The following is a 128,378-nucleotide window of genomic DNA, read 5'->3' as shown; positions in this document are numbered from 1 at the left end:
CTCTAAAGATTGAAGTGATGATCAAATCCGCCCCGATGCGAAACACGAAATATGACGCAATCGACAAAGTGCGGTATATGTGAGCAGATCTTATCTGGATATTAGGGTTTGAAACGCCTGGTAAACATCTCGTACTCAGGCTTGAGTCAATTTCCGAACTGGGATTAAATTTAGGATGAGAAAATCTCGTCATCTCAAATAAATTTGTTATGTTCTAATAATGTTTGTTGGTTTTTTCTTGCTCCGTTTTCCAGAAACTACAAGTCCATTCCACATCAAGAGTTGCATTGCATTCAAGTTAAAGGCAGACCACTGTAAAAACACAGTTGAACTGCAGCATTTTCGAATTGCTGCAATGGATTTGGTGAAGTTTTGTTCCTATACGAATGAAAAATGACATTCAGGAAATTGCAGATAGAAGGGTCAGGACTAAGAGCCTCTGCATTTCATTTTTGCGCATTCGATGGTTCAGAAATCAAGCTGGTGTGGACATACAGTCGACTTTCCGAACAAGGTGGATCTTTTCTTTGGAAAGCCGAATCACGCCAAACTCAAGTTGAGGAGAATCCTTCTACCAAAAGAATAAGTTTAAAAGAATCCAAATGCCAATCACGTTTGCGATCATAATACGGAACTCCAGCAATATCTTTTTACTTTAGTTCCACTACGAGCAAACCATTGAGCAACAAAATTTTCAGGTTCTCATTGATGCAATCACAGAAGCAATCGAAAACAAAGAAAGAGGGCTACTCGTGTATATATATATATATATATATATATATATATATATACAGACGGTGGTTCCAAGATCGGTCGATAGGATGTGATGGCGCTCTTCTCTTCTGAATCTCATCGCTATAAGCTAGTACAAACTAATCTGTGCCCTCAACTCCATGTTCGTCGCGCACAAGCTTACTTATGAGACTTTCTTCTTGCTGAAAAACCAAAATCACATCAATCAACACAACCAAATCCTCCATCTCATCTCACCCTTGAGAAAGTAAAACACTCGTGGCAAGGCTGATCTGTCCTTGTCGGGTTTCCCATCACACTCGTGCTGCCAAATGGCGGGTAAAATGAGCAGCCATCCTAGGATCGCACCAAGATCATGATGGACTGCCTTCTTAATTAAACCTTGTCAGGATAGGAATCTAGGGAGGGTGTTCAGCAAGTTGATTCTTCCTTCCCTTAATTATCTTAATATGCCTCCTCTTCAACGGTACCCAAGAAATTCGAAGAAGGCAGGAGAAGTCAGCAGCCTGACCCCACAATGGATGAACGGTCATCAGTGTTGCCTGCAGTGTCTGAATCCAGTTTGCTCGTTTTAACTTCATTTGCTGGGAATTTAATCTTGGGAGACAACTTCTTCACTTCCTCAGTCGTGTAAATGTAAATCTTCCTCACAATGCTGCAGAATTCACTGCAATGAACAGAGAACTCGAAAAGTCACTACTGGTAGCCTTCTATACCTAGACATTAACCCCCTTGAGCTTGTTCACCGAAATACTCCATAAGAAGCCTTTCCAACATAAATGGTTAACAATTATCCAAAATCTTTAGTTGATATATAACTCTACTTTCTTTCCTTTTGTATATCCACGATCAGAGAAAATTTCATTATCATACAGGTGACTAAAATACTATAGTTTGCTAGAAGGAAATACTTGATCAATAACAAATTTAACCCGCTACTAATATAAGGGGGGAGAGAGAGAGAGAGAACTTACTGCCATGGATCGTCTCCAACCATCATCACGTCATCTTCGTCATCAGTGTAGACGACTTGCCATTTCCTCTCGGATCCGCAGAGCTCACCTTCAATGTCAAACATCCCTTCCAGTTTTACGAGAAGGTCCTCATATCGATGGAATCGCGTCAAATCAACAGCCCTCCCAACAGCAATCCCTTGCATGTGAACCTGAAAAAATAAAAAAAAAAACAGTGAATAAGATAAATCTCACTTTGCCAAACATTTTTTACGTACTGTCCTGCAGAATTTACTCAAGTTATTAAGCTGTCTCGAATGTGGTTAAGATGTCCATGTAAATATTTTGAATGTGCTGTACTAGTGTCTATGCAGAAGCACTAATACATATGCATGATGAGAAACAGTGTGGAGTTTTCAAGACTATCATCTATTGATTACTATCTATTCAATCAGGGTATTTTCACATTCATTTCTCCCTCCAATAATTGATAATCCAAAACGAATAAATTGGAATCAGTAATTACCTTGGTGCAGCTACGGATCGTCCTGCTATGCGACTCCTGAGAAGATTTCAGGCAGGATTTATCGGGATCACAACTCATAGAGGGGATATTAGATCGATTAAGATTTGATGGTTCTGAATATTGGTCAGAATCGGCGTCTCCAGGTGGAATGGGCCTATCATCTCCAGCTGTTCCATGAGTAACGACTGCAGGCGAATTCTCCTCTAAATTGGTGGCATCACGCAACTGAATTCCAAACAGCCTGCAGCCACTCCCAGTGCTCTGTCTTTTTTCACCAGATTCTCTATTACTGTTGAGCGGTGTAAAAGACTCGCTAATTGTCTCAGCATGTTTGGGCCAGTAAATGGAGCCACTAGCAACAGTGGTTAGTGAACCATTACCAGCACAACCAAGAGAGCTGCCCTGTGTAGTGGAAGAAAACTTGGGTGAAGGATAAAGGTCCCTCCCGAGCGGGGAATCAATGGGAGACTTCCATGAACCTAATGCATAGATATCACAAGACAAAGGGAGAGAAAATACAGTTAGCAAGAGTGGCACTTGACAGCTTTACAATGGTATGCCATAAAGAAGCTGCTCTACCTAGAACAGAGAGATCTGGTGCTGAAGGGAGAACAGGTGGGCGTGCTCGCTTGTTCCTTTGAGTGGGTTGGGAGTTTGAAGGAGCAGTAGCCACAAGGGGCTCCAATTCCCACGGTGAAACTCTGTCTGGACGCGGGATCGATGAAGGCTCATCCCATTGAACCTAATACAAAAGGGAAACTTTTCAGTATAACTTAACAAGTGAAGAGAGGCAAGCGCTGGATCAAGACACAGCGATGTGGCAAAGGTCAAAGGCACTTTAACAAATGACCAACTAATTCCGAAAAGGACACTCAACCCCAGCACCCCAAGGCTTAGGAATTCCTTTTTCCGAAATATATTACGAAGCATGAGAAGTTCGGCTTCTCTTATACATCTAGATCTAATGAGACAGCCATTGGAAAGACGTCCTGATGCCCGCATCTGGATGCAAATCTACAAAAGAAGTTCCAAGCAAAATCCAATCTTAAAGAGTACTGAGGACACCAACATACAAAAACCAAAAATAACATCTTAGGTAGCAATAGGAACAGCAAGTCCTATAAAGGTATCACTAGTTATCCGATAAGAAAGCAGAACAAATAAATGAAAGACGGAGTACACCCCATCAAAAATGATCCTCTGCAGGACATGCATTAAGACAACCCGATCAATTTTGTAACCATATGGGACTACCCCACTCATATGTAGTAGTTTCATGATTCAAAACTAAAATAAAAGGTGATTGGAGCCAGTATAAGACCTTTAGGGACCTCCACTCAGAGTCTGTCCAGCCAGATGACTTATCATTTCCAACTCCGACAATAGTTCCACTGAACCTGAAGTTTGACAAATTATTTCTAGTTAATATATATAATCAAGATCCTAACACAATGACAATGGGTTAGGTCATTTACCTTCTTTCTGGAACTTCCTCTCCCTCGAACCTCATTCTGAACCTCATCCCAACAGATAACTTGTGGCTACGAGCTTCAAGATACTTGTTTACACTGACTATGAACTCCGACCTACTTGTTCTGACATCAACGAAAAGTTGACTCAGTAAATAGTAAAATACAGCCACATTTGTTTTTTTCAAGAATGGAACAAAGAAAAATATATGTAAGGATTTCGACACAAATAGCAGAAACAATCTCAGTTTTGAAAATTCTAAGGATATATATACATAAATATATATATATATATATATTTATGTATATGATCCTCAGTTGGTACACTTAAACAAAATATGCGGGGGTTAATTAAATAAGCTCCAAATATAAAAAGATTGCTCCTTCAGCGAGATGAGAAAGACCTGGGCTTATAGAAGACTGAAAAGAGCGTTCCAGTTGATATGGCATGGGATGCAGTGGCAAGAACCCCAAGATGCATACTGTGACTAGATATAACAGAGGATGGCATGTTGCTCTGTTGTCTCATGAGCCTCCTCACACCTACCCGCAATTCTCCACTTTCACCCCTGAAATACAAATCCAGATAATTTAATATGGAATTATTCAAAGAATGAACGGTAAAAGGAGGTGTCTGTTAGAAAGTACGACATACCTCAAGAATATAAAAGCATCACCAGCTACTAATTTTTTGGAACTCACAAAGACACTCCAGCCAGTAGTGAGCAAATGGCGCCTAGGCTGCCCTGTAATTAAGATGGTGAGAATTAGCATCTTAGCTATCTTATTTATCAACTTCCACAGCATGAATAAATCCACACCAAATTCTTAGAATAAATAGAATTCTTCTTCAGGGAAGAAACTAAGATTATCAGTATAACAAGATATCCAAGAAGACATCAAACAAGAAATCACAATTAAAGCAAACCTCGAAAAATGTGCCGAAAATGCCATTCGTTGCCATGCAGATCTGTTGCAACCAATTCTTGCCATGGAGGCTGCTGAGACATATCCTGTGAGGAAAAGAAAACAGAATTATATAGAGCATTGCAAATAAGAATCATGTACAGCTCCAGGGAAATCTTCCATCAAGGTGCGAGAAAGGCAGTCTTATATTACCAGTGGAGGAAGACAATCATCTGCATGTCTCCGAAGAACAGAGAATCCACCATGGGTGCTGGTATCAGAAGCAGTAAGTGTTTTGCAGAAGGAATGCACGGTGCACCTGGGAGGCTCTGGAACTGGTGGGTCGGAGGAGGTAACTTCAGCTTGCTGAAGAAAGAGAATTGCGAAAAGTTCAGTCCCAATCAACAAGGAGTGCTATCCCATATTTGCCTCTTAGTGACAAGAGACGAGAAGATATTACTCACATCAGTTTGAGGAAGTAGAGTTATCTGTGCATAAACTTCATCTGTATCTGGTTCAGCCTATAGTCCAAAGCAAAAGGTCAGAAAATGTCATGGCGAAAGTGACGCAGTGGCTTCATAAGAAACAAGAGAGACAAAAGTCAAAATATGATGTAAAACACATTCAGTACAAGGGACTCACCCGAAGATGAACATTGACTACTTTACAGAGAATTTTAGAAGGCAGATTGAATGAAGGCATTTGCTGCTCTGAGCCTTGGTGCATTGATGCTTCGAGCTATCAGGAAAATAAGAGAAACAATGATAATCACTACAGGTTTCTTGAGAAAAAATATATGAACAAGACAAAAGGCTGCTTAGCAAGTTGTCTTTGTTCCTAAACAGTGACAATATCAATTTTGGAATGGAAAATTAAGAGATATTGCTACATGACTACACCACAAGTGCATATATTTGTCGGGGAAACTAAGAAAGGAGAATAAAAATGAATTTCACATCTCTTCCAATTCACAACTGTGTGCAGAAGCAACCTGCTCCATATGTCCTTGTGGAAAGTAATAAACGCGCTCTCCTTCTAGAGGAAGATTGACAAGGGGGCCAGCACAGGCATGCCATAGCTCCCGATACAAAGCGTCACTTGAGTTTCCTAGAGTTGAAGGCGGAGTCAGATGTGAAATGTGAAGGCAGAATTTAGACCGCATAGAGATCCAGTATGATATCAATTCAAAAGGCATTTTTGACAGGAGCATTCCAAAAAGGTAACAGTGATTAAAAAGCAGAATATTAATGCAAAAGACAGCCGGCATTGGCTTAATAAAGCCAGAACCTGTTCAACAGCATCGCATGTCAACTGAAAGCTATAGCAGAAAAAGAGCAGCACCGGTAAGCTTCCTTATACTCACATATACATGCCAAAACATACAAAAACTACTCGTTTTATTTTTTCGTAGACTATGTATAGAAATGAGAGAAGTGCGAACCTATCAAAAGGTGTCCTAAATAAAAATCTTATGATGAAGGACATTACCTGAATTGGGTCCTGATGAAGAGTGACTAGAAGCTGGATACGCCATTGAAAGACCAGGAGCAGATCTAGGGAGATATTCAACCTGTAACAATCCTGTATATGGCAAAGATTGTTGCTTCAGAAATAAAATAAGGGGGTGCTCAGTAACAGATTAATTAACCTTACCACTGGACATCAATAAACACACAGATGCAATTAGTAGCTTTCCAACTAATACTAGCCTATGAATTGAATGCACTTGGGAGGACTTAGCTATTAATGCTGATAGATTCAGAGTCGGCCAATAAAAGCTCTGTGCCTTAAATGAAGAGGAAAAAAGTTGCTCGCGTCCTTTAACGCCAAATTCAGGAGAGAAAGACGAACAGGTTAAAAGCGTGAAGACCGCTTCACGAGGAAGATCAAAGCTGCCCCAACTTTAAGCATGAAATGGGCATATTTACAGGCCAAAAGGGTACAATCAGGAGGACTGTACTGTGAGAGAGATGGGCATCTTTTGAATCACGGAACGGGAAAAAAGTAAAAGACGTTGCATAAAGCCCTCTGCAACATCTGCCCCTCTATATTGAATGAATGACTCGACTCAAGAGATGAATCGACACCTGTAAAGACATTGCTCTTCCGTCTCTATCTTCGACATGATTACGCCCGATTCCAGGACCGCGCAGGCGAGATAGATCGAAGGGGCGGTGAAATTATTACACAATCATCCAAAAAAATAATGCCGAGTGTCGGTTTTAAAGTTTTTCATTTCCGGGTCGTTGCGGTTGCATCGAATGTTTCATGGTTTTTCACGAATAAATGAAGCCAAACTGGGAAACAGACACAGAGGACTGATGATTTTCCGGCATAACGGATCTGGAAGAACAACGACTGACGAAGCTGAAGTGAGCTCAGCTGATCTAAACAGCTGACCAGATAGTAAACTAGAGCTCACAGTTCATTCATTCATTAAACCTCGTCCTTTCCCAAACAAGCAACCAAAGCAAAGCTGATGTTGATAAATCACGCACGAGAATCCAACCAAAGAGCTGAAACCACACCACGCAACCCCCACGAGGGAAAAAACTGACATTTAATCGAGAGATTACCCGAAGAAGAGGTGAGGAAGGCAGGCGAGATTCTGGGGCGGCCGGGGGTACTGTGGGCGAGTCCTGCTGCTGAGCTATGATCAGAGATTACAGCGGCCGAGGATTCCAACCAGCTTGAAACCGTGTAAGCAGCCGATTGGGGGGGGGGGGGGAAGGGAACAAAAGATGAAACGATCGATTGGATCAATGGCGAAGAGAGAGAAGAAGAGAGAGAGGTGTGTGCTTGGTGGTGTTTGTTTGGTTGAAGCCGACACGACCCAATGCTTGCCCCTCTTTCCCTTCTTTTCTTTACACGCACTCCCTCTCGTCTTGTTTCCTCCCCCCCTCCCCCCATTTTCTTCTTCACTTTTCCTTTTTCCCTGATTTTACTGTATTTTTTACCGAGTTTAATAATATATTGCTTCCTACGATGATACCACGAGGTGTAATTCAATCCACGACTCTCATTTTGGTTCGACCAAGATCACAAAAGACACTTCGGAAGGGTTCAGTTTGGTGCCTCAATATCGTAGCAACACCTGCCTAAATGAAACGCAATTTATCACTGCATCACATGCTGTGGTTTGATGACAACGCCATTTGCAACGAAGACTCTATGCTTAGGAACGCACATACGCAATTCAAGAGGACTGGGATACGTGATTTTGTGCCACTCTCTCGTGCAAGCGACCCCCGAAAATTGAAATCGACGCAGCCATGTGAATTATGTAAATACTATTCGGTGGCGTCATAACAGAATGTGTAGTTAAATTTCTTTTGATACAATAAATATACCGTGGTATCTAATGTGAGCATGGAAATTTTCACGGTATTATATACGTGTCCATGGATATATAACATATATAAAGAAAGATTTCAGAATTATATATATATATATATACACTATAGTTAAAAAAATTGATTACCTTGTCTCGCCAAATAATTAAAAAAAAAAAAGATGATTTTTTGTAAAATAATAATAATAACTGACATTATTATTATAATATTGGGAGAGTGCGTCAAAAGAGGATAGACTTGACTCTTGGGGACCAGGAAAAGGTCGTGTAGCTGTGACGACGCGCACTGTCCTGTCCTGTGCTGTCGCAGCACTGCGAAAGAAATACGTATAAAAATACGTATAAACAGACGCGGTCACATGTGAGAGAGAGAAGAGAGAGAGAGAGGGGTTGTGGGGGGGGAGACATGAAACAGGCGCCCTCTGACCCCAGCAGGTTGCCAATGCTGCCTGCCTGCCTGCCTCAATGTCTTCTTCACACACAAGGCACGGGGAAGGAATATTTCGCCGATTAATTAATCTTAATTCATTAATTCCTTTTCCTTTTCCTTTTTCTTTCCCCCTTTGGCCAATTCATTTAATTAATTAGTTGTAATTTGCCCTCCCTAGGGTTTGTTTTATACTTAAAATATCGAGGGGCAATCTTACTTTACAGCAGCCGCCTTGTCATCCCGGTTTTGCCCCTCGACTTTTGCTTCATTCACAATTTCGTCCCGAGGAAAAGTGGTCCTCGCGTATTGGAGGTATCAGGTTGTCCGGTTAGGAAATGGAATATTTAAAAACGATATTATATCGATGGACAGAAAGTAAGATTGTTTCAGTCAATTAGGTTAGTTGGTATTTTCAGTTTTCTTTTCAATATCTCATTTGAATTTTAAGATGGTATTTTGCAATTACTCGTTTCCGAGTTTAGTTGCTTCATATGGCTGTAAATAGACTAGTCACGATGAGTCAATCAGAATAACAAATCCCGCCGTTTAGGTCTATCGCCGCCACATTTCAATATCTCCACCCTCTTTCTCATCTTATATTTAAATTCGACCTCATCCCCTCCTCCCTCTAGGGATTAGAAGGGGTCGGGGTCTGCGAGATCAAAAGTTGTGGTGCGCAATATAGCAAGCTCGAGTTTGGATGCGAGCGCTACTTGTGGTGGTTTCGATATGCTAAAATAGGAAAGATATAGAGTATATTATAGTGAGATATCACACGTCATCCCATACTTGTTTTATGGTAACTTGATACGAGCAGCATCCATATCCGATGTTCTCGGTTATTAATTAACAAGGGTGCATGCAGACACAAGAAGAAGCATGCAAACAAAAGCCATAAGCAGCCATGAAGGGAGCGAACATCTTAATGCACGCATCGTCACAGTCCTTTTGGTTGTGGCAGCCACTCTTCCATAGCACCGTCGTGCAATCCGCCAAGGCTTCCACTCCCCCTCTCTTCATCACCATATCATTCCCTGCAATCTCACATTTGAAAATCTTATAACTCACTATGAAAATAAATTTTGGAAAAATAAGAACATGACGTTCGCAAAATCTATGCAAAATTTGATGAACCGGTGGCCTAAAATACGATTAGATCATGGATACTGACATATTGACTGGCTCCAAAACAATCTATCCGGCAATATAAGTCTATTCTAAGCATCCATAATATTTAACCGAGAGGGAATTTCTAGCGTGACTTTGTGTTATGTTAACTCTCTGTGTGAGAGCCGTAAGATGAGATAGTGGACGTGGAGCCCACGCGGATCCTACAATCTATGCGCAGAGTTATCATAACACAAAGTCATGATAGAAGTACTCTTAATTGAGAATATTCTACAACTACAGCGTGGTGTTCTAATGATGCACTTTTTAACCGATGCCAAAAGCAAGAAGGTGTTTCTTTATATTGTGTTTTATTTCACTATAATGAAATTAGTCATGAAATCAATAATAAATAGATAATATGAATTAGTATGTAATATAATTATGATTACATATAATCTTATTTGTTTGGTTAGATGTAATAATGAATATAGGAAATGCAATTCTAAAATTTGATTTGAGGGAATGGATAGAAATGATTGAGATAAAAGTATGAAATTACCCCTCCTATCTAAAGAACAAAATGCCCCATCCTACAAATATAAGATACACGTTTTAATAAATATAATAAATTATTACAATATTAAAATTTTGGCAAAAACTAAATATTTAATCATATTTATTAAAAAATATAAAACTTAAAATTTAAATTAGAAAAAGAGGAAGAAGATAGATTGCACGATTTGTCTTCCTCCTTGCCTCGTCGAAGCTCATAGCTCCAGTCGACCAGTGGCCATCCTGAGCCACCTGGGGCTTGTGGACCCTAGGGTAAGGTTCGTCTCAGGCTCACGAACCTAAAAATGGGGTCCACGAGCCCCGACCCAGCGAATCCAAAGCTTAGGGTTTCTTTCTTTGATAACTCGGGAGTTTAGGGCTCGGCGCATGGCTTGACCCAAAGATCTTGCCCATGTCAGATCTGTGCCGATGTGGCCATATCAAGCTTCACCGGCTAAGAGGTAGGTTGGCTCGCCAGAAAAGGATGCTCGGCAACGACGGTGGGGTGGTTGTGGAGGGATCACAGAGGAGGTGGTCGCTAAGGGGTTGATTTTCTAAAAATATGATGAATATGTGAGCGTATATTGGTAATTTTGGTTCTATTACATATGTTTAATTGCAATTACATAGGGAAGAGGGGAGCATGACATTCCCATATCTATTACTGATATGATTATCTATCCGCAGTCCAAATTTCAATTACGAACACAAACAAACAAAGTAATCGTATAACATATTTAATAAATACGTAATGTAATTCCCATTACATTGAATCAAACACACCCTTAGCACGGGCAAACGTCAAGAAAATAAACGAAAAGGTTGAAATGAACATGCAGGTCGAACCTAGTACATAGAATTTCAAGTCAAGAGAACACATTACCAAGAGTAACTAGAAGAATAAAGAGAATCGCGACGGAGCAGCTTGAGTTTGGCCTCATGGTAACTGGATTAAACTCGACCTTGCTCAAGAACTTTTGTGAAAATTGATAATGCCCGATGCAAATATGCCAGCTCTCACTGCCCATTTCCAATTTCCATGGTTTTATTTATTCTTGTAGGACTATATTATTATGCCATATTAATTGTGTTGTCATATTTTCAAACCCATAAAAGGAAAGCGAGTAAAATTAATGACAATTACAACTAGCATATAAAGGTAAAATTAATATAGTATAAACAGATAATGGGTATATATTATGGTATGAACCTTTGTACCTAGAAGCTCAATTGGGTCCTGATTAATCCAGACGAATCGGATCGACCTACTAAGAGATAAAGTTCTCACAGTATGAATTTTTTACATTTACGATAACTCTAACTTGAGACCTTACTCAAATGAAATAAGCGTTCAACCGTTTGAATCAACCAATGTTGGTAATAATGGGTTTATAATACTGTCATTAGCTAAACAGTGATCAATTTTTAACTGTCATTGCCCAAACAAAATCTTACTCTCTAAACTATCAAAAGTGAAAATATCACTCACTAATCTTAGTGGAATTCCGAAACTACCCATGAGAATATATAAGTGCCTGGGTCATATATATACGTGTGTGTACGCGCAAAAACACAGTGGACCAGACAAATTGCCTCATAATGCAATATTTTTGTAATTTTTGGATGAAATAGTCTTAGTTATATAATAAATCCAATTTTTTGATTTTTTAAAATTTAAAAATAATTTTGATTTTTTTTATGTTAATATTGAACATCGAAAATTAGCACACTTTTATTTTATTCTTTTTTTATAATATTGATCAATGGATGAAATTTTGTCATTTTTATTTTTATAATAAACTATTTTATAATTTTCAAAAAATATTTTATGATAAGATCCAAATTCTTCTACTTCAACATTAGTAATATATATCTAATATAATAATTTTTTTATTGATTGTAAAATACGATTTACAACAATTCAACATATGCATATGATATATAATAAAATTGATAAAAAAAAGGAAAAATGAATCACATTTGATCCAGTTCAATGCACTGACTTCATAATCACTATTTAACAAAGCTGAGAGACAGAGAGAGAATATACAGAAGAGAGGCTTCAAGGATGAAATCTACGCACATCCAATAAATCAATTCCCAACTTTTTATTTGAGAAAATCAAACTTACAACTATTTATTTGAGAATGACAGCGTGCACTATTCCACTACAACCTTCTGTCTCAGAAATTAATCCTTATTAATTCTCCAATTAATCAGGGGTCATTAGTCGCTTCACAGTGGCTAGGAGCAATATTTTTAATTTAAATAGTTGAGGGAGTGGGGATTTTTTGGGGAATGAAAAGAAATACCCACAGAAAATCTAACAAAAAAAACGAGATTTTGCCATTTTATCAAAAGATTAAGTTAATCATATCATTCTGCATAATTGAAATATGAGATAGAAAGAGGAAGAATGGGTTGGCGGCTCACCCATCGGTAACCATCGCCTGGGGGAGCTCACTGTGGCTCCAGATGCGTCGGCGACCTCTTCCATGACTGCGGTGGCAGGCGGCAAGCCGTCACCGCCCGTCATTTTCCCATCTCATTTGTATGTGTATTTTTGTGTGTGTGCGTATTTTTTAATTTATATTTTTAATAAATTCTGGTACCTTTCACGCGTGGAATACCTTGCCATGCCGGAAGCACCACCCAAGAATTTAATAGATGAAAAATTAAGTAGCGGATAGATTTAACCAAAAAAAATTGTATTAAATTTTAAGTTAAAGAAAAAAAAGTGGATAGACATCTTTTTATTTTTTCGTGGTTAATTGCCCATGGAAGCATAGCTAAAATAAATTCGCGAATTGATTCCTAGATTCGCATGGGGGTGGAATCGAATAGATTTGGAGTAAATTCGAGGTTTGAGGTAAATTCAGTAGATTCGGGAGTTAGGCAAAATCCATATTAAATACTCGCTAAAAACCAACATAAATTGATTCATGCAATTCGACATTTATTATCCTTAAGCAATATCTCGAGTTCAAATCCTTTGAATGAAGAAAATTTATGTTGGGAAAATTTTACCTTAAAAACATCAGAAAAATTCTCTAATTAAAAACATCAGAAAGATTTTCCCCGTTAGTCAAAATCAAAAGCAAAATTTATAAATTGTTATTCTTGCTCAGTGGTTACGAAAGACGTTCCTATTGCATTTCATAATTCGTAAAATTTCCATTTCAAGTTCAATGCAAGCATGTACTAACCCAATTTCTGAATGCTACACAGGAAAAGAAACGGAGCAATTCCATTCCTCCCAAAAGAATGATATTCCTTCAATAACATATTTGCAGATTTCGAATATTGCCTCACGATACTATGGTCTCGAACTTAGCCCGGGCTCGGGGACGTAAATTACGATGCAAAAGTACAAAACCGTATGTGACAACTCAATCATTGCATAAGGAAATTGAATATTTTTCACTACAAGATGGTGTACAAAAATTATGCCTGTCGCAATCCGTCTATTTTCTGGGAAAATATTGAGTCCAAAACCAAAACCCGACCCCTCCCGACCAATAAACTGCAGAAAAGAAACCAAGACCGGAAAATGGAAAACAATACATCGGAGAAAATCTCAGAGAATGGGTAACTGACATACACGGTACCCCCTCGAGTCAATACCTGCTGACCGACGAGTAAGAAATGAAATATCGAATGCAATAATATATAGTACCCATCCACCGCTTCTACAAATCATATGCAACAATATCGGATAGGCGGGCATCTCTATCAAAGTGCTCCATTGATTCAGACTGATAGGACCAAACGCCCAAGCCAAGCCACCACCATGTAATACGTATAACCAATACCATTTGTATCTGCTCGGGGTGTTTTTCACTTAATATCTGTAAGCTGAACCAGAGGACTGCGGAGGGGCTGGCGGGAGCCTATTAGGAGTTCTTCGGCCCCCATGGTTTGAGCCAGAGCTCGCATCTCCATTCTGAGCAGGATCGCTGTAACGTCGGCTATGGCTTGCTCCGGACCTCCCTGATTCCACAGACCCATTGGCGGCTGCATCAAATGCTGATCTCCAGTCATCCCCAGACGAAGACCCACGTGTTCTCGGACTGCTCTCTGTGGGATATATGTGCCCATGTTTGCAGTTATAATTATTCTACTAGTATATAAGAGCATCAAAACTGGTAAATACAAAGTAGGATTCGAAGAAGATAGAAAGAGAACTGCAGAGAAAACATTACCTGCACTAGGGCCATCATTGCTCCAGCTGGAGGCCGCGGATGCTCGATTGTCGTGAATGCTGAGTAGTCTCGTCAGTTTTGAGAGAACAGATGACTGTTTCTGAATACGTTCTCGTTTGCGCTTCACGTTCTGGTCTTCTTGAAGGAGTTCTTCAATCTTAGCAGAGCTTTGGGCGCTATTAAACCATTCGATGACGAAAGTGGTGAATCACTGGAAGCACATCTCATTAATAATGACAAGGATAAATGCAATAAGATGATTGTGCCAACCTGACTGAACTGTATAACTGGTTAAGCATATCTTCCTTGGCTTTCTCAACTTGACAAAGAACTACTGCCTGTACCAGCATGAACATGGGCGGAGAATAGTAGAAGATTCAGTCGCCAGGGGAAATTGATTGTGCAATTTAGCAAAAGGTGATGAAGACAGAAAATGACCTTTGGAACGTTGGCAGCAAGACTGTTGAGTACAGCCTCCACATAACCACGTACTTCCTGTGACATCCACCGCAGTTCCTCTTCGGGGTCCGCAGGTCTTCTAGCCATTGTATCCTATAGAGTTAGCACATCCCAGAAAAAATGTTTGAGGTAATACACTTCCACGAACTCTTCCAGCCAAAGAAACGAAAAAAGTAACTTGACGCAGTCAAGATACAGCGGAAATCCTCTCCAAATTTGAATAATAACTAACACTTCGAAATGATATGCCAATATCAAGAAGGAAAACCCAGCAATGTCTCAGACTAACCAGTGAACCGTCAGATAGACTCTGCCGCATAGGAAGACCAGATTCTCCCTTAATCTGACCTCCTCCAGGCTGTGCGACATTTCTCAACTTATTTAACCACTCAATCTTATCTGCTGCGTTCTCAGCCTTCAAGAGCACTGCACTGTGAGCTGCCATTAAATTAGAAACCAAATTAGTAACCCTGAAGGGGAAAGGGAATGAAAGACCCCAGCTAGAAGTTGTACTCCAGAAAGGAAATACCTTTTAAAACAGTCTTATACTGAACCTTGCTGGTTATCTTGAAAACAAGGCTTGGCCCTTTTTCAGGGCCATTTGATTTCTTATCCTTGGAACTCTTTGATGGGGGTTCTTCATCTTCAGAAACTTCTTCAATGTTGCATTCCTGAGAAGTTCACCAGCAGTCTTGGCTTAAAGCATGAAAGCAGTCATATACAACATCTTTGTCTGTATTAAAGTGTGGAGAGTCATGCATCTAACTGTTGCAAGCTCATCAATTAGATGTTACTTTACTTCCTTCAGAAGATGCAACAATTTCAAGTCATATTCAACTTCGCTGTCATCCTTACTGGAAATCTTCAATTTTATTATCAATTACGCATCCAAAATTTTTTTATCATAAAAAAGTTCTTTGTATAAGCATTTGCAGATGGAACTCAAATTCATCACAACATATCAAACTGTCAAAACCTCATTTACCTCTAAGGTGATTACACCTCTGAAATGTCTTTCTTCTTGCTTTTTCGTGTATCCCAGCTGCATGACAGAACAAATGAAAATGCCATGGTTCAAAATAATTCACAAAAAACATAACAGGTAGGAATTTGTACTCAACAAAACAAAGATTTACATTGACATGTGCTGGCATGTTCACATTCTCTGTGATTTAACATGGGAATTAAGTAATGAAGGAGAGTCAAAATATAGCCTTTTGTTCTCAATTTTCATGCCAAAGAAGGTGCTTGTAGAGGTATACAATATACTCTACCATACTAACCTTGCCAGTTTTTTCATTTAGGACAAACCATCTCCTACTCCATCCATTTGTTTTTGCACTTTTTTTCAACAAAAATCCTGCAGATGTATGAAGAACCACTGTTACTAGATTGTTCGAATTCCGAACAACTTCCCAGTTAAACTTTTCAATAACATAAGATAAGCAACCACATTGATAAAAGTATCAGAAAAATAAAACTGAGATTGTCAAGAGATGATGAAAATAAACAGCTATGCAGCCGACCAATAATAAATATGAGATGATTGACTGGTTTCACATATGCCAAGGCGACATAGCACAATTATTTTCATCAGCTGGAAAGCAAAATAATGTTTGTATAGCAAAAAATCAAATAACCAGAAAAAATTATTTCTCTCGAACAGTTACTCAGGCTCGTGGCAAGATACCCATTCTTCCGCATTGACAGGTTAAAGAATGTTTAGAAAATGAAAAAAATAGAGAACAGCAAAATGTCCCAGCATAAAAGGCTATATTTGTAAGTGTGTATCGCAGAATTTAAATAGTCTAGCAAGTCGCAGACTCGCAGGTAATAATTTGCTATCTTTTCTTTCCAAACCAATGGGTGTAATTCGACCTGCAGTTATTTCTCCACCAGGCCCAGCAGTCTTCAGTGTTGATTCCTCTTGTGCATCTTTATCTTGCTGTGAGGATTTATCTTTCATAGATTTTAAGCTACCGCCACTTTTTTGATCCCCTGTTAGAGGGCTTGTAGCCTGGAAAAAGGACATAACTGAAGTTAGAGAAGCCATTCTCCATGAACAGAAAGTACTTATTAACATAACATAAACTGAAGCACCACATCCTCTTCAGACGGAAATTCATACCCTGTTTAACAAAGATTGATCAGCTTCTGCTGCTTTCTTGGAGGATCTGTTCTTCAATTCTTCCTCCCGACGCTGCCTCTCCATGCTGTTAAAACCAAGAATGGAAGTAGAAATAACACAGAATGTTCAGATTCATTGACAATTAAGTGGGGAAAATCATGATTGATCTAAAATATCCACTTGACGATAAGCACATGATAAAACATGGAGATAAATTATGAAAGACGCCTCACTACATGCATAAATATCCTTCAGCATCTAGCATTTTTAGTTCATCAGCATCATGCAAATTCACTTTTTATTTACATCCTGTCTAGCAAAGCAAAACTTGTAAAATGAACACCTTTAGGTGCAGCAAATACTCATCTAGTGGAGTCCACAACCAATCCTGGCCCACAAATCATTTTGTTGTAGTCATCCCCAACTATTTCATGAGATGATTGATTTACAATTTGAGTCATAAGGATAATAGATGGGTTGCCAAACTAAATACACCATATACTTCACAAAATTTAACATATTGATTGATAAACATTTCTCATACAGTGCATATACCATTTTTTCATCCTTAAAGAAAAAGTTGTTTAGGATTCTTCAAAAGTATGAGTTGGTCTGTGAATATTCACTATGTCTGGACAATCACTAACAAAACCTCCCATGCTAAAGTCTATTTGTGTAGTGCATATAAAAAAAAAACCAACACTCTGAAAATATCAATAGCGATCATCGCTGCATGTAAAGCCTACTATAACTAGCAAGAAACGATAAGAAAAATCCACTTTTACAGATATCAAAACTGCCATGCCTGCATCTCAGGAATATGCTTATCCCACTCCATGTTTAGAAACATTTGTGTTATTCAAAATTCATCAAAATGCTTCACAGGTAAATGTACTTACCGTCTTTGAACCAATCGGATGAAGTGCTGAGGAGGAACAAAAGCACGCTCCATATCTACGAGAGCAATAACCATTTTCTTGGCTTCACTCTTAAAATTATCCAGAGCAGCAGAGGCTAATGCCACAATCTGGTCAAAAATAATGACAATATGAATATTTCTAGAGAGTGGTATTGTTATCACATGCTTGTATAGAGTACAGAAATGGATCAAGAAAAACCATGCCTCTCTCTTGAAAGGAGGGTATCTGCCAAGGCCAGGAGTAGCACTTGCAGCAGCAGAAACAATGTCCACCAGTACATGATGCACCTATGTCAAACAAAAGTTGGACCTTGATGAAGGATCATAAATGGCAATAGTTGGTACGTTAAATTGCATGAGAAATTGTCGTGCTAGATTTTTAGGTCCCTTTTCTCTCATGAGTAAGATAAAAATATCTATTACAACCACAGTTACAACAAGAATGCAGAAAAGCTCTATCTGCTGGGAAAAAGAGTTTGCACCAAAGCATGATCAGGGAGGTAGTATTAAAAGGAAAATGCAAGAAAGATGAATATGTTGTGACAAATTACACAAGATAGCTGGATCAATGAGTCTAGAGCAAAACGAATGCTAGTCATAGATCACGTGCTTCTATGGCAATATAGATTAGTCAACACCATGAGATCAAGCAAGGTGACCCCATAAATATCACCCAAAAGAGGGGGAGGGAAAAAATACCTCGTCAACACAGAGTCGTGCTGGTTCTTTAGCCATCTCTAATACAATTTTAATTAAGGATCTCAGACCTTTCTCAGGAGATATAAGATAAGGTTGATATCCATCTGCTTCCAGCACAATCTGTTTCAAGGAAAAATTAAAGGAAAATCAAAAGACTGACCACTCCATGCACAAGTTCAGGAAATAACAGAAACCTTTATGAAGGAGAAAAGAAAGAGGAGACATACTCTTTTCACATTATTAATGTCAAAGTGTCTGTCCAATGGAAGCTGCTTGATCCGGTTAGGGAAATTGCCCTCAAAACTTGCTACAACTTTCCAGCCACTACCCTAAAAAATGAAATTGTACAATGCAGCCAGAACTGTATATCAGGAGAAAAAGTCTAAAAATCAAATTTAGAGGACATCGGAGTACTCAAGTACCCATCTCCGACAGAGATAAATTGGTCTCTTTCCATTTTAATTCTTATCTTATCTCAATAGGTGTATCTGCACACGTTGGGTGTAATTACCAAGTAAAACTTATGATGTCAAGGACAAATCAGAATTTGAGGATCTAGGAAAAGAGCACAAGTGCATGGTCACTCACCTCCCCGCTCGTGATGTGCTGGAGAAACCTGTCTTCAAATTCACGGCAAAGCTGCAAAGCAAGAGCCCTTGTACCTTCAGCACTATCAACCATTTGACTCCCAAGCCTTGACAATTCATCCTGTACAATTTGAGACTTTCCTTGAAGCCTGCGCCCAAGTGCAAGAAAATTTTAGGCAGAGAAATAATGTAGATAAAGTGACAAAGTAAATGAGTATGCAAGCCAATCCTTAGTAACTAAAATAAGAACACAACTATTGAACAGCCAGGAGCCTTTTTTTCTTATATGACCAGTGAGTAGGCAAAACTTAGTTTTCAACAGATCTATCTGAAAGATTAAAAAAAACATGCATCAAAACAATCTCTTGGAGACAAATTAGTTGATATATGTGTCAACAACAAATACTAGTGTGAAAGATGGCAAAATCCTATAACTACATATAATGAAGCTGGCAGATACTACTTGAAAGCAACGGTGAAGAAGTTCGCATAGGCATTTATATACACTGGTGAAGCACTTCAACAGTTTAAAGGAAAATGTTAGAAAAAAAGGCGAGCAGTCTCGCAACTGGGGAGTCTTTAAAGAAAATATCCAGCAGTTCAGAAGTGAAAAACAACAGAACAGAGAGTCCTTAGATAAGGAAAAATGAATGGTAAATATACCCTGAAAGGAGATTTGGCAGCCTGAGTTTCATACGGTTACGGATCTGGCCTGCTAGCGCATCAACCAGAGCTACCCTACCAAGCTTGCTTTGAGGGGTGCCACTTAATATGGATTTCAGACTTTCACTCTCAGCTCTCCAGGCAGTTTCCAAAGAGCTCTCAGCATTTCCGGACTGTGCAGAAGCAATAGAGACAGACTGACCAATTAATGCAATCCATGGAATATCAGCTGTCTTTGGTGGTCCCTGATTCGACAAGAGAGCTTGAACAGCTGCCAATGCTTTTGAATCTGAAGCTGCTTGATCAATTTTACTTATAACACCAACAGTTCTGGTACCTGAATAGTGGGGAAACCAAGAGTAGCAGTATAGTCAGGATAGTGGACAAGGAGATAACCTTCAACCCAAATACCAGATCACGTTTTGCTATGCAATAAAAAGATGATAACAAAGCTGAAAGGGCATCTCACTTTCTGCATCATATTCCTTAGCAATTTTAAGGGCGCGAGATGATGAAACTTCCGGCACCTGACTAGCGGGTATTACAACAACCAGAATGGCATCATTGCGTTCAACATACTCACTGATCTGGAAAAAGAAAAAGGAAAATGAGGATAATAAGATGGCAAAGAAAACTTGCTGCAATTTAACCTTTTTTTTCCCCCTTCTAGAGAAGTGCCATAATTTAACTTTAACCCCCAAAAAATGTATGCTTGTAAGAATTAACATGCATGTAATCTAAATCATCCTAATAATCATATGCCTATCAGTTGAACTTATAATCAAGGTCAGAAAGCAATCAACTACTAACCAGCGAGTCATCCACAAATCTTTGATCAAGTCCCGGTAAATCAATCAACTTTAAAGGTGGAGCTGCATAAATTTGAACAAGAGGTTAGAGATAATATCAAATAAGAGCCGTTCTTCTCATCTTATATATATATATACTCTGCACATCATAAAGATGCATCTTATTGTGTATGCCATCTAGCTCAAGAAGGAAAGCACTTCTCGTCATATCATCAGAAAAATCAAACTAAACTGGGACAACTACGAGCATTGCAAAGTTGATTCATTCCCACTTAATTTTTCACTAATGAGCACAATGGTTAAATAAGTGCTTGTATCAGGAACCACGGATCGTATATATCTGAAGCTCAAGATACACAACCAAAAAGCCTCGGAGTGAAAAAAAAATAAAAAATAAGTAAAATGAAGCAAGATAAGAATTACACGCATAGAATGTAAACTCTGTCCCATCAAAAGTAGAAGTTTAAAACCAGGCAGGTCTATCTAACCTGTTTTTTTAATTAAGTAACGTCTTTCCAAAGATTTCATTCCCTATACCATAAACATTAAGGCCACATCTAACCTGTACTAGTACGAAGTTTCAAATATATTTCATCACGACTTCTTCCAGATGAACCCTTGCTTAGCCTATCTTGGAGAGAATGTCGAAGAGCACCTGCAACGTCCCAGTTTGAACAGGCACAACCAAGGTATGATACGAACAAGTAAGGCTCACATTCTGCAGAGATCAAATAGTGGATCCACCAGACAGATCCAAAAAGAAGCAGCTCAGCGAAAGGCTTACTTGCGGAAACCTGTTGAGATTTGTTGTCAATTTGTAAAACGATTGATTTGCTGCTTAAATTACTATCCCTTGATAGGTCAACCGTTATGGGAGCCCGGGTAGCACCATTCTCACCAGTAGGCTAAAAGAACATAAGATCGCAAGGTAGCTGTTAACATCAGCAAGCAAGAAAAACAGTAAGAATGTAGAAGCAACAGGCCAGACTTTAGCCTACTTACAAGAATTGGATGGCCGATGAGACTATTTAAGACAGCAGACTTTCCAGCACCCTGCTCATTTGATCCATAGTTACGAAGATGTCAAACTTGCAATAACCATGATAACATTACAAAGAGCATAAAGGAAAGACAGATGTAACTGCGGCAACAGAATAGCGACTCTAAGAAAACAGGACATCAATATTCAACTAGTTAATGCTCGTAGCGCTTTAAGACACCATCCATCTTCTGTGCTAGATGGAGGACCAACACACCGTCTAGGAACACACGAGTAGAGGAGTAGATCGTGAAAGCAAGTATATCTAATTTAGAACATTCAGCCACTGGCAAGTTCTCCGACTGTTGGAAAACAAGTGGAGGTGAATGATCAAACTCAAAGTGGATGCTAACACAAAGGATCAAATGGGCCTCTCCTGCTTTCCGCGGAGATTCTAATGATTCTACTACAAGAAGTTCAGTCCAGAGCCTGATGTGCTCAGACGTCAGGTTGCAGATGTTCCAATCATCTTCTCTTATCGCTAATCCCATATCTCGGGAGCTCAAAGAATCATTTCCTACTTATCAGAATCCGTGATGTTGCAAGCACAATTCAGCCACTTCTCAGCTGGGAATGCCATCGCAAAACCACAGATCCAAAGATCCGACACTACACCAACACCAATAAAGCAGATATAGGTGCCCAGAGCAGGGGAAATGTACTCACGACATTGCCAAGGGCGACGGCATTGAGGAAGGTGGAAGTGCGCCTGCTGGATGACGACGAGCTCTCGTCAATGTCTTCGTCCGCGAGGACGGCAGATGCCTGCCGCATCGCATCCGAGAGCTGAATCAGTTCCTCGATCGCCTCCATGCTCCAAAACCTGATTCGCTCGCCCGCTCAAAATGGAGGTCCGGCCACGAGGGAGATCGATGCTCGCACTGGCAGATTCGACAGAGAGAGAAGACGCGAGCAGTCCAGCAAGATGAGAGGAGAGGAGGAGGCGATCGATCGGAGAGGAGTGGAGTGGAGATCTGGAAGGAGGGGATTAGGGCTCCGGCGAGGGGCCGGTGGAATTTCAAAAGCGCGTGGGGGGCGTCACGGCGGCGGTTTGAAATGGGACGGAGGTTGAGGAGGGGAGGAGGAAGACGGAGGAGGAGGCTGACACGAGTAATGGACGAATTATGCTTCCTCAACACAAATGAAGGACTCTTTCAAAACTGAACCGAAAGGCAATTTCTCTGTCTCCTCCTCTCTCTCTCTCCGTAATAATAACAAAACCGTGCTTTTGCAATTTCGTCCCCTCACTTTACATTATTCAAACAATCATATCGTTCCACTTTTGTTTCCTTAAATGAAATTTCGAATTCAAATTTTGTGAATAAAAAAAAATTATTTTGAGAGAGTTTTATCATCTTAGAAGGTGGACTCGACTCAAGTCGGATTAATAGGGACTCATTAAAATTTCGAATACTGGGATTCAACTTGTTTGGTTTTACAATATGATTTTAACTATACTTTACTTTAACTCCACTTATCTTCAATTTAACAATACAATTATTACTCTTTTTTTTCTTCAATTTTTTTAACGATTCAATTCAATTTTTAATACTAAATTCTCTCAACTATTCATTATTTTTTTCATAATTTAACAACACAATCATTACTTTCTTTCAACTATTCATTATTTTTCCACACTTTTCCCATAATTCAACAAAACAATCATTACAAATTAATTAAAGTCAAAATTCAACTCTAAAACAAAACACAACATTACATTATTCAAATTCTTGCAACTCTTTATGATTTCTCTTTTTCTCTTTTATTCATATGGTTTCTTTTCGATTAAAATGGATATCCTTAAGTATTGTTATATAAAATAGTACAATAAAGGAAAAGGACAATCGATAGTCTCGATTATAAACTCAAACCTAAAGTTTCTTGATTTCATATGATAACACGTATCATCATAGAAAATCCTTTTTCTTATTATACATGTTCGATTTTGAGCTTCAAATTTTTAATGGAAAAAACAATATCATCCGCTTAAGTATAGCTCGCACCGAGATTTGTATAAACATAAAAAAATAAGCGATTATTGAGTAATCCTACCTCACCTCGTATTGTGAGAAATCGCCGATACCATGGCATCAGATGGGGACGAGGAGTTAAAGAGTGATAATAATAGGTTGCTGCGTTACTTAAGTTAACTACAAGGATCTTATAGATTATTCACCGTTAAAGAAGGATATTTCGAGGTTTTTCACGCTTGATCGAGTTTTCCAATTTTTTGAATTGCCATATCTCTTAACGGTGATCGCACTGCATGACTTTTGAATCCAACTAAATGGGCCTTGTTCCTCCTTGGCTTTAGTGCAATTTGAATATTTTTACCGTGGAAGTGTTGTTCCTACAAACATTCATGCAAGCTTTTGTCTTAACATGAAAGGAAGTGACAAGAGGACTATCAACACGAGGGAGTTTGTCAATTGACTAACTAGGAGGTGGGAAATGCTGCAATAATTTATTCAACAATTAATTTATTAATTAAATGTAAAATGAGAAACTCCCTCCTCTCCCTCTCTCTTTATTTTTCTTAATGATGTTGATTTTGCAATAAGGATTTGTAGTTGGTTTAGTCTATTTGCCATGATAATTGACGTTTGACCAAAGAGGGAGCCGTCCATTGATGACCGTCATTCCCCCTCACCTCCTCCGCTTTTACACCCCAAAAAGCCAAGAGTGTGAAGTGATTTCTTGTCAACGCTAACGCGAATTGGAGGTTTCTTCTCATTTCAAATAATCAAATAATAATACCAACATTATTAGTTCAAATAGTCTGATATTGGTTATTTTTAGTAAAATATTAAGTTCGAGTCTTATAAATATAAAAAAAATTATATTGAGATAGCTTTATCATTTAGTGGGCCGACCCAATCCGAACTAAATTAGTATGACTTATTGGGCTCCCGAATATCAATATATAAACCGAAAAAATCAAATAATAATAATCTATTCTTATTTCTATAATTTAACAGGTGATGTATATGCACTTTGTCAATAAATGAAAGATAATCGTAATGGGTTGGGTTGAGGCCTCGCCAAGAGTAGGGAACAAGCCTGTTACATAGAAGACTTACGTTGTAGATCTTCTAAATCCTGACTACGTGCCCGGTTACGAGTATTGATATCTTCCAAGTAGTGCTAAAATGCGATCCTGGTGGTGAATATAACCAAAACTTATGGCTCATGATGGTCGTCTATTCCATCTCGATAGGTGCTCGCGTATTCCATAACGCTTACATAGGTCAACTCCCTTTTCCTGTATATGGCAACACAAAATTTCGCGTATCAACAAAATTATGTTTTCCCTTTTTGGTATTAGGACTCCTCGCCGAGCTATCAAGGCATATGAATGCCGCACTAGTTAGGTTTGATTTTTTTTTTATTAAAAAATATTTTGTCCCGACCTTAGGGTGATTAACCTTTGCCCCGCATTAAAAAAGTTGCACTTTAACTCCCAACCTCCATAAAAAAAGGCACTTTTATCATTCCGATCAAACTAAATAATAATAATAATAATAAAGAAAAACCATTAAATTTCCTATCGAGGGCAAGGGAGCCATGGCCGGCCACCCCACCCCCCAATCGATGTCTTCGGCGAGCTCAGAACTCGACGGTGACGTTGATCGGGGAATGGGGGGGCCACCGGGGGCTCCCCTACCCCCAATTTCGGGGATGGATCGAGATCTCCGAAAACCCATTGGGATTCCCAAAATTTGGGGGTGGGGAGCCCCCGCCGACCACCCCACCCCTCCAGTCAATGTTGTCGGTGGGTTCTGAGCCTTCTAGTGATATCAATCGGGGGTTGGGTGGCTGGCCGAAGCTCCCCCATCCCCAATTGGAAGCTTGTTTCTTTTTTTTTTCCCTTTTTAAAAAAATTAATTTCATATTATTATTATATTTTTTATTATCATAAATAATTTTGGCCGGAACTTGACCGAAGGGGGTAAAGTGCCTATTTTCTTTAGAAGTCAAAGGGTAAAGTGCAACTTTTTAGAGGTCGGGGTAAAGCTCACCTAGTCTTAAAGGTCGGGGGACAATCTGCCTTTTTCCTCTATTGTCTACCCCGATTAAAAATAGAGAATCGAACTAGAATGCCATACGCTTACCCATTGTCTAAGTGTACGAGAAGTCCTAAAATTCAGCATCGGTGACAATCTAGTTTCGCCACGACCTCGGTAAATAGACAATCAGTTTCGGGACATGTCGTTGCACTTCGGCCTTTTCGATTAATCACCCAATCAACTTAGGAAATCCCAAAACTATATTAATAGCACTATGGTAGGGTAGGGATAATAATAAGTTTTTAAAAAGGTCGAGAGAAATTCTCGCGCGAAGAGAGTCGGAAGAGACCATTTCTCATATAAGCAATGCATTCCCTCCGATTCAGATGCAGAGACAAAATCCTCTTCCATTTGGGAGATCTCAACTACTTCCCCCCACTCACTCACTCATTCCCCTCTCCCTCCCTCACTCACGTCTCCACCTCCTCTCCTCTCATGTCATCGCAGCTGTCACAGTCCTTTTGATTCAATGAATCCATGATCGTCTCCTCGGCAGAATTCAATATATTCCAAGTCCCCTGTAACGCGCCAGCGCTTCCCCTTTCCATGTTCGCAACTGTATTTCACGGGGCATGAGGAATCCGGAGTGAAGGGTCGAGATCGAAACCTCGTCTTTCGGGCAATTCCGGGAGACGGGTTCGATTCGTTCTCCGGCTTTCTCTTCTCTCGTGCCCGGAAAACAGAATCTTGTGCAGATACTCTGTCCCTGGAATTGTTCTTGATATGGTCATTCTAATATTTCAAGATTTCGAAAGTTATATCATTTCCTTTTTAGGACTCGGTTACCTCTTATCCCATTTAGGAGCCACTGTCAGTGTTTGATGCCCGTTAGTTTACATTTATGCCGATAGCTGCGAGGAACTCGAGCCAGTTTTTCCTTTCGATGATTCCTTCCCTCCTCTGTGATCATCTTGCCTAGATCTTTTCTGTTTATACCAAACACCGTAATCCGTTGATTGAATAACCCGGATAGAACTTGTCGCGGAGAGTGATCCGGGTGAAGCGTAGGCCTTTCCAATGGCGGAGAAGCACTCGCGGCTCGTTACTTTGCTGCAGATTCTTTCCATCCTGGTGGTGTTTGTTGCAGGAGTCGTGATCGGCTTAGCAGCCACTTCACACATCAACCAGTACTTCGGGTCAAAACCGGAGCTGATTTTCTTCATGAATCGAGGCTCGGTTTCTCCGGCTTCCCCCATCCACGAGGAGAACTGCACCGTCCCCATCTGCCCCGTCTTTGTTCCGAGAGCCTGTGACTGCCCGGATTGCTCTAGCATGGACACGTACCTGCACCCGAGAAACCTCACCCACGGCATGTCCGACACCGAGCTGTTCTGGAGGGCTGCGATGGTTTCCCGGCAAGGAAAATACCCTTTCGCCCGTGTCCCGAGAGTGGCCTTCATGTTCCTGACTAGAGGGCCGCTGCCGATGCTGCCCCTGTGGGAGAAGTTCTTCGAGGGACAGAAGAGGGACTTGTATTCAATTTACGTCCATGCACTCCCAGGATATGAGCTGAACGTTTCCAGGGACTCTCCTTTTCATGGAAGACAGATCCCCAGTCAGGTAATCACAAATTCCGGTAATACGTAAGCCGGAAATCAATTTTCGGTTGATCGTGAAATCCATATTATAAAACAACACCGTTTAGGAAAAACACTTTTCCTGGTATAACATTATTCCGCGAAAACCGACTACATGAAACGAAAAGAGGCTAAGTCGTTATCTTCACTTTCGTGCATTTCAGAATGTCCAATGGGGAACGGTGGAGCTGTTCGATGCGGAGAAGCGGCTCCTAGGGAACGCGCTGCTCGACTTCTCCAATGAGCGGTTCGTCCTCCTCTCAGAAAGCTGCATTCCTATCTACAACTTCTCGACCATCTACAATTACCTCACAGGTTCAAAGCATAGCTTTGTGGACTCGTACGATGAGCCAACTCGGTATGGGCGAGGGCGATACAGCCGGAACATGCTTCCACATATCCACCTCCGCCATTGGCGGAAGGGGTCCCAGTGGTTCGAGCTAAACCGGGACTTGGCAACTTACATAGTATCAGACACCAAGTTCTACTCCCTCTTCAGGCGGTTCTGCAAGCCCGCCTGTTACCCCGACGAGCATTACATCCCGACTTACCTCAACATGTTCCATGGATTGAAAAACTCTAACCGGAGCGTGACTTGGGTGGATTGGTCCTTCAGGGCCCCTCACCCTGCGACTTTTGAGAAAGCTAACATAACGGCGGATTTCATAAGGTCTATCAGGAGTAGCGGCAGCCACTGTCTGTATAATTCCAGGACGACGCACATTTGTTATCTCTTTGCCCGGAAATTTGCTCCAAGCACTTTGGGGCCATTGCTCGAGCTATCATCGGCGTTCATGGAGTTTTGATTGGTGGATTGAAGGTTCACTGACACGGGATGACCTCAGGATGATCAAGTTTTTGGAGATTTCTTCAGATTGAAGACGTGCGATCAATCCACTGACTATCGTTAGTTTTAGCGATTAGCGAAGGACTATTGCTCCCTGTTTTTCTCCGATCATCAACTAGGTACGGTTCAAGCATTTCCAGAATTGAGGAAAGGATTATTGATCGCGCAATTCTCCTGAATCTGTATAGAAATTGTATTCAGTCGGTTAATTGAATAATGAACTCTTCTAGGGACAAAGAAGATTTCCAATTGCAAATATTCTGATTTCTTCTATTAAGGAAGATGTTCTCATCAGAATAGGAGTGAGAGATGCATTAACTAGGAATTTCCGTTCCAAATTAGTCATCTCCCATCCCATTTACTCCTCGATGCGAAATCTCATTTAACGATTCACCGAAGCATCCCAACGTGCAAAATTGACCCGGTGAAGGTTAAGCGGTGATCGCTGGTCCCATAAATGACATGAAATGCTAACATCAGCCAACAATGACATGAAATGCTAGCATCAGCCAACAACGTCACGATATAATTCCAAGCAAACAAACAGAAAGGCATCAGATATCTTCCTGTAAGTTTAAACAACATGCTGATTTTCATCCATCCCAGCCCTGGAGACCGAACATCAACTTGTGTTGAATGCAAGTGAATAGACGAACAAGTGAACCGAATTGCAACATCCAACAGTTGGCATTAGATGTTACAACCCCATCTCATTGCAGTCCCAATTTCATAAACACCAAGCATGGCAAATCTGAAAAGAAGCCAACCTCATCTCTACATAAGTGCCGTATCATCAGAAAGACCAAACTCGTCTTCGAAAATCTCTGAACCTTTATTCAATTCTGGCTCCAACTACAGAGGGCTGTATACTGTCCCACTACAAAATTACCAGTAAATATTCGATATAAAATGCAAGATCGATAAGGAACGCAGAGAGATGTAAAATGTGAAAAATAAGATTAACATACCTACTCCAGGAACAACCTCTAAAAAGACCATTATATGTTGTACTAAGTCTAAGAGACCTTATTCATGCACCATTGGGAGCATTATCGAGTAAGACAAGAGCTTAATGTAAAAGCACATATAAGGAATAATATTATCATTAGATATATAAAAGAAAGGTTCAAATTTGTGAACTGATCAAATACAATCACCTAAGATCGCAATTGCAACAAATTACGCCCGCAAGAAACATAGCTCATGAGTAAGCTTGCACATCTAGCCACATTCTGTTTAGAGAAGCGATGCAGTATGAATATCCGCCCCACCTATAATAACCTATGAAAAATAATGGACATCATCCATACTCTGACCAGCTTCGAGATCAAAATGCTGCTTGTCTCTGAGTCAGTGGAACTTCAGAATGTCCATCTGCATGTTCGGAACCCTGTGTTCCTTCAACAGATGGTACTCCCTGTATCCCAGTTGTCTGAGGAGGCCCTGATGGCGATCCACTGATTTGGGGGGCTCTTTCTTCAAAATTTTGTGGCGTTCCTTGTGATCCACCTACATGTGAAGGTCCCATATATCCATTCATCTGCGACTGCGAGTATGTGGATGACCTGAAAGCTTGTGGAGCCCCTGAGGACATTCCTTGTGGTCCACCCACGTGTGAAGGTCCTGAATACCCAGTCATAGGAGACTGGGGGTATCCAGATGACCCGAAAGCTTGCGGGGCATCCGATGGCATTCCTTGTGGTTCACCCAGCTGGGAAGGTCCTGAATACCCGTTCATTGGAGACTGCGGGTATTCCAATGACCCGAAAGCCTGTGGGGCTCCCGATGACATTCCTTGTGGTCCGCCCAACTGCGAAGGTCCTGCATATTTATTCATAGGATGCTGCGAGTATCCTGATGACCCGAAAGCTTGTGCGGGCCCCGATGGCGTTCCCATTGGAGGAGTTCTTACAGATCCATTAAACTGAGCTGGTCCGGGCGTCCCCGTCATTTGGGGATTGCTTGGTGGTCGGGGCAATGGGTTAGGCCCCCGCGGTGGGACCCGTGGAGCAGACCCCCATCTGTTCGTACTCAGCAGCCTCTCAATCTCTTCTCCACGCCCTGCGTTGCCAAAGGCGGCAGATACAAATTCCCGCAAAGACGGGGTCAAACCAACTCCATACCTTATCATCTGCCCTATCAGGTCTTGGGCCACATCTAATGCACCTTGGTTGCACAGGCCCCTAATCACAACCTCGTAGCATGTGGGGTCAGGTTTAGGGTCTTTCTCCCCCATTTTTGTCAAGACCTGCCCGCAATCCACAGCCTTGCCGTTCTTGATCAATTCCTCAAAAACCCTGTTCCCGAAACTCGCCACGACCCTCAATCCAGCATCCACTATTCTGTGTAACATACTCAGAGCATCATCAATCCTCTCTGCTTTTAGGTATGCCTCAATCAAAATTCGGTGGGTGGAGACATCCGGGGCCAAAGACTTGGATGACAATTCTTTGAACATACTAGCTGCCTCTTCAAGCATCCCGTGCTCACAGTATCTGGTTATGATGTTATTATAGCCCAGCGGGTCCATTTGGAATGGTTTTGATCCCGCCTTAGTTCCAACCTTCCTAAAGGTAGCAATAGCCTCCTCAAACTGTCCATTCTTGAAACATTCGTTGACCATCAGGTTAAAAGTGTCTGAATTCACGGCATGGAAGTTCGGCGGGGTATGATTATCAAGCATCTGATCGAACAGTGCCCAAGCCTCAGTCTTCTTCCCGTACCTCAGCAGAACCTCGATGAGGACATTGCAAGTTGCAGGAACCATCCTAAACTGCCTATCGAGCAAAGATTTGTACGACTCCATTGCTTCCTTCTCCCTCTCCTGCTTGAAAAACCAATCCATAAATGTAGCATTCACAACCCCATCATAGACAAGACACCTCTCCTTAAGCTCATCAAACAGCTCATTGGCCTTCTCCAAGTTGCCTAAATTCAAGAACCCAGCTATTAAATTGTTATAAACCAACGAATCTGCCCCGTGCCCCTTATTCAGCATCTCACGCAGAAGGTCCACCGCATCCTGTATCCTCCCCGCATCGATCAACCCTTTTGTCAAATGCCTATATGTGACCGAGGACGGACTAAAAGGTGCATTGGCAATAATATGCCGGTAGAACTCGAGGCCGGTATCGACATTTCCCATGTCGCAGTGGGTGTTGATCAAATTATTGTAGGAAACGACATTGGGGACAATGTTGGACTGGTTAAAGAAGAAGTGGAACAGGGCAATAGCATCATTGTACCTCTTGGCACGATACATGGAGGCGATGATGGCGTTGCAAGTAAAGACCGTGGGGCGGGTATTGGAGAAGACCGAATGGCGTGCCACTGCAGACGCAGCATCGAGGTCCCCAGCTCGGATCAGGGACTGGACGCGGTTGTGAAGGTTGAGGCGGGGGCCGACCAGGGCCGACGTGGAGTCGGGCAGGCGGGGAGCGTTGGGGTCGCGGGGCGGAGGGGGATAGCTGTCGCGTCGGAGGGCGTGGAGGGGCGGCTCGATTCGGAGACGGCGCTTCCGGCGGCGGCGTTCAGCCGCGGCCTCCTCGGCGGAGCTGAAGGCGAACGTGCGGTGCTGGAAATGGGAGGCGGGTGCAGGGATCGGACGATCGTCGTGGTGAAGGAGGTGGGTGAGAGGGAGGGTCCTGGCGGGGGAGGCGGTGGCGGCGGGGGTGGAGCGGTGGCGGAGGGAGCGGAGGAGGAAGCGGTAGAGCGACATGGTGGCGTTTCACTCCGTCTCTTCGCCGAGAGAGATCAGGGAAACGGAGGAGCTGAGGCTTAAACCCTAGAGAGTGGGGGCAAAGCAGAGCAGGAATAGAGAAGGCCTCGTGTGCGACTTTACTTTCTAACAAGAGGGTTTATGCATTTCTGTAGGGTAAGGTTAGCCTCTGCTATGTTCTTTGTCGGGGGAAGGGAATTACAAAAATGGTCCCATTAGTAGTTTTTTGACACCGAATCTTAAGTTTCATTTTGATTTTTGCATTCTTAACGGTTACTCCATTAGATACTTATGCTTCGATTGGTTTCGCAATTAAAATCACAAAAATTTTAATTTTAACTTTAACTCAACACACTACACAATAAAAGTACACATTTCTCAATTCAAAATTTTTACTTTAACTTTAACTCAACACACTACACAATCATTTGTCCTTTTTTCACAATCAAAATCAAAGTTACTTTAACTTTGAAACCAAACGCATCATTATAGTCTAAATCATAATTGATCGTTAACTAATACTAGTGTGGACATAAATAACGTCAAATCTTTTCCACATGTATTATAATACGTACGTGAAAATTAAAAGAATAATAATGATGTCTTTAAAAGTTATTCACTTTTTGAATTTGAGTCTTATACAGTCGATTTTTTTTTAAAAAGTCATAAATCGTTTCAAAATGTGACAATTTTGTTCTACTCCGTATCGACTATTAACGGACGATGATGTGAACTTAACACCGTAAAAAAATTTTAAAAATTATTTTTTGATTTAAATATTTTTTAAAAAATATTAAAAATAAAAATATTTTTTAAAAATTAATAAAATAGAAGAAAAACTACAATAAATTAAAAGTGAATTAAATTAATAAAATTTACAAAAAATCTATTAAAAAAAAACACTGGGGACGAATCAGAAATGGGGGCCCTTTCGACCAGAGCCTCCCACGACCTCGCCCTATACAATATCATGGTAATTACCCAATCCCTTCTCATTCTTCCATGAGTTTGAAAATTATCTTCAACTTTTTAAAATTTTATATAACTATTTTTGAATATTAATTTTATCATTTATTATTTTCCTAACTTTTTATTTTTTATTTAATTTTTTTGAATCTTTTAAAGTTTTAACTTTTAAACTTTCTCTTTTTTTTCTTATTTTTTCTATATTGTTCTGAATTTTTCTTCTATTTTCTAAAACTTGTAGGTTTTCTTTTTATATTCTTTTCAATTTTTTTAAAATTTTAAAAAATTGAATTTTTATATTTCATCTGAATTTTTCTACTATTTAATTTTGGTTAATCTTATTCAATTTTCAAAATTTTCATTTCTAATTTTATGTTTTTAAAATGTTTGAAAATTTTCTAAAGTGGCGAGAGGTGGTTGGTTCACGTGTACCATATTAAGTCCACATCATTGTCCGTTAATGGCAAATTAGGGAATTGACCAAGATTGTCACTTTTTGAAATGATTTGTGACTATTTTTTCCAAAATTAAACTTATAGGATTCAAGTTCAAAAAATGAAAAACTTTTAGGACCATCGCTATAATTTTTAAAATTTCCACATAGGCGTTTTCAATATAGGTGGAAAAAATTCAATGCATTACATACACATCAGCACTAGTTAACTAGTCAATGGTTAATCACGATTTGGATCATAAGTGTCTAACGGAGCAAACGTTTAGGACTGGAAAAGCCAAAATGAAACTTATAGGACTCCATGTCAAAAGGGGCAAACTTATAGGACCATTTTTTATAATTATCCCATTCTTTTTCTGTTTTTATTTTATTATGGATAAATCTCGAAAGTCCAATACGTCTTTCTAATCGGGTCAGGTCATTAAGAAATAAAAGTCCCTTAGCATGAATTTTCTCAATCCACAAGACTCGAACATGAAATAATACTGCGTCAAACATTTGAATCAATCAATGTTGATTTTTCTTTTGAAATTTATTTATTTATAAAATCATTCAATTTTCTTGTTAATACAACAAGCTAAATCTCATATCTATCCCTGACAAGATTTTGATGTTTGATTTCAATTTTAACTTTTATCTAGTTTCAATATATATATATATATATATATATATTTCAATGTGAACCATAATATTCAGAAGTTCAATTGAGTCTCGACTAATCCAGTTAAGCCGAATCTGCCCATTAATGAATAAACTCTCTCGGCTTGGAGCCCAACTAATCAAGTCGAGCCGGTTAGCCTACTGAGAAGTAAAACTCTCAAGATGTAAATTTTCTACATTCACAAGAACTCGAACTCAAGAACTTGCTTTAGAGAAACAAGTGCTAAACCGCTTAAACTAATTCACGTTAATTATATATATATATTAATTTAATTTAATTTACTCTCACGAAAAATTTTCCATTCATGCAACGAAAACTTTCCACATAAGCTTATTGCACTCATAAAATTCTTCCATGCACATACCTCAACTACTCATGAAATCTTCTATTCATACACCTCAGCTCGTAATGAGCCATCTTTTCGAGTCTTCTCATTCAATTTTAACTTTTATCTAGTTTCATATATATATATATATATATATATATATATATTTCAATGTGAACCATAATATTCAAAAGTTCAATTGAGTCTCGACTAATTAAATTAAGCCGAATCTGCCCATTAATGAGTAAACTCTCCCGGCTTGGACCCCAACTAATCAAGTCGAGCCGGTTAGCCTACTGAGAAGTAAAACTCTCAAAATGTAAATTTTCTGCATTTATAACAACTCGAACTCAAGAACTTGCTTTAGAGAAATAAGTGCTAAATCGCTTAAACTAATTCACATTAATTATATATATATATATTAATTTAATTTAATTTACTCTCACGAAAAATTTTCCATTCATGCAACGAAAACTTTCCACATAAGCTTATTGCACTCACAAAATTCTTCCATGCACATACCTCAACTGTTCATGAAATCTTCTATTCATACACCTCAGCTCGTAATGAGCCATCTCTTCGAGTCTTCTCATTAATATAAACTTAAGCTTTTTCAATTTTTTTCCAAATTATCATAATATATTTACAATTTTATTATATATTCCCAATAAAACTTTTACAAATTATTTAAAGATACAAATTAACATTTCTACTCTCGATTTAGCAAAAAAAACTCTCGATTTTTTTTATCTATTTAAAATATTTTAGATTATAAGATTAATAATATCAACAACATATTTTATCTATTTATAATATTTTAGATTAAAAAATTAACAATATCAACAACATAGACAATCGTCCGCTATTTATTTCTAATATTTTATATTATAAATTTTGTAATATCAACACCACAATCACACGTCCGCACAAAGCGCGGATTATGTGACTAATTTTCTTCTAGTTTATCGTCAACAGAAGGAAACATTGGATGGACCGAATTCCCAACTGAGTAATAAACATTTATTCCCAAAAAATACCAAAAACAAAAAAACTATTTTGTATACAAACCTTTTCAAGTAATGCTATATAACAAAAGAGCAGCTTATAATCACCCAAGCCAAAACTCAAATAATGAGGCGTTTGATTTCAGAGTTAAAGTAACTTTGATTTTGATTGTGGAAAAGGATAAATATTGTATAGTGTGTTGAGTTAAAGTTAAAGTTGACTTGGAAAATGTGTACCCAGAGATTGTACCCAAGTCAACAATCCCGGACCCCACGGATGGTTCAGCCCCATGATTGTGAGATTTTCCCCCCAACAATAGACAATTTACATTTGAACGTTTATCATATCACTATGTAACAAGATGTTTAATTACAGAGCTGTCCTGAGAATATGCCATCGACCTTATGTATAAACACCCACGCTTTGTGTAATTCTGTTATGTGTAGTTCTGTCACGTGTCATTGTATGACTTCAATTGAAGAATGTGCAGCTTCGAAGGGATCAATGAGGGGTTCTATTTGCTGGCGTTCGATGAGGATCAACCCAGCATTGATCCTCTTCAACGGCATCTTTCCATCTTTTCCTGAATATCTGCATTTCAATGAAGGAGCGTTGCCTCACCTGCGAAAAAACACCGGGATCAACTCAATGAGTATCAGTGCGGAGAGATTCAGAAGATACTTTCATAAACCTATGCAATATATGGGGAACCGGGGCTTACTTCCATTCTGTTGTCAACCACCTTGGAACCCGCCGATGCCTGCATTTTACACAAGAATGAATACAGCCGTCTTCTTTGTGTGTTCTCGGACACCGGGTACCACAAAGATATTTTCAGAAATAAACTGCCCATGCTATGGGCACATGAGTGCAATCAAGTGTTCAATTCAATGGGTCCAGCTGGATATGTGAAAATATATATAATCATTTGAAAACAATAGTTTTGATAGATTTAAACTACACGCAAAAAGTAATTTAACGAAATGAGTTCTACAATTCCAAAAGGAACGGACTTTGGATGGTTCGATGAGGTTTGCTCATTTATCTGGGGTTTCCGAAAATTGGACATTGAGGGTTCTCGTCCAGTTTCTGAAATTACACAATTGAGCTTAGTTTAAAGGAGAAAAAGGAAAAAGAATACCTTAGTGTCCGACTTTGAGGCGGTTTTTCCTTCCGAAGCAACATTGGTAGCATTCTGCAAAGCAAGCGTCACAGACAGAAGAAGCTGAGACCTGATTTGATCATCTATATATGTAGAAGAGTAAGGAAACGGAACCAGACAATGGAACTTGCCTGATTATGGTCCATGACCCCAAGTGTGGGGAGACCGAGATGCACTATGTACTCAGAATCAACTACCCCAACTTTCCTGGTGCGATCACCCTTTTTTTTGTCCAGAAAAAAAAAATTATCACCAAAATGCCCACAAAATATTGAGAACAAAGAGGGGAGAGAAATGGTTCTTGTTCATCGCCTACATACTTGGGCACAGTATCCGAGGAGCTGGTCCAGGCCCCATGCATGGATCAAGTCGTTCTGTGAGTCCATGAGTCATGACAGACACACAATCAGCATTGGAATCTTTTTTTAACAGTCTCAGGTCGTTGAATTTTTCGAGTTAAACATATGATTTTTGGGTTCAATCATTTCTCATCTCTCCAACCAAAAAAATAAGGATTGGAGTAAAACCTGGACCATGTGCCACGCACACCGCCAAGCAGCCTTCGAGAAGACTGGTGCCATCATTTCCACCCACCTGCATCAAAGATTCCATCATTTCATGAGGATCTTCAATTGGTCCTCAAGACCACCATGACATGAAACGAGCATAATGAAATTGCGATGAAGAAATCGAGAGTTGCTTTACCCAACACAAGGGGGAGCAGTACTTTGACTATCACACCTTCCACTGCCTTTGAACTTATACATTCTCCTGTCAAAATCATATTATCGACAAACGACTGTTCATCCAATGCAAGCCACAAAATTTTTATTTCACTTCCAAACAACACTTTCACTCTCTTGTACTTTGAGTAATTGCTAAAGGTAATGATCAAAACTAACATTTCGCCTAAACATTCGAGAACCTCAAGAAAGCCAACAATTGCGACAGGAAACATTTTCCATGTGGAGATCATATTGTCAAGTATACCAGACCTTGGGAACAATGGAAATGATTATAGAGAGCTCAGTGATCACAAAGGGGATTTTAAGCATACCGGTGAACTCTGGATCGACTTTGGCGAGAAGTAATGGGATGATGAACATCGGACTTGACAGGATCAAGTGCTGGCTGTGAGATCTCAAGGCCCTCATCTTTCACAATCGACAGATATCTACAGAGTGATTTGACAAGGTTTTCAGTGAAATCATTGGAATGTATTGATGTTCTATAAAAATCAATTGTCCAAATGAACGGCACCACACTTACCCAACAGGATCAAAGTTTTCGACGCCAAGGTCCTCATCCCAGAGGAATATATACTCGTACTCAAACACTATGTCAGGATGCAAAAATCGCTTGGCAAACCACCTAATTGCAATCATATGCATATATTGTATAATTAGTTAATTGCAACGAGTAGCATAGAATTCAGAATTAATTTGAGATTCATAAGCACTATTACGTGCTACCATTTTGTCTGATTCACTGCTGAAACATGTACTGCATGTTTGCTCCATTCTAAATTCTTCCAGTCATCCACAACACCATCATAGTGAAACAGCATCACCACGAAAATACTCTGCGGAAACTGAAACATGACGAAAGAAACATGAGGATAAACCACGTATTGAAATTGCCACCTCGAAGCATGGAAGCAGGTGAGTGAAAGATGATGATTTTGATCACCTTTTTGACGATTTTGTCCACTATTTCTTTTTGTTTGATTCCAACTGCCAGCACTAATAAACTCTTCTCAGCTCTCGAGTTTTTCTGAGATTTATCAAAAGAATATATAAGCATATAAAGGACATGACATAAATAGGGAAAATTTCAGAAATTGATAAACTAAAAAATTGAATGCATTTAATATTTGTGAAGCAATTTCATGTACATTATGTTTGATGGAGCCCCACAGAGGCTGCAGTTCCAAGTTCGATGCTTTGACCACAATTCCCTTTGGCAAAGGCTCGCTTCCAGAGGGTCTGCAGCGGTCCTAAGAAGGGAAGGACACGATGCAGATGATGAAGCTATAGATTATCAAACGTGAACTAGTAAATCCCAAAAAGTACGATCAAATTCCAAGTGCTGAAAGGAACAAACCTTGCATGCAGAAATATCCCTTTTCTGCATGTCACTGAGCACTTCCCATCTCATGAACCTCTGCATTTGAAAAATGTAACAATTCCTTGCATACTTTAAATCATATCATCAGATATATTATGATTTGACAACTTCTAGCAGCTCTAGTTCGCAGTCGACCTTGAAATGCTGAGAAAGATACTCCATTTCCCCGGAATTGGAGATAGAGAAAGGAATTTTTCAATTAGGAGGTTACCAAGGAAGAAGTACCCACATCTTTGTATTCCTTTGCGATGAATGTGCTGCCAAAGAAGTAAGCACCCCATATCAAGGAAGCTACAATAAGGAGACTGCAAAGCCATGATCTATTCTTCGGGTCTGATAGCATAGGAACCTGAAAAAGTACACAAGACACACGAGCCGCTCAGACTCTCATCAGAACTGCATGATCATCTACAATCAGCTGAACAAATAACCGAGTCAAGAGACAATAAACATGCAATCCTCAACAAATGCGTGAAAATCCCTGCATATATTCAATCTTTAATTCCATGAACCACACCATGCTGCAGATATAGCCCATCTGCTTCTTGACACCTTGCTCTCATAGAAGAAGCACAAGGGTCAACCCAGCAGCTAATGAACTATAAAATTCAATTCATTGAGAACTTTCCCAATAAGTTGGGTCAGCTACATGAAATCCTCTGCGCCAAACATCCCTTTGGGACCTTAACCATGTAGGTAAATATTACTTGAGCAGTGCAGTAAGGAGAACTTCGGAAACAGAGAGATAACAGCAACTAAGAACCTAGGATTTCGGTCTCGTTTTCAAAGTAGTGAATGAAGAGAGCTATATATAGCTCTAAGGGTCAGACTCTTTACATGCTCAGCTAACATAACAGAGCTCAATGAAAAGAAATTGCTTCCTTTACTGCAACTTCGAACCAAGTCATTATCTATGAAAGGACTCGAGACGATGAAAGAAACGGCAGCACGACAAAGATAAACACAGCAGAATCAAACAAAAATTGGCGGAGCAATTTGAAAGGTGGTAAAAAAAATAATTAGCAACACCTTTCCTCCTCCTACAAATCAGGCGAAGACAAACCAAGAGGATAAACACAAAATCAGTATTCGCAATCAAAAACTCGTCGACAACTAAACTCGGACGGGGGACATGAATCCTAACCGCAGCCAATAAAATCTTCCGGAGTCGTCCTGATAATCATGCAGAGCAACCTCGGACACCCAGAATGTTCTTCTTTCGCTCGGGAAAAATTCACCAAAAAAATCAGCAGAGAGAGATAGAGAGGGTGAGAGGAGATGGAGAAGGACTTACGAAGTTGGGTGTCTTCATAGAAGTCTAAAGAATCAAACATGCAGATGCCTGCTTATCTGTGAGGGAAACCCAACCCAGAAAGGAACAATAAGCAAAAGGGAATAACAAAAGACTTTTTCTGAATAAAAATATGTAAAAGAGAGCTTTCAAGGGAAAGTCCATCTAACTGGTAAAAGGAAGGATTGGCATGGAGGGCAAGAGACAGGAATCATGAACTCCACCCACCAGAAAAGCAGACCAAGAGCTGTACAGTATCCCCCACCCCCACAGGAGACGCCTTTTCTTCTTCCAACTGCAAAAAACGACCGCGTGTTGACGAAGCAAAAACCAGCACCAGACGACAGGAGATGAAGTAGAAGAAGGGGGAACGGAGGAAGGAGGAAGCAGAAGTCAGCCAGCCAGCCGGCCGGTCGGTCTCTCTCTCTCTCTCTCTCTCTCTCTCTCTCTCAAGTCCTCCGCAAATGCCCAAAACAGAAGAGCGAGAAGAACAAGAACCTCCGAACCCGACAAATGAGAAATGGAACTTCTTCTGTTTTATGCTCTCTGGGTGTGGAATTCTAGAGTGCTGTTGAAGTGAAATGGATTGCCAGTCTTACTGCTAACACAGAGTGGGAATCCAACTGGAGAAAGGGAAATGCACCCACAGGGTGGAAGGAAGAAGACGACGGGACCGAGAGCTATGGTGCAGTTCAGTCCAGACTCTAATGATGGATCAGCGTGCTTGATTGGGTGTGTTTACATATCAGAGTGGGCCCCGCAAGGATCGAGCAATCATATTGGGCGTGGAGGGGTACAGTGGGACCGGCCACAGAGGAACAATGTTGTGCGGAGAGAGAAGGACAGAACCGAAGTTCCCGGTGGAATGGTCATGGCACCGGTCGTGGAGGGGGGGAAAGGGAGCGGAAAGTTGGGGGGTGGTGGGACCGTGGGACCCATCCCTTCCCTTTTATCTTACTCGCATCCCGCCTCCCCTTGCTCGCTCCCATTCGCCCCACGTGTACACCTGTCTCGCACGCCACCGCGCACGACCTCTTTGTCGTGCGTAGTTCAAATTCAAAGAAGATAGAATAAAATAATAATAAAACCACGTCATCCTTTACTAATAGGAGTTATTCCAACGATTCAAAACTTATTTTATTTCGAAATCATAAAGAAAGTCTATAATTTTGAAAGTTTTATTACTTATTACGTCAATTCTGTTCGAATTGAATTAATTGAGACTTATAAAATTTTCGAATACTACAATGCACAGGAAAAAAAAATCGCATCTGATTAATAACAGTTGGCCATTAAAAGTTCGAGTTGAAATTCATGAATATATTATTTGCTACTAAGCATTCGCGAAACTAGTTGATAATATGTTCGCAAATCTTTCGGTCCGTCTGGCATCCGAATAATTAAGATATTCCACGGTTATGATTTGTCGATAGGTGTTGCTGGGTGGATTGTTGGAACTAATCATATGCTCATTAAAGTTAGATTAACACAAAAGGAAGAAGAGAGTTTGAGTGGAGGGCAATTGCCATCATGATCATGGCCTAACGATCGGTTTTGATCTTCTAAAACAAGAGACACTCACCAATCCAATTCATTTTAAAAAGATATTTTCTTAAATTAATAGGAAAAAAAGAGAGGATAAGATCATGCCATTTGTTTTAATAGTTAAGATCATACCATTATGAGGTGGCATGGAATATTTAGACCGAGACTTGAGATTGTCTATCATTTATGTCGTCTTTTGGCCAAATTATTTATGTCATTATATTCATGGAATTTGTCTGCTATCAATGGGATAATCGTGCATTTAATGTGAAGATTAGACCTGAAAAAGTCAATATATACATTAACTCGATCTTTCTCTCGACAGAAAAAAGAAAAAGAGAAAAAAACACATGCAAGAAGAATTTCTTTTTAAAACTCCAACGATTTGACTAGTGATTAAGGAGGGATTTATGTATTCACCCAATTGTTTGAAATCTCTCAGAGTCACAAGAGTACTTTTATTGCGATTATCCGCTCCGCGTGCAGCAAAAAATTCACTAAGTCCCGGAGATTAGTCAGACGAGTCTGGACACCCCGGTCAGAAAAAAATAAAGATATTTTTTATCTTTTAATATAGACTAGTTGAACACTACTATCCTTGTTTCTTCCTCCAATCTCGTCTCATTTTATTTTTCAATTTTCACATTGACACCGAATTGGAAAGTTAGATTGAGTTTGTTTATCAAAAAATTTATATTGCATTTGGTAACGATGTTAAATTTGATTTAAAGAAATAAAGACAGAAGTAGTTAGGAAAAATATGTGAGATAATTTGAAAAAAATATAAAAAAGTAATTATTATATTGTTGAATTAAAAAAAAATGTTAAAATCGAGGAAAAAAAGTATTGAATAGTTAAAAGAATTTAGTGTTGAAAAATTCATTTAAATAATATATTAAAAAAGTATGAACGATAATTAAAAGGTAATGATTGTATTGTTGAATTGAGGAAAAAATAAGGTTGAATTAAATTAGATTTTGTTGCCAAAAGAAAGTATAATCTCAGAACTTCAAGTTACTGATACCCCAACAACGACATTAATGGGGAATCAATGTCTCGATGCATACTATCCTTATAAACACGCACTGAAGAAGGGATCAACCTGACTTGATTTTAGTTCAATTTTGTGCTAAAAGATCATGATCTGTATCAAATGAAATTGCTATATGGGCAAGATATATGATGTAACGACGACAATTCCTTCGATTTCATGCCGATTAGGCTTCATGGATTTATACTCCTGCCATTATTTTTAGGCTCTGCTCTTTCCTCTTATGCAAGGTCCAATACCTTCGATTTCATGCCGATTAGGCTTCATGGATTTATACTCCTGCCATTATTTTTAGGCTCTGCTCTTTCCTCTTATGCAAGGTCCAATAGCATTACCCATGCCAACAAAAAATTAGCATAAGATTAATTAATAAATTAAATATTAAATAACAATGGGTCGTTTTCCATGCGGCTGAATAAACTGGCCTATGGCAGTCGGCCCAAACAACCAAGTCCAACAGCTAGCCCAAAGAAAACTCGCAAGAGAGCAACAAATACAGATGGGCGAAGATATCGAGGCCCATTATGAACATGGGCCAATATTTTAGCCCAACGGAGCCCATCATCATTTAGATATTTTATTTATCCATTTATTTTCTTTTAGGGATCTCAATCATTGAGGGGAGAATGATTGAGGGAGTCCGTCAAAAAAAATCAAAATCAATAATTATTTTCCATGATCTTCTCTCACTATGCGATGTAAACCAATTAAACTACACTCCTAACGGCTTAGGATACTTTATGTTGGGAAACTTAGTAGGGACTACCATAACGGTGAGTAATGATTACATAAAAAAAAAACTGTAATAAATCGAAAAATTAATGATAGACACATAAATGGTGAGTGATGATTACATAATGAAAAACTCTATTAATTCTCCCATGCCAGGTCTATGATTATTTATGATTTTATACTAATTATTACTCGCACCAATCAACAAAGTCCAACTCCTTTCCGTTTCCTATTTAAATCAATGAATGAATGACCGGATGAATACACCTCGAAGCCAGTATATGTCTAAACATAAATCCTTCTCGTGAATATCATGTTCTAAGTTAAAATTGAACGATGTATAATCTTGATTTCAATCAAGTAGATCTCACCGCAAGAAGCTTGACCTAATTTGAGCTGACAATAATGACCTCAACAGGCTAAATGTCTAAGCCCAAAACTTAGCGCGGTCATTAGGGGTGTGCGAGTCCAGATACTTTTTCTTTTTTTTTAATAATCGGACCCTACCTTGTAGGGGACGGGTTCCAAGATTTTGAAATCAAACCATACCCCGTTGAAACATTGAACCATAACTTACCCGAAACCTGAATTATATTACAGATTCCGGGTACCATATTAGAACCTGTAATTTTTTTTTCTTCAAGCATAATAAATGAAATAAATAAATAAAATCGAAAATATCTCATTCACAATCACACAAAATAAATAAATGTCAACATAGATTAATCGGATTATATCCATCCACAAAACTACATAATCAACTAAATAATTATGTAGCTCTCCTTATAATTATATAATTGACAAAGCAAATATGCAAATAAAAGATTATCTAGCTATTTAGCATAAAAATCGACGATGTAGCTCTTCTTAGTAGATAAAGCAAATAAGTTATCCTTAAGATTATGTAGCTACTACAGCGCATAAAGAGAATTATGTAAATATAAAATAAATTTTTAAGAAAAATTATAGGTCCCGGGTACCATTCCATGAGTACCCTGTATGTCGAAATTGGAACAGGAACTTAATTTCGCCGGTTCCTTAAATTACTATCCGGAACCTATTATATACGGATAAGTTCTAACTGGTTCCGGATATACCCGATATCCATGCACACCCCTTGCAATTATATTAACTGAATCTCAGGCTTAAAAGTGTTTTCAAATCGTATAAATATCGAACACCAAACAGTTTATATATGATCTTACGGAAAATAAGAAAATACAACATTGTGTTTACACTCATTTTCTGCACTTCGCGATAAATATAGGCCAAGACGTGTCATAGATCAAGAGAAGCCGATGAGATCAATCCAAGCAAAGAGAATAGCCCATAATTGGATTTCGAGACATGCCTCGACCCGAATCCGCGACAATACTCCACGTGAACAGCCATAAGGAGTTCGACGGTTCAAAGAAGGAAATTTCGAGTTTGTTTCCTTGTTCGAGATATAGACAAACCTAGACGTAGCTTCATTTGGAAGACAATACTCTATGGAGCTTATATTTGGGAAGTTTACTTGCATAAAGAGCTCAAGACGATCTTGCTTGTCCTTTCCATGCAAGATAGATTTATATGTTGCTAGAGAATCCCTTATATTTGAAAGACATCCATGCATCCAAGGCGATGGACGTCCATGGAAATAAGAGAAAGTAATGGCGGCATCTTCCTTATTTGCTATGTCATACTTTTGTTAATTAATCTCTATGTTAGGTTATTAAATATCTAAATAAGTGGACATTATTTCCACACAGTCTTATATTGGCTAGTTATAGTTACTAAGTTTAGTCAGTTATTTCCTGGTTTTTGTTTTCTTGGGCGGCAGTCATGCTTAGCCTATATAAGTCGAGTTTGTTTATTGTAATACCCCATTTCAGCACATCAATCAAACACACTATCTTTTCTATCATTATTTTTATCGCATCGTACCTTCAATATCTATTTTCCCACACCTTTATATACTATGCATAAACCGCTTTCCGAACCAACCCTATCGACCTTCCAGGGTCACCCTATCGCCGATCTATTGGCTATCACAACTCATCTTGACTTTCGAGTCAAGGTATTCACCGAACTAAGGTTCCAGCCTTTAGCTCAATCATCTTGGTTATCCATAATCGAAACCCGCTAGCTCACGGGACCGTGACTCGCCAGCTACGAGGTCGGGTCCCAAGCCGTCTCTTACTAGAAGTCGAGCTACAACAATCATGAGCACGTTGGGAGAACCAAAGAGGCATTTTCCTCGTGATTGCGACATCGTCTAATATTCATTCAGCGTCACACACCTTGACCTACTCATCTCCAAGGAAATCCAGCCACCGACTAGTCCTTCGAAACTCAGGGACCGAGGCACTATGCACTAGACCGGTGAGAACGACTGGTGATTTCGCCACCTCACTATCTTAGATCTGTGTCCTGGTACGTCTGACATCCTAACCGTCATGCGCGTGTGCTAGAGAATTCCCTCAAAATATCACGAGCGGAACACCTTTCATAACGAAATGACCACATGAAATAAATTGCATTATTAATCTCTTGAAAACGACCTCATAGTGCATAAAGCTCGTCCCGTAACATGATCAGGAGGCCCACTGGCTAAAGTAAAGATATGAGAGAATCTGGTAAAGTCGATAGCAAGGTGAAGGAAAGAGGTAAAAAGAAATAAAAAACTAATATTCAATCCGTGTTAATAACCGATCAAAATGCTATTAAGTGAAAATTTATGAAATTATTACGAGTTATATTTACCACTTTCATGTATTTTTATTAAAAATTATATAATTACTTGACTGAGTAATACTCACCGAGTATTTATTGGAAAAAACATATGATGAGGCTGGGTTCCCCGGATTTCACGGCTAACAGAACAAAGAAAGCGATTAAAAAAGGCGGTTTGGTGGGAACAAACAATAATATGGGGCAAGGTGATAAAATTATCCGTACAATACGCGCATACACACATAAAATATATTATATATATATATATCTGCTCGTGACTGTCAGTCATAGATAGAGGCAGAGCATGAGCCGCCCCGACCGACACCATCCACACGGCATAATTGAATATTGGTGCCCTCACCTTGGTAGTTCACCAAATGACACAGGTCAAAAAGCTGCCCACTAAAAATAATACCATGCTCTGTTTCCGGTTGAAAAACTTGCCTTGGATCTTCACCTAACCGTTAAAGCCGGAAGGCGGCAGTTTAAACGTATCGACGTTGTTCATATCATCATATGTATCGAGAATCACATAGGTGCTCGGACATGTTAAAGAATGTTAATCAGCCAGCCGCACATCGTTAATGAAGCGTGGCGGGAGCTGCTAATTATTAAGTTGAGATGAACCCGACCCACATATGATGAGCCGTGGTTGCTTCTCTGTCTCCTGTGATAAAATACCTAACTCGTTCTCTGTGCATATATAAATCCAAGCAGCCCGTGAAAGAGAGAGAAAAAGTCAGATAGACAAATGAGAAATGACCATTTGGGTCCACCGGCTGAATCTGAATTAGTCAGTGCCAGTAGATTTTTGGATATCAAAGTGAATGTCGAGAATAACCCCTTTGGAATGCACGATCTTTCATGGTGTTGGGGAGCAGCAGAGATAAGAGTAAAGTTCTCGCCACCCTCACCTCTGCAATCCAAAAGAGACAGCCTTCTCTTTCAGCTCCATCCATAGATATCTCTTTCCTCAGTTTTGGTGGTGCCATTTGCTCTGAGTCCACTCATTTCGTCTTATTGGCCATTGATATTCAAGCCTCTCCCTTTCTTTCTCTTGCTTCTGGGATTCGGCTAATATGTGACGAGGATGTCTCTCAACATGTCCTCTGTTTCCTCGTATCTGCTCTTGCTCTGTTTCTTCCTCCCCTCGTTCTCTGCAGCCGCCCTCAACATTTCCGAGATCCTCGAGAAATACCCGGATTTCCGCTCCTTCAGCATCCATCTCAGAGAGACCGGTTTAGCAGATTCCGTCAATGGGGGGAAGAAGATCACGGTTCTTGCAGTGGACAACAGGGCCATGTCCAAGATTTCCGGGGGTCCGACGGAGGAGGTCGAGAGGCTCCTGAGGCTGCACCTGGTTCGAGGCTACTACAGAGCAAGGCACCTCCTGCAGCTGACCAACGGAACCGCCTCATTGCCCACGTTCTCCCAAGATGATCTCGTCCGCGTTAAGGCTTTGAGGGGTGGCGGGGTTGGCTTCAGTGCTGCAGGTGAAGGACCGGGGCTCGGTGCCGAGCTGTTAAAGCCCGTCTTTTCTCATCCAAAGGACCGCGTCGCGGTTCTGCACGTAAGCGATCTGATAAGGCAACAGGACAATGGTAAGTTACTGTAATTGCTGGCTCATAATTCCGGGATCCATCTCCCATTTGTCAGTTTACTTGGAGTGTTATGTTACGGAATTTACACTAATCTCAACTCTTTCGTAGCATATCATGAAGAAATTGAAAATATCATTGCTATGTAATCCATATCTTTAGGAAGGAACTAAACAAAAACTCTTTAAGTCGTATTCGGGATCGGCAGTTAAGTAATGATATAAGTAAGACTTCTTTTCTCTTAACGACAAAAGATATCACCATCCAGACCGATGGTGTAGATTTTGGTTGAAATCGAGATTTCCTTTCAGACTGGTGCAGTAGTTGGTTTCCTAGTCAAAACCACCGATGTTCAAAGGCTATAGAGAAATCAACACGAGGCAAGAAATATTTCATGCCACCAAAAGTCAAGGCATTAAGTACGTAACCTAAAGGAGGAGGAGGAGGGTACGGCTATAATGATAATTCTCGCTATATTTCCATTGATACGAGTTCATATATAACACGAGACGGAAGCCGAATTATTGGCCTTGTTTGGATTCAAGAATAAAAAATTTTAACTTTAACTTTAACTCAATACACTATACAATAAAAATACACATTTTTCAAGTAAAAAATTTTAACTTTTAACTTTAACTCAACACACTACACAACAAAAACACACGTTTTCCAAGTCAAATTTATAATCACATCTCATTTGTCATTTTCCACAATCAAAATCAAAATCAAAATCAAAATCAAAATTACTTTAACTCTGAATCTAAACGTACCCTGAGATCCCAGAATTGGTTAACTTACCGGCAATGAATAGCTCTGCAGTTATCCAGCTTGCTTATTTGTGTATATAACCAAATATGGCTGTTGATATTTTTTATCTAGTATTATTCGGAAAAGGCACAAAAAATTTACAGTAAGTTCTTTTGACTCAATAGATAGCAGGAGCACTAGTGTATGGATCAGTAGATTTTTCCAGCTTCTTCTAACAGTTCAGTCAATCAACTTAAAGAGACGAGAGATGGAGAGAAAATATTACTTCAGTGTTCGTTTTACTGTCGGTTTTCATGTCCTAAGCCCGCTATTGATGGCGATGTTTCTTTTTCAATCCTCAGCATCAGGGAATTGCCTTACCTTCTGTGCTTCTGCTAGATCAAAGAAGGTTGAGGCTTTGCCTATCAGCACTGTCTTCAAGCTCCCTGCACCATTGCCGAGCTGGCCAGCCGGTATTTCTGCATTGCTATTACCTTACAGTTCTCAGGGTCAAATTTTGATTGTTTTGATCTCCCATTAATTTTATGTCCCATTTGACTCCTTATGTTATAGGAAAAGGATTTGCAAGTGGAACGATCGATCTCGGTGGATTGCTAGTGCAACAGACAACAACTTTCACAAAAGTTTGGGCGACCCATGAAGGAGGACCTGATAACCTCGGGGCTACATTTTTCGAACCTTCTCTCTTACCAGAAGGATACTTCATGCTGGGCTCTTATGCCCAACCGAACAATAAACCTCTGTTTGGCGGAATACTCATCGGGAAAGATGGGACAAATAGCCTAACAAATGGAACTTTGAAGAAGCCGATTAATTACACACTGGTTTGGAGCAGCGAGTCCTTGAAGATAAACCAAGAGGGCAGCGGCTACATTTGGTTACCGGTTCCACCCGATGGTTATACAGCAGTAGGTCACGTGGTTACGACCTCATCGGAGAAGCCATCTACTGACAAAGTCAGATGCATCCGGTCCGACTTAACTGACCACTGTGAAACCGACACGTGGATTTGGGGAAATGGGAATGCCATCAATGTTTTCACCTCGAGGCCAAGCATAAGAGGTATTGAAGCTCGTGGGGTTGGTGTGGGAGCATTTTTTGCCCAGGCTAGTGCACCCAATTCCTCTGTTCTGGCTTGTTTGAGGAACACGAAGTTCGATTCGTCTTCTATGCCAAACCAAAACCAAATTGAAGCTCTTGTTCGAGAATACTCTCCATTGGTGTACTTTCATTCCGATGAAGCATTTCTCCCATCTTCGGTGGGCTGGTTTTTCACCAACGGCGCTTTGCTATACAAAAAGGAAGAAGAAACAAAACCAGTTCCAATTGAAATGACCGGCTCAAACCTACCCCAAGGTGGTTCAAGTGACGGCACCTACTGGTTGGACCTTCCCTTGGAAGGAGCGGCCAAAGATAGAGTTAAAAAGGGAGAACTCCAAAGCTCACAGGCATACTTGCACGTGAAACCGATGCTTGGAGCGACATTTACTGACATTGCTATGTGGATTTTCTACCCATTCAATGGACCTGCAAGAGCAAAAGTAAAGTTCTTCGATATTTCACTGGGGAGGCTAGGTGAGCATGTAGGTGACTGGGAGCATCTCACGCTGAGAATCAGCAACTTCGATGGCCGGCTATGGAGTGTATACTTGGCAGAACACAGTGCTGGCATTTGGGTCAGTGCTGCAGAGCTCGAGTATCAGAACAGCAGCACCAACAAGTTCGTGGCTTATTCTTCTCTACATGGGCATGCCCTGTATTTTAAACCAGGAATGTTTCTTCAAGGTGGTGAAGGGATTGGAGTGAGGAACGACTTTGCAAAGAGCAAGATGTTCATGGACACTGGGGCAAATTTCTCAGTGGTTAAAGCTGAGCATTTGGGGTCGGCCATTATTGAACCAGCATGGCTTAATTACTGCAGGGAATGGGGCCCTAAAGTGGACTATGACATTGCAGAGGAAATGCAGAAGGCCGTGAAAGTGTTGCCTGGGAAGCTTAAAACTGCATTTAGAAGTGTTGTTCAGAGCCTTCCAGACGAGGTACTCAAGGAAGAAGGACCTATAGGACCAAAAATGAAAGGAAGTTGGATCGGGGACGAAGTTTGAAATGTTTCTAAGCACTTTTAGAGGAAAGCATGTAACTGAAACGCAGACAAACATGGAGATGTGGAAAATTCTATATTTCCAACTTTTCATCTTTGGTAGAAACTAGTGAACGAGGAATGTGAAACCAAGTCAGTAGCAGTTCTACATAGTTATTAATAGGTTTGAAATTTATATTGTGAAAATTCAAATGTGGACAATATTGAACTTCTTATTCTGTCTTCTGACTACTATTTCCGTTGGCCAATGGCCAAAGGGAAACTGCACATAAAACCATATGAGAAAAACTGAATTTATTGGTGAAATTAACATGAGAAAGGGAAAAGTGCCAAATTAATGACAAGACGCATCCATAACCTTCTTTTTTTTTTAATTTAAAAATTAACCCATTTCTGTTTTTATATCGATGAAATCCACAATACAGGAAGCAAGTAGCAGAAAAGTATGATTATTCAGCAAAGAGTAATTTGATAACATAAAATATTGACATTTCATACATATAACAATTAAGTTCAAATCGACAACCTAATTCTCTGTTCCTCTATGCTGTAAACCGCACAATGGAAGCTCTCTCTGCCTATATGTACACCTGCATTGTAAAAACTCTGTCATATACTGCACATCTGAAGCTCTCTTGAATATATCTACACCTGAATTTGGGAAACGGTGCAATATTTACCTTTTCAGTCTCATCTAACCGTGATCCAATTCCCCGATGATCGGAACTCACTATTTTCGGGCTGATTATTCACCGTCCGTTCTTCCAAGTGGCACTTTCCATAGAATTGATTCTTTTTGAAGAGCTCATTAGCATAGCTGAATCCCACTTCATCCGAATCAGAGTTGGAGTCCTCATCATGGAAACCAAACATCAGGACACTTGCTGGTGAATCTGCAACTTCCTTCCTCATCGAGTTTAGGGAAATAAACGGATGATCAAGCAGTTCCGTAGCTGTCCACCTCCTTTTGGGGTCCCGTTGGAAGCATTTCCTTAAGAAATCGAGACCCTCTTCAGAGAATTGTTTTGGAAACTGTGGCATCTCATTGCTGTTTGCAATCTTCATCAGGGCAGCCTCTGGAGTCGAAATATCACTGGCCCATGGTGGTCTGCCAGTGGCCATCTCAATCAATGTGCATCCCAATGACCATATATCTGACTTAGCCTCCAGCCCTTCATTTCTCAATACTTCCGGAGCCATCCACAAAGGAGTCCCGCCAACGGATCTCGAAGAATGAGTCAAAACGTGGCTGATTATTGGCCCCTCCAACCTTTTCGCACATCCCAAATCACACAATTTAACATTTCCATCAGAGTCCAACAGCACATTTTTGCACTTGAGATCACAGTGCACGATCCCATTCCTGTGGAGATAATCAAGCCCATGGAGAATCTCCCTAGTGTACACCCGGACAACCTCTTCGTCCAGAGACCCCCCAAACTTCTCCACAACTTCCCAGAGGCTACCCCCAGCCACATACTCCATGAAAATCACAGTTCTCTCCTTGCTATTACTGTCCCTTACCACATCTCTCCCCAGACACCGAACAACATGTCGCGAATTCAGGCTCTCGAGAATGTCAGCCTCATTCTTCAGGGAGACAAGTGCTTCCTCGGTCTGTGCAGCTTTCACCACAAAAAGCCCCCCCGTGGCCTTGGTCATGGCCAAGTGGACAGTGCCAAAAGACCCCGACCCGATAGCCTTTCCCTTAACCCAGTCGCGGGGACGAAGAGATGACAACTGGCTGATCCGAGCCATCGCTTCTACTTGCGTTCTTCTACACCAGCAGGCCCAACAGCACGAAACGGAGAATCGGCCAAGAATTGCGCAATGCAGCCCAACTCAGCATACCAAATTTCGGATCCCCCAAAATGCATACAATGTGCGGCCAATCATAAAGACATGTGGGGGACAAGACTTCCACCTCCGAGGCTCCAACTTCAACGACAAAACGAGATCAAACCACGCCTGCCCGAAAATCAGACGGAACCGCTCAGAGCAATAATCTTTGCTTTATGAAACAACAATTTCAGGAATCAAGCATCGCAGATGCAGATGCAGAAACGAATCAATATCCATAAACGACTCAGAGACCAAACCTTATTGATTGTCGGAGTGAGGAAGAAGATGAAATGGCAGCGAACCCGAAGAGCGGTTCCCCAACGGAATCGGAAAACCGCCCTTGCGCAGAGACTTCACCAGTGATATGATCGTCGGATCTCTCTCTCTCTCTCTCTCTGTGGCGCGCGCACTTCATTCACCGGTTTTGGAAATTGGGGGGTCCGACATATTTATATGCTCAGACAGAGCGGGAATAGGGAGGGGTGTTTGGATGTAACGGTCGGCGATCCTAATATTGTGGAAACCTCTCTTATCCAGAATGAGGAAAACGGATAACGAAAATGAAAATCCCCAAAAAAAAAAAGGTGGAATTTTGGCTCTGATTAGATAATATTGGGGGGATTCCCAAATCAAAATGTGCCACATTTACCTATTTTTTCACTGAATCTTTCAGAATTTACCGAGTTTTACTTCATGATAATTCAATGACAAATCGAGAATAGCATGAATCTGATATGTCAGTTCCACGACGACATTTTAATAATGCCCTGACAAGTTCGATGCGGTTATACTTTTCGTGTACATATTTTTTAGGGTAAAAAAACAGGTAATTGGAATTTGGGAGAAACAGCATATGGTTAAAGAATATACATAGGAAGACATGACGGTAAACATGGCTACAATCTCATCTAATGTCCATCTTAAGTTCTGACATCAAGCCCGCATATTGTTCCAAATTTACACAAACACTAAACAAAATCGCGTAATAATGATAGATAATGATGATAAATACTCCCGATATCGCACAGGTGTGTTCTTCTCTGCCGTTTCACTCAGCTCCACATCCTCTTGCAAGTGTAATCAAACATGGTCTGCAGGAGGCCCTTAGCAGCTTCCTCTCTGGGCAGCTTCAGGAGGCGGGCCACTTTCGAGAACCCGGCATGGTGCCGCAGCAGGTTCTCTTCACTTACACCGGGTTCAGGCTCCTCAGGAGTTTTCGGTCTTGTCAGTGCCCACTGCATTGCCCATATCGCCAAGGGACGCATGTAGGCCAGTGACCTGTATTCGTCGTCATTGTTCCAGCCCTCCGGGGTTTGGAAAGAGTAACTGAAAAGCAATACATGAAATTGCATAAGTGAGTTGAATAAGAGGGAAATTCAGGAGAGGATGTAAATCGTGTAATCGAATACCAACGTACCCAAGTCCTCCTTCAGACCAAGCAGCTTCATGTACTCCTTTTGCGGTGTGGAAGCCCGTATCGACCATGTTTTCCTGAATCATTGATGCAGCGACTGCATATGTAACCCCAGACCAGATTTCTCTCGACTGCATCGAGGACATGTCAACTCTCCCATCGGGTAGCATTCCGTTCACAGCCCCTCTTCTTCCATCCTTCACCTTTAAGACGTTGAAGTTGTAAACTTTCTCCAGTGCACATCTTGCTTTGTCTTCATCAACAATAGTCTGAAGCCCACAGGCTCGAGCATACCTACAAATTCACACGTTTGTAATTTTTAAAGATTTGAAAGCGCTCGACTTTTAGTACTAAAGAAGACATCTTAATATATTATGGGTAAAGGGAAGTCATACCATTGACCGGCCAATTGATCAGCCTGTATGGAAGAACTTGTTTTACTGCCGCTGTTGTCATAATTGAAGTAGGAGCCGTTCCATAACTTCTCATAAACAGCTTTTGCCTTCTGAAACTTGAACCAGAAGTAATCCGCAGAGCCCTTGTCCCCAACTCTCCGTGCCAAGGCCGAGGCAGCCTGAAGGGCAGCAGTCCACAACCCACCGCTGTATGCACTCACACCAGTCACAGACCAGGTATCATATGTTTGGTCGGGAAAGCCATCATTCTCAATCATTCCATCCCCATCTCTATCAAACTGATCCATGTAAGCCATTGCAACATAAACAGAAGGCCACACAGCTTTTGCAAACTTTTCATCACCAGTGGCTACGACATCCCTGTAGACTTGGAGGACAAATTTGGGGTTCAAGTCCTTCCACCTATCTGTGTTGTACAAGTTATAGGCATTTACTTCGAACCACGGGTCTGTAATTCCAATATCATGAGGGACAGCTCCGAGAACTTTCCTCGGGACCCAAGAACCATCACTCAGGAGCTGCATCTTTGATGGATCGTGCATCATCACTGCTGCAGCGAAATCCCGCTGGATGCTGAGCTGGAGTTTCGGGAAGAGCATGACAAGGGCAAATGATGAGTAGAAATGGACATCGTAGGTGTTCCACATGTGATATTCAATTCCCTCTAGATAAAGAAATTGGCCGATGTTTTCTTCTCCTTCCTGAAGCAGATTCGTACCAAGAGCAGAATTTGAAGCATTCGGTACATGTATTTCCTCAAGAACCGAGGTCATTCTGTCAAGAATGTCAATAGCGACACTATTTTCACTAATGACATCTAAAGAGCTCGTGACTGCTGATTTCATCCTCTCAAGAGAGAACTTCCTTTCTTCAATGCTAACAAGACTACATAGAGGAGGAGACCCATCTGCAATAAAAGAATCGTGAAAGTGAAATAACATGGGGAGAAAAACGGATTTCAAGCATTTCATTCCAAGCACACCGTACTTACCGGTCCAAACTGTTCCCCCAGAATTAAGGTAATAAAGCTCATTAAATAGCGTGATGGGGTACCTGAAGAGAAAATGAAAACAGGTTAGATATGTTGAGCGGAGTGACAAGCCACTTTATCCCTAGAGATGCAAGAAACATGACAATTAATCTCACCATTCAGGAAGTCTCTTGTCTTCAAGAATAGGCCTCTGCCACGCTTCTATTTGGGATTCCCACCGTCCATGGTCTGTTTCCAAGAAAACAGACAGAAAAATTTATTTAGAATGCCGAGGGAAAGGAATAAAGATTGAGATGAACTATTTCTGAGGGGACAGAACTGATTCCTTTTCCGCTAAAAAGAACGATAACTTACCAAGAATGGCATCATGTGCAATATTTGCTGCAGCATCGCCACGAGTACCATAGAATTTAGTATACCGCCTGTCAGAGAAACCTTACTCAGCAAAAAATAAGAATTCATGAAATTTTATAACATGAGACGGCTATTTGGCTTTTCACCTGTGGTATGTCTTCCCATGCACAAAGTTCACTTCAGGGCAATCCCATGCCAAGGAAAAATTTACTGTTCGTACCGAATCTGGTGGGACATTGACAGAAGCTGCAATGGCTGCCCCAATGGATGATCCTCGTTCCGAAGGAACTGATATATTCGGAGAATTGAGATGGTCAAAGGACCCATGCTGGTAAACACAAATGAAAGATTACCTTCTATAAGTATGAAAACAGCAAACTGAGGATATGGAGATTTCATCCAAACCAAGCACTATTGTTCAAGAGGCAATTAAATATTCTCCAGCTACCTCTTTTATTTCATTCCACATATCCTTGGCTGTGATACCCTGAGAATCTCCAGTTATCACGAACCATGGACACTCTGAGACATGGACTGCATCAGTCTCCTGAGCTGCAATTGCATAAGTTACTGGCGGGTGTCCATCGGTAGTCCTGAATGGGTTATAGTTAGACAGTTAGATCGTACATAAAGTATATGTGAAAAAAAGATGACGGAACAAACAAACCAAGGAAGAGGGAAATCAAGAAGCAGAATTTACTTGTGATGCAAGAGTACAGCATGAACCCCATCATTCATCCTGACAGAGAGAGGATTTTCACAGGTTAGTTTGAAAGATGCACTTGTTCAATTCGATGACTATTGAAAAAAAAAAAACAACTCAGAAATGTATCTTTCTTACCGAATCTTAGAGTTGAAGTGGTGACCAGAAAATTCAGATGTCCCTCCAACAGAATTCTGAAATGACCCCAAAAAACAACTTTTGATGAGTTTCATTTCCTAAGACCTCTTTAAAGGCAACTTTTTGTAATGACTATACTATTTGAGTGAAATATTGACAGCAATATATGGTTAATAACTTACTGTCCATGTGAAAAGTAAGCTAACATCTGCAGCAGTCTTCCCGGAGTTATGTAGCTGAATTAAATTGCAGCAGAACAGTTAATTGAAGGGATAACTCTATCAGTTAACAGGCAGATGAAGAGCTTAAGAGAGGTAGATCCTACCGTGAAAGTAAAAACTGAGACAGGGAAACTGCTTTCCTTGTAATTATGAGGAATAAATGGGGAAATCTGACGGCAAACAATCCTGAGGGCTGGGTCTGGTTCTCCTGCATTGGAAGATAAAAGGCAACTCGCTTTTTAGCGATATGACATATTATGGGGCTCTTACAGGGTCAGAGATGGGCTATTCGAAATAAACATTACCCTCATAAACAGTCCAAGCTCTCGGATACAAAGCATGGTATGTGGAATTTTGCCCACTGAGGTTCCAGTCCCATGATCCAATCCCTGAAACTGGACTTTCTCTGTTTATGCACAGATTTTCCCCCCTTTAGTTACTGTTTTACTTTTATACATACTAGCATCTAACATAGATTTCCCCAGTTCTTCATTAACTCATAAAATATTAAGTAATTTTTTCTTGTAGAATCATGAAGAGTGTTTTCCACGACAGGTTGCTTACTTCAGTGCTTCTGGAGACCCTGGACAGAGGACAGTGGAATATTTCTCACCACTGGGGCGTGAAACAAAAACCTGCACAGATGTAGCAGCACTATGGCATCATATAAGAATATACTGTCTGCAAATTTCAACGGACAAGAAGAATATAATATTCCACAGCAGAAAGCAAATGCTAATTCCCTCGGATCAAATGAATTTCCCGAAAGTAAGTGCAGTTATTATGAGTTCAAGAACGGGCCTCATAAACTCTAGTTCTACTTATATTACTCATAAGCTACAATGTTGTGCTTGCAAAAGTGCTGAACAAATTATGGACACATATGCGTACATTGCTGCATAAATATTACAAAGCAAATTCTATAACAGAACTAGAAACAGAACTTACAGAAAATTGATTTGCTAAAACAGGTTTGTCTTCACATATCCTTGGGAATATCTGCCACCGCAGAAATTCACCACGGTAACTTCTTCCGATGCTTCCAGAACTGAAAGTTTTGAAGGCTACTAAGCATCATGAGCAACGCTCGGCTAAATGCTCATTTGAATACATGAATATGGCAGAAAATATCCAACAGGTGGAATTACTATAAGATGGAACTTATGTTCTCATTTCATCCAAAATAATTGAATTCTTAAGAATATCTTTGTACAATATGCTCCGATTGTAAAGGAGAACACATGACATGAGTTGTTTTAGCTAAAGCAACTCAATCCACGTGTCATTGATATTTGCATTTCTTTATGTCTACAGGTAGAGCCTTCTTGATTCTCCATATTATAATAGGCTCAGGATTTTCATGCTCAGTTATGTGGTTTGATCAGTTAAATTTATTCTACACAATATTCTGGTGAAAGGAGAATTAACTAACCCAATCCCACCAAGAGGAATAGCATGAGATGAAGTCACGGCACGCTTAACAAAAGGGTTGATGATAACCCCCTGCATATTGAAAATGTAAGTGCAAGAAAATGTCAAATAAAATTCTACAAACTGGGATTTTTCTCTATTTCCTATTCCTATTTCATCCTTTTCAGTATTCAACCTTTTTCCGTGATAATAGTTTAAAAGGTTGATGATATTACCTTCCCCTTGGCAGCTTCTGCTCGGACATGACGCCATAGGCGCAAACCTATCGGAGCCTACCAAAGACAAGTAATATATGCTTAACCACTATTACGGAGTAACGTAGCTTCAGAATAAAAGTTGAAAAAAATGTGAAGGCCCTGATATCGTAGCACTTTCTATTATCGATCACCGTAAGAATAGAGGGCACTCAGCATTCTAGATCATCCCTTGATAAACGGAATTATTTTAAGTACTCTTTCATGAACTCATATATCAATATGAAATACACATGCATTAAAATCTTCCCGAGGCTGTTTTTCTACTCCAAGAAATCTATCCGAGTCTCAGCACTTACCATATGCATTTTTTCTTGGAAACTCAGATTGAATACCAAGGGGGGATTGCATTCACTGTTTATCTTTCTTTGCCAGGTCAGTGCAGCTGGCTTCCCGGGGTCAACCTTAATCTAGAGATGAAAATATGAATAGTTATAAGACAGTCATTCTATAGATCATCATATACCAATATATTCAAAACGCAGAAGAGGCAATAGGTTAGCCAATATCTCAGGAAACTAAGAGATGTGCACAGTTAACAACTGATTGAGTCAAACCATACGAGGATACATAAGGAAGCTAGACGAAAAGCACATATACACGGCATAAATTACCAAAACAAACAGAACGAGGATACACATCCTCCAATCAAAGAAGAAATTGAGGTTAGCAATGCCTACCTCATCATCATGGCAATTATCACATTCTCTTTCGCCTTGGTCTGCACCATTCCCAAATATCTTCTCCTCAAACATCTCCCTGAAATAAAAGGGTGAAAGGCACATCGAGAAAATATTCACTTGAAAATTAATTTGCAGGGCAACAAACATTCAAACCAAGAAAGCGCTTTAATTTTTATTATATGTGAATCTTCACCTATTCCTCATAATGACCAGATGCTAAACTCAAACTTTAGACGACCATTTGAATCCTAAATGTGATTAAAATAACCTCGAAACTTTCTCCTCAAGATCAGAAATTAAAGGTCGTCAAACGTTGCACGGCATAATAAGTAGCAGTGTAAACAATCAGTAAATCTCGGAAAAACTACGACTTCTATGTCGCCATATGAGCTCTGTCCAAGCCAGTTGCAAGTTGCTCGACAATAATAATTATACAGTGAGTGTGGAACTCAAAATATCTCCTGCAATCAAACGGCAGCTAAGCAATTCACATGAACCCAGCAGCTGCTGCTAAAGAGAACCTTAAATCAGTTGCAAAACACAGATGAATCAAACATTAACAAAACCAAAAAACAATAAATGGATCAATTTCCAGCATGTACTGCATGGGAGAGAGATTTCCACAGTAACCGACAGTAGGAAGCATGGCGAACTTACGTAGACGTGGAACCGAAGCAGATAATCTACGATCGGACCAGCCCGAGAAGCCGGATTGAGCACAAGAAGAGAAGCAGCAAATGCGCAACTGATCAGCTGACGGAATCTCTCCCGCCGGAAGCAGCAGACACCGGAGAAATGGATTCCGCGGAGAGAGGGAGAGGGAATGGAGTCGCCGACGAGCTGAGAATTGAAAGAGAGCGATGATGTCGTCTCCTCTTCTCCGGTCGATCGACGTTTAGGTGGTTCGATTAATCAACGGGAGGGAGCTTTGACATTACATCATTGTTGACATGTCTAATGTTGCTTTCGACTGATTTTATTACTTTTATGGTCCTTGGTATATACATTCTATATTTGCGAACCAGCCCCCAGGCTACTTAGAAGATATCATGCGGGCACCATGCATCGCTATTTCGAGTGGTTAACATTCATTCCATCATAATTGTTATAACTGTTAAAATATTTCACAGTGATCTTACATATTTACACCTAGAGAGTAATTTTTTATTCGAGTGCAGTCTACAGTTTCCGAGCTATTCTAAATTTCAAACACACCATGTGGAAACGTAAATTTATGAAATTACAGTGAGATTGTGGTAAGAAAGCGAGATTGTTTTAATAAGGCTCGACATATTTTAAAGATGATGAACGCCGTCGTCGATGGCAGCTTTCGGTAAATGAATGGTTGCCTTTTCTTTTTAGTTGTTCGAAAAAAATCTAAAAAAAAAAACCCCTTATTTAACTTCCTAAAAATATGGAATGTTATTTTTTATGGGGATCACTATCCCTAAAAATATGGAATTAAAAAAGTAAATTAAATTAAGAAAAATGGGTAAAAAATATGAAAAACATGATTCTTCTAATCGCTATTTACCTCTAATCGTATAATAACTCGTTTTTATCCTTTTAGTTAGATTTGCTTAAGTGGATTACAGAATTGGCCAATGCCAATATATAAATATATGAACTTATTAATTTTTCATTAGAATTTTCTTCAATGATGCTTTTGTTTTCCTCCGAAAGAAATTTATAGCCTGTTTGGATTCCTAAACACCAAGTTTTAACTTTAACTTTAACTCAACATACTACACAACAAAAACACACATTTTTCAAGTCAAAAATTTTAATTTTAACTTTAACTCGACACACTACACAATAAAAATACATGTTTCCCAAGTCAAATTTATAATCACATCTCATTTGTCATTTTTGACAATCAAAATCAAAATCAAAATTAAAATTAAAGTTACTTTAACTCTGAATCCAAACGCACCCTTATATTCCTATGACTATTTATAGCACAAATAAGCTCTGACAAAACTTGACAATTAACTTGAGCGAATACAAAGAAACAAAATAAAAGTTAGTTTCGTTCAAAATATTTGTTTATATCAATGGTCGTTATCATTGTTGCATTCGTCAACAACTGAGACTATAAGTACGAATAGAATATGATAGTCGGCCTTGACAAGTCACTCAATCGACCAAAATCATTATTGCTCGAAGTCTTTATCAATTACTTACTGTTATCCATTTAGTTAGATTTGCTTAAGCGGATTGTAGAATTTGTTTAGGCCAATATATAAATATATAAACTCATTAGTTTTTTATCATGGTCGTCTTCAATAAAACTTTTGTTTTTTCTTCTAAAGAAATTTATATTTTCAATACTATTTTATAGCACAAATGAGCTCTAGCAGATAAGACAGTTAGCTTGAACGAATAATACAAAACAATTTTAGAAAAAAAAAATTAATTCAATTAACGAACGAAATATCTATGAAAAATATGAACTTACCGGGAACAAAATGGCAAAATATCCCTCAGTATCATAGAATAAAATAAGGAAATCATCGTTGCCAAAATGAAAAATTGATCTGAGGGCCGGGAAAAAAAAGAGAAAGATCAACATGGTCGGCCTCCAACAAACTCTCTAAGAATACTACGGGAAGCCTTGAGCCATGGTGTGGTTTGATGAAATGAAGCACAACATGTCGACAGGAATTGGTCATCGTAATCGAAACTAGTTTCTCATTGGGACGGCGGGACGTCTGGCAAAGGACTCTTTTCATAATGAAAGCATCGCGAAATTGATGAGGGAGTTGAAATTTCAATTCCGGTGAACAAAATTTTCAACTAGGTATAAAGAAATGCTAAAACCACTTGTTTGTGGAAACAATTTGATGATTGAAAAGGTCGAAACCTCCGTATCAATTGCTAAATGACGATCGAACGTGGTAATCGGAATTGAAAGCGATAGAATGAACCGATAAAAAACGAAGAAAGTGGTCAAAAATGATAGAATGAACCAATAAAAAACGAACATATCGGTTAAATAGATAGACCAAATCAGATTTGCAAAAAATCAGACCATTAGTTCGGTATTATTCTGATTAATTAGCATCAGATTTCACCCATTACCCAATTATATTTTGTCTCGCGTGTGGACACGTGTGACGGTGTGATTAGGCCATGTGTCGTATGAGTGAGGGATGAGTATAAATTGTTGTGGGTAAAAACCGATCAATGAATAGTTGAAGGATTGCAATTTAAGGGTCAAAATATATAAATTGTAATTTGCCAAGATTTCAAGTTGAAATATTTAATGAATAAAATTATTGTTCCATCATAGGACTTTATTTAGTGTCCCATGTTAGAAGCACTCATGATTTTTATAGAAAGGTTGGGAAAAGTTGCCCCGCATATAGAAATTTTTTTAAATATGGCATGCAATTCTTCCATGTCATAGTCGATTCTTTATGAAGTACAATATATTATCGTTATCAACCCCCCAAATTTGATATTTATTAATTACACCAGGGAAAAGTCTAAACTTAGAAGACAAGCCCCTTAAGCAAAGTCCTTATTCCCTTAAAAGCTACGATTTTTGAAAGAGACTTGTAGAAGTAAGGGCATGGGTGAAAAGAAAGATCAGAGCAGTCGGGACTTTGGTGAATAACTAAAAGACTAGGGGCCAAAAATGAATCAAAATATCTTTTGTTTCTACGGGAGTGGTTGGTTGGTCGTACTGTGCCGTCGACAATATACCAATCCACGTTTGACCCATCCGCATGCCGACAAATCGCATGCCTGATCCAAAAATTCCATGTAGAAATAACTACGAACAAACGACAAACCATAGCATATACCATGACGCATTCATCAAACTGATTAGGTATCTTTTTCGCAGGTATTATTATTGCCATTGCCTCGTTCCTGCGTAATTTAATGGAATTAAACCCGCCAAAAAGCATGCCCGAAATTACGAGCCTCTCACTCAGCATCACCTATTTTTATGCCATGTTATAACGGGAATATTGATCATTCATTCGTCAGACAAGCCATCGTTGCATAAGAGATTCATAAAACATAACCGAATCATGCAAGTGTCCCACTATCAAATTACCGCTACCAGAAGGCTGATATTTTAGGGGAGACCACTCCACCCAAACTTGGTTCAACTCTTCCAATCATGCACTAGTTTTATGCGCGTAATATAGCAGTTCACAAGGGTGCTCATAATAAACCGACCTTCGCAACCACCTCTCTTTATGTACATATGGTTTTAAATTGCTACTATTAGAACCGGCTTCTTTACGAAATAAATAAGTTTCCAAAAAATTCTGATGGCTGTTTTATCGATTATAAGAGACCTCATGAGAGATCGACACGAATGTAACTAATACCTTCCTTCTTTTTTTTTTTTTTTTTTTTCTCTTTTTGCGGTCCAATCAATCGAGCTAACAAAAATCGGAGGCCCAGCAGATTCGAAGTCGACTAAGCTGTAAGGGACCTCAGTGCAAAAGATTGATATAATGATTAGACAAGATCGAGACAGATTCCACAGGAGGACGAGGAGTAAGAATTAATTATCCTCGAAATTTTCCATTGGCATAGACGACCTGATCGATCATGCCTTCATTCTTCCTTCACCATTAAGCCAACTCAAGCACACACTAGACAAGTAACGGTCCGTGCTTTGCAGGAAATTCATGGAACAGGGACTAGTCAGGCTAAATCTTGACACAACTCCATAGCCAAAAAAAAAAAGAATAAAAGTGACGGCATGTCAAACCACACAAGGTTGACCTCATCAGGCGACATTGAGTCCCAATGAGTCCTTATGTGGATGGCTCTTGGATTGCTTTTCTCCAGTGCGCCACCTCACCACTGATAAAACAATAGCTTGGTGATGACTTCCATCTTTCAACACAAGTCAAAACCACAGCAGAACATCATGCCAAGTGAACATTCAGCTGATGGTGAATGAGTAACATCAGAAAGAGAAAAACACCCCCATTCAATTTCAATTCAATCCACGTGTCAAAGAAAAACAAAGATCCTAAACTATATAACAAGTAACTCCTACCCGAAAAAAAGGGAGAGAAACTTCACATGAACTGGTCGAAACATACCAAAGTTTCGGGAGCTATTATCATTTATTACTGTCAAACTCTTTACAATCAGTTCTCCCTTGCCAACAAAATTGATCCTCTCACGAGTTCCCCAGTTCCTCCAAAGCTTCCCCAGTCTATGGGTCCTACCTATGCTGGTCTCTGCATGGGCCTGCCCATGCGTGAGGTTGACGGATCTCGATCCCGAGAGAACAGACTGAGCTCAACAAATGTCCTCGTTGAAGCACTGTCTCTCTCCGAGGCTTGAAAAGATACTGATCCCTGGTTTACTGATGCATCGGAGTTTTTCCCGAAACTGATCCTGCTGCTCTCCCCGAGATTGCTTCGATTAGACAAGAGAGATGAGGTCTCATTATAATCCCCACTGGCTCTTCTTCGAGATTCCAAGTCTTGAACATTCCCCAGAGCCAAAGAATCAGCCACAGGGTAGTACACAAGCATGCATATACACATAGCCACACAACTCAGAAGAGCGAGAAAGGCCGAGAAAGCAAGAACCTCAAAAAGAACATGCTCTGGCCTAGACAGCACAGACAGACCGAGCAAGAGAACCCTTAAGGGTAGGAAACTTGAAGCTGAGAGTATCAATGTCTTTACCCTTTTCCGCAAACCCTTATTGAGAACCAATTTCAGAATTTGCCTCCCCAACCAGAACAAATAAGCAGTGAGGATGGCAGCAAAAAGACCAAGGAGGATGGTACTCATCAAAGGATAGGTGCAGAGAGCGATATGGTCAGACCTATTCATAGCACTCGTGAAGTAGTGCGGCAAGTCTTGCCCAGGACTCTTCACTTTGCTCAACTGTGGTCCAACTAGAATAATAAAGAGCTGAAGAGCAAATACTGGGAAGCAGAATAGTATTATATAACACGCTGTTCTGGCATTCCACTTTCGGCTCAAAATTCCCGAGTCCAACTCCTCCAAGGGCGCCCGAAGGAGGAAGACCAGAGTAAGGAATAAGCATGGTTCTGCAAACCCTAGATTTGAGACAATGTAGCCCTTGCAGACGGTCGCCTGCCATTTGAAATTCAGAGCATCCAACACTTTCCCCTCACGTCTCAACAAGCTTAACCTAATAATCTCACCCAAACCCCACCAGATGGCGAACAAGATAAATGTGATCCGTATGATCCAAGGACCGCTAAAATAGTTAAGCTGGAGGTACCCCCGACTATGAATACGAACACGGAAGTAAAATGAGTAAAGAATGCAAAGTAGGCCGACCAGTATCAATAGAGCAACCAGACAGATGGTGACCACTCCGAACACGTCGGTAGCAACTCTTGTCAGGGGCATCACCCGAATCACAGATTCCACGCATGCTCTCTGCCAGCATGGATACAGAAAAATCTTCAGTAGCAACTATTCTTCCTTGTCCTATGGAAGAGTACTTGAGCAATTTCCAAGGAATGCTGGATTATGCTAGAGAGGCCTAATTAATCATATCTGATGTCACAACCTCAAACTGCTTCCGACCCCACCAAAATCCAAGTCACAATCCCGCGAATTTCATCTTATAATCTATTCCAACTCTGAACCCGATGGTTGCACAACTGCAAGCAATGTTAAAAGCAGCGTCTTCTTTAGCACAAATACCAATATTTTCAGCAGAGACACCACCAAATTCACCAAGATGACCAACCGTGAACAAAAAAGAAAAAAAACAGTACACAATATATCTATAAGGTACATAAATCAGTACCATAACATGGATACCTAAGGTGCAATTATTCAAGATAGTCCCTCACCAAAAAAACATGTATAAACCTCTTAGGTCCCGTTTGGTATGCGGGAATGGAATGCTCATTTCTTCATTTCACTTCATTTTCTTATTTGCGTCTCTTATGGAAGTTGGAATGGGCATTCCCTCATTATCATCTTTTCCTTCAATTTGATGGCATGAGCATTCCATCGAAAAAGAAAGGGAATGGTCATTCCATCATTTCATGCTATATGTTGTGAACTATCATATATATTCTTTTAATTTATATATCTAAGAATGTATACAACATGATATCTTGATAATTAAGTCTAATATTATAATTATATTCCTTCATTTTGTAATAGTCATTAAAGAAAATCACATCTTTTCACTCAATACCATTGCATTTCCCTATATAGAATAAATTCCTTTCCATTCTATTCCATTCCCGCATACCAAACAGGACATTAGTGAGCAATTGCCACATTAAAGCAGAAAGACAAAATTATCCCCATAAATAAACCATTGCGAATAAATCCTACAGTCAGAAACTCAAGTATATGCATAGTAAAGCTAAAACCATGGCATTCAAGTGGTAACACACTTCCGGAGATATCCACATCTCAGTGAATATAAGAACTAAGAACCATCAACTATACACAGACTCCTCTCTTCACTAAACAAGACTATTACGGACCTCTCGACATGCAATAAGGCTATGAAAACCTTCCCGAAAGTCGAAGTCTAAAACTGTAAATCTTAGCTTCAACCTGTAATATATCACTTATCAGACACCAGCCATGCACAACGGCAACAACAAACAACTCCTACTTCCCTAGAAACTTCCAAATAATCCATTACAACGCACCAATAACTGCACAGGAGCTCAACAATGACATGCTGTGCTCAACAATGACATATATCACCAGCATTGCTTCTCCAACAGTCATATTTCGAGCCTAAAACCACGTTTCCGCCTCAAATTCCTCATCTAACTAGCTGAGCTTAATACAACAAAATCACATCTAACCGAAACAACGATCGCCATTATTCCCATTCTAATGACTTTTTTCCACTAACAGTTCTCGTTTCCTCTTACCGCTTGAAAAGAGAGAACCAGCAGTTATCAATCGCACAAAAACGAACATATCAGGAGCTCGTAAAACGGATTCGAGCCGGAGCAACAGAGAGGAAGCAGTACGCCCTAGGACGGATAGCACAACTAAGAAAGGGAAAGCAGAATCACTAACAATGCAGAGAAGCTGGAACTACCTGCATGGAGCTGGGGAATCCGCGGGAACCGGGAGCGGGAAAGGGAAACCCTAACCCCGAATGCAGACAAGAGCGCCCACAGAGAGAGAGAGGGAGAGAGATAGTGGAGGAGGAAAGAGGGGGAGAGAGAGAGAGAGAAGAGGGGGGGGAGAGAGAACAGGTGGTGAGGTTGATGAGTGGGACTTTGTTGCTGACAGGCTGTATCCAGCAATACTCATCCGAGCCTGCAGGTCCGGAGCGGGGTCTTCGCTTCGGATTCATCCCCCTTGTCTCGTGCTTACGTGGCGGTCTTGCGGCGGCGTTTCCGTTGTCAGTGCCTTTTTCGGCCCTTATTCAGGGGATTATAATTATTACTTGGGCCGCTTTGGTACAAACAATGTGGCCCACGGGCCTAATATGGCCTTGGACGATATGACAATTCGGCCCATTTTCTTTTTTCCGTTAATAGCTTCTTTTCCACTCATATACTGTTACCCTCCGATTGGATTGAGGAAAGGGAAAGGAAAAGCAGGATCGGGCAAGTTGTATGGGAGTTTTTACGCCCCGTTTGGATTCCGAGTTCAATGATTTTAATTTTAATTTTAACTTTAACTCAACACACTACACAACAAAAATACATATTTCCCAATTCAAAAATTTTAACTTTAACTTTAACTCAACACACTACACAACAAAAACACACGTTTCCCAAGTTAAATTTATAATCACATCTCATTTGTCTTTTTCCACAATAAAAATCAAAATAAAAATAAAAATAACTTTAACTCTAAATCCAAACAGCCCCTTAAATTTTATACAATTTCCCTTTCCCTTCCTTTTCCTCTATCCAAATAAGTTATTAGGTGACGTTTGGTACATCAAAATCGAAAGAAGTGGAATGGAATGAATATCTTACTATTTTCTCAATTTTGTTTTTTAGTATCTTTTTTATAAGTCGAAAAGAGTATTCTATTAAGAAGATCTTTATTCTCCAACTTCAGTGGAACAATGTTTCTTTAAAAAAATTTGAGCAATACTCATTTCATCATTTCAATTAGTTCATTTAAGTATAATATTCTTTTTTAATAACACCTAAATATATGTATAAATTAAAATTATAATAAATCAGTTCGTCATTTTTAATTATATTCATCCACTTTTTCAAGTTCAACTAGAAATTTTTTTTTCCCTTATATATATTTATATAGAAACTTGTTAACACCCTAATAAGTGGGGGTGAAATGGTAAAAACATGACTAATTCCATGTTAATATACCAAATAGAAATTAAATAATAATAATTAATATTCTAAGTAATAACAATATATATGAATATAAAGAAAATATTCAAAAAATACGAAAAAATATTTCAATCACTTATTATCATATCTTTAATAAATAAAGAAATGTTCATTATTTTAAGAAAATAAATAATCATCTATACAAATTTAAGATTAATTCGATACATTTTAATAATTATAGTTAATCTTATAAAACTTTAATTAGGTATATCTCTCGTCCACGTGATTAGGTCATTTTATCAAAGTGTTAAATTTAAAAAACTTAATATATAAAATATCAGTTATAATAAAGCACGAATAAATAATGAAATTTAAAAGTTTTGATAGGGTATAAGAGTATTGTTCTTTCATAAATTAAAACTAACGATTTTATCAATACGTATCAAATTTATAAATTAAATTGACAATTGAAATGATGTACATATTATATGAATTCCTTATTCAAAAAGTTTTGATATGTATTCGATATATATACTTCTATCACAAGCCCAAATTTACTGCATTAAAATTTATACAATCTAAAAGATAAATTTTTTACATATTTAATATAAACTAGGGAAAATAACTTCAGACACCCTACCCTTAACTTTTCACTTTTTGTCAATTCTATCCCAAAGAAAAAAAAGTTTTGCAGCACATCCTAAACTCTATTTTCCCTATCAAATCTATCACGCCGCCACCCTTCCCGTCAAATATTAACGGAGATGCTGACGTGTCTCTGCTAAGGAGTAACGACGCCAAGTCACACCATTAAAAAATGACAACACATGTTCATACGGTCCACTTGCTATTAAAAAAAAGGCCCATATTTTTGTACTTTCAAATTTGACCCCAAAACTTTATTTCTCTTTTGTTCTTCCTCCTTCATCCCCACTCTCTCTCTACCTCTGTCCAACACCCCCTCCATCTCCCTCCGCCGCGCCGCCCCCGGCGACCCTGTCCCCGGAACTCGTCATGCAATTGGAACCATCTAATGCCACGTTGACCCTCAGCAACAGCCGCAACTCGCTGCTCGCTGCCTCGGCTTTCTGCAGAAAACATGACATTGCTACCGAACTCGGGGGTGGCGACTTGACGTAGACCTCGTCCTGCCGTAAACTAGCAAAGGGTCAGAGAACCGGAGCTGATTCTGCGCGGTCACCGGATCCGGGCCCAAACGGCTCGTCGATCCTAGACCTACATCGAGGTCCCGGCTCTCCCCAAGGACTTCTAATCCTCTGTTCCAGAGGAACATCGTCAGTGGCTCGCCGCGCTTCAGAATCTTGACCTATCCCATGACGAGGTTCTCCGTCGGAACCCTAGGAGCGGTGGATCAATTGCAGCGCTGAAAGTGGCCTCGATTGGCGGGTCTCCCGTGTATCCGACGAGAGCGGCTGGGGCCACGACTTTGGAAGAAGCTGGAATTGGGGTAGCCGTGAAGGATCATCGCGGCCATTGATTTGCAAGCAGAAGCGAAAGGAAGGGAGCGGAAGGAAACGCAGAGCTGGGGAGAGAGGGAGGGTCCAGTTGGGTTTCTGATATTCTTCGATTGTTCGGGTTGGCTTCGATCGCTTGACGTGTTCGGGGGATGGGATCGCTGGAGGCGGCACGGCGGAGGGAGATGGAGTGGGAGCTGAACGGAGGTGGAGAGAGAGAGAGTATGAAAGAGGAAGACAAAGAGAGAGAGAGAGAGAGAGAGAGAGAGTTTTAGGGTCAAATTTTAAAATGTAAAAATATATTGGTCTTTCTAAATAACGAGTGCGCTCATTAAAACACGTGTCGTCATTTTATTGGTGTGATTTGACATAGTTACCCTGTAATAGAGACACGTCAGCATCTCAATTTATATTTGACGGAAAGGGTGACGACATGATAGATTTGATAGGAAAAACAGAGTTTAGGATGTGCTGCAAATTTTTTTTGTCTTTGGAATAGAATTGATAGAAAGTGAAAAGTTGAAAGTGTTTGAAATTATATATAATAGTACAAGTAAGAATTTACCCATTGGAATTTATACATTATAGAAAATAAATTCACTACATGTTAATATAAACTATAAATCCGTATGAATTGTTCTTTTCATATATAAACTTTTATAATAAAATTCGTAGGATACATAGGTCTAATGAACTAATAAATGTGATCTTAGAAAAAAAAAATTGCATTCAGAAATTTATCTGATCCTAAATGTTGAATCAATCAACCTTTTACATGTGGATCTACAGTAGGAAATTGATCTCCAACTTACTTAGAGTCGAAATAGTACCTTAAAATAACTGCCAATATCATTGACATATTGTATAATTTTCCCTCTCCTACCCCATTCTCTCTTTTCCTCTATTTTCCTACCCTATTCTCTCTTTTCCTTTATTTCCCCGACTCCCATCAAAATGAAGAGTCGTGTAGGAATGAAGAGTAGCTGGGAATGTCCTATCTTAAAACCAAAATGTTACAAATTCGATTCAGTGAAATTTTCCACAATTCTTTATCTTTTCTTCTCATCTCTTTATTAGTTTAATAAATTTCTTTTGTAATAGAAAAAAGGAGAAAAAAAAAAGAAGCCAGCTGGAAAAAGTCCCTATTTCCTATTGCCCACCAAATCAAGAAAGCAATTGATACTTGGGACTTGGTCCATTGCAGGGAAAGCAACATGAGGTTGAGCTTTTCAACTTCCATCTAAAAGTTGGCAAAAGAGATCCCATTTTGGAAGAGAAATGGCAAATAGATTTTGAATGAGTCTAGGTAGTAAATGAGCTTCCACATTGAAATTTATAGCCAAACGAAGAAAAAGGGAATGGAAAGTACAATTGATATATGTCGTGTATTAATTAAAAAAAAACTAATAAAACCCAATTTCCTAAACAAAGAAGAAAAGAAAAAATTTCAAAATGGTACAGATGACATACAAATACAATTTCCACATACAAAAACCTTCAAAATCTAATAAAAGGGAACCAACAAAATAAAGATTAGATTCATTATTACTGCCAAACTCTTTACAATCATCTCTTCTTTTTTACCCACAAAATTGATCCTCACGAGCGCTCTGGAGATCTCTCATGGTTCGTGATTCTCGGCTGCTGTGTGGAGAGGCCAGCCCAAGAGTGAAGGTGCCGAATCTCGACTAGGGGAGAAAAGACTGAGCTCCACAGAAGTCCCCATCGAAGACTCATCCTTCTCATAGGCTCGAAAAGATATTGATCCACGCTTCGTCGACGCATCAGAATTTCTACCGAGACTGACTGCGCTGCTCTCTCCATGATTGGAAATGAGGGATGAGGTTTCGTTGTAATCAGCAGTGACTCTTCTTCTGGACTCCAGGTCATGAAGATTCCCGACAGCTAAAGAATCTGCCACTGGGCAGTACACGAGCACACATATACATAGGCCAGCACAGGATAGAACAGCAAGAAAAGCCAAGAAAGCAAGAGCCTCGAAGAGAAGTTGCTCAGGCTTGGATAAAACAGAGAGCCCTAGAAAGAGAACCCTCACTGGAAGGAAACCCGAAGCCGAGAATATTAATGCTTTCACCCTCCTCTGCAGACCTTTATTGAGAACCAATCTCAGAATCTGTCTTCCCAACCAAAACAAATATGCAGTCAGGACAAGAGCAAAGAGCCCGAGCAGTATGGTGCTCAGTAAGGGGTAGGTGCAGAGAGCAGTGTCGTCCGACCTCCTCACAGCGCTTGTGAAATAATGTGGTAATTTTCCAGCACTCTTAAGTTTATCCAACCGGGGTCCAGCTAGAGCAAGTATGAGCTGAAGAATAAACACAGGGAAGCAATATAGCAAGATGTAGCCTGCCGTCTTCCCGTTCCACCTTTGGCTTAAAATTCCTGACTCCATATTCTCTAAGGGAGCCCGCAGCAAGAACACCAACGTTAGGAACAGGCAAGGTTCTGCAAACCCCAAGTTCAAGATGATGTAGCATTTGCAGATGGTTTCCTGCCATTTAAAACTAAGCGAATTGAACAACCTTCCCTCGCGCCTCAAGAAGTGTAACCTAGTAATCTCGCCAAGACCCCACCAAATGGCGAACAGAATAAATGTGATTCGGATTATCCAAGGACCATTGAAGTAGTTAAGCTGGATGAAGCCCTGACCACGAATGCGAGCCCGGAAGTAGAACAGGTAAAGGATGCAAAGCAGACCAAGAAGTATGAGGAGGGCAACTAGGCAGATGGTAACCACGCCGAACGCATCGGTTGCAAATCCCGTCAGGGGCATTACCCGAAGCACAGATTCCACACGTGCTCTCTGCCAGCATGATACAAAAAGATCTTCGGTAAGCAACTAGTTTTCCTTGTCTGCAAAGGAGAACTAAGATGCAATCCTCAAAGGAAACTGCTACACGTTCGTAAAATCATTCCAGAGTTCATCTCTCCATCAGAAATCCCTGAATATAATGCTGTAGTCTAGTATCCCGGCTCATTTCAGCGGAAGCAAACAGACAAATTTCTTGCAAACGACGCGTAAGGGTCTTCCCTTCAGCTCAAATCTTCTGATCAGCCAAGAGACCTGCATTACAGATCAGTGCCACAGTCAGTTCACAAGAGAAATAAATGTCAAGGTTTGGCCGTCGCGAATTAATTTCAACTGTAAAATGCAACAACTTCACAAGTTTATGCCAAAGAGATGCCAGATTTCAAGGATCTGTACATTTTTTTGTCTGATTGGTTATTTCAAAATATAAAATGAGAATCCTAACTCGATGGAACTTTCTTTCCAACAAAGGGATATTGTATTACTATTCCCGACTACCTAGCGATAACAAACTAATAAGTCCCCATCTCGGCCAGTTGCTTTCGTCATCATTAAGCCATTCATACCATCTATATATCCATATAGCTTTAAAAGACAGCAAGTAAACCAAGAGATTCAAGAAGTAACGGCTTTTTGATTCAAACGCAAGACAGGCTGGAATCATAGTGGGAAACTCAAAAAGCTCAAGCAATTTCTTTTTCAGAGTCCTCCTATTTCATGAATCACTATCTCAGGGACTGATATTCAGCCCATCCCACTTTAACAAGTACCACATTCATCTATAGCATCGAGAATTCTCGCCATTTTTTACCTCAACAAGCCTTTAGCAGATGAAACATAACAACCAAACATGCGATCATGCTAGACGTAAATCGAGGGACATGTCTGGTTAAAATCATCCGCTTCCTTTATCCCCTAGTCAGTTTCATAAAGCAGCATTGCCCACAGCACAGCTCAATTTATTATCCGGGGGAACACACAAGCAGCTCAATACCCAGAAACGACAAAGTAAATCCAAACTCTAATGCCTCGAAGTTCAAAACGTCGATTTCGTTCACCCCCGGTCCCCTTCTTCCTGCCCCTCCCCTCCCGGCTTAAAAGACCAGACACAACAGCTCATAAAGAGCAAAAGCTGAGCTTCAAATCTAGGGATTCGAGCCATCAGGCACAGTAGCACTTTATGCGACCACAGAAAAAGCTCGCGATCAAACAAACCTTTTCTCCGCACGAGAAAGAGATAACACACCGCAACAAGAACAACAGAAACAGCATCCTGATTCAAAGGGATTGAGAGGAGGAGCAGAGGAAATCAGAGAAGACAGAAGGCGAATCGGGAGCTCACAATGCAGAAGATTCCGATCCCGCGGGAGGCTCTGAGGAATCCGCGAGCGCCGGTGGCGGAACGGGAAACCCTAGCGGCAATGCAGACGGAGAAGACGCACAGCGACGGAGGGGGTGGGGAGAGAGAGGGGGGGGATGAAGAAGGGAAGAGGGACGAGAGAGAGAGGAGTACAGAGTTAGAGAGAGAGAGAGAGGGGAGGGGGGAGGGAGGGAACAGGTGGTGAGTGGGACTTTGTTGCTGACAGCCTGTATCCAGCTATATTGTCCGAGCCTCCTGCTTCGGGCCAAAGACCTCGCTTCGGTGTTTTCCCGCATCGCTGACGTGGCATTTCCCGGCGCCGTTTTCTTTTTTTGTTTTATTTGAAAATTTATTTTTATATTTATTTAGATAATAATAATTGAAAAAGAACAATCGTATCTATTTATGGTTCTAAATCTAATGAAGGAGTTTGTTAATTGTTATTAATTACTTGCCATTGATGATAAATTATTCGATAATCTATCTTGACGTGAAGAATAACTAATTAGAATACAACAAACTTGTAAATAATGTGTTAATCGTATGAGCAATTAACATAATTGTTACCAATTGAAAAAAATTACGTAGTTCTTCATCATTACATCATTTGAGGTAGAGTTATTTAAAAAAAAATCCGTTAGAAATATAGGAAAATTTCTACTTTTACTCCTCAAATCTTTACTTTCTTTTGTTGGTGCCAATTCTTTTCTTACTTCAATTTTGTTTTCAACGATATGCAGATTGTCCAATTTAATTCTACCCACTTCGCTTTTTTAAAAATATTGACGTGGCATTTTAAAATTTTTTTTAAGGGAAATAGGAAATGGAAGAGGGCTAGTTAGCCTTAGTGAATGAGAAATTTTTCGGCGATTTTATTTTATTATGTGTCGTAAAAAAGCGTAATCGGTTAGATTGCAATAAAAGGGTGAGTGAGTGTTAATTATGTAAGTGTGTGACATTTTTTATCGTTAATTGTAGTAATATAATTGATTTTTTTTGGACAAATATCATGAAATAAGATGATTTAATATTTTTCTCATAAAGGGTGGGTATTATTGAAGTGCCCGGATCTCAATGGGGAATTAAAAATAGTCCAAAATCGAAAAACCATAGGGGCTAAAATGAGGCTTACAAATTTCTCTAAGGACTAAACCGATACTAGATAAAAGTAAAGGGACTGGACATACATTTCCCTTTTTTGTGTCATTTCGTCGAAACAGGAAAGCCAAGCCCGTCAAAATCAATTTCAATATGGCCCGAGGCCAGGCCCGGCCCAAAAGGAAAAACCAGATCGTTTGATCATAAATTGAGCATTAGCATTGTCCAATTGCGTCGAGTCCTCTTGAATGGCCAATTGCAGTTAAATAGTTTTTCTCCCTCCTAATCCTAAGTTCCTAATGATAGTATAAAAAATTATTTTGTTTTTTTTTGTTAGGGAAAAAAAAAGAGGTTTTACTTTTTACACACACAAAATATCCAATATTTTTTCATCAAATTAATCTCCCGTAATTAAACAGCTCCGAATATTGGCATTCCCGGATTTAAAGTGACTTAAAAGAATGGATAGAATTTTTTAATCTTCCATTCAGCAGCTCTCTTGTTTATACAGTTCAAACGAGTCATACGACATAATCATCTAATTAATAATGGAGTTGATTAAGCTCCTCTCTAACTCTCTCTCTCTCTCTCTACAAAACCTAACTCTCTCTCAAACTCTATGCTTGCTGCCGCCGCCGACGTGTTCAGATACCGGCCCAACACACCATGTTTGTTCCATTTTTCTCGTGAAAGTGGATTTTTGCCATGTATTGACAAGGATGAGGATATCCCTCTTGGTGTACACCGAGGTCCATGATGAAATGCTATAGAAAGGTCGTGATTGAGATTGATGGTTTCAAGATGGGAATCTTCAATTGTATTTGTGTTTATTTTGATGTGTTTTTTACAATATCTGCCTTTTGTAGATTTCCCGACAGATAAACTGTTATATCACACTCTTGTAATATTCGGAGGGACATTTTCTCTCCTATCTGTTTTTGCAGTGAATATATGAAGTATACTCACCACGTTTCGATTAAAAAAAAAAGATAATCTAATTAATAATCAGTAAGCTCTTGTCGCCTTTTGAAGAGAATTGGTCCCAAGATGTCACCAATTCAACAACAATCCCCCCAACAACCCCAAAGATTGCTTTGTTTCAACTCCTAGGCAGCAGCTCCCCTGTCCATTTCAATCACCCAATGTTCCTTATTTCCCTTCATGTCTAAGCATTACAATCCCCCCTATTTTTTTGCCGATCGCAAACCCCAACCCCAAGCCAAAAACCTCAAAGTACTCAAACTTGTACATTAAATATCTCCCAACCCCAGTAAGCATTTCCACGCACAATTTTTCTTCCATATTGTTTGAACACATGAAGCCCAAAGGCACTAATCCCCTCAACCTCAGATTCCTATTCATAGTTGTGTTCTTGGCATTTCTTGTTCTTTTCGTGTTGAGATCAAGCTTCTCCTCATCCTCCATAGCCAATGTGCCATCCCCCAATGAACCAAGCCACAATGACCTCTTGAGATCACAGCCAAACCCCAACAACTGCTCCGAGTCCTGCGGCAAGATCCCAAGCTCGCTCGCGAAGGCGCTCATCCACTACACGACCTCGACGATCACCCCCCAGCAGACCCTGAAGGAGATCTCTGTGAGTGCCCGGGTCCTGAGGAAGAAGTCGCCATGCAACTTCCTAGTGTTCGGCCTCGGCCACGACAGCCTCATGTGGAGCTCCCTCAACTATGGGGGGCGCACCGTATTCCTGGAGGAGGACAAGGCATGGATCGAGCAGATCAGGCGCAGGTTCCCGACACTCAGGTCGTACCACGTGACTTATGACAGCAAGGTCAGCCAGGCGGACAACCTGATGGAGGTCGGGAGGGGACCTGAGTGCACTGCGGTCAGCGACCCGAAGTACTCCATGTGCCAGCTCGCCCTGAAGGGGCTCCCCGCTGAGGTGTACGAGACAGAATGGGATCTCATCATGGTTGATGCGCCGACCGGGTACTACGAGGACGCGCCGGGCCGCATGACGGCAATATACACGGCGGGGATGATGGCGAGGAACCGAAGAGCCGGGGCGGAAACTGAGGTGTTCGTGCACGACGTGAACCGGGAGGTGGAGGACAAGTTCTCCAAGGCATTCTTATGCGAAGGGTACATGAAGAAACAGGAAGGAAGACTAAGGCACTTCACCATTCCTAGTCACAGGGATGACTCTGGGAAGCCATTTTGTCCTCAGTGAAATGTTTCGACTTCTTTTACGGATTGCATTGGATACCATTTCACCTGTATACTTTCAGCTTGAGGCAAAAATTTCAAATTGCACCATTTTTTTTTTTGGAAATATAAGGATCCCCATTGTCGAACCAAATCACATATTTAACATGTCCATTTATTACTGAAAATTATTTGTTGCGAAAAATAGGAAAATATAAATAATCATGAATTTAAATTGACTATATCTATTTACTGGAATAATAATCCTCGTAAGTAAGATCATATGGCACGGCATCTTATTGTGAGTGGTCAGAATGATTTTTTATAATATCTGTAAAATATTGTACTTCTATCAATTTTAAAAGATTCTTTTTAGCAAGCATGTGCTCGCAAAGAGGTTGTAAAAGTTTTTCAGCAGAAAAAAAGTACTAGTAAAAGATAAATAAACAAGTAATTTCGTTTAAAAGATAAATAAATAAATATATAATTTTAAAACAAAAAGTACTAGTGAAAGTTTTGTAAAATTCTTTTATTGTGGATAAAAACTTACAAATGAGTAAACCTTACAAATGAGTGAAGGACAAACAAAAAATATCATGTTAATTTTGTTGAAAAAAAAAGTGACTTTTAATCCTTAACTTTACATTATATTTTCACTATTGCCCTAAATATATATATATATTTACTTTCATCCTAAACATTATACACTTTATTCTCGTTGGTCCTGTTGTTTATTTTCCATAAAAAAAAGTCACTTTTCCATCCAAAAGTATTTTTAAAAAATGGTTTCATTAATACTCAATAAAAAAAGAAAGGGAAAAATCAAAGAAGTAAAACCAGAGGGAGAAGGATGGTTGTGGCAAGACCCAATCCTCCTATATACAAGGGTCCCAACCAATATTGGGATCGAATTCGGGGGCGGGGGCCTTGCTAGCTGCCATTCCTGTCCCAGTGAAGTCGCCGATGAGCTTGGAGGTCATCAGCAATTTCAGGAAAAGGGGATCGGGCTGTCTACAAGGCTTCTCCTATTTCTTCTCCCTCTCCCATTTCTTCTTTGATTTTCTGTTTCATTTTTCTAATTTTTTAAGCTTAAATTGGACTGAAAATTTTATTTTTAACGAAAAAGCAGATGGTAGGGCTAATATGATCAAAATGCATAATAGTTTTTTTTTTCTCATGAACTTTGAGGATTCATTCATAACACGTGAAAGATTACATGACAAAAGTATAAGATGAAAATGTTTAAGAAAACGAATATTGCAATATTAGAATTAATCATATCCTCTCATACATACTACACAGAACGAATTGAATTGGAAAACAAGGGTAGCAACTATCTGAGGTTCCGATCAAAACCCTTTGACATCGTACATGGACCCTGGTAAACTAGGGAAGGGTCCTCAAGTTATATATTCATATAGAACTCGGCTATATGTTACTGAGGTTTCGAGGAGACCTTAATATCAGAGCAAAGCAGGGGGTCTTGAGCTATACTCGAGCGCCAAGAACTCTTCACAAAACAATACCGACAGGTAAAATCATAGCCAAGGCTAGGGGGGCTGTTGACCAATCCAGTAAGTCGAGGAAGACACTAGGTTGTTGACTAATTCGACGGGTCAGGGAAGGCTGTGGACCAAGCCGGCAAGGCCAAACCAAGAATCGCTGAGGAATCTCGATCGGTTCAAACCAATGACCACGTCAGGGAGCTCAAGGCCCAATCCCAAGTAGTCAAACCAAGAACGGCTTAGGCCTTGTTTAGCAAATGATAATTTTCTTAACTCTGATCCGTTTATCTTCAATTCAATAACACAATTATTACTATTTCTTTTTATTTTCAATTTTTTTATCTTATCTACCATTCAATTTAATTTTTAATACCGAATTCTCTCAACTATTCATTACCATTTCCACAATTCAACAACGCAATCATTAATTTCTCTGAATTATTCATTACATTTTTCACTTTTTTTCATATTTCAGCAGCACAATCATTACAACTCCAAATAAATATAATTATTTATAGTTGAAATGGAGTTGAGTAAGATAAAAAAATTTGAAAAAAAATAAAAAAATTATTATATTGTTGAATTGAAGATAAATGGAGTTAAAGTGGAATAAAGTTTAAAAAATTATTCATTTACCAAATAATGCCTTAGCATCTTGATCGGTTCAGACTAGTGCTCATGCCGAGGAAGACGCCGGGCTGCCAATCAAGCTAGCCTCCGCCACTCAACTCTACAACAAGACAGACAAAACAAAGAGTAGGCTCGAGGAGTTCCGAGCTAAAACATCAAAAAATAAGCAGTCCTATCACTGAAGAGGAAAAGTCTAGCAGTGGTCTGAATCTAATTGAGGGATACAATTCCTTAACGCAAAGTGGAGAAAGGTACCGGTGGTGGAGCGATAAGCCAAAGACGAAGAAACCGCCATATTTTATTGCCACACGCAGGCATGAGGTTTGGATGGAGAAGGGCCATACAATTCCTAAAGAGGCGGCGCCAATGAGAATGGGAGAGGCTGGATTAAAAGGCGCAATGGATAGTGCCTCCACTGTGCGGGCACCATAAAAAAAGACTAAATATGAGCGCCATTTGCATTGTTTGGAATCTGAGCTACTGGAGAAGGGTCGGGTGCAGCTCCGATGAAGAAGGGAGCCACCATCACATGCACCATTTGGATATCGAGAAGAGGAGTGGGGAGGGGCCTCTAGGACCGGAACATCATCAGCATGACTCCGATACAGACATACCACTGTGCGCTTTGGTGGGGTCATGGTGACCTGGGTGGACTATGTCTTATCGAGCCCTTTATCCATTCGGGCAAATGAAACATTGCATGGCGGCTGTGGAACCCATCTGATCTCCAGAGGGGGTTGCTACGCTGGCCTCCCCCTCCCGGCCTTTTTATTCAGCCAAAAAAGATTCCGTCAACACGACTTAAATATTTGAGCAAGACTTGGCCCGAATCGCTAAACCCAACCCACTTGCCTAAGAGTTAGGATAAGCAATTCAACATAAATTAATATATGTTATTGCATTCATTTTTCCATGTACCATAAGAGAAAAAATAAAAGTAAATATTGGATGAGTATTACTTATATGTAGCGCACAATAAAAATATTTAAAAGTGAAAATCTGATCCTATAATAAGTATAAACATTTTAATTGATTCTTGTTAATGGCTAATCCTTACCCAATATTTGATTTACGGATGCCCGAGCCTGACACCAAAGAACCTCTTCTCTCTCTCCCCTCCATTTTCTTGCGCGGAATTTTGGAAGGGAGAGCCCATTTTTAGTTCAGGTCCACACTCCCAGAGGCCTCTGCTCATGGTTGATTTCTTCTAGCCCCGGTATTCCTTCCTTCCTTGCTTCTTTTTTTTTTTCCCCCCTTTTCTTTTTTGACACTTTTCTTTGCATGTTTTTGGCTGACATTCCTCTTCTCACCATTTTTCCAGATACTATCTGGACCGTGGGTTTTCTTGTTTTCTCTTGAATCATGTATGTGTCCAAACTCAAAGATCATAACTTTTTTGTGTTTCCCTCTTCTCATCGTAACCTTTTGCTCATGTGCTTCATGAACATCTGTTGTTTGAGCTCGTTTTTGTTTTCTCTGATGACAATGATGTCCCGGAAGTACATATTAGATCGCGAATCATGAGGAGTAGTTTTTTGGAGAACTATGTTTGATCGGCAGTGAAATGGCTTTGGGACTTACGTTCTATCAATGTTTAATTTATTGGTCAATGTCTGGTTAGTACCTTTTTAAGATTTCTTTATTGGTGATGTGGTTTGATTAGGTACTGGTAAGTGTCATTTTGATCTCACTCCCGCTTGTTTTTCTTCGTGATCGACGAAAGTCTGAAATGCCACTGAAAATACCCATCAGTGAAATGATAATGTGAATTAAAATGAGGAATATTGGAGCACATTCCGTTCTTTACTGTCCATAAGCACGGAATGGGCTGTTTGCGGAGCTGCTTGGTTGAGAGAGATAAGCCGACAAGTATTATATTGCACAGTTGCACTATGCTAGGCGTGCTTTCTGATAAAAGAGAAGAAACTTGTCCTTTTGTTCTCTAAAAAGAAAATTGAACAGAACTGAAATATAAGCACTCATACAATAAATGGAAAATTGTATTCCTCTGCTTGGGTTTTGCCTATTACAATGTTGCCAAACTTACTGTACAATCAAGACTGTCGTGCGTGATTACATTTGTTGCAGATGAGTGTTTCAAGAATTGTTGCTGTAGTAGCACAGAGATTTTGAAGCTCTGGTACAAATTCTGGCGAACTCAATGCTGCAAAGCCACTTCTTGTTCTGGTTTACTTGTGTTTGCAGTAGTTGGTGAACGCTATGTAAGGAAAATGAAGGAAATCTGATCAGTTTTTCAATTTGTTACCTGTTGCAAACTACGGCGCAGAGAAGGATGATGAGTGAGACTCAAGGAACAAAGAGAAGAAGGCTTCGGAAATCACAGGCTGGAAGCATGGATGTTACAGCAGCAGGTAAAAAATGAAAAACTGGATTTGGATTCGCTTCTGAATTTCTTATGAATGCCAAATATGAAAATTGGAAGTAAGTACGCCATGAGCAGTCTTTATTTGCATCTCTGTAACTCTTGTTCTTTTTATTTCGTTTGTCCTTGCTAAATAATTCCAATCAGACTTGTATGTTTAAAGCTCGGCTTACATGTGAAGGGCATGTGATCATTGTATGTTGTTGGCATGCATCGATCCAAATTTTCATGCTGAGAGAGTTCCTTGCAATGGTACTAGAGAACAAAGAGAATGAAGCTTATGAACTTCTTTCTCGACATGCTAATTGTCTCATAAAACCAGAAGATATGCTGCATAATGTTTGAGCTGTCCGTGATTCAAGAGTCAGAGTTGACTGACAGATACAAGGGAGGGACGCCCCCTAAATTTCGGATTAGTATCACTACCATAGGTGCTTCTGCAACAGGTAAAGATATTTCTAAGCCGACTTATCTTCCATATGATGTGCCAAAGGAGCCCTTTAGGCATAATTTTTTCATTGCCCTGCTAAGATGTTTTCTGATAATTGGGGAAAATTGTGCCATTTGTACCCTCGAATTGGCATGAGCAACTACATGAGTAGCATTCTTTTGTTTACATTCTTAGCAAGTTTGGCTATGAAAAGTCTCTTGCAGTTTTCACAGAGCTCTTGTTGTTTCTGCTTAGTTTCTTGATCAAATTTATGACTTTTCTGCAGAAGGACACTCGTCTCTTGATGATGCTGAGCAGGCTTTAGTCAGAGAAGCAGAAACTCAAGCAGAAATGGAAACTCCTACCGCGAAGATGGGCATTGAGACTCCACTAGACGAGAGTGATTCCTCGCCTTTCATAAAGAGCTCCCCAGTTTGGAAAGCAGTTGAATCTATGCAAGTGTTTGAGAAATTCCCTCAGAATCCTCATTTCCTTCCTCTGACAGACTACAACAAGGGTTCCCGTGGAGGGTTGGCCATCGGTCATATGGTAACCTTTGCGAATGTCGTGGACAAGGCATTCAGGCTGAAGATCACCGACCCTGTACAGAGCTTTATCACATGTCTAGAAGCCCTTCAGCCCCTGGAATCTCACGGGTTTAATATCACTGCCATTGAAGTTCGTCTGATGAAGATGCTCTCAGTAATAGAGCGGCTGCAGAAGCTGGACAATGAGCAGGTAGAAGTGGAACGTCGAATCTCCGAGCTTACTTCTGAGAACATTGAAATAGCAAAAGAGATTGCGAAGCTCAACGAGAAGATGAGGAATCTGCAAGATGAACATGCCTATGCTATAGCTATGAAGAAGAATAAAGATTCAGAAATTACTGCTCTGAGAGAAAGCTTAGCTGCGATCTCAGCATCGATCCAGAGTATCCAGCTCGACCCTGAAGATGCAACTTAGGTTGTGTTTGTTTCAACTTAATAAAAAAAAAAGTACTTAAAAGTTAGTTATAATTTAGTTATAAGGGAAAATGAATAGGAGAAAGAGGGAAAGATAGGAAATGAGGTTCTAAACCAAAAACTACTTAGTAAGTAAAAATATTTGACTTAATGAAATGTTATTTTTCACAAAACATCTCATCATCCTTATCATATATCTATTCTTCCTACGTATTTTTTTCCTTAACTAATTAAGTGCTTAATTTTTAAGCATTTAATTTATCAAACGCTACTTCAATGCAGTTGATAGCATTATGCTTAAATAGTTGAATGAGCTGGTTATGAAATTTGGTGTCTTGGTCGTGCTGTCTCTTGTCAAGCTCATCGTCTAGCATTGAAGCCGGAGTTGATAGTTATATTGCCTCAAACTTGGTGAGGTAGTTCGTCGCATTCGGAGATGTAAATTGTAAATCAAGGCTGTTAAACCTGCCATTGCAGCAACACTCAATATGAAGGTAGTTTTAAGGTGCTTTCGAGGTTCGGGATTTACGCGAGCAATGAAACTTTCATCCGTCCTGCATCTCGGGCAGTAAGAGCTCGGCTCTTGGAAGTTCCTTATAGTATCCACCTCTGCTTTTACCTCTAGAAGTTATTCTACGAAGATCATCGGAAAGACAATTGTAGATTATCTCGATCACCGATGAATGCGAGGCCTTAAAGGTCCGCTATTCCTAAAAAAGTGCTATTGTGAAAAAAAAACAAAAACGTTAATTATAATTTAATTATACATTTTCAATAAAATCACGGGACATGTACTACTTATTAATTGACGTTAATTTATCCCTCGAATATCAATTTGGCTCCGGTCATGAGAAATTACCAATGTATTAATCGGAAAAATTGTCCTCATATATTATCAAAAATATTTTTATTATGAAATTAAAATATATATAGAATATTACTAGATTAATGAATAAATCGATCGAGTATAATAATTACAATAACGCTAATAAGAAAACGGAAAGAATGAACTCAAACATTCGAACCAAATATGTACCTTTCTTTTCTCAATAATCAATGAATGATCATTGATATAAAAAAGGGTACATAGTAAAATGTTGAAAAGAAAAATTATAAGGATAGAAAATATAGTAAATTCACCGAATCACTATAAAAAAAAATATAATGTGATAGAAGCACGTAAGGTAAAATCACGTACGATAGCAAAAATCCTTCTGGTGCGTTTGATTTCAGAGTTAAAGTAATTTTGATTTTGATTATGGAAAATGACAAATGTTGTGTAGTGTGTTGAGTTAAAGTTAAAAGTTAAATTTTTTGACTTGGAAAATGTGTATTTTTGTTGTGTAGTGGGTTGAGTTAAAGTTAAAGTTACAATTTTTGTGATTTTAATCCTGAAAACAAACGGACATTCAAGTTGTTGTAGATCTCGACCTGCTCTATATGGACCCTAACCAAAATCAGGAATAATTTAAAAAAGTGCTATTGTGGAAAAAACAAAAACATTAATTATAATTTAATTATACATTTTTCAGTAAAATCACGGGATATGCACTACTCATTAATTGACGTTAATTTATCCCTCGAATAACAATTTGGCTCCAGTCATGAGAAATTACCAATGTATTAATCGGAAAAATTGTCCTCATATATTATCAAAAATATTTTTATTATGAAATTAAAATATATATAGAATATTACTAGATTAAAGAATAAATCGATCGAGTATAATAATTACAATAACGCTAATAAGAAAACGAAAAGAATGAACTCAAACATTCGAACCAAATATGTATCTTGTTTTTTCTCGATAATCAATGAATGTCCATTGGTATAAAAAACGGTACATAATAAAATATTGAAAAGAAAAATTATAAGGATAGAAAATATAATAAATTCACCGGATCACTATAAAGAAAAATATAATGTGACAGAAGCACATCAAGTAAAATCAAGTACGATAGCAAAAATCGTTCAAGTTGTTGTAGATCTCGACCTACTCTATATGGACCCTAACCAAAATCAGGAATGAGAGTCAGCGCGATCCATGCCGAGCCTGGTACTAATCCGGGACCAAATTTGTTCTTCCCTATTTATTTCCAGAAAGGAAAGAATTGTTAAATACTGAACGCCGACACCCAGACGGAGAGCAGTAGAACTCCTCTCTCTCTCTCTCTCTGCCCTTTTCTCCTTCACTTCAATTGTGGAGAATGAGGGTCCATTTCCAGTTCAAAGTCCCGCACTCCGACCTGGCTCTGCTCATGTTGATGTCTTCCGGCCCTGTTAGTCCTCCTTCTTCCTCTTCTGTTTTTTTTTGGGTATGTTGTTGCCTGATATTCCTCTTCTTTTTCTTTTTCCTGATATTTTTTGGAGCATGGGTTTTTTTTTTCCTGGAACAATAATGTGCCAAGACTCGAAGATCAAAGCTTTTTCTTACCTTTTGTCTGCGTTTTTCCCTTTTATATGTTGTTTTAAGCTTTTCTTCCCTCCCGGACATTATTCTTGATGTAGCATGAAGGGGAAGATGATCTCAGTCTGGTGAAAATGTTGTCCCAACATGACAAAAGATGAAAATTTTCTGATATTTTACAGTAAAAGTAAATAGAAGTTTTTGCAGGAAATGTGTCGAGAATCATGGAGATTTCTGGATGATCGACATAGATTTATTTACCCAGAATGGTGTAAATGGGTTTGGAATTTATGTTCAGTTAATGTTCTTTGGTGCATGTCTTCTTTAGTATTCTTAGGATTTCCTTATTGGTTAGTTTGGTCTCAGTCTGCTTGTTTCTCTTCGCAATCATGATGATTGCTGAAAGTGTAAAATGGCAACAAGAATTGCACATCAGTGAAATGATAATGTGAATAGAAATGCAGAGTCCTGAAGCGCATTCTGTCCCTTACTATCCATAGGCGCCACAAGCGCGTGAAAAGTCTGGTTAGCAAAACTGCTTGGTTGTGAAAAACTGGGTGAGTTTCGATTTCGTGAAAGACACAAAAGATAAGGTGACAAGTATCAGATTGCACTTTGTTAAGCGTTCCTTCTGATTAAAAGAAGAAAGTTGTCCTTTTTCTTATCTAGAAAAATTGAAACAAGTGAAACATGAGTGCAATTTTCGTACGTGAAATAGAGAACTGTGTTCTCCAGCCGTATTTTTCCTATTAGAATGTTGCCAAATTTGATGTTTAATCAAGACTGGTGTGCGTTTTAGGTTTGTTGCCGATGAGTAGTTCGAGAATTCAGATGCTGTAATAGCAGCAGAAAGCTTCTGAAGCTCTGGTACCATTTCTGGCTAATTTAATTCTGTGAAACCACTTCTTGTTCTGGTTAACTTGTGTCCACAATAGTTGGTGAACACTAAGGAAAACGAAGGATATCTGAATGTGTCACCTGTTGGAATATTCGATGCAGGGAAGAGATGGTAGGCAAGACTCAAGGAAGAAAAAGAGGAAGGCCACGGAAGTATTGTGAGTTCGCTGAGCTGAATGTCTTATGAATGCCAAATATGAAAATACATATCATTACATTTAGCACGCAGTCTTCATTTGCATCTCTGCAAGCCGCCTTCTGGTTGATTTTATTTGTCCTTCCCATATAATTCCAATGTAAGTTTTATGTATAAAGCTCGGGTTACCGGCGAAGGGAACGTGCTTATCCTAAGTTGTCGACGTGCATCCCTCCAATACATTTATGTTGAGAGTTCCTTGCGTTGGTAATAGAGAATAAACAGAGTGAACCTTATGAACTTCTTTGGGGACACATTAGTTGTCTCATTAAATGAGAATACGTGTCACATAACATTTGAGCTGTCTGTGATTGCAAAGCCAGAGTTGACTTATAGACGCAAGAGAGGAAGGCCGTGTAAACTTGGGATAGTAATCAGTAGCACAGATGTTTCTGCAACGAGTAGGAAATGTTGCTGAAATGTTTCCTGATAATCAAGGAAAATTTCAATTCATTTTATCAAATAGATGATACAAGTGTTCATCTCTCATGCAGGCTCGGACGCTGATGGCCTACCTCAGTCAACAATGTGCGGTTCACACCCTCGAGGTGGTATGAGCAACTACTAAATAGTATTATTTCATTTGCATTCTTGGCCATTATGACAGTTGCAGTTTTCACAGAGCTCCTGCTGTTTCTGTGTTTAGTTTTCTAATCAAATTCATGCCTTCTCCCGCAAAGGACACTTGTCTCTTAGTGATGCTGTCCAAATGGCTTCGAGGGGAGAAGCAGAAACTCGAACTGAGACAGAAAATTCTACTGAGATGATCATCGTGACTCCACGAGGTGAGAGTGAGTCCTTGCCTTTTGTGAAAAGCTCACCAGCTTGGAAAGCGGTTCAATCTATGCAAGTGTTCCAAAAATTCCCTCAAAATCCTCATTTTCTTCCTCTGACTGAGTACCGGAAGAGTTTCCGCGAAGGGATGGCCATCGGTCATATGGTAACATTTGCGAATGTTGTTGAAGAAGCATTCAGGCTGAAGATCACTGACCCTGTACACAGCTTTATGACATGTCTTGAAGCACTTCAAGACCTGGAACCTCACGGGTTTCATGTCAATGCCACTAAAGCTCGTCTAACGAAAATGCTCTCGGTAATAGAGCAGCTGCAGAAGCTGCACAATGAGCATGTAGAAGTGGAAGGTCGAATCTCGGAGCTGACTTCTGAGAACGACGAAATAGTGGAAGAGATTGTGAAGCTCAATGAGAAGATAAGGAATCTGCAAGATGAACTTGCCTGTGCTGCATCTAAGAAGGAGAATAAAGACTCGGAGATTACTGCTCTAAGAGAAAGTTTAGCTGCGATCTCTGCATCAATCCAGAGTATCGAGCTCGATTTTGAGGATGCAACTTAGTTTAGTTGAGAGCATTATGCTTAAATAGTTGAATGAGCTGGTTCTGAAATTTGGTATCTTGGTCGTTCCGTCTCCTGTCAAGCTCGTCCTTTAGCACTGAAGCTGGAGTTGATAGTTTTATTGCCTCAAACTTGGTTAGGTAGTTCGCCGCAGTCTGAAATGTAAACTGTAAATCAAGGTTGTTGAACCTGCCATAGCAGCAACACTCAACGTGACAGTATTTGATGTGAAGGTATTTTAATGTGCTTTCGAGGTTCGGAATCATTTTAATGGATGAAAATTTCATTCATCCTGCATCTAGATGGTAGAGAGTTTGGCTGTTGGAAGTTCCTCATAGCATCCATTCTGTTTTCATCACCAGAAGGTTTTCAATGAAGATCATCAGAAAGAAAACAACATGGGAAACAGCAATCGAACTATATCATCAAAGAACTCGCCAAATATGAGAAAGCATGACCAAAACATTGTTCACAACTATGAAAGGAAAAAGAAAAATACATGCCCCAAAAATAAACCATGATCGATATACTTAGAAAAAGAGAGGGAAAGGAAAATCGGAGGAAAAATTGTTGAATATGATAATGTATAACAGATGAAAACATATCTATGCAGAAGAGCAGCAAGGCTTCTTTGTAGCGGCTTCCGATTCGCCGACGACGATTGTTTTCCCTTCTTTGATATTAGCAGGGCCGGGCTCATTAGAGGAGAGGGGCTTCTTGCTAATTATGCGATATATCTCTGACAGTATCATCTGGAAGGCCTTCTCCACATTGATCGCCTCAAGAGCAGAGGTCTCGATGAAGGAGAGGCCTTCTTTCTCAGCGTAGCTCTGAGCATCTTCGGTGGCAACTGCACGGAGGTGCTTCAAGTCAGTTTTGTTACCGATAAGCATAATCACAATGTTGGAATCTGCGTGGTCCCTCAATTCCTTGAGCCACCTAGAAACATTCTCAAATGTCGTCGGTTTGGTAACATCATACACCAGGAGAGCTCCGAGGGCACCCCTATAGTAGGCGCTCGTAATGGCTCGGTACCGCTCCTGCCCTGCCGTGTCCCATATCTGGGCTTTTATGGTTCTTCCCTCCACCTTATGAGCAAGAGAGAAGGAAAGATAGTCAGGGGGATGAACGGCAAATAATATGCTTTTCCAAGCAGAAAAATTTGCTTGCCTAAACTTCGAAGAGGTTCATCCCAGCAGAAAAACCTCTAGATGATCCTAGTAGGATAAATTTCAAGTAATTAGGAAAAGGAAAATGAGAAGAGCGCGTAGGAAGAAAGATCGAGGAAACCAGTCAACAACATGAAATCTACAGACTTTCCCAGAGATCCACGAGCATTATGGCTGTGTGCAAAAGCAATGCATGATATCCTCACAAGTTTCGTTCAAACAGGTCATTCAGATTCATATATCAATCCCAACATCAGACAATAAGATACTTCAAGCTCCACTGGATCACAGCATCCATCGCAGAATATTGTTCGATAGCTACATAGCATCTCATTATCTCCAACTTCTTAATGCTAAAGACTCGAGATTTCAAGCAAGTAACGCAGACTCTACAATACAAATGCAACATGGCAAATCGAGAAATCCGATTTTTCACACCAAAGGCGGAGACAATTCCCCCGGTCCCATCCATGATTCACAATTTGTAATCGAATCCAAACTGATCTATAAATCAGCAGAAACTAAAAAGTTATAGGTTCTCATCGATGAGCAAGAGCTGATCATTGTGTCTCCTAAGCCAAATGATATTGTAGTCCTTCGGAATCAAGCAGATTCCACATATTCAGACACAGATCCGACTAACTGACCGCGCAATTCACTGCACCATATGAATCAAAGCTAGCATCCGATCATTCCCAACATCAAAACACCAGAGCCCAAAACCACAGAACCACCAAAGACAGTCACGAAATGCACCCAATGTTGGAATCAAAATCAGGACTTTACTCAGCCAAAATCCGCCATTTTTCCTGCAAATCGGCAACTTTCAAATTATTTCCCGGCATAAGTTACGCAATTCAGCAAACACTTAGCTGGGCGACCCTTCCTTCCGACTCGCTACTCAGAAAAATGATCAAATGGATGCACGCGCGGACCCATAAACCAAGCGAAATTCCTCCATGGGAGGTGAAAAGGGGAGAGAGGGGGGTGGTGGGGAAGAGAAGAAGTAGAAATGGAAGTACTTGGAGGGTACGGGTGGCGAATTCGACGCCAATGGTGGACTTGGACTCCAAGCAGAACTCGTTGCGGGTGAATCGGGAGAGGAGGTTTGATTTACCAACGCCCGAGTCCCCGATCAACACCACCTTGAACAAGTAATCGTATTCGTCCTCCGCTCTCCTCGCCATCTCCCTCCTCCTCTCCTCTCCTCTCTCCTCTCTCCTCTCTCCTCTCTCCTCTCCTCCTCAGTCAATGGATCGATCAGCTCGGAGCTCTACTGACAGTGCGAGCAGAAGAAGAGGCCCAGGAGGAGTAGAAGCGAAGACTTAAGATTGATTGATTGCAACCAAAAAAAAAAAAATTATCATATGATAGGACTACGATGATGAAGTCGACGAAGTCTGTTCCTCGTAGTCCAAACTGGTCCCTGTAATTCCACGTAATTTCGGGATTTGCCCCCCGCCTTTTCTGCTGAGCTGTCCGACAATCTCGGCTGGCCCGGAGAGAAATTTATCGAACTTACTCGTCAGTCCCTATATTTCTGTTACTTCCAATTGAGGTACAATACTATAGTGCTTTGTCATTTTTATCCCTTTTGGCTAACTACTTGAGGGCATGGGGTCGTGGATCTGATGGAGGATCTAAATAAATTGGTGCGAGAGGTCGCATAATGAAAATCAAATTCACAATTTCTTAATTCTATAACAAAAGCGGTAATCTTAACATAAAAGTTTATCGTTTGCTTAACGGTTTCGGCCTCTTTTTGTTCACAGCAAAAGAATTTTAGTTGTATGTTATTATAGCTGCGGTATCTGAAAAATCAAAGGAGAAGAATGTCGTTTCCACTCGATAGAAGAACATTCAAGCAATAGACGAATTTGTTATATGTTATTATAGTTATTAGTTGCAGTATCTGAAAAATCAAAGGAGAAGAATGAAGTTTCCACTCGATAGAAGAACATTCAAGCTATAGACGAATTCTCGACTTACTACGCTGGGTTTATATACTCTCGACACGGAATAACTAGAAACAGTCGGACGGATGCAATTAACTTCTTTGATTTAACAAATGCTCCATCAGAACATTCAATCAGTTCAAACTACTGATACAATTGCCAGGACCATCTGCAAGCTTCTGAGGAACCAAGTCCAGAATCGAGAGATTGAGAAACGATGAAAAGATCTCCCTACCCGTAGACACCCACGGATATGTAGCTCAAGCTGAATCATCTAGGAACGGGTAGTCAGTGTAGCCAACCACAGGGTCCGGGATGTAGAACGTGTCTCTGTTGTACTTATTGAGTGGAGCGTCGAGCTCGAATCGTTTCGGTAGATCAGGATTAGCTAGGAACAGTCTCCCGTAGGCGACCAAGTCCGTATAATTCTCAGCAACTGCCTCATTCCCGTCGTCCTTCTGGTATCCGCCAGCAGCTATGAAAGTTCCTTTGAAAGCCTTCCTCATTGGGAGGAGACTGTGAGGAGTCACATACTTGTCCCACGCCTTGATCATCCTCGGCTCGATCACATGGAGGTAGAGAATCCCGTACTTGTTGAGCGCATTGGCCAGGTAGAGGCCGAGGGCTTCCGGGTTCGATTCTCCCGTTTCCATGTAGTCTGCAAAGGGTGAGAGCCTTATCCCGACACGGTCAGGCCCGATCTCATTGGCCACGGCTTCCACAACCTCCAGGGCAAACCGGCACCGGTTCTCCAGGCTCCCGCCGTACTCATCGGTCCGGTCATTCACCGAGTCCTTTATGAACTGGTCAATCAGGAATCCATTCGCCCCATGGATCTCAACCCCATCGAACCCGGCTTCAATGGCATTGCGAGCAGCGACTCTGAATTCGTTGATGACGAGAGGGATCTCATCGGCTCGGAGGGGCCGTGGCCGTGGCCAATCCACTCCATCGAGCCCAGGTGTGATTCCTTTGTCTGTGGATGATACCGGTGGCTCTCCATTTTGCTGCACTGGATGATACACGATACTTCCAGAAAATTAGAAAATACCAAGAAAGTGTTTTCCTTGTTTCCCGGTTTTCCATCTGTTAGAAACTACCTACCGCTCTGATAATTATAGAACACATGCTGATGGAGAATTTGACAGAAATATATTTATTCCGTCAAAACATTTAGGTGATCATGAATTTAATTTCACGGCAATGATCGATTGTTCAGACGACTTAGTGAAAATTATTACAAACTTTTATCATACCGGTTGCTGAGGCGCGACCAACGTGCCAAATTTGGCAGAAGAAAACACCGCTCTTATTGTGAACGGCATCCACAATTGGCTTCCAAGCTTCAATCTGCTCTCTTGTCCAAATCCCCGTAGTATCTGGAAACCTAATTCGATCCATAATTATTCATGTATAACGATCCTCTTATTGCAGTGGTGTTGCTTCTTGATTGACTAGAGCACGAACTGAAGTTGTAAATTGAGTTACCCCCGAGCAGATTCGGAAATGACAGTAGCTTCGGTGATGAGGAGACTGCCGGGAGTCGCCCGCTGTGTATAGTAAAGAATGGCATGCGGCTGGGGAACATTGCCATAAGATCTGCATCTTGTTAATGGAGCTAGGACTACCCTGCAATTATTGAAACAATTTACATTATTCCCGGTTTCCTCCTTGATGTACAAATATATACGAGTTTCGTTTTGCAGAAAGAAAACACACTTCTCGACATTCTTCGTAACTCAGTCGCAACCATTTCAAGCAATATGCAGATGATCCGCACGGGGATTTGCCTGCCCGTCTGAGTACTCAGTCACAAACCCCGTCGGGGTCAACGCGAACCCAGATGTGCTAAGGTCCTAATCAAATGGAAGTTCCTCCGAGCCATATCAAAGCAATTAGTAGACACCTAGCATAAGAGCACATTCTCAAGCACATACATCTACAAAGTTATTGAGCCCGGACTCGTGCACGATTTGACACATTGGATCAAAATTGTCCAGAATAAAAATCCGTATGAGCTGATAGGAAGATCGGATTATGAACTGTCACTTACAGATGCAATACGGGAAAAAACTAGAGTAATTCGGAAACGTAACAAGCAGTGACCTGTGGGAGAGATCGAACTTTCCCATCTTGTGGGGAGTGAGGAGGGGAATGGTTGGAGTCTTGGCTGCCATTGCTCTTCTCTACCGCTTCTTCCGTTTCTTCTTCTTCTTCTTCTTCTTCTTCTTCTTCTTCTTCTTCTTCTAATGGTGGTTGAGTTTTACCCTTACACCTACCCCCAGCTGAAGTTATGGGCAAATCATGACCCCTGAGTGGTGCGCAGTATGGTGCAATATTTAATTACTCTGCAAACAATATTATTAGTGCGTATGTAAATTTCCAATAGTAGAGCTCATAGAAGAGCCCCAGAACTGGGTCATGTGTAAAATCTCTGATTGGCAATCATGCTTTTTAATGATGTCACACGACGGTGGACAACCGGCTAATAAACTTCGAGCTTGTTGACTTTTTATGGAGACCCGCATCGAGAGGACATCCTCAATTCAATTATGTCTTTTCCTTTTAATCAGTCAACAGAAATATTTTAGTGCCACCGGCATGAAATTATTGAGTTTGGTCTTCCGGAGACGAAGCCAAATATTATTTAATTTTATCTAAATATGGTGGCCTGCAGCAAAAGGAAATTTCTAGGATGTGGATGAAGGAGCAGATCGAAGCTCGGAATCTTCGAGGAATGGGTAATCGGTGTAGCCCACGACGGGGTCGGGGATATAGAAGGTGTCCCGGTTGTACTTGTTGAGTGGAGCATCGAGCTTGAACCGTCTCGGAAGATCCGGATTCGCCAGGAACAGTCGCCCGAAGGCGACGAGGTCCGCATAATTCTCGGCGATCGCCTTGTTCCCCTCGTCCCTCCTGTACCCGCCAGCGGCTATGAAAGTACCCCTGAAGGCCTTCCTCATCGGAAGGAGGCTGTGAGGGGTCTCGTACCTGTCCCCGATCTTAGCCATCCTCGGCTCTATCGCGTGTAGGTAGAGGATGCCGTACTTGTTGAGTGCATTGGCCATGTAAAGTCCAAGGGCTTCCGGATTTGTGTCCGCAGTTTCCATGTAGTTGGCAAAGGGCGAGAGCCTCATTCCGACCCGGTCTGGTCCAATCTCTTTAACCACGGATTCCACCACCTCCACGGCAAACCTGCACCGGTTCTCCAAGCTTCCACCATACCGGTCGGTCCGGTCATTCACGGTGTCCTTCATGAACTGGTCGATCAGGTAGCCATTGGCCCCGTGGACCTCTACCCCGTCAAACCCAGCTTCGACGGCATTCCGTGCGGCAAGCCTGAAGTCGTTTATGATGAGAGGAATTTCATCGGTTCGGAGGCGACGAGGAGGTGACCAGTCCACTCCGTCAAGCCCTGGCGTCACTCCCTTGTCCGTGCAAGATATTGGCGCCTCCCCATTAGGCTGATATCCTGAAAGTATCAAGAGAGAGAAAAAACTGAAGTTTCTTCGAACTGCAATTTCTTTTCGGCTCTTTTCCATATAATATATGGTTCGGGTCTCATACCAGTGGTCGAGACACGGCCGACATGCCAAATTTGACAGAAGAAAATACCGCCTTTCTCGTGGACAGCATTCACGATCGGCTTCCAAGCTTCGACTTGCTCCTTCGTCCAAATCCCCGGAGTTTCGGGATACCTGATTGATGTACGTGATGCATAGGCCCGACAGATGGGGAATGATCATGCGGGCAAACCATAAAACTAATACTTTCACGCAGCATCAAGGCCCTCAAACTTCCCAAGCACTGGAAAAAGGCTGTTCTGAACAACCATTCCATTTGCTTATGTTTGTCCTTCATCCTCAATTAGATGGTAACAAGCAAAAAGTAAAAAAATCTCAATCGTGTTATTTTCAGTTTTTATCACCGGCTTCCGCCAACGAAAAGTTTATTACAGGGAACATCCTCCAAATTTTTGAGTCAATCTTCTAAGTGTTAGGAGAAAAGGGTAAAAGTGAAGAAAATAGTCAAAGTAAAAATCTGTGAAATTAAAATAGGTTGTGACAGTTACAGTTATGCATCACAGGTCTATAAAGTCATTTCATTTTTAGGCCCCGTTTCATTTGTAAATTTAATTTTAGAATCATGATTTTAATTTTAATTCAATACACTACACAACAAAAATACATGTTTCTCAAGTCAAATTTATAATCTCATCTCATTTGTCTTTTTCCACAATCAAAATCAAAATCAAACTTACTTTAACTCTAAAATCAAATGCACCATTAAATTCGCATATTCAAAAGTTCAATTAGACTTCAATTAATCCAGTAAAGCTGGATTGACCCACTAAGAGAATAAAACTCTCACATCGTGAATTTTTTACATTCACGAGAACTCAAAGGAAGAAAATAATTAGAAGTAAAAATCTGTGAAATTAAAATAGGTTGTGATAACTGAGCGTAAATTAGTTCAAGAGGTTCGACGCTTGTTTTGCTTAGATAAGGTCTTGAGTTCAAGTATTTGTAAATGTAGAAAATTCACTATGGAAGAATTTTATTTCTTAGTGGACCGACCCGACTTGACTGAATTAGTTAGGGTTTTATTGAACTTCCGAATACTGAAATTCACATCGAAAAAAAAAAAACTGTGATAAGATTGTCGCTGATTATGTCCAAATTACAGTTATGCATCATAGATCTATAAGTCTGATTAGTGGAGGCTAGCGCCGCCAGTTTACATCAACATTTTGAGATAATAGTAAGAGGTCAAGCGGGAGAGCATTTGTTTCAAATCAATTACCCATGGAATTTAAAAAGAAAGCTTTAAGTCCTTTTGGCTATGGCTAGAAAAAGGGTTAGAGTTGGGTTACCCTTGGGCAGTGTCGGAAACTCCAGTGGCCTCGGTGATGAGAAGGCCGCCGGGAGTCGTCCGCTGAGAGTAGTAAAGAGCGGCATGCGGCTGAGGAGTGTTGCCGTACGATCTGTTCCTCGTTAAAGGTGCTAGCACTACCCTGCAACCATCAAGAAAAGTTCCTGTGCTTTGGGCTACGGCTCCGTTTGTTCATCGAAAACAAAACGAAACTGAGCTTAACAAAGTTAATTGAAAATTGAATGCATTCTCTCGGTTATGTTATGCCACTAATGTAAGATCCTTTTCGAGGCCAGCACTAGCATGAAATATGTAATTTCTATCTCATAAAACATTTGGACCACATATTTATATTAATTTAAAAGAAAATATTAGGACAGAAATGTCTGCAACCAAAAAGAAAAAGAAAAAAAATCTCTTTTTCGAAGAAAAGTGGTCCCGGCTGGATTTGCTTTCTGAATGTTCTATGTAAATATTCTTGCAGGAGTCGGGATTTCAATTACTGGACAAGAACAAAACGCAGTCAATCAATTGGTTTGCAAATTTTCTTGCCAAGCAGAAACCCGCATCACCAGATTCAATCTGACGTGATCCGGGATGCGAGAGTCGTGTTTACAAATCGATCAGAGGCTCATCCAGGACAGGGCTGATGTCGAAGTCGTTGCAGCATCGACAAGCTACTTCCACGGCGATAAAAGCCTTTCGGATGAGCTTAGAGCTCAAAAACATTGATCGAGGAAGAGATCATCATGAATGTAATACATACAATGTAGAGAAGTACTTACCTGTGGGAGAGCTCGAACTTTCCCATCTTGTATGGAGTGAGGAGAGGAATGGTTGGAGCGTTTGCTGCCATTTCTCTTCTTCTCTGCTCTTCTTCTTCTTGACTTTCTCTACCTTCACCCTCTTTTCACCTTAATTTATATACATAGACACGAACCCATGCCTGCACACATGCAAAAATAATGAGATCCGCTTCTGCAAATTATATTAGACTTTTGATGGTGTTACGTTGACGGGTCAGATTCGCTCCTTTATAATCCCCCTACGAGAAATAAGGCTCCCTTTAGTAGTCTTAATTCAGTTATACCCGACTTAATTCTATTTTTCACAAATTAAATAATATAATCATTACTGTTTTGTCATTTTTTTTCTATATAATAATAATTTTTTATTCATATATATTTTAAATTATTTTTATAACTAATTTTTAAATAATTATTTTCACATCTATATATATATATATTCTCATACATCAATATAATTCTTAACACTTATAATCATTATCCAACTCAAAAAACCAAACGCAAGCTAAGCTATTAGCATCTTCGTGATGTTTGAATTGTCACGCCGCCCGGGTCATCTGTCAATGAAGACTGCATGCATTATTAGTTTCACTGGGAGAAAAACGGGGATGAAGGCGACACATGATGCGCATTATAATTGTTGTTTATAGTGAGAGTGAGACCATATTCTCTTCTTTTGGGATATTTGAGATTTTATATGTTTTTGTCTTTATTAATGACGTTGGGCGGCGCTTTTTAAAGTTTTAATTCATTATAATCAACCAAACTCACTGTTTATAGTGCGAGTGAGACCATATTCTCTTCGTATGGGATCTTTGAGATTTCATATATTTTTGGCTTTATTAATGACGTTGGGCGGCGTTTTTCAAAGTTTGAATTCATTATAATCAACCAAACTCCCTAGGAAAGACCTGCCTTCGAGTGGTTAAATCTATGCCCCAAATGAATTTATTCAATCTATATCTGCGTGCGCGCACATATATATATATATATATATATATAAAGTTAGGGCACGCCTATGAGGAAGTGCCACCACTTTACCTTTTCTAAAACGGGGTATTTACTTAAAATAGCACATGGTTTATCCGTTTTGTCAAATATATCATATGCTTTTTTTATCAAATCTATCACATGATTTACATTTTGCATCAAATCTATCCCGGCGTTATCTTTTCCGTCGACATCTAACGGCTGTGCTGACGTGGCGCTACGTGGCAAGTGTGGCCCACTATCTCTCCACGTGCCACGTCAGCACGGTCGTTAGATGTCGACAGAAAAGATAACGCCGGGATAGATTTGACAAAAAAAAAGTATAGGATAGATTTGACAAAACGGACAAATCATGGGTCATTTTAGGTAAAAACCAATTTCTAAAACCCTAAACTCATGGTTTATCAATTTTTGAAGTACTCAACTAATGAATTCGTGACGAGAAAATTTGCATGCGTATATTTTAATGTAGAATTATTTTTTAAATTTCAGTTAAATAAATATTTAATATATTTTATTTCTATTATATCGGAAAAAAGTCATTTTTGATCATCAACCTTTGTTTACATTTTCATTTTCGTCATAAACCTTTTTTGTGTTCAAAATCATCCTTAACATTTCACTTTTTGTTAGTTTTAGTCCTATCGTCCAATATTCCATTCAAAAAATACTTTTTTGTCCAAAAAATATTTATCAAAAATATTTTATAAAATATAAATATTGAACAAAATTAAAAAAAGAAAAAAGAAAGGAAGGAGATCGGAGAAGGGTAGATGCCACCAGCTACCTCGGAAGGGGAGGGGTGGCCACTAGCAAGGCCCTCTTCCCTGGAATCGAGGGACCTAGATTCGGAAATCTAGGAACCCTCGATTTCGGGGACAGGGTGCCTTGTCGGCGGTCACCCCTTCCCCTCCGAGGTCCCTGGCATGGTCCGACGTCCCTTCCCCTTCTCCGATCTCCCTCCTTTCTTCTTCTTCTTCTCCTTCTTCTTCTTCGAATTTTTAATTTGTTCAAAAATATTTTTGATAAAAAATAATTTTTAAAAATATCTTTTGGACAGAAAAGTACTTTTTGAACGAAATATTAGATGTAAGACTAAAACTAACAAAACGTGAAACATTAAGGATGATTTTGAACACAAAAAAAGGTTTAAGACGAAAAAGAAACTAAAGATTGAGGACCAAAAATGGCTTTTTCCCTATTATATTCAACGGACTTTAGAGATTAGCTCCATGTTGATCACAATTAATTAAATGCATTTGCACTATATACTGTTCAAGCTATATCCAAAGATATTCGTCCATGTTATAGGAATGTAGTAACATACCATGAAAGAAGTTTTTGAAAAACTAAAAAGTTCTCTTAACAATTGAAAAAAAGTTCATAGAGATTTGTGACTTTATCCAACTTCAATGTGCTAAATATCATATAAATAGAAGACCGAGAAATACATTTTACATATAATCTACCAATTCACTATAATTTTTCTGACACCCTGACAATGCATGACATCCACCACTCTTCGTATGCAAATGTACATATTACAAGATCATTATCTCTCAATATATTTGTTATTTGCATTTTCATAAGACTCGCATGAGTAGTTACGATGATTTTCACTTATTTGACTCTCCCACACAATTTGTAATTTTATTATATCTATACTTTTCGGAAAATAATATTTATTATATCTATTCGGTATAAAGTTTCTAAAATCTTTTTTTTTCCTCCATCTATATTAATCGTTTGATTTCATATTTACCCTCATGCAGTTGATAAAAGATTACTAAGTAATGGGCGAGTATCAACTAGTTTTATGCTTATGAGCAGGACACGGGTAGTTACCACTAACGAAATTCAAACATGGCATTTGCATCGTTTAGTTTTTAGACGAGATCACGTGTCACTGTACCACATCCTCATTCTCTTCCGATATTATTATTTCATCAATATGGCAACTTGTGTCAAAGAATTAACAGGCCACAGATTGAATGCCAACTCTTGGGCCGCCTGGGCCCAAGTTCGTCAATGAACTGGCAGATGGCCGAAGCCCAATTTTATAATTGACTAGGCATTAGGCCCATAAATAGTAGTCCGTTTCACCTTCGGCCGGTGCCCCGACCCGTACGGAGCTCCGGATGGCTATAAATGGTGTCCGTCCTCCGCAAAACCCTAACTCGTCCTTGGCTTATCACACTCTCTCACTCGCTGGTCTCTTGTTCTCTGAGACACGATCTGTTTCTGAAGGTCAGTAATTCTTCCCAATGAGCTTCCGTGATCGATTCTCATCCTATGATTTCGCCGTTTCTATGTCGAATCTCCTCTCTCTTTGCTGTGGAAGCCGCATCGTTGGCTGTCTTGATTGTTTGGAGCTCCAATGGATTTGCTGACATGTGTCGTGCTTTTTTGCTCATTTCAGATCTAAAAATCAGAGATACAAGCACATCCGATAAGCCATGGCGCTGGTGAGTTGGATCGTCCCTGTTACCTCGACAGTAGCTTAGGATCAATCCGTCATTTTTCCGATTTTGTTCTCGACGCGGTTCCTTTCTGTGCGCGTGGGATGTCGATATTCTGTTTTCCTGATTGATGCCGACATATTTTTCGTTACCTCGTGTTCTACTGTTGAATTGTTCCTTTATTAGCTTGGATCCCAATTGGAGGAAATAGATGTGATACCCTCTGCGTTTTTCCGTTCGCTGATCCGAGTGTAGTTTTTCGATTTCCGTTTATGTCGTCTGTTTATCAAGTGCATGTGTTATTTTCCGTGCAGGTGCTGCATGCAGGAAAAACAAACAAAAATGTGTATAAGGCGCTCATTGCTGCAGAGTACTCTGGGGTGAAAGTGGAATTGGTCCCAGAATTTGAGATGGGGGTTTCCAACAAGACTCCCGAGTTTATCAAGATGAATCCCATCGGGAAGGTAATTTATCCGCAGTGGCATTTACATCTTTTACGCCAGATGGATAAGACACCTTCTGCATTGGCCAAGTCTAGTTAAATACCATGAGCCAGCTTTATGCGCTGAGCAAAGAAACTGCGGCCTGTTTGATTGCATTTTCTGACTTTTTTAGTATAATGCACTGAGTTTCTTTTTCTTTTAATAGGTTCCTGTATTGCAAACTCCTGATGGACCTGTCTTTGAGAGCAACGCCATAGCACGTTATGGTAAGAATTCATACAAAGATGCTCACACTTGTCACAGTCGATGCTTCCGGCAGGCTCTGATGTTTCTAATTATACCCTTTCTGGGCACTTGTAATACTTCGAACTATTCTTTTGTGCAGTTGCTCGTTCCAAGGCTGACAACCCTTTGTATGGATCATCTCTAATTGATTATGTAAGAACATATGCCCTCTATCATCCATTTTCAGTACTTATTTTCTCACTTTGTTTCGACTCGTAAAGACTCAGTAACTTATTACACCTTTTTTGTATCTTCTTGATTGTAGGCTCACGTTGAACAATGGATAGACTTTGCATCCCTAGAGGTTGATGTTAATCTCGTGAATTGGTTCAGACCAAGAATTGGGCGTGCTGTGTACCTTCCTCCTGTAAGTCTGATCCTGATTACTGTGTTATATAATTGAGAAGAAACAAATATACTGGCACAGGAGGTGTTGGATGTGCCCTTCTTTTTCTTGCGATCTGGGGTCCTTTTCCGAACAAGTCATTAAGCCGAGCAGAATATTGTTGTAATACTGTTTTCTATTTCACGACAGGCCGAGGAAGCTACTATCTCTGCTTTGAAGAGAGCACTGGATGCTTTGAACACCCACCTTGCTTCCAACACGTTCTTGGTTGGGCACTCGGTTACATTGGCTGACATTGTCATGACATGCAATCTGTACCTGGGATTCACCCATCTTATGCCAAAGAAGTTTACCTCAGAGTTCCCTCATGTTGAGAGATACTTCTGGACTATGGTTAATCAGCCAAATTTCAAAAAGTTTCTGGGGGAGGTGAAGCAGACTGATGCCACTCCCGCTGTTGCGAAGAAACCTGCCCAGCCGAAAGAGGCAGCTAAGCCGAAGAAGGAAGAACCCAAGAAGGAGGCACCCAAGCCCAAGCCAGCACCTGCTGAGGAGGAGGAAGAGGCACCCAAGCCCAAGCCAAAGAACCCTCTCGATCTGTTGCCTCCCAGTAAGATGGTTCTGGATGATTGGAAGAGGCTTTACTCTAACACCAAGACAAACTTCCGTGAAGTTGCAATTAAAGGTAATTCGGCACCTATTGCTTTTATATGTTTAAACCAGCTCTAGTATGTTTGTCAATAACATATACTCATTCTTATGGTTTTGTCTGAAGCGAACAACCTTTCAATCTTTGTTGTGCTTACTCTTTGCAGGGTTTTGGGACATGTATGATCCCGAGGGCTACTCACTGTGGTTCTGTGATTACAAGTACAATGAAGAGAACACCGTTACATTTGTCACCATGAACAAGGTTGGTGGGTTCCTGCAGCGTATGGATCTGGCCCGCAAGTATGCCTTCGGTAAGATGCTTGTGACTGGCTCCAACCCGCCCTACAAGGTGCAGGGCTTGTGGCTCTTCCGGGGTACAGAGATCCCCAAGTTTGTACTTGACGAGTGCTACGACATGGAGCTCTATGAGTGGAGGAAGGCGGACATCAACGACGAGGCACAAAAGGAGCGCGTCAGTCAGATGATCGAGGAGGTGGAGCCCTTTGAGGGAGAGCCTATTCTGGACGCCAAGTGTTTCAAGTGAGGTGTGGCTGAAGCTGTTTCGGCCTATAGCCCGTTTAAATTTTGTCTTGGGTGGTTTCTCTTTCAGGTCTTTGAACGGTCAAGGGTGTTGGGGAAAGTATCTGGTCGAGTTGATGTCCTGTCTGAACAACACAGATATAACCTTGAGTTGAGTCTACTGTTACTGTTATTGTAGCAAGTCATAACTTATTTATCATTGATTTTGGTTTTGACAATGTTAGCTTTTTCTTATATGTTTTGGAAAACCTCTTTATAGAATTTTCTTGTGACAGTTATGCTATTTTCTTAGTAAAGTTTCCTTTTTTTTTTTGGAGATATTTCAGTTCCATTTTCTTTTGGTTTTATTTATGATCATTTTGTCGATATAGAATTCTGGTATTTCATCACATAGCTTGGTGACAACCACCGGGGACCAAACGGAAGATTTCAAGGTGGCGATTGGTGTATTATTATTTGAGATCGCTGTAATTTAAGTTTTATTGTTATTTGAGATTGCTGTAATTAAAATTCTCGCTGAAGGGGTAATTTAAATTATTATATTTACTATTGAAATTATTGGTAATTTTCATATCATGTTTAATATGGACGATAATACCATATGGCACTGGTAAATTTTGTATAAATTAAATATGATGATAATAATATACGGTACTGGTAAATTTTGAATAAATATATATTTGATGAGTGATGATTCTCATTGGCAATCAAAAGTATAGATACCAATTTTAAATAAATTGAATATGATGAATTATCAAGATGTTCATTACCATGTTTAGCACGGATTAATAATGTTATATATTACTGGTAAATTGTGAATAAATTGAATATGATGATCATCAGCAGGTCGAAACTGGTTTTAATCCCCTTTTTAAGTACAATTTTCCTTTTTTACTTTAATCCTCGTCCATTCTTTTCCCTTCCCTTTTTATCCTCCATTCCTATTCCATCAATAAACTGGCCGAAAGGAATAAACGGGGTACTGATTTCACTTCCTTTTCATTTTGGTCCTTATACTTCTACTTTGTCTCGTATTAGTCCAAATTCGTATGAGAAGTTGTATATGCTAATGCTATGGGCTGCTGAAAGAAGAGATGTACGAAATTTGACTGGATTTAACAAAGCTTTAAGTAATATTTTTTTTCTTCTCGATGCGACCGCAGCCCCAACAATAATTCTCGTACTTTATAGAGACAGGCGGTTTTGCTTGGTGGACAGTAGTTAGCGAGAGAAGAAGAAGAAGAAGAAGAGGAAGAAGAGAGAGATAGAGAGACATCTCTCCCGACACACCATTTTAGAGAGAGAGAGAGAGAGAGAGAGAGAGAGAGAGGATCGAGATGAGAGAGATCGTCAGAAGTCTCAGATCGCCCCGTCGTCGTCTTCTTCTCCTGGCCTTGGCTTCAATCTCCGTCCAAGCAATCGCAGGTTCGTCGTCGTCCCACATTATTATCATCCGCCCTCGAGCTCTTCGATCGGGGTAGATCATTTCCATTATCTTATCATATGTAAAAAAAAAAATGCGAAGCTTCCTGCTGGTGCCGTTGTTTTCCGTCGTCAATCAGGTTGGTTAATCGATCTTAGGTCTCCGTGGCCTGTCATCGATTGCATCGCGTAATCTTTCTGAAGCTGAGCTGGTCCAGTTCGGCTGAAGCTTAGATTGTCGCGTGTAGTAATTAATTGGCAATTCGGGAGAATGTTTTGGGATCTGAGAGTATTCTTAGGGTTTGAAAATTCTTAGGATTGACCGCCTCCGAAGAATATGACGATTTCGGGATTTTGAATTCATGCGATTGCGCATGAATAGCTCGGAATTCGTCAGCTCCATCAGGCGAGTTTCTTTTGCCTCGGAGTCGGTTTGATCTCTTGTTTGGTTCAGAAGGAGCTCTTAGAATTGCTGCATGCATCATCTACTCTAAGTTGCTCTTACTAAGGAAATAATGTCAATTAATGAACCAACGAAGAAAGTGTTAGATCAAATTTTATTGCTTAGCACTTCTCCAACGTGGTCAGACTGTCGATGGCGATTGCATGGAACTAATGAAGTGGAAGGCACATGCATTGCAACCGATACTAGAGCCCTTGTACCGTTTTGAAAGTTGTGGCTGGCTGGTACGAGTTAGGGGCTGGATGCTCTCAAGAGATGGGTAGCTTGTTTGTGGGAATTACTTATAATGATTTATAAACAACTGATATGCCTCGTTTTGTTTTTTGTTTTTCCACCGTCTGGTATTAAGCATGTAATTCAATTATAGCTTTATAATTGTGCAATATCTGGTCTTTGGTGGTTCATATTGTTCTCACTACTGAGGTCTTGATGCCTCTTTTTGAAAATTGACTCCTTTATCTTTGCTGATCATTCACTTTCTTTTGCTCCTTTGTTATTCGATCATTAATCATAAGTATCTTCTTTGCTGTGAACTTTCAGGTGATGACCCATCGAATTCTAAAAATGATGCGAAGAAAGAGGCTCATGGCGCATCAAGTAGTAGCAGCGGATCCATGGTGGTGGGAGTGCTGCTTGTAATAGTGGTCGTCATATTGGTTTCTTATTTCCTATACAAGCTTTGGCAAAAGAAGAAGAGAGAAGAGCAATACGCTCGCCTTCTTAAGTTGTTTGAAGAGGATGATGAGCTCGAGGTCGAACTAGGCCTAAGAGACTGAGTTTGTTTCAAGTATGCAGTTCGTAGGTAAGACGAATTCTCTTGCTACATGGTTGTTTATGAAAGGTCTTATGATTTAACTGACTCCTGGTCATATTCAGTAAGCGGTTGAAAATCTGCTGATGCTTGCCTGCATTTTTACTTGAAGCCATTAGCAGCTACGTTGTTAGCAAGTTAAAGAAAGTAAAAACAATAACGATGTCATGAACCAGTGCAATTGCATTGCACTTCAGGTTGCACAAAGTTTCTTAATAGCATTTCTTGATCTTGGGCTGAATTACAGTGTTTCTGAGATCACAATCGGATGTTTGAAAATGATCATTCAGATCAAGTTTGTAGTATTGTCTCATTTGATCTAGTGTCCGCACATTCGTTGCAGGATCACTTTTGTTGTTTCTTTACTACCATGTCAAATCACATATTAGAAACTAGCTTGATTTAATGGTCCAATGTGTATTTGCATCCGGTTTAGCTCAACTGTTTGTTATCTGCTTTAACTTTTCGATGTCCACATTGAAGTTATGTATTTGCATCTGTTTTAGCTGCAGACCTAGTTGCATTTAAAATTGAAATGACATATTTGCATCTGTTTTTGCTGCAGACCTAGTTGGATCTCAACGGGCGTAGATATTTGTTTGCAGTTTCAAATTGTACTCTTGTGTATTCATGTGCACAAAGGTTAGAAATACAAGGAATTTTTTCCTTTTGGCCTGTATGATTATGATGGAATCATTCAGTTTTGTATGAGATACTTTGAAGGGTAACCCCAATTTGTATAACTGAGTATATGTCATCAATTGGTGATTGACCTCCACCTCTCATGATGGAAATCCTTATTCATCGCTTTACAGTACATTTACAGCTTAAAAGTCCTTTTTGGTACAATGGTTGTGGCTGTCATGTACAAAATCCAGGTGCCAAAAATCAGCTCAAGTTTCGTATGTTGCAGCTGGGAAACCTATTGCAGTTTTCTCCCTTACCCGTGTTCGATAGCAGTTGTTTGTAGTGGGCACATATATCTGTCACAAGGATATCACTTATGTACATGACCCGAGATTGATTGTAGCGGACACATATCTTTGTCACAAGGATATCACTTATGTACATGACCCGAGGATCAAGCTTTATCAGAAAACTAGAAGAAAAGGTGAGGCTTCATCCACAACAGTCAATATGCTCTGATACTCTTAACATCACAGCGCTAGCTTGAAACTATAACTATTCCAGGCTTTATTTTCGCAAAAACACTACATCTGGTACTGTCGTTTATTGGACACAACCATGTCTTACAGATTGAAATCAGCAACACGCATAACAGACAGGTCACAGACTGTCAGGTAAAGAATTATAAGAATACTATGTGGCCCATAAATAACTAATTAGTCGTCCAAAGGAAAAAAGAATTACAGTCACAATAGACAGGAAAGCATACCGAAAAATAATGAGTTGGTCGGTCCTAGGTGAGAAACCGACCCTCCTAATAAATCTCCCACCCGGGAATTCTTCTTCTTTCTCCCTTCTTAAGGTTGTTGGGAACAGGGTTGCTGTCAGATACCTCGGGTTATTGTTGCTGATAGCAGCGATCCATCAGTTGGAATAGTCAGCAAAGAGAGTAATGATCCATTGAATTGCTTGAGTTACTATCTTCCCGTCTTGGCCCGCTTCATCCCTGTGCTGTTAAAGGGAGACATGCTTGGGCTCATGCTGGGGCTCATACTCGGGCTTTCTTCTCTAAGAGTACCATTCAACATAGCTAATTCCCTCAGCTGCTGCTTCTTATAGTGATCGAATGATTCGTCCTGTGTTTATTAGGGAATAGAAAATGATTAGCACTTAGGAATAAAATGGATGAACCATAAAGATAGAAAATGCCAATGCAATGGGAAATCGAGAAACCTTGTCCAGTTTCCATTCATTTGTCTGAAAAAAAGAAAAAGAAGAAAAAAAAAAAGGAAAACAATGCGATCCGTGAAGATAGTAGTATTTTCCATAACCAAATGGAACAAAAAAAGTTTGCTCATCTCTTACCACAGGCTTCAAGAGGTTTTCGAGTATTCCCACTGCGAGCTCCAATTGGGCATTTATTTCTTCCTCCCGGAACTCAGCTTCCACTAATATATGTAAAGGTTCATTGAGATGCTCATATCCAGGTTTATCCTTTAGCTTCTCTTCCTACAAATGTCATCGATCAGCATCAGACGAGAGAGAGAGAGTTATTGAGCAGAACTCCGTAAGTATCAATTGTAGATATGGTCAACAAAAGTCTCCTAACCAGGCATATGTTACCGGCAAAAGTTTAGACATGAGAAATTAGTTGAGATAAGACTTGACTCTAGAAGAAAAAAACCAAAGGAAATGTCTACATATTGGTCCAGTAAGGCCTAGAAATTTCAAAGAGAGCAAATATACATACTCTCAAGAACTAATAAATTACCAATAAAAAAAAACTGTAACTCATAAATTCATTGACTCAATTGCAGATAACGGGAAGTTATACTGAGGAGGAGGGATAGAAATGTAAATTCTAGTGATACCTTCACAGAATCCTTTACTGATCCCTTGCCTCTTATGTACACCCTACACCCTGTCGCGGTTTCCACTCTTTTAAGGGAGTTTCCACGTGGCCCCAGGATTCGTCCAACAAAATTGTACTGCCAAACCTCAGTCAGGTGCAACAGAAAAGTTACTTTGCATATCGTACAAGAAGTTACCATTTTACTAAAATGGAGGAGAAGATGGGTTTAGAAAAATACTGGCAATAGCTAGTCTTAACTCACATTTGGATAATTATCAACGGGAACATCAAGTCGAATCACTTTCTTGACAAAAGGAGTAGTTGGCACGCCCATTGCACCGGGCGCCCAACCCGCTGCAGCAGAATGAAATGGAGGAATTTTCTGCATATGCCCTTCTTCCTGAAGGAACAAATCAAACGTGGTACTGTGATAATTTTGATTAGGTAGCTAAAAGAATATAAGAAAAATTACAAAAGGAGCTTTTTGTTACCTCCATCTGCATCATCGACCACCTGTCCCGATCTAATGGCCTTCCATTTGGGTGTAAATTTAATGCCCTGTGTGGACTCCCATGTTCAAGTCGTTCGTGCTCCCCAAAGCTTGCACCATAAGCTGATAACCGTCTAATTTCTGCAGACGCAAAATGAAATGAAAGAAGCTTATAACATCTGTATGACAGAAACATTCTTATCCACTATAAAATTGTACGGGACTTTCATGAATATCTTGTTCCAGTATGACACTACAAACTCAAAACTTATGATTGACACGCGGGAGAAATATGTGAAAATGCAACGACCAAGAAGCTAGCTGTCTAGAAAAAGTGACAGCTGCGGAACACATAGACAGATAAATTATTTTATCAGTAATGATACATGATAAGAGGACCTTGATTTATTAGCATGCTGCAATGGGGCAGAAGCTGCAAAAAAGGACCCAATTTGTGCTTCTCCGCCACTAATTCAGCCAGATATCTGCATCAAACCAATAAACAAAATCATCAGAGAGCACCATTTCCATAACACAAAGGCTTGTTGATGTTATGCCACACGTGGTTCAAAATGAAATCACTATTTTTAGAGAACCCGCTCCATAACACTTCCATCGCATCGATGCAAATGAGACTGTAAAGCTCAAGTCGGCGGCAAGTAGTGAAACTCAAAGGTCAATTTTACTGAAGCGAGAAGCATGCGATACCATGATTAGCAATAGCATTATTTAGAACAGACACATTCCGACAAGAACCAAAGAGCATCACTTTGGCCAACCAGCAATCCAAACAGCAATGAGGAGAAAAACGTTATGACCATTCAATTAACCCTGAGCGACGATTGCATCTGATGATATCCTACAGGAACGGATTGGAGAAACTGACCTGTCTCGATCGGCGGCGAGAGAGGATGACCGGTGAGGAGAGGCATGGGGCCCGGAAGGAGGGTACTGGAAGTAGCTCCCTGCTGGGATTCTCTCTCCCATCACCCCCTCCCAGCAATCAATCTCTCAGCTGCAGGAAGAATTAAATCCAAGAACAAGAAAATCAGCTAAAACCCATCAAGCGAATCATCAAATGGAAACAACAATACTCCACAAATCAAGAACCCCATCTACCAAAATCAAATCTTTAAAGGAATCACGACACAGAGAAGATGAGAGAATTGTAGAGAGAGATAGACAGACACACACTCACAGGGGTGAAGATGGGGGCACGGAGAGAGAGAGATTAAGGGAGGGAGGGAGGCTGCAGTCTCTCTCTCACATACATACACATACACTGCAGCTGTGGCTGCTGCCTTTCTTGCCCTGCTGATGGGGAAGGGGAAGGGGAAGAACAGTGGATGGTGGTGTGGAGTGTGGGGAGACCAACAAAAAAGCCCTATTGAGGAGGAGGAGGAGGGGTTGAGATTTGCTTTGCTGTAAATTCAGAGTACTCATTCACAGACAAAATTTCGGTCCATCAATAGTTTCCATTTTTTTTCTTTTTCTTTCCTTTTTTTCCTTTTCCTTTTCCATTTTCTCCTCCTATCAAATCAAGAAGGAAAATTAACATATTTATATTGAAAAATATTATGTATGTTTATTGAATTGGAAGTTTGTTGGTAGCCTTTTTTCTCAGCTGTCTTCGATGTGGCATTGATAAATATCCACTGATCCAGCCTTTTGCTTCCCAAATTGGACATGGTCTACTTGAATTTCTTACCCAAATTATGAATTTGTATTCTAAGTCCATTTTCATGAAAAATAATTCAGAATATGATAAGTTCATAATCAAGAACGAATATCAGGATTTTCTTATAAGACATCATTTAAAATGTGTTTAAAAGAAAATTTTTGCTGACAAAGAGATCGGTACTCCTCAAATTATTATACAAACCAGATAAAGGTCCGCGCATATGTACTGGGATCAAGAAAATGATTGTTGACTGATATTAGAAATGATAAATAGTAAACAAAATATTTTTCTTGGGATCTTTATGGACCAAAATAGAAAAAAAAGAAGGAAAGTGGAGGAAGTAATAAATCACTTCCCCCGTGAATTATATTACTCTCAAATGGACTTACACTACAATTATGTCAAGAAGTAAATTAATATTTGTTCGAATAATGTAAACCATGTGTATTTGTTCACAATTGGCTATATTATAATTTTTTAAAAATATGGACTTCCAAATTGAAAAACTTTTATTTGCGTTTTTGCTTGCTGATGTACCTTCCAAGAACAATCAAACTATTATGAGATTGTAAAATACATGGAAATTTTAAGGTGTTATAATAACATAATATTATTATTTTTATAGATAGATGAAAGATCCACAGCCTTACTGTTCCTATCGAGTTCCATTACTTGGAGTTTAGTCCAAAACGTTCTCAATCATTTCTGGAGTCTTACTGAATGCAAACTACGCAAGCAAACATCTATATTGACAGTGATTAAAAAGGATACAAAGTCAAGACTTTAATTCAACAAACAAATAAATATTTCCAATATCTACACATATTTCAATAAATATTTCCAATACCTGTGCAATGGTATGTACTAACATGAATGCCTCCTATACAAAAATTGGAATTCTAGTGCATTTATGCTGGGCATTTAGATGTCAGAACCACTTTTCGTACATCGTGCCTTCATCAATGGCCTCCAAATATGAAAGCTTGGCCACACCAATGCTTAACCCAACTTTTATATGATCTTTTGTTTTCTCATAATATGAGATTAATGGTCTTCTATCCTTTCTACTTTCATAGCGATGTGATAGTATAATATTGCACCACCTGTTCCATTCTTATTGGTAATGACGGGAAAAGTCACGCAATGAAAATCTTTCCAAGTCCTATATGGCATCACCCTATGCTTTGTTCCAGTTTTTATATATGTATAGATAGATAGATAGATATGTTAGCTGATAGATTCGCCCATAATTAATTAGAGATAATCTACTAAAGTTTCCCACTGAAATTACAAACATGCGTTTTGAGTTCCTTTTTTATTGAGATAATTCAAAACGTTATTATTCATATTCCATAATAAATGAAGTTCGATGAAGTGGAATATAGGATAACATAAAATATTATATTTCATAAAATCTAATAAAAAATCGGCTGACATATGATGAAATTCGGTTGATATACAATATCGTATTTATAACATTGTTAATCTCATACAAATTATTTGCGTGACACACAGCAAATGATGCATATCTTTTGTAACAAAAAAAAAAAAACTAGGCAGTAGCCATGATCGAAGATGATCTATTTGTATAACAAAGATATATTTAGAAGATAGCCTAATTAATTTTAGATATATATGATAACATGTGCCTTATAATCTTATTTAGCTAAATCTATATAAAGTCCACTGCTTACTTTAGTTCTGCGTTGTTCAGCTTAATTTTTCTGCATTCCAATTCAGAGTTTTGCAGTGTGTTTGGTTTTAGAGTTAAGTAAAGTTGAGTTTTGATTTTAATTTAGTTATAATGATTATATTGTTGAATTATGAGGAAAATATGAAAAAGTAATGAATAGTTTAGATCATTTAGTATTAAAAATTGAATTGAATTATTAAAAAATTGAAGAAAATGAAAAAAGTAATAATTGTGTTGTTAACTTTTATTGTGTAGAGAGTACAGTTAAAAAGTTAAAATTTTAAAAACCAACTCTAAAACCAAATTTTAGGAAGCTAATTCATTGCTAAATATAGGTATCAAATTTTATTTTATTTTCCTTTTTGATAAGTACTTGTACATACTCTATTAGTTCTATTAGTTCATAATATCTTTTTTCTAACACTATTTTAGTTTGTACTGATATTATTCCATAAATCGAATAGAGAGAACTGCCCAATATTCAAATTTAGGCATTTGACCGTAATATGAGATATACAAAAATAATGACCAGAGATATTATTATGTGTAAGGCATTTGCGTGTTGATTTAGGATAAAGATGATTGTTCGTATTTTAATTATGCATTTACTAACGTACGAGATTCCTCCAGTTTTTGTCTTTTTTTCTATTCACTTTTATTATCTTTCTTTCATTTTAATAGCAAGAGAGACTCGAATTGATAAAAAGATTAAAATAAATGAATAAAAGATATGCATAAAATTTGTTGAGAATCAAATTCAAATCTTATTTATTATAGACAGAAATGTGTGTTACTGCATTTCGTCCTCTTTTTATAGCTATCGAGTTTTTTTTTTGTTTGTTTGCAAACGATGGAAGTTTCAGCAACGATGGACTGACTTATTTATAATCCGTTGGTTGATCAATTAAAGTTGTGCGCACCTTGTTTGTTTCCGTATCATTACTGGTTGAGATGTGTCCACTTCATGAATTAAATTAATACCATTAAGGCAACCATTTCCATGATGTAGTAATTGGAGCACCTATGCCGTTCCATCACGACTCACTTGTCGATCTCTCTCGCTCGGTACAGTTTGCCGTTCATGAGAGATCGGTACAGTTTGCTGTTCATGCGCCACGCGCAGAATACCTGTGGCTTGATATGACCCACATTGCCGACTTCTGCACAGTCGGGGCACATACGTGCAGATTCGGGACACATGCTAGGATAGCATAACAATGTTGCAGCGAAACTGCACCAACTGCAGACGACGTAGGTCCGTGAATTCGAAGCCGAGGCGTTTCCGACCGGACGATCAGTTGCATCGTGGGCAGGGAATTATCCGGCAATCCCATTGGGCCCTGTTTTCAATTGGGCCGGTCCGAGGGGATCCGGTCGGCCCAGCTTCTGCCGGCCTCGATGATTCCAACGGGGCAGCCGGGCAAGGCTCAGCGGACCGACCACAAAGCCTGCCCGGGAATGCAAGAACGGGCAGCCCCGTGCGGCTGCCGTAAACCCTCACTCTCCCCTTGAACCCTCTCTCTTACCTTCAACCTCCATTCCCCTCCCCCCGCCTTCTTCTCACCGAACCACAGCTCTGGAACTGCGGGAAGGAGTCTGCCTCTCCTCTTCGAAGGCTTTGGGGGGTTCGGTCGTCGTCTCGTTCTTCCCTCTTATCAACCGCAGAAGCCCACTGCCTTCGAGAGGGTCCATTTCTCGATTGCTGGTTCCGTTTCCTCGTAATCTTGACCTGAATTCCCCGGCTTTTCTCGGAGAAGATGGCGTCTTGCACGGCTCAAATCCATTTCCTTGGTCTAACCGGAGCTGGATCATTCAAGCTGTCCAATACCAACTCCTGCAACTGCAGGTTTTCAGCTGCTCTGTTCTCTGCTTCTGGTGATTTCTCCGCCGGACATCCCATCAGTCGGAGCTCCGGGGATGGTCTCCTCAGTGTTCGTCGATGCTCTTTGGCAGCTCGTCGTTTTAGAGCTCTCCCACATTGCGTTGCGCAGAAAGCCGACCCCTCAGTCTCCGTTCATTCACAGTCAAGCAATGGCGCATCTTCCGGTAAGAATTGCCGAAACTAAGCTGTTGATTAGTATTAATGATTAGAATTTGCATTCCTAGTTCGGGTTCAAGGTTAAGCCTTTCATCAAATGAGAAAGGATAGTAATGTGCTTCCACTAAGAAACTTAGCAAACAAGAGTATTGCCATAGATGCGAATTCCTATTGATACGGTTTATTTAGAATGTGGGAAGCAGCTGACATTACTTGACATTACTTATGGCGGTAAATTCGTGTATAAATCAAGTGTTTCGTGAGCTCCTGTAGTATGAACGGACAGTTTATCGAATTCAGAAGTTTTTGCTGGGCAAAGTTTTGAGCGAGCTTCTTCCCCGGGATGAGAGTAGAAATAGTTAGCTAATTGTCGGCTTTCTTTGTCTTGATGTGACATAGGAAACTTCGATCCCTATGTGGAATAGAGGGTATTGTCGGAACATTTTTCATTTTACTTCCTCGTGTCCCCGTTCGTTTTGTTTTCATTGCAACGTGAAGGATCTATACCTTTAAATTTCCTGATATGTGGAGTAGAGGGTATTGGTAGTGGGGTTTTTCATTGATGTAATTACCCTAAGGTTTGCTTCTTTGGCTGATTTCATTCTTTCATTCTTGTTGCACAAGAGAGGGTGGTAGTGCTGGTCATAGGTGGAGGAGGAAGGGAACATGCATTATGTTATGCCTTGAAGCGATCTCCATCTTGTGATGCCGTTTTATGTGCGCCTGGAAATGCTGGTATTTCCAGCTCGGGAGATGCGACGTGCATTCCAGACCTTGATATTTCTGAAAGTGCTGCTGTTATCTCTTTCTGTCGTGAGAGGGGAATCGGACTTGTCGTCGTGGGGCCAGAGGCTCCTCTAGTTTCAGGTCTTGCAAATGATCTAGGTAAGGCTGGGATCCCTACTTTTGGGCCTTCATCAGAAGCAGCTGCTTTGGAGGGTTCTAAGAACTTCATGAAGAGCTTATGCGATAAATACGACATTCCCACAGCTAAGGTAGCTTTCTCTCTTCTTTGTTAGAAGAAGATGTGATACTCTCAACATATGCAACTTATCTTGAAAGCTATGGTTTCTCTTTTCTCCTTGGAAGCTGTTTATAAGAGCACTGTCCTTATATATATTTAAAATTGCTGATGCAGTATAAAACATTTGTCGACACATCTGAAGCAAAGCAGTATATTAAGGAGCAAGGGGCTCCAATCGTTATCAAAGCTGATGGATTGGCCGCTGGAAAAGGAGTCACTGTTGCTATGACACTCGAGGATGCCTATGAAGCTGTTGACTCCATGCTCATTAAGGGTGTTTTCGGGTCTGCTGGTTGCAAGGTCATAGTTGAGGAGTACCTCGAAGGGGAGGAAGCATCTTTCTTCGCCTTGGTGGATGGAGAGAATGCGATTGCCCTAGAGTCTGCCCAGGACCATAAACGAGTCGGTGACGGTGATACTGGCCCTAACACTGGTGGAATGGGAGCATACTCTCCTGCACCAGTCCTAACCAAAGAATTACAATCTATAGTCATGGAGTCCATAATCCTCCCCACCGTCAAGGGAATGGCAGCCGAAGGTTGCAAATTTGTCGGTGTTCTCTATGCTGGTCTTATGATAGAGAAAAAGTCGGGGCTGCCTAAACTGATCGAGTACAATGTGCGCTTTGGAGATCCTGAGTGTCAGGTTTGTCAATGGATCTCTAACCAACAGCCCATTTACTCCACTAATAAATGTATATGCATAATTTTATGTTCTGTGCTTGAGACGTTCTCTGTGTGGAATGCAGGTATTGATGGTTCGTTTGGAGTCAGATCTGGTGCAAGTTTTGCTGGCAGCTTGTAGAGGTGAGTTAAGTGATGTGACGCTCGATTGGTCTCCAGGATCTGCTATGGTGGTGGTAATGGCTAGTAACGGCTACCCTGGGGACTACAAGAAGGGCAGTGTCATTCAGAATCTCGAGGAAGCTGAACTCATTGCTCCATCTGTCAAGATATTCCATGCAGGGACTGCTACGGACTCAGACGGTAATTTCATAGCCACAGGTGGCCGTGTTCTTGGTGTAACTGCCAAGGGAGGAGATCTGGAGGAAGCACGGGATCGAGCTTATCAAGCAGTGGAAGCGATCAACTGGCCCGGTGGGTTCTACAGGAGGGATATTGGGTGGAGGGCTCTTCCCAAGAAGCAAACCGCCGCGAAATGATTTAAATTAAGCTGATGATCGATATATACCTCATAGGAGAAAGAGTGTTCTAACATCGCGCAAGAGAATCCGCCTTACGAGATGGACTTCTAGAAGAGGGAATTGCAAGGTAAATAGAGTCTGGTAATTTGTAGTTTTACCACAGAAATGTGTGCTAATAAGGTCCATGTACTATTATTGCAAAGGTGTACCGATGATTCATTAATATATCTATTTGTGGAATCATCAATGCGTTGTCTTTGAAATTGGTCTTCGACGTATTACTTCCAGGGGGGGTGAAATTCTATCTCCCTGCAGAACATAAAACAGGGTAATGTGTTCCGACGTGGCAGGACGCGTTAATATACAGAGTTTGATCTCATGTCGCAGATTTACTTTCTGAATCAATGGCTTCCTTTGCCTTAAAAGGGACTCTCTTACGAATTTATACTTGGAAATAATTGTTTTCAGTCTGCTGAATCCCTTCAGTAACGACTTGATACAAATCACAAATTGATTTACATGAAATAAAAAAAAAAAAGTATCAATTTACTATTAATTTAATCTGAATACCGACACGGCATCATTGTCATGGAAGCGTCATACGTTAGTTAGGAAGTCCGTTGGAGGCTGATTCAACCTCTTGACTTTTGATCTTGTGATGAAGTTAGAGGCTGACCTTTTCATATATGTAATGTCTGCTCCTGCCCCTGCAGGAACTGATGGCAAGTTTTCAGGCTCAACAGATGTTGAAGCTATAGAAATGTCCGGGTTTTGCATTAAAAGCTCGTAAAAGCAACGGAGGAGAAGCAGAATTGATCTCTGCTCACTCGGTATCCAAAATCTTCCTCCTCCTTTCTAACCTGATGATCATTTGCTCGGGAATGATATTGTCTTGGATATAACTATGTGCTGAAACCACTGGACCTGTGTTGCTGGTGAGGCTGTTGGGAAGTTGGGTGTAGGGTTGTTCAAAAATTGACACTATGAACCTCATCGGATATGTTCGTATAAAAGATTTTCATGTTCCTCTCAGTCCTTACCAAAGATTAGATGGGTTCTTTTCTACTTCATAACTGTATTTTTTAGCAGTTGGATTTTGGTGCAGATTCAGTGGAGGAAATGGGACATTCACCTTTGTTCAAATCTTGATAAAGGTCATAGTATCGCGGAACTGTCGGTGTCTTGGGGTGGTTTTAGGATACTTGGGGAATCCTCGGAGGTCTAGTCATGGTTAGAATCAGTAAATCTCGACTTGCTTCCAAGATCGAGCATTAAGAGGAAATTCCACATAGAGAAGAGATCGAAGAAAGCACGAACAAATGCAGGCTCAATTTCGGCCTATCCGTTAACATTATCGGAGCCTCTACCTTTCTCAGTTTATAAAAGACACTCGACAGTAAAGTGGACTGGTTGTCTGCATAGGGCAAGCCCAAATCCTCTTTCGTTTTGTTTGATGCATAGATAAACCAATTCTGCTAGACATACATTATAATATTCAGCATATAAAATCAAGAATAGGCAAAGTAATATATACTTTTTCCTTAGTGATATACATTTTTTTTCGGCGTTGACCTAACATTCAAAATCTCAATGAACTCCAACTAATTTAGTTTGATCCTCATCGGCTTATTAAGGGAAGCATGGATTTTCTCCATTCACAAAATTCGAACTCCAGACCTTTGAACAAGTACCAAATCATATGAAACAATCTACGTTGGTTGTAACATATATATTTTAGTTAATGCAAAAATCTTTATAATAATGTTGTTTAGTTTGGGTAGTTTGGCATCTACTTAGAAAATCAACGATCGTGAGAGTTTTGCACTTTAATGGGTTGACTTGGCTCAATTAGTTGGAATTCATTGCGCTTTCGGATATTAACGGATACAGGAATTTTTTTTAATCAAATCTTTTTTTAAGTATAAGACTTTAGCTGGACGGCCAGCTCTTGTCCAAAGAGAGGTCATGACAACTTGTGCATTTATTTTTTAATACTCATTTGGACTTTCTGTTTTCGTTTATATTATAGAAAAAAGGAATGGAATCTTCTCGGTGAAGGGGGAAATATGGAAGGAAGATAAAATGTTAAGGAGACTTCTTCCTCTTTCAATAATGAGCATGACTTAGACCTGTCAGCAATTGTTGTGTAGGCTTTTCCTTGTTTCCAGCACATAGTGGTTACATATTAACGAGGAAAATCTGTGATTCACATATAAAACTGGCCAGTTCTGACTGTATTAACTAAAGATGTGTGGGTCGATATGAATCCGTAACTCTTGTCGGGATGAAACTCGTGATATGTTGCATGGAAGTAATTTACTTCATCAGGGCATGCATTATGATATTGTTTTGTGCAAAATGATATGATTCATCATGGAGCTGGAGATTCTCAAATTTTTTAGAACTGGAGAGCAACTTTTTCTCCATATCTACCTAGTTAGTAGAGCGTCAATAATAGAAAGGTCGGCATTATGCCCCTTTCAACCTTTAGGTATTGCTTGACTGACAAGACTTGGGGCAGGAAAAAGTGGGTGGAGTTTCTTTGAATGAAAGTTACCTCTCTGACTCAGAAAAGATTTAATGAAAGAAAAGGAAAGAACTTTTTGCCCAAGTTGGGTTAACTTCTTTTATTTTTATTTTTATAAATAAGGTCAGGTCAAACAAAAAAGGATAAATGGAAGAGAAGAATTGATCTATACAAATTTTGACAGAAGAATGGCTCTGATAAATTCATGAATCATGCTCTTTCAATTGGCACTATAGTACCCTGCTGGTAGAGTTAAAAACTCGAACTTCGCTCTCTCTCGTTTTCAGCAGATTTATGTACATCTTGGTGAAAACAAGCCAATGTAACAGCAGAAGCAGAGGATGTTGATTAACAGCACAAGAACAAGAAATATGTCTAAATTCTTTATTGGTTAAGACTTAGGAGCTAAACCAAAGGAAAGAAAAGAAATGACCATTAAGCAATAATGCTATAAGCTTTCTCAGACATTAACATCACACTTCTGCATCAGCTGATACTTGATGGCGTTGTTACCGACCGAAGTTCCTTTGCTCCTGCTCCCAAAGGTGATATATGCAGGGCAGGTAACGAAGATGTGGTAACTGCCCGATATGAAGGTCCCGACTTTCCACCTCACCCGTCCGTCGACCTTGATCATGATCATCACGTACCCGTTCGCCTGGTCCTGGCTCAGGGTCACTGAATTGTACGGGGCGATCGGGACCGAGTTCCCGTATATGAAGGGGGACCACACGTCCACGTCCTTGTGCCCCTCGTATGACTTGGGGATTCGGGTCCTCACCGTAATCTGCTGGTCCCTGTAAGTGGCATAAATGTCCAGCCTGTCGTAGTAGATGCCAATCTTGTCATTGGGGTTGCGGGATGAGATAGTGGCCTGGAACGTGGAGGTGAGGAGGCTCGGGTTGGAGGAGACATTGAAGGCGTAGAGGGTCGTGTCCTGGAGGACGAACCGGGGCTTGTGGGGGTGGAGGATGGCCCACGTGATCAACACGATGATGAGGAGGATTAAGAGGATGATCGAGCCGTACTTGAGCACCCGCCACCAGAACTTGCGCCACTTGTGGCTGTGCTCGGGGCAGCTCTTCGTCATTCGAGCCGGTTCCAGCGGTAGTTGGGGGGCTTCTTGGACAGTACTGGTGGTCGTTGGTGGAAGGAGAAGGTGGAAAGTAGAGTTTGATTGCTGGCAAAGACTTGGCAAAGGGAAGGATATGATAAATTTATAGATGAAGTTTTGAGTGTGCTGTTTGTATATTTTAGTGACGATAGATATTATTATGTGTAAGGCATTTGCGTGTTGAATTAGGATAAAGATGATTGTTTGTATTTTAATTATGCCTTTACTGACGTAGGAGATTCCTCGAGTTTTGTTTTTTTTTTGATAAATGGGAAAACTTCATTAGTAGCAAAGTGTCTTTACATCAAAAAAACCATTTACCCCCGTACAATTCTTACAAACTAAGAAACCCCAAAAGTCTACCCCAAAAGTGCACAAATTAACTGTGAGCAATATCAAAAGGGTGAAACATATGCATCGCTAAGACAGAATGTACAATCTTAAATGAGACTCGGGAATGAACATATAATTTCACTTGCATATCCGCAAAGATCTTCCGAACTATAGTCGCCGATGACGAGACTTGCTTTTGATAGATCATAGCGTTTTTCTCCATCCATATGCAGCATATGTAATGAGTCCATGGAAGTTTTAGACAAATAATATCGAGCTTCTTACCACGAAGAGAAGAGATCCAGCAGAACTCCGTATTTTAATCTACGATGGATCTGTGCAAGCCAACTCGAGCCAGTAGATTTATTCAAATTCCTTGAATAACTGGACATTCAAAAAAGAGATGGTCTCGAATCTCCAATTGCATACTGCAAAATTCACATTCAGCTGCAACAAACGAAATCCTCCATTTTAGTAACCGGTCCTTTGTATCCAACTTATTATGCACACAAAGCCAACTAATAAAAGAAGATCGAGCAAGCTGTCCATCAAACCAAACTGCATTCCTCCATTCCATTTTCGACCTCTGGTTCTTAAACACTTCAAGGCATTGGCTATAGAAAATTGTCCAAATATGCGAGGTGTCTATATAGAAAATTGACCTCGAGTTTTTATCTTTTCAATTATTCACTTTTATTATCTTTCATTGTTTTTTTTTCATGGGCGAAATTATTATTTTTCTTTCTAATTGTAAGGGAGACTCGAATTAAATAAAATGTTAAAAGAAACGAATAAAATATATACATAAAAATTTATTAAGAATCAAATTCGAATTTTATTTATTATAAACAAAAATGCGTGTTATTGCATTCTCGTCACCTTTCTATAACTACCGAATTTTTGTTTGTTTGTAAACATTGGAAGTTTTAGTAACGATGGACGGACTTATTTTTTATAATCCGGGTGGTTGATCAATTAAAGTTGTGCGCTTCTTGTTTGTTTCCTTATAATAATTGGTTGATTCTACGTGTTCCCACTTCATGAATTATATTAATAGCACTAAGGCAGCCATTTCCATAATGCATAGTAATTGGAGCATCCTATGCTGGTCCATCACGACTCACTTGTCGATCTTTCTCCCTCGGTACAATTCGCAGTTCATGGGCCGCGCACAGAATACCTGTTACTTGATGCGATCCACATTATCGTCATGAAATTGTGAATGGACGTGCAGGGGCAGAGCCAATGAAGGAGTAGGGGGGCAATTGCCCCTCCTGAATTTTGAAATTTTACTTCAAAAGTATGTGTTTCTTTATGTAAAATTAGTACTTTGCCTCCCTGAACATTAAAATTTTTAAATTTTACTCAAAAAGTATAAGTTTGCCCCCCTTAAATAAAAATCTTGCCTTCGCCCCTGTGGACGTGCAATCCGACTTCTGCACAGTCGGGGCTCATACGTGCAGATTCGGGACACATGCTAGGATAGCATAACAATGTTGCAGCGAAACTGCACCAACTGCAGACGACGTAGGTCCGTGAATTCGAAGCCGAGAAGTTTCCGACCGGACGATCAGTTGCATCGTGGGCAGGGAATTATCCGGCAATCCCATTGGGCCCTGTTTTCAATTGGGCCGGGCCGAGGGAATCCTGTCGGCCCAACTTCTGCCCTCCTCGATGATTCCAACGGGGCAGCCGGGCAAGGCTCAGCGGACCGACCACAAAGGCTGCCCGGGAATGCAAGAACGAGGCCGCCATGGACCATTCTAGAATCGTGCCACGTGGCACCACCTAACCCTCACTCTCCCCATAAACCCTTTCTCTTATCTTCAACCGCCATTCTCCTCCCCCCGCCTTCTTCTCACCGAACCACAGCTCTGCAACTGCGGGAAGGAGTCTGCCTCTCCTCTTCGAAGGCTTTGGGGAGTTCGGTCGTCGTCTCGTTCTTCTCTCTTACCAATCGTAGAAGCCCACTGCCTTCGAGAGGGTCCGTTTCTCGATTGCTGGTTCTGTTTCTTTGTAATCTTGGCCTGAATTTCCCGGCCTTTCTCCGAGAAGATGGCGTCTTGCACGGCTCAAATCCATTTCCTGGGTCTAACCGGAGCTGGGTCATCCTCTAAGATTCCGAAATCGGGGCGGCCCTCGCAGTCGCTGTTCTTTGGCCAAACCCTAAATTCATCCAAGACGGCGCCGTTCTTGAAGCTCAACACCCGGGGAACGAGGTCGAGGAGGTATGCGGTTGGCCCTGTCAGGGTAGTCAACGAGAAGGTGGTGGGCATTGACTTGGGGACCACGAACTCGGCGGTGGCGGCTATGGAGGGAGGGAAGCCTACCATAGTGACCAACGCCGAGGGGCAGAGGACCACTCCCTCGGTTGTGGCTTACACCAAGAACGGCGACAGGCTGGTGGGGCAGATTGCTAAGCGGCAGGCCGTCGTTAACCCCGAGAACACCTTCTTCTCGGTGAAGAGGTTCATTGGGAGGAAAATGTCCGAGGTGGATGAGGAGTCCAAGCAGGTGTCTTACAGGGTTGTGAGGGATGAGAATGGCAATGTGAAGCTCGAGTGCCCTGCTATTGGCAAGCAGTTTGCTGCTGAGGAGATTTCCGCACAGGTATTGATTAGTATTTTGCCTCTCTTTCTTTCTCCGCTCATACTGGGTTTGGTTTATTGCATATTCTTGAAGAATTCTTGGCATTTGTGTTCTTGATGTTTGTGCTTCAAATGGTCCGTCTTGTTCTTTGTTTTGTCGGACATTTGATTTCTGTGTTTAGTTGTATTGAGGGGGCTATTGAATATCGTCGGATAGGCTAGTCTGTACTCGTAAAACCAAGTAATGTCCATCAATTCCAGGTTTACTGGAGCTGGATTAGGAGCTTAGAAACGATACGAGGTGTACGTTAAGAGTGTGTAGATGCTTATGGTGCTTATGGTGCGTTTGGTATCAGAGTTAAAAGTAACTTTGATATTGATTATGGAAAAGGACAAATGATTGTGTAGTGTGTTCAGATAAAGTTAAGAGTGTGTTTGGATTGAGAGATGAGTTGAGTTGAGTTTTGGTTTTAATTAGTTTGTAATGATTGTATTGTTGAATTATGAGAGAAAGTGTGAAAAAATAATAAATAATTGAGAGAAAATAATGATTAAGTAATGATTGTATTGTTGAATTGTGAAAAAGTAATGAATAGTTGAGAGAATTTAATATTAAAAATTGAATTGAATGGATAAAAAAAATTTTAAAATAAAAAAGTAATGATTGTGATGCTGAATTGAAGGTAAGTGGAGTTGAGTTGAGTTGAGTTGAACATTGTTGGAAAAACAAACACACCCTAAAAGTAAAAAATTTTCACTTGAGAAATGTGTATTTTTATTGTGTAATTGGTAGAGTTAAAATTAAAGTTAAAATTTTTGTGATTTTAACTGCGAAACCAAACGTAGCATTATATTCCGTTTGTTTTCGCAATCGAATTTTAAGATTTTAACTTTAACTTTACTCACTACACAATAAAAATTAACTCTTCAAAGTAAAAAAAGTGAGTCCCATACATAAATTCACATACAATTTCATTATACTCAATTAAATTTTTAATTTTAAATTCTATCAACTATTCATTATTTTTCTCACCTTTTCTCATAATTCAATAATACAATCATTACAACCCAATTAAAATGAATATACAACTCTACTCAACTCTAAAACCAAACACACCATTAGTGATGGAATTCTTGATGTTGCCAATGCAGGTGTTGAGGAAGCTGGTGGATGATGCATCAAAGTTCTTGAATGACAAGGTGACCAAAGCTGTCGTGACTGTGCCTGCCTACTTCAATGACTCCCAGAGGACAGCTACTAAGGATGCTGGCCGTATCGCTGGTCTAGAAGTTCTTCGTATAATCAATGAGCCGACTGCAGCATCACTGGCGTATGGTTTCGAAAAGAAGAACAATGAGACCATTCTTGTGTTTGACCTTGGAGGTGGTACCTTTGATGTCTCAGGTACTCTCACTGAACTGCTAGAGGAGTCATTTTCCTATCCTCATGTGTGGCTAGCTTTTGCTGACAGTAGACAGTGGTTGTTGCATTGCAGTGCTTGAGGTTGGTGATGGAGTGTTTGAGGTGCTTTCCACTTCTGGAGATACCCACCTTGGTGGTGATGACTTTGATAAGGTCAGGCATTGTTTCCATGATAGGCCACCCCACTTTACTGCTTTAGTGATGATTGCTCGGTGCTCTTATCTTCGTAAGTAAAGTCATGGAAGCAATTGTGAAGCTGAGTTCTAAATACTCGTGTTCAATCATTCTATTCAGAGAGTTGTTGATTGGCTTGCTGGAAACTTTAAGAAGGATGAGGGCATTGACCTTTTGAAGGATAAGCAAGCCCTTCAGAGGTTGACTGAGACAGCTGAGAAAGCCAAAATGGAACTCTCATCTTTGACTCAGACAAACATCAGGTATGTTCCTTGATTGGGAATGATGCACTCAAAACTAATTTGTTTCTTGGAAGTCATTATGGCATGTATTAATTTTTTCCCTGGATGATGGTTCACTATTCTTGCAGTCTGCCCTTCATCACTGCCACTGCTGATGGCCCCAAGCATATTGAAACTACTCTTACAAGAGCCAAATTCGAGGAATTGTGTTCAGACCTCCTTGACAGGTATCCAGTTGCATAACTTTTCTGCGTGTTCACACCTACGGCCTTGCTTCTGCCTTCATTTCTTGCATATTTTCATGGAAGATGCACCTTTCAATCAATCTATCATATTTACCTTCTCAGGCTGAGAACGCCAGTAGAGAATTCCTTGAGAGATGCAAAGCTCACTTTCAAAGACTTGGATGAGGTTATCCTTGTCGGTGGTTCTACCCGTATCCCAGCTGTTCAGGAGCTCGTCAAGAAGATGACAGGGAAGGATCCTAATGTCACGGTTAACCCTGATGAAGTTGTTGCTCTTGGAGCAGCCGTACAGGTTGGTCAACATCTGTTTCATATGATCCTAAGGCTTCATTCCGTGCATGTCGGTTTTAATAATTTTAAAAAATTATATGGATGGTCTCCTTTGCTGCAGGCTGGTGTTCTTTCTGGTGATGTGAGTGACATTGTGCTTCTGGATGTGACCCCGTTATCTCTTGGGTTGGAGACTCTTGGCGGTGTGATGACCAAGATTATCCCGAGGAACACTACCTTGCCCACTTCAAAGTCCGAGGTTTTCTCAACTGCTGCTGATGGTCAGACAAGTGTTGAGATTAATGTCCTTCAGGGCGAGAGAGAGTTTGTCAGGGACAACAAGTCTCTTGGAAGTTTCCGGTTGGATGGTATTCCCCCGGCGCCTCGTGGCGTACCACAGATTGAAGTGAAATTCGATATTGATGCCAATGGTATCCTCTCCGTTACTGCCGTTGACAAGGGTACTGGAAAGAAGCAAGATATCACCATAACTGGTGCTAGCACCTTGCCTGGTGATGAGGTATGCATTCTTTTGGTTCATTAATGAAGTGATCTATGTTTTACCTACTTGTCTGGACGGCAGGCTGGACTAATCTGTTCAGTCTGTTGGCATGAAAACTTTTAGTAGGTTGTGAGTTCTCGACATAGAGAATAGTATTGGCCTGTTCTTTATTATCAAGAATGTGGAAACTATATAATTATCACATTACAATAGTAAATTTGGCAGAAATAGTACCACTGAGGAAACACCAGCCTAGCCATTAAGTTAATGCATGTGTGTTGAAACGATTGCAGGTGGAGAGGATGGTGAAGGAGGCTGAGAGGTTCGCAAAGGAGGACAAGGAGAAGAGAGATGCCATTGACACCAAGAACCAGGCCGACTCCGTTGTATACCAGACAGAGAAGCAGCTGAAGGAGCTCGGAGACAAGGTCCCTGCAGCCGTGAAGGAGAAGGTCGAGGCCAAGCTCGGAGAGCTTAAGGAAGCGATCTCAGGTGGCTCAACCCAGGTCATGAAGGATGCGATGGCTGCCCTGAACCAGGAGGTAATGCAGCTCGGCCAGTCACTTTACAACCAACCAGGTGCACCGGGTGCAGGCGGGGCTGCTCCTGGCGGCTCAGCTGATCCCACAGAGTCATCCAGCGACAAGGGTCCAGAAGGAGATGTCATCGATGCTGACTTCAGTGACAGCAAGTAAGCGGAATGACAGTATCTTTGGGTAGGGATTTTTTTGGTTTGCCCTCTTTCGTTTACCTTCATCTGATTCCTTGAAGGTGTTATAGGCAATGAATTTTGAGAGAGAGATACGGTATTGTGTGTTGAAAGAGTCTGCTTGAATTAATGAGCCTGTCCTCGTTATTATTCTTGGGGGAAAAGGATACAAAGAGAGGTTATCAGTTACTAGTTGGCAGGGACGATGAAAAAGCTTGTTAACATGTGATGTCCAAGATTATGATTGTCATCTTAGTGGTAAAGTCTCATTCAAACTTTATGTCTTCGTGTAATGATCAAAGCTGCCGCATTTTGTTCATTCGGGATTTTGTGAATCTTAAGTGGGCTCTGCCTGATTCAGTTGACAAACTATATTGAACGATGCTCGACCCCACTTGGGCTGACCTGATTGGAACTCAATTATTGTGCTGATCATTTGCGCACAGCCGTGGAGAGAAAGGGACTGACTCAGTGTTTGTTATGGTGGTTCGGATGTCACGTCTTTTGAAATTGAAGCTTTTCCCATGAACCCGACCAAAAGTGAATACATTATAGCAGAAGCATTGGTCCTAGATCAACTACTTCTGGAAAGCGAAGTGACACAAAATGAAGAAAAATCAAGAACAAACTTCTCGGTCTTTTCCGTCTTTTTTCTTGGATTGCCCGACTAGTTTGGTTCCTAGCGAGCTGCTTTCCGAAGCGGGATTATTTCTGGGAATTCGGGATGGAGACTAGTTTGGCTCAACAAATTTTGAACTCGGAAGTATCATATCTTATGGAAGGTAAAAGTCGGCATGTAAGAGCAGGAGCAGGACATCAGTTATTTCTGTTTGCTGCATAAAGGGGAAAAAGCAGACGGCAGCAGTAAGATGGTATCGGTGATGACACAGTCGGAGGAGATTTAGAGGCCAAGGAATCTCTTGCAGGCTTTAATGATCTTCCCTCCCCTGTTCTTGTTCCTGCTCTTCTTGTTCTTCATCGATCCAGCCATGTTCAGGCCATCATCTTCTTCTTCCTCGTAGTCGATGTGCGTCGTGGACTGGACATGGATCCTACAGTACCTCCCCGACACCGAGGATGACCTTCTCATGGAGAATGCCCTCTTCACGGCAGAGCACTGAGCTCCTATGTTCTGCCCCTCGAGCCGGCGGCGGAACCTCTTCGACGCCGTGGAGCAGCTCCGGCTCAGGACCATCCCGAAGCTCTCTCCTCCTCTTGTCTCCGGCTTCTCTCGCCCCGAGCTTGAATCACGGAGACCCTGGTCGCTGAGGTCGGCACTCCGTCCAGCATCGCTCTTGATGCGGATCGCGTCTCGGGTCCCTTCCGTGCCGTGCTCTCTCCTGGGAGTCTCTGTATCTGATGGGAAGTGCAGCAAATCGGACAAGTCCACAGATCTTGACTTGTGGGTTGACCTCATCTTGGAATAATGGCCATTCATTATTCCCGAGCCTCGTCTAGAGCTCAGTTCGAAACTTCGGGTAGCCAATCGTGGCAGAGCAGAAGGCGGCTCGCTGCTGAAACTGAAGAGCAGAGAAGAGCGAGAGGCTATGAGAAAAGAAGACGAGAGAGCAAATGCAGGGATGACGAGGAGGAGAAGGTTAGACTTGGAGGTGGAGACATGAAAGTATTGTAGGAACCCCGTCTGTAATTTTATGGTAGAAAATTGTGGAGATTTATATGTCCTTTACTGTCATGACAAAGGATTAGTCAATCATTGGGTCCTACTCATACACACACATCTTGAAAATTATTATCACATGATTTCAATCTAATAATTTACAATATTATATTATCAATTCGTACCGATTCGAGTTGATTCGGTTATCACGTTAAAAAAAGAAAAGGGCAAAAAACTATCTCGTCATCTGAACCTTCCTCTGATCAGATATCGGTGCGTAAATTAAGAGAGTGGCGTTTTGCTTCTCGACAAAGAGAGCACAATCTTAAACCGATGATTCCTTTTTCATGACTATATGCATATACGGTGAACGGGGTATTTCACCTTGGCAATGGCAGCAAAGACCCACCCCACCCTTTGTTTCCCATTCTGGGCTGAGAGCTTGCATGGGCCTCCAAATGGCCCAATGTCGGCCCATCTGGCCCATGATTAGATTATTTCTTCCCCCTTTGGGCTTATATATAAGCACCAACTATACTAGATTCCGAGCACGCGCATAGTGCGAAGCTAAACATTTGCTCATGGTTATCGACTGCTCAAGTTTGCCTATCGTCATTCCGGTAGCACATATTATCATGGAATTTTGTCACATAATAATTCTGTTTAAAGAAGTTCCGTTGAGTATGTTTCGATAAATCTTTATTAAATGGTAAGAGGAGAAGACGGAAAAGGGATTTGTCAAGAGATCTGTCTCATAAGTGGTCAAAGTTGGATAACGAAGACTTACAGTGTTTTCTTAGTAATTATCCATTTTGGGCAATGTTGAAAATAAGATATTTTTACCAAAAATGTCCCTGAAGGGGTCGCTGCTTTTTACAATGTAGTGTGAACTTGCCTTCAATTCACATCTTACTTGCAACGATGTCAATAGGGATTAATTCGGAATCTCATGTCAAATCAGAAGATTCAGGAAATCTTAAATGGTTATTTTTTTAAAGTAGATAATCGACAATTTTTTTTTTTGCTAGTAGTTATAGAAAATTACATCTGCTATTTGTGATTCGTAGAGTGCGTTTGAATTCAGAGTTAAAATAAATTTAATTTTGATTTTGATTTTGATTGTGAAAAATGACAAATGAGATGTGATTATAAATTTGGCTTGAGAAATGTGTATTTTTTGTTGTATAACGTGTTAAGTTAAA

The 128,378-nt window shown here is 40.2% G+C and overlaps 22 protein-coding genes across 51 annotated transcripts; 9 read left to right on the top strand and 13 right to left on the bottom strand.

Moving 5' to 3' along the window:
* Positions 1-614: 614 nt before the first annotated feature.
* Positions 615-7,532, bottom strand: LOC116195272 (auxin response factor 1). 5 transcript variants are annotated; one of them, XM_031524337.1, is made up of 15 exons: positions 7,184-7,532; positions 6,096-6,188; positions 5,599-5,714; positions 5,250-5,345; positions 5,072-5,128; positions 4,821-4,973; positions 4,630-4,714; positions 4,357-4,447; positions 4,106-4,270; positions 3,708-3,827; positions 3,554-3,629; positions 2,812-2,974; positions 2,233-2,711; positions 1,728-1,918; positions 615-1,420 (listed from the first exon to the last, which is right to left on the bottom strand). In XM_031524337.1, the coding sequence occupies exons 1-15, from the start codon at positions 7,515-7,517 to the stop codon at positions 1,252-1,254; spliced, it is 2,388 nt and encodes a 795-aa protein (XP_031380197.1). In that variant the 5' UTR covers positions 7,518-7,532; the 3' UTR covers positions 615-1,251. The 5 variants fall into 5 exon arrangements, with proteins under 5 accessions (XP_031380197.1, XP_031380198.1, XP_031380199.1 ...); XM_031524338.1 differs by lacking the exon at positions 7,184-7,532 and adding an exon at positions 6,261-6,372; XM_031524339.1 differs by lacking the exon at positions 7,184-7,532 and adding an exon at positions 6,349-6,368.
* Positions 7,533-13,431: 5,899 nt separating this feature from the next.
* Positions 13,432-22,724, bottom strand: LOC116196237 (dynamin-2A). The gene is made up of 22 exons (XM_031525866.1): positions 22,223-22,724; positions 21,520-21,570; positions 21,302-21,422; positions 21,080-21,172; positions 20,519-20,580; positions 20,178-20,295; positions 19,709-20,045; positions 19,047-19,194; positions 18,686-18,787; positions 18,459-18,578; positions 17,964-18,047; positions 17,740-17,867; positions 16,841-16,925; positions 16,591-16,729; positions 15,996-16,072; positions 15,698-15,754; positions 15,242-15,383; positions 15,002-15,150; positions 14,692-14,805; positions 14,524-14,591; positions 14,254-14,429; positions 13,432-14,128 (listed from the first exon to the last, which is right to left on the bottom strand). The coding sequence occupies exons 1-22, from the start codon at positions 22,367-22,369 to the stop codon at positions 13,893-13,895; spliced, it is 2,754 nt and encodes a 917-aa protein (XP_031381726.1). The 5' UTR covers positions 22,370-22,724; the 3' UTR covers positions 13,432-13,892.
* Positions 22,725-25,763: 3,039 nt separating this feature from the next.
* Positions 25,764-28,303, top strand: LOC116196004 (glycosyltransferase BC10). Its single transcript, XM_031525496.1, has 2 exons — positions 25,764-27,183; positions 27,365-28,303. The coding sequence occupies exons 1-2, from the start codon at positions 26,641-26,643 to the stop codon at positions 28,004-28,006; spliced, it is 1,185 nt and encodes a 394-aa protein (XP_031381356.1). The 5' UTR covers positions 25,764-26,640; the 3' UTR covers positions 28,007-28,303.
* An 829-nt stretch (positions 28,304-29,132) lies between these two features.
* LOC116196003 (pentatricopeptide repeat-containing protein At1g10270) lies at positions 29,133-31,915 on the bottom strand. Its single transcript, XM_031525494.1, has one exon. The coding sequence runs from the start codon at positions 31,763-31,765 to the stop codon at positions 29,375-29,377; it is 2,391 nt and encodes a 796-aa protein (XP_031381354.1). The 5' UTR covers positions 31,766-31,915; the 3' UTR covers positions 29,133-29,374.
* A 3,400-nt stretch (positions 31,916-35,315) lies between these two features.
* On the bottom strand, positions 35,316-40,432 carry LOC116197214. Of its 5 annotated transcripts, none has more exons than XM_031527283.1 (16): positions 39,985-40,432; positions 39,760-39,815; positions 38,677-38,814; positions 38,442-38,501; positions 38,233-38,334; positions 38,028-38,111; positions 37,811-37,929; positions 37,608-37,709; positions 37,396-37,512; positions 37,044-37,109; positions 36,866-36,932; positions 36,659-36,712; positions 36,470-36,559; positions 36,318-36,371; positions 35,898-35,936; positions 35,316-35,797 (listed from the first exon to the last, which is right to left on the bottom strand). In XM_031527283.1, the coding sequence occupies exons 2-16, from the start codon at positions 39,775-39,777 to the stop codon at positions 35,678-35,680; spliced, it is 1,230 nt and encodes a 409-aa protein (XP_031383143.1). In that variant the 5' UTR covers positions 39,778-39,815; positions 39,985-40,432; the 3' UTR covers positions 35,316-35,677. The 5 variants fall into 5 exon arrangements, with proteins under 5 accessions (XP_031383143.1, XP_031383142.1, XP_031383144.1 ...); XM_031527282.1 differs by having other exon boundaries at positions 39,927-40,431; XM_031527284.1 differs by having other exon boundaries at positions 38,695-38,814; positions 39,927-40,427.
* Positions 40,433-46,534: 6,102 nt separating this feature from the next.
* Positions 46,535-50,484, top strand: LOC116196417. Its single transcript, XM_031526120.1, has 3 exons — positions 46,535-47,400; positions 48,507-48,617; positions 48,718-50,484. The coding sequence occupies exons 1-3, from the start codon at positions 46,890-46,892 to the stop codon at positions 50,268-50,270; spliced, it is 2,175 nt and encodes a 724-aa protein (XP_031381980.1). The 5' UTR covers positions 46,535-46,889; the 3' UTR covers positions 50,271-50,484.
* A 215-nt stretch (positions 50,485-50,699) lies between these two features.
* On the bottom strand, positions 50,700-52,641 carry LOC116196420 (mitogen-activated protein kinase kinase kinase 17-like). Its single transcript, XM_031526121.1, has 3 exons — positions 52,366-52,641; positions 50,947-52,234; positions 50,700-50,856 (listed from the first exon to the last, which is right to left on the bottom strand). Exon 2 carries the CDS (start codon positions 52,022-52,024, stop codon positions 50,957-50,959), a length of 1,068 nt encoding a protein of 355 aa, XP_031381981.1. The 5' UTR covers positions 52,025-52,234; positions 52,366-52,641; the 3' UTR covers positions 50,700-50,856; positions 50,947-50,956.
* A 303-nt stretch (positions 52,642-52,944) lies between these two features.
* Positions 52,945-59,667, bottom strand: LOC116196287 (non-lysosomal glucosylceramidase). Its single transcript, XM_031525934.1, has 20 exons — positions 59,371-59,667; positions 58,711-58,789; positions 58,330-58,440; positions 57,992-58,048; positions 57,778-57,848; positions 57,294-57,393; positions 56,910-56,980; positions 56,651-56,751; positions 56,450-56,553; positions 56,307-56,360; positions 56,125-56,180; positions 55,984-56,022; positions 55,732-55,876; positions 55,430-55,611; positions 55,284-55,351; positions 55,085-55,157; positions 54,930-54,991; positions 53,918-54,845; positions 53,526-53,816; positions 52,945-53,434 (listed from the first exon to the last, which is right to left on the bottom strand). The coding sequence occupies exons 2-20, from the start codon at positions 58,783-58,785 to the stop codon at positions 53,161-53,163; spliced, it is 2,862 nt and encodes a 953-aa protein (XP_031381794.1). The 5' UTR covers positions 58,786-58,789; positions 59,371-59,667; the 3' UTR covers positions 52,945-53,160.
* Positions 59,668-63,652: 3,985 nt separating this feature from the next.
* LOC116196552 lies at positions 63,653-66,923 on the bottom strand. Its single transcript, XM_031526336.1, has 2 exons — positions 66,763-66,923; positions 63,653-65,341 (listed from the first exon to the last, which is right to left on the bottom strand). Exon 2 carries the CDS (start codon positions 65,082-65,084, stop codon positions 63,918-63,920), a length of 1,167 nt encoding a protein of 388 aa, XP_031382196.1. The 5' UTR covers positions 65,085-65,341; positions 66,763-66,923; the 3' UTR covers positions 63,653-63,917.
* Positions 66,924-70,763: 3,840 nt separating this feature from the next.
* LOC116196893 lies at positions 70,764-73,778 on the bottom strand. The gene is made up of 2 exons (XM_031526823.1): positions 73,626-73,778; positions 70,764-72,538 (listed from the first exon to the last, which is right to left on the bottom strand). The coding sequence occupies exon 2, from the start codon at positions 72,245-72,247 to the stop codon at positions 71,078-71,080; it is 1,170 nt and encodes a 389-aa protein (XP_031382683.1). The 5' UTR covers positions 72,248-72,538; positions 73,626-73,778; the 3' UTR covers positions 70,764-71,077.
* A 2,166-nt stretch (positions 73,779-75,944) lies between these two features.
* On the top strand, positions 75,945-77,066 carry LOC116194302 (glucuronoxylan 4-O-methyltransferase 1). Its single transcript, XM_031523084.1, has one exon. It carries the CDS (start codon positions 76,057-76,059, stop codon positions 76,930-76,932), a length of 876 nt encoding a protein of 291 aa, XP_031378944.1. The 5' UTR covers positions 75,945-76,056; the 3' UTR covers positions 76,933-77,066.
* A 3,040-nt stretch (positions 77,067-80,106) lies between these two features.
* On the top strand, positions 80,107-83,162 carry LOC116197709 (DUF724 domain-containing protein 5-like). Of its 17 annotated transcripts, none has more exons than XM_031527928.1 (6): positions 80,107-80,258; positions 80,364-80,406; positions 81,131-81,182; positions 81,330-81,414; positions 81,751-81,871; positions 82,142-83,162. In XM_031527928.1, exons 4-6 carry the CDS (start codon positions 81,400-81,402, stop codon positions 82,816-82,818), a joined length of 813 nt encoding a protein of 270 aa, XP_031383788.1. In that variant the 5' UTR covers positions 80,107-80,258; positions 80,364-80,406; positions 81,131-81,182; positions 81,330-81,399; the 3' UTR covers positions 82,819-83,162. The 17 variants fall into 17 exon arrangements, with proteins under 17 accessions (XP_031383788.1, XP_031383781.1, XP_031383787.1 ...); XM_031527921.1 differs by having other exon boundaries at positions 81,748-81,871; XM_031527927.1 differs by lacking the exon at positions 80,364-80,406 and having other exon boundaries at positions 81,335-81,414; positions 81,748-81,871.
* Positions 83,163-84,783: 1,621 nt separating this feature from the next.
* Positions 84,784-87,960, top strand: LOC116197712 (DUF724 domain-containing protein 5-like). Of its 3 annotated transcripts, none has more exons than XM_031527940.1 (5): positions 84,784-85,096; positions 86,024-86,091; positions 86,224-86,279; positions 86,812-86,865; positions 86,998-87,960. In XM_031527940.1, the coding sequence occupies exons 3-5, from the start codon at positions 86,231-86,233 to the stop codon at positions 87,669-87,671; spliced, it is 777 nt and encodes a 258-aa protein (XP_031383800.1). In that variant the 5' UTR covers positions 84,784-85,096; positions 86,024-86,091; positions 86,224-86,230; the 3' UTR covers positions 87,672-87,960. The 3 variants fall into 3 exon arrangements, with proteins under 3 accessions (XP_031383800.1, XP_031383798.1, XP_031383799.1); XM_031527938.1 differs by having other exon boundaries at positions 86,812-86,868; XM_031527939.1 differs by having other exon boundaries at positions 84,784-85,132; positions 86,812-86,868.
* Positions 87,961-88,090: 130 nt separating this feature from the next.
* Positions 88,091-90,192, bottom strand: LOC116197713 (ras-related protein RABA2a). Its single transcript, XM_031527941.1, has 2 exons — positions 89,862-90,192; positions 88,091-88,758 (listed from the first exon to the last, which is right to left on the bottom strand). The coding sequence occupies exons 1-2, from the start codon at positions 90,024-90,026 to the stop codon at positions 88,276-88,278; spliced, it is 648 nt and encodes a 215-aa protein (XP_031383801.1). The 5' UTR covers positions 90,027-90,192; the 3' UTR covers positions 88,091-88,275.
* Positions 90,193-90,879: 687 nt separating this feature from the next.
* LOC116197708 (putative 12-oxophytodienoate reductase 11) lies at positions 90,880-93,066 on the bottom strand. 2 transcript variants are annotated; one of them, XM_031527920.1, is made up of 4 exons: positions 92,901-93,066; positions 92,514-92,700; positions 92,051-92,423; positions 90,880-91,806 (listed from the first exon to the last, which is right to left on the bottom strand). In XM_031527920.1, the coding sequence occupies exons 3-4, from the start codon at positions 92,193-92,195 to the stop codon at positions 91,055-91,057; spliced, it is 897 nt and encodes a 298-aa protein (XP_031383780.1). In that variant the 5' UTR covers positions 92,196-92,423; positions 92,514-92,700; positions 92,901-93,066; the 3' UTR covers positions 90,880-91,054. The 2 variants fall into 2 exon arrangements, with proteins under 2 accessions (XP_031383780.1, XP_031383779.1); XM_031527919.1 differs by lacking the exon at positions 92,514-92,700 and having other exon boundaries at positions 92,051-92,181; positions 92,283-92,423.
* A 268-nt stretch (positions 93,067-93,334) lies between these two features.
* LOC116197707 (putative 12-oxophytodienoate reductase 11) lies at positions 93,335-96,608 on the bottom strand. The gene is made up of 4 exons (XM_031527918.1): positions 96,452-96,608; positions 95,668-95,808; positions 94,362-94,492; positions 93,335-94,266 (listed from the first exon to the last, which is right to left on the bottom strand). Exons 1-4 carry the CDS (start codon positions 96,520-96,522, stop codon positions 93,485-93,487), a joined length of 1,125 nt encoding a protein of 374 aa, XP_031383778.1. The 5' UTR covers positions 96,523-96,608; the 3' UTR covers positions 93,335-93,484.
* A 2,962-nt stretch (positions 96,609-99,570) lies between these two features.
* LOC116195037 (elongation factor 1-gamma-like) lies at positions 99,571-102,504 on the top strand. The gene is made up of 8 exons (XM_031523993.1): positions 99,571-99,709; positions 99,882-99,927; positions 100,236-100,385; positions 100,570-100,630; positions 100,750-100,802; positions 100,915-101,016; positions 101,185-101,680; positions 101,811-102,504. Exons 2-8 carry the CDS (start codon positions 99,919-99,921, stop codon positions 102,188-102,190), a joined length of 1,251 nt encoding a protein of 416 aa, XP_031379853.1. The 5' UTR covers positions 99,571-99,709; positions 99,882-99,918; the 3' UTR covers positions 102,191-102,504.
* An 869-nt stretch (positions 102,505-103,373) lies between these two features.
* On the top strand, positions 103,374-105,699 carry LOC116195039. Its single transcript, XM_031523997.1, has 3 exons — positions 103,374-103,611; positions 104,612-104,873; positions 105,448-105,699. The coding sequence occupies exons 1-2, from the start codon at positions 103,524-103,526 to the stop codon at positions 104,845-104,847; spliced, it is 324 nt and encodes a 107-aa protein (XP_031379857.1). The 5' UTR covers positions 103,374-103,523; the 3' UTR covers positions 104,848-104,873; positions 105,448-105,699.
* Positions 105,700-106,048: 349 nt separating this feature from the next.
* On the bottom strand, positions 106,049-109,298 carry LOC116195038 (KH domain-containing protein At1g09660/At1g09670). 3 transcript variants are annotated; one of them, XM_031523995.1, is made up of 9 exons: positions 109,044-109,298; positions 108,738-108,866; positions 108,251-108,336; positions 107,853-107,992; positions 107,624-107,761; positions 107,381-107,497; positions 106,875-107,018; positions 106,743-106,766; positions 106,049-106,645 (listed from the first exon to the last, which is right to left on the bottom strand). In XM_031523995.1, the coding sequence occupies exons 2-9, from the start codon at positions 108,836-108,838 to the stop codon at positions 106,487-106,489; spliced, it is 909 nt and encodes a 302-aa protein (XP_031379855.1). In that variant the 5' UTR covers positions 108,839-108,866; positions 109,044-109,298; the 3' UTR covers positions 106,049-106,486. The 3 variants fall into 3 exon arrangements, with proteins under 3 accessions (XP_031379855.1, XP_031379854.1, XP_031379856.1); XM_031523994.1 differs by having other exon boundaries at positions 109,050-109,296; XM_031523996.1 differs by lacking the exon at positions 106,743-106,766 and having other exon boundaries at positions 109,050-109,286.
* A 3,400-nt stretch (positions 109,299-112,698) lies between these two features.
* Positions 112,699-115,709, top strand: LOC116197056 (phosphoribosylamine--glycine ligase). Its single transcript, XM_031527060.1, has 4 exons — positions 112,699-113,271; positions 113,888-114,258; positions 114,402-114,932; positions 115,036-115,709. Exons 1-4 carry the CDS (start codon positions 112,983-112,985, stop codon positions 115,447-115,449), a joined length of 1,605 nt encoding a protein of 534 aa, XP_031382920.1. The 5' UTR covers positions 112,699-112,982; the 3' UTR covers positions 115,450-115,709.
* Positions 115,710-118,160: 2,451 nt separating this feature from the next.
* Positions 118,161-119,189, bottom strand: LOC116194126 (NDR1/HIN1-like protein 1). The gene has a single exon (XM_031522859.1). It carries the CDS (start codon positions 119,046-119,048, stop codon positions 118,419-118,421), a length of 630 nt encoding a protein of 209 aa, XP_031378719.1. The 5' UTR covers positions 119,049-119,189; the 3' UTR covers positions 118,161-118,418.
* A 2,050-nt stretch (positions 119,190-121,239) lies between these two features.
* On the top strand, positions 121,240-125,838 carry LOC116195204 (stromal 70 kDa heat shock-related protein, chloroplastic). Its single transcript, XM_031524200.1, has 8 exons — positions 121,240-122,015; positions 123,146-123,398; positions 123,490-123,569; positions 123,711-123,853; positions 123,961-124,059; positions 124,180-124,369; positions 124,469-124,867; positions 125,143-125,838. The coding sequence occupies exons 1-8, from the start codon at positions 121,461-121,463 to the stop codon at positions 125,542-125,544; spliced, it is 2,121 nt and encodes a 706-aa protein (XP_031380060.1). The 5' UTR covers positions 121,240-121,460; the 3' UTR covers positions 125,545-125,838.
* Positions 125,839-128,378: the final 2,540 nt, after the last annotated feature.

Source organism: Punica granatum, chromosome 2 (assembly GCF_007655135.1).
Source record: "Punica granatum isolate Tunisia-2019 chromosome 2, ASM765513v2, whole genome shotgun sequence".
In the NCBI taxonomy this organism is placed as follows: Eukaryota; Viridiplantae; Streptophyta; class Magnoliopsida; order Myrtales; family Lythraceae; genus Punica; species Punica granatum.
The sequence above is the reverse complement of the archived record's forward strand: the minus strand, read 5'-3'. Positions and strand labels throughout refer to the sequence as shown.

Excerpts from the sequence above, each read along its gene's own strand:
- LOC116196893 (XM_031526823.1), bottom strand. The coding sequence starts at position 72,247 with ATGCCCCTGACGGGATTTGCAACCGATGCGTTCGGCGTGGTTACCATC.
- LOC116195204 (XM_031524200.1), top strand. The coding sequence starts at position 121,461 with ATGGCGTCTTGCACGGCTCAAATCCATTTCCTGGGTCTAACCGGAGCT. Across the intron at positions 122,016-123,145 it reads CTGAGGAGATTTCCGCACAG|GTGTTGAGGAAGCTGGTGGA; the intron begins GTATTGATTAGT and ends TTGCCAATGCAG. Across the intron at positions 123,854-123,960 it reads TTGACTCAGACAAACATCAG|TCTGCCCTTCATCACTGCCA; the intron begins GTATGTTCCTTG and ends CTATTCTTGCAG.
- LOC116195272 (XM_031524337.1), bottom strand. The coding sequence starts at position 7,517 with ATGGGGGGAGGGGGGGAGGAAACAAGACGAGAGGGAGTGCGTGTAAAG. Across the intron at positions 5,129-5,249 it reads TAGTCAATGTTCATCTTCGG|GCTGAACCAGATACAGATGA; the intron begins GTGAGTCCCTTG and ends TTTGGACTATAG. Across the intron at positions 1,919-2,232 it reads CGATCCGTAGCTGCACCAAG|GTTCACATGCAAGGGATTGC; the intron begins GTAATTACTGAT and ends TTATTTTTTCAG.
- LOC116196420 (XM_031526121.1), bottom strand. The coding sequence starts at position 52,024 with ATGGCTCGGATCAGCCAGTTGTCATCTCTTCGTCCCCGCGACTGGGTT.
- LOC116195037 (XM_031523993.1), top strand. Across the intron at positions 100,803-100,914 it reads GATCATCTCTAATTGATTAT|GCTCACGTTGAACAATGGAT; the intron begins GTAAGAACATAT and ends TCTTGATTGTAG. Across the intron at positions 101,681-101,810 it reads CCGTGAAGTTGCAATTAAAG|GGTTTTGGGACATGTATGAT; the intron begins GTAATTCGGCAC and ends TACTCTTTGCAG.
- LOC116194126 (XM_031522859.1), bottom strand. The coding sequence starts at position 119,048 with ATGACGAAGAGCTGCCCCGAGCACAGCCACAAGTGGCGCAAGTTCTGG.
- LOC116197709 (XM_031527926.1), top strand. Across the intron at positions 81,872-82,141 it reads CATAGGTGCTTCTGCAACAG|AAGGACACTCGTCTCTTGAT; the intron begins GTAAAGATATTT and ends ACTTTTCTGCAG.
- LOC116195038 (XM_031523995.1), bottom strand. The coding sequence starts at position 108,838 with ATGGGAGAGAGAATCCCAGCAGGGAGCTACTTCCAGTACCCTCCTTCC. Across the intron at positions 108,337-108,737 it reads CTCGCCGCCGATCGAGACAG|ATATCTGGCTGAATTAGTGG; the intron begins GTCAGTTTCTCC and ends GGTTTGATGCAG. Across the intron at positions 107,762-107,852 it reads GGTCGATGATGCAGATGGAG|GAAGAAGGGCATATGCAGAA; the intron begins GTAACAAAAAGC and ends TTGTTCCTTCAG.
- LOC116196287 (XM_031525934.1), bottom strand. The coding sequence starts at position 58,785 with ATGTTTGAGGAGAAGATATTTGGGAATGGTGCAGACCAAGGCGAAAGA. Across the intron at positions 57,394-57,777 it reads ATTCCTCTTGGTGGGATTGG|TTCTGGAAGCATCGGAAGAA; the intron begins GTTAGTTAATTC and ends CAAAACTTTCAG. Across the intron at positions 56,554-56,650 it reads AGCTTGGACTGTTTATGAGG|GAGAACCAGACCCAGCCCTC; the intron begins GTAATGTTTATT and ends CTTCCAATGCAG.
- LOC116197712 (XM_031527938.1), top strand. The coding sequence starts at position 86,231 with ATGGTAGGCAAGACTCAAGGAAGAAAAAGAGGAAGGCCACGGAAGTAT. Across the intron at positions 86,280-86,811 it reads AGGAAGGCCACGGAAGTATT|GCTCGGACGCTGATGGCCTA; the intron begins GTGAGTTCGCTG and ends TCTCTCATGCAG. Across the intron at positions 86,869-86,997 it reads CGGTTCACACCCTCGAGGTG|GACACTTGTCTCTTAGTGAT; the intron begins GTATGAGCAACT and ends TCTCCCGCAAAG.
- LOC116195039 (XM_031523997.1), top strand. The coding sequence starts at position 103,524 with ATGAGAGAGATCGTCAGAAGTCTCAGATCGCCCCGTCGTCGTCTTCTT. Across the intron at positions 103,612-104,611 it reads CTCCGTCCAAGCAATCGCAG|GTGATGACCCATCGAATTCT; the intron begins GTTCGTCGTCGT and ends GTGAACTTTCAG.
- LOC116197713 (XM_031527941.1), bottom strand. The coding sequence starts at position 90,026 with ATGGCGAGGAGAGCGGAGGACGAATACGATTACTTGTTCAAGGTGGTG. Across the intron at positions 88,759-89,861 it reads TCGCCACCCGTACCCTCCAA|GTGGAGGGAAGAACCATAAA; the intron begins GTACTTCCATTT and ends CTTGCTCATAAG.
- LOC116196237 (XM_031525866.1), bottom strand. The coding sequence starts at position 22,369 with ATGGAGGCGATCGAGGAACTGATTCAGCTCTCGGATGCGATGCGGCAG. Across the intron at positions 20,296-20,518 it reads GATTTGTGGATGACTCGCTG|ATCAGTGAGTATGTTGAACG; the intron begins GTTAGTAGTTGA and ends TTCTTTTTCCAG. Across the intron at positions 20,046-20,177 it reads TAAGGAATATGATGCAGAAA|GTACCAGAACTGTTGGTGTT; the intron begins GTGAGATGCCCT and ends CCCACTATTCAG.
- LOC116197214 (XM_031527283.1), bottom strand. Across the intron at positions 37,930-38,027 it reads TGGACAAAATCGTCAAAAAG|TTTCCGCAGAGTATTTTCGT; the intron begins GTGATCAAAATC and ends GTCATGTTTCAG. Across the intron at positions 36,933-37,043 it reads ACTGCTCCCCCTTGTGTTGG|GTGGGTGGAAATGATGGCAC; the intron begins GTAAAGCAACTC and ends TCTTTGATGCAG.
- LOC116196003 (XM_031525494.1), bottom strand. The coding sequence starts at position 31,765 with ATGTCGCTCTACCGCTTCCTCCTCCGCTCCCTCCGCCACCGCTCCACC.
- LOC116196417 (XM_031526120.1), top strand. The coding sequence starts at position 46,890 with ATGTCTCTCAACATGTCCTCTGTTTCCTCGTATCTGCTCTTGCTCTGT. Across the intron at positions 47,401-48,506 it reads GATAAGGCAACAGGACAATG|CATCAGGGAATTGCCTTACC; the intron begins GTAAGTTACTGT and ends TTCAATCCTCAG. Across the intron at positions 48,618-48,717 it reads ATTGCCGAGCTGGCCAGCCG|GAAAAGGATTTGCAAGTGGA; the intron begins GTATTTCTGCAT and ends CTTATGTTATAG.
- LOC116196552 (XM_031526336.1), bottom strand. The coding sequence starts at position 65,084 with ATGCCCCTGACAAGAGTTGCTACCGACGTGTTCGGAGTGGTCACCATC.
- LOC116194302 (XM_031523084.1), top strand. The coding sequence starts at position 76,057 with ATGAAGCCCAAAGGCACTAATCCCCTCAACCTCAGATTCCTATTCATA.
- LOC116197056 (XM_031527060.1), top strand. The coding sequence starts at position 112,983 with ATGGCGTCTTGCACGGCTCAAATCCATTTCCTTGGTCTAACCGGAGCT. Across the intron at positions 114,259-114,401 it reads ACGACATTCCCACAGCTAAG|TATAAAACATTTGTCGACAC; the intron begins GTAGCTTTCTCT and ends TTGCTGATGCAG. Across the intron at positions 114,933-115,035 it reads TTGGAGATCCTGAGTGTCAG|GTATTGATGGTTCGTTTGGA; the intron begins GTTTGTCAATGG and ends TGTGGAATGCAG.
- LOC116197708 (XM_031527919.1), bottom strand. The coding sequence starts at position 92,971 with ATGGCAGCCAAGACTCCAACCATTCCCCTCCTCACTCCCCACAAGATG. Across the intron at positions 92,424-92,900 it reads AAGTTCGATCTCTCCCACAG|GGTAGTCCTAGCTCCATTAA; the intron begins GTCACTGCTTGT and ends CAATAATTGCAG. Across the intron at positions 92,182-92,282 it reads ATTTCCGAATCTGCTCGGGG|GTTTCCAGATACTACGGGGA; the intron begins GTAACTCAATTT and ends GGATCGAATTAG.
- LOC116197707 (XM_031527918.1), bottom strand. The coding sequence starts at position 96,522 with ATGGCAGCAAACGCTCCAACCATTCCTCTCCTCACTCCATACAAGATG. Across the intron at positions 95,809-96,451 it reads AAGTTCGAGCTCTCCCACAG|GGTAGTGCTAGCACCTTTAA; the intron begins GTAAGTACTTCT and ends TGATGGTTGCAG. Across the intron at positions 94,267-94,361 it reads CGGCCGTGTCTCGACCACTG|GATATCAGCCTAATGGGGAG; the intron begins GTATGAGACCCG and ends TGATACTTTCAG.
- LOC116196004 (XM_031525496.1), top strand. The coding sequence starts at position 26,641 with ATGGCGGAGAAGCACTCGCGGCTCGTTACTTTGCTGCAGATTCTTTCC. Across the intron at positions 27,184-27,364 it reads GAAGACAGATCCCCAGTCAG|AATGTCCAATGGGGAACGGT; the intron begins GTAATCACAAAT and ends CGTGCATTTCAG.